The 144179-nt window shown below is 34.1% G+C and overlaps 12 protein-coding genes, 1 long non-coding RNA gene and 1 other non-coding gene across 17 annotated transcripts; 7 read left to right on the forward strand and 7 right to left on the reverse strand.

Annotated features, from left to right (window-relative positions):
• The first annotated feature begins 2217 nt into the window (after nucleotides 1-2217).
• On the forward strand, nucleotides 2218-7477 carry LOC107866780 (protein seele). Its single transcript, XM_016712755.2, has 9 exons — nucleotides 2218-2580; nucleotides 3572-3598; nucleotides 4437-4516; nucleotides 5639-5711; nucleotides 5908-5965; nucleotides 6582-6633; nucleotides 6738-6762; nucleotides 6880-6971; nucleotides 7089-7477. The coding sequence occupies exons 1-9, from the start codon at nucleotides 2467-2469 to the stop codon at nucleotides 7141-7143; spliced, it is 576 nt and encodes a 191-aa protein (XP_016568241.1). The 5' UTR covers nucleotides 2218-2466; the 3' UTR covers nucleotides 7144-7477.
• A 599-nt stretch (nucleotides 7478-8076) lies between these two features.
• Nucleotides 8077-21428, reverse strand: LOC107866779. The gene is made up of 7 exons (XR_007054799.1): nucleotides 21299-21428; nucleotides 20363-20750; nucleotides 18474-18614; nucleotides 16693-18357; nucleotides 11140-11331; nucleotides 9245-10824; nucleotides 8077-9159 (listed from the first exon to the last, which is right to left on the reverse strand). It is a non-coding gene; the product is annotated as an uncharacterized LOC107866779 (transcript).
• A 125-nt stretch (nucleotides 21429-21553) lies between these two features.
• LOC107866778 (probable protein phosphatase 2C 27) lies at nucleotides 21554-27533 on the reverse strand. 2 transcript variants are annotated; one of them, XM_016712742.2, is made up of 6 exons: nucleotides 27205-27533; nucleotides 26445-26535; nucleotides 26038-26288; nucleotides 23832-24026; nucleotides 22727-22932; nucleotides 21554-22366 (listed from the first exon to the last, which is right to left on the reverse strand). In XM_016712742.2, the coding sequence occupies exons 3-6, from the start codon at nucleotides 26239-26241 to the stop codon at nucleotides 21808-21810; spliced, it is 1164 nt and encodes a 387-aa protein (XP_016568228.1). In that variant the 5' UTR covers nucleotides 26242-26288; nucleotides 26445-26535; nucleotides 27205-27533; the 3' UTR covers nucleotides 21554-21807. The 2 variants fall into 2 exon arrangements, with proteins under 2 accessions (XP_016568228.1, XP_016568229.1); XM_016712743.2 differs by lacking the exon at nucleotides 26445-26535 and having other exon boundaries at nucleotides 27205-27517.
• A 7121-nt stretch (nucleotides 27534-34654) lies between these two features.
• LOC107866777 (glutamate receptor 3.3) lies at nucleotides 34655-42022 on the forward strand. 2 transcript variants are annotated; one of them, XM_016712740.2, is made up of 7 exons: nucleotides 34655-35582; nucleotides 36550-36877; nucleotides 37192-38534; nucleotides 38633-38910; nucleotides 40352-40383; nucleotides 40467-40870; nucleotides 41398-42022. In XM_016712740.2, exons 2-7 carry the CDS (start codon nucleotides 36568-36570, stop codon nucleotides 41866-41868), a joined length of 2838 nt encoding a protein of 945 aa, XP_016568226.2. In that variant the 5' UTR covers nucleotides 34655-35582; nucleotides 36550-36567; the 3' UTR covers nucleotides 41869-42022. The 2 variants fall into 2 exon arrangements, with proteins under 2 accessions (XP_016568226.2, XP_016568227.2); XM_016712741.2 differs by having other exon boundaries at nucleotides 34786-35591.
• A 1290-nt stretch (nucleotides 42023-43312) lies between these two features.
• Nucleotides 43313-50393, reverse strand: LOC107866776 (serine/threonine-protein kinase/endoribonuclease IRE1a). The gene is made up of 6 exons (XM_016712739.2): nucleotides 49813-50393; nucleotides 47929-48163; nucleotides 46049-47601; nucleotides 44636-44808; nucleotides 44028-44274; nucleotides 43313-43890 (listed from the first exon to the last, which is right to left on the reverse strand). Exons 1-6 carry the CDS (start codon nucleotides 49965-49967, stop codon nucleotides 43440-43442), a joined length of 2814 nt encoding a protein of 937 aa, XP_016568225.1. The 5' UTR covers nucleotides 49968-50393; the 3' UTR covers nucleotides 43313-43439.
• A 28385-nt stretch (nucleotides 50394-78778) lies between these two features.
• On the reverse strand, nucleotides 78779-81643 carry LOC107866774 (glyceraldehyde-3-phosphate dehydrogenase B, chloroplastic). The gene is given in 9 exon segments (NM_001324921.1): nucleotides 78779-79108; nucleotides 79192-79598; nucleotides 79724-79773; nucleotides 79855-79916; nucleotides 80035-80195; nucleotides 80470-80637; nucleotides 80735-80896; nucleotides 81156-81263; nucleotides 81482-81643. Coding segments are annotated over 9 exon segments (1359 nt in total). The 5' UTR covers nucleotides 81584-81643; the 3' UTR covers nucleotides 78779-78969.
• A 652-nt stretch (nucleotides 81644-82295) lies between these two features.
• LOC107866775 lies at nucleotides 82296-86309 on the reverse strand. Its single transcript, XM_016712738.2, has 5 exons — nucleotides 86033-86309; nucleotides 83840-83957; nucleotides 83509-83611; nucleotides 83261-83347; nucleotides 82296-82605 (listed from the first exon to the last, which is right to left on the reverse strand). Exons 1-5 carry the CDS (start codon nucleotides 86097-86099, stop codon nucleotides 82471-82473), a joined length of 510 nt encoding a protein of 169 aa, XP_016568224.1. The 5' UTR covers nucleotides 86100-86309; the 3' UTR covers nucleotides 82296-82470.
• Nucleotides 86310-92976: 6667 nt separating this feature from the next.
• Nucleotides 92977-99570, forward strand: LOC107866773 (protein S-acyltransferase 21). 2 transcript variants are annotated; one of them, XM_016712735.2, is made up of 10 exons: nucleotides 92977-93608; nucleotides 94605-94718; nucleotides 94823-94943; nucleotides 95380-95573; nucleotides 95714-95782; nucleotides 96075-96146; nucleotides 96252-96380; nucleotides 97945-98025; nucleotides 98128-98334; nucleotides 98589-99570. In XM_016712735.2, the coding sequence occupies exons 1-10, from the start codon at nucleotides 93564-93566 to the stop codon at nucleotides 99501-99503; spliced, it is 1947 nt and encodes a 648-aa protein (XP_016568221.1). In that variant the 5' UTR covers nucleotides 92977-93563; the 3' UTR covers nucleotides 99504-99570. The 2 variants fall into 2 exon arrangements, with proteins under 2 accessions (XP_016568221.1, XP_016568222.1); XM_016712736.2 differs by having other exon boundaries at nucleotides 92980-93608; nucleotides 95398-95573.
• A 703-nt stretch (nucleotides 99571-100273) lies between these two features.
• On the forward strand, nucleotides 100274-103699 carry LOC107866772 (peptidyl-prolyl cis-trans isomerase FKBP18, chloroplastic). The gene is made up of 6 exons (XM_016712734.2): nucleotides 100274-100633; nucleotides 101951-102021; nucleotides 102108-102194; nucleotides 102322-102471; nucleotides 102624-102683; nucleotides 103274-103699. Exons 1-6 carry the CDS (start codon nucleotides 100399-100401, stop codon nucleotides 103337-103339), a joined length of 669 nt encoding a protein of 222 aa, XP_016568220.2. The 5' UTR covers nucleotides 100274-100398; the 3' UTR covers nucleotides 103340-103699.
• A 1543-nt stretch (nucleotides 103700-105242) lies between these two features.
• Nucleotides 105243-107179, reverse strand: LOC107869377. Its single transcript, XR_001673796.2, has 2 exons — nucleotides 106957-107179; nucleotides 105243-105391 (listed from the first exon to the last, which is right to left on the reverse strand). It is a non-coding gene; the product is annotated as an uncharacterized LOC107869377 (long non-coding RNA).
• A 3745-nt stretch (nucleotides 107180-110924) lies between these two features.
• Nucleotides 110925-116266, forward strand: LOC107866771 (dolichyl-diphosphooligosaccharide--protein glycosyltransferase subunit 1A). Its single transcript, XM_016712733.2, has 10 exons — nucleotides 110925-111245; nucleotides 111932-111976; nucleotides 112164-112798; nucleotides 112883-113030; nucleotides 113102-113278; nucleotides 113548-113616; nucleotides 113712-113801; nucleotides 115054-115212; nucleotides 115290-115514; nucleotides 115710-116266. Exons 1-10 carry the CDS (start codon nucleotides 111138-111140, stop codon nucleotides 115899-115901), a joined length of 1848 nt encoding a protein of 615 aa, XP_016568219.1. The 5' UTR covers nucleotides 110925-111137; the 3' UTR covers nucleotides 115902-116266.
• Nucleotides 116267-116628: 362 nt separating this feature from the next.
• On the forward strand, nucleotides 116629-121687 carry LOC107866770 (outer envelope pore protein 21B, chloroplastic). Its single transcript, XM_016712732.2, has 5 exons — nucleotides 116629-117004; nucleotides 118988-119062; nucleotides 119897-120049; nucleotides 120608-120706; nucleotides 121381-121687. Exons 1-5 carry the CDS (start codon nucleotides 116912-116914, stop codon nucleotides 121462-121464), a joined length of 504 nt encoding a protein of 167 aa, XP_016568218.1. The 5' UTR covers nucleotides 116629-116911; the 3' UTR covers nucleotides 121465-121687.
• Nucleotides 121688-125567: 3880 nt separating this feature from the next.
• On the forward strand, nucleotides 125568-126439 carry LOC107869376 (RING-H2 finger protein ATL80). The gene has a single exon (XM_016715912.2). The coding sequence runs from the start codon at nucleotides 125693-125695 to the stop codon at nucleotides 126284-126286; it is 594 nt and encodes a 197-aa protein (XP_016571398.1). The 5' UTR covers nucleotides 125568-125692; the 3' UTR covers nucleotides 126287-126439.
• A 4085-nt stretch (nucleotides 126440-130524) lies between these two features.
• Nucleotides 130525-137948, reverse strand: LOC107866769 (monosaccharide-sensing protein 2). Its single transcript, XM_016712731.2, has 6 exons — nucleotides 137141-137948; nucleotides 136842-136968; nucleotides 135936-136496; nucleotides 133067-134007; nucleotides 132240-132427; nucleotides 130525-131123 (listed from the first exon to the last, which is right to left on the reverse strand). Exons 2-6 carry the CDS (start codon nucleotides 136918-136920, stop codon nucleotides 130679-130681), a joined length of 2214 nt encoding a protein of 737 aa, XP_016568217.1. The 5' UTR covers nucleotides 136921-136968; nucleotides 137141-137948; the 3' UTR covers nucleotides 130525-130678.
• Nucleotides 137949-144179: the final 6231 nt, after the last annotated feature.

Raw genomic sequence — 144179 nt, forward strand, 5'->3', positions numbered from 1 at the left:
ATATATTGTAATGTATATATATTGTAGTATATTTTATAAGTAGTAGTATATATACATTGAATAGTGCGTCTACACATGTATATATCTTCTATAGAAGTGTATATTTAACGTATACATGTGTATATATTTTATAAATTAGTATATAACTATATCTATATATATTGTAATGTATATATATTGTAGTATATTTTATAAGTAGTAGTATATATACATTGTATGGTGCATATACACGTGTATATATCTTGTATATTTAACGTATACATGTGTATATGTTTTATGAATTAGTATATAAGTATATCTATATATATTGTAATGTATATATATTATAGTATATTTTATAAGTAGTAGTATATATACATTGTATGGTGCATATACATGTGTATATATCTTGTATATTTAACGTATACATGTGTATATGTTTTATGAATTAGTAAATATGTATATCTATATATATTGTAATGTATATATATTATAGTATATTTTATAAGTAGTAGTATATATACACTGAATGGTGCGTATATATAAGTAATTGACTAATTGTGTATATGTGTATATATTTTTAAAATTCTAATGTAGTACATACTATATATATAGTGTATATATATTATTTAACATATTTATAATGTATATAGGTGGGTATATGTAATGTATATTGAAAGAAAGTTTTATTTTTTATATTTTTGACTGGGTTTGACCGGGTTTTGGTGGGTTTGAACGGGTTGGGTTAAGTGGGCTGGGTTAGGGTGGGTTTTAATTTTTTTACTGTTTGTTCCGGCCTAGCCCGGCTAGCGCCAAAACCGGCCCTCAACCCGATTAAAATAGAAGGGCCGATTCCGGGTTGGCCTGGCCTGGCCCGTTTGACACCCATAGATAAGATTAAAAATGAGATTATTAGAGAAAAGATGGGAGTGACTTCGATGGAAGCCAAGATGAGAGAAGTGAAGTTGGGATGGTTTAGTCATGTGATGAAGAAGAGCACGTATGTCCCAGTGCGGAGGTGTGAAAGGCCGGCTGAGGATGGCTTTAAGGAGGTAGAGGTAGACCAAAGAAATATTGAAGGGAGGTGATTAGAAATGACATTGAGCAGCTACAGCTTACCGAGGACATGACCCTGAATAAGAAATTGTGGAGGAGGCGGATTAGGGTAAAAGGTTAGCCTGAGTTTAAGATATTGTATCTTTTGGTGCGTTACTTGGAATATCTTGTTTATGGTTTTATTGAATATGTTAATTTGTATCTATCTTGTTCTTTTACTCTTCTTTATCTTTAGACTGTTTTATTTTGAGTCAGGGTTTATTGGAAACAACCTCTCTATTTAATATTTGAGGTAGTGGTATGAATTGCATACAGTTATCCTCTCCAGACCCTACCTGATGAAAATATACTAGGTATGTTGTTATTGTTGTAGAATTAATTAATTATTAAATGTGTAAGTGATAATGCATTCTCGCATTAATTATTAATAATTAAGGTTAAGCTGTCTAGTTTTAACTTAATAGTCGAAATGAACATGAAAATAAGTAATCGGGTGGTCAAAAGTTCTTCGATCTTTGCAACCCCCTCCCCCCCTCCCCCCAAAAAATAAATAAATTGACATTATATATTAGTGCATCAAAAAACTATATAGTTCAAATATATCATTAATATAATGTACAATCTAACTTTGAAAAAAAATTCTTTCGAATATGTCATTTAATAAAGAATAGAAATTTAACTAAATTATGAGTTATTTCGTCCAAGCATCTAAGAAAATATGTAATATCAACATGATCAAGCATGTTTAACCAAATACCTTCAGACATCGATTTTATCAGCGATGAAATAACAACTCATTTTTGAAACATGTCAATAGTATATACTTAGAGTCACATAAATCTTCATATTCTTCAATCCATTACTAATAGCATATTTAAAACTTTCTAATAACAATCTCCTCAACACTTGTGACTTTCGCAAGTCGCAACATATTGAAATAAAAATCCATAACCGTGAACCAATTTTCCAAAACTATCCAATGCCTCAAAATGAATACGCTACCATGTGATCAAGAGATCACGAGTACAAGTTGTATAAACAGTCTTATACATAATAAATTTTTTATAATTTAATGCTTTTCAAAACATCACCCATAATAAAAGCTTTAATTTAATGCATCAAATCGTCTTTGTAATTTTTCCTTATTAAAACAAAAAAAGGAAAAGAAAGATAGAGAGAAATGGGAAAGAACATGAAATAGACAACTTTTGATAATAATATAGATAGGTAGTCGTTTTATTTTCAACGGGTTCATCCGACGTGGTAACTCAAATAAACAAACTCAAACGTGGCGAATTCTGATTGGATAACGACACCTATGCCGGGCGATGACGTGTCTCTCCGTTCTCATTCAAATAGTTCGTTCTACATAGCGCTTCTGCAGATTCCGGCACCGGCAGAATTTTTCAGGAAGGAGGACAAATCGGTAAAATGGCGATTCAGCTACATAGGAGATCTATTTCAATTGTTGCAGTTGCTTTTTTATTTGTATTACCAGCTGCTTTTTGCATCGATGATAAATGTTCTGCTTGCTCCGCTATTGCTGTAAGTTTTTTAACATTCTCTTTGCTTATTTTAAGCTAATGTGGGTAGGTTTAGTGTGATTTATCTCATTTGTTTTAGAGAAGGTTTAAAATTTGGTTGAATACTAATGATTTTTAGGAATTTGATGGAGAGAATTTCGACTAGTTTGAGATTGAGAAGTAGTTGATTTTGCTGATGTATATGACTGTATGTCGTTAGGAAGATCATAGAAGAATAATAACATATACTGTGTGATTACACGAGTGGAGTCTGAGGAGGGTAGAGCATATCTACTGTAAAGAAGAAGTGATGAAAAAAATACTATAGAGAGCTATGTCGAGGCATTTTTGGAGAAAGAAAATGGCGAATTAAGGACAAACCGGTAAAATGGCGATTCAGCTGTATATGAGATGTTGTTGCTATTGCTTTGTTAGTTGTATTACCTGCTGCGTTTTGTATAGATGATAAATGTTCTTCTTGCTCCGCTATTGCTGTAAGTATTTTAACATTCTCTTTGCTTATCTTAAGCTAATGTGGATAGGTTTAGTGTGATTTATATTATTTGTGATGATTTAGTTTAGAGAATGTTTAGAATTTGGTTAAATGCAAATGATTTTAATGGGGAGGATTTGTGTCGTTGATTTCGACTAGTTTGAGATTGACAAGTAGCTCATTTATTGTTGTATGATGAGTGTAATCTCGCGAGCAGAGTCCAAGGAGTATAGAGTGTATGCAGACCTTATCAGGTTGAGAAAAAGTAGAATCAACAGGAGTGAAGGAGCCATGACAAATACTATCGAGACAATGTCAAGGCATTTTCGGAGAATGAAAAGAAATGTAGCTACAGCAAAATAATGCAACTCCACTTGTTAGGAAGACAATGACTATGATAAAGATCAAGTTTTTAAATTAGGAAAATGAGGGGGATGAGAAGTAATGTGAAGGCGAGAATTTATATATGCTTTACATGCACCTTATTTGGATCTGATTCATTTGTTTTTTTGATTTTCAGGAGGAGCTAGAGCATGGACTGTTGAAAGTAAGAAAATCATGTTGCTTCGTTGATCTTTCTCGCTTTTATTGTGTATTTACCTTGTACAAATTTGTCATAGCTCAACTATCTGGAAAATAAAGAGGAAGAAAAATAGATCTTTCTAACTATCTACCATGATTCTATTTGACTCTATATCTAATGGAGATCTTAGCTTCTTCTACCATGATTTAAAATTTTGTATCGAGTTATGACCTGAATTGAGAATTACATTTACTCCTAACAAGGAGATGGAAATGCCTCAAATTTTGCTAGTCAAGATTTGATGTTTTTTGGAAGACAGATGATATGTTGCTCTCCATTTTGAAATGTTTGAACTACTCCATCCTTGTATCACTAGCTTATATGTATGTATAAGCCTTTGATTTATACATGGTGAAGTGAAACTGGTTAAGTTGTGCCAAGTTCAAACTTGATTCACTTTTGAGACGAGAAGTTGTTAATAAAAATGTCACATGCACTGATATCCTCAATTTTTTGGCTACTGTGACCAATCATATAGTTTGGTTTTTGAAACTACAGTTTACTATAAGCAAGCTTCTACTAAAGATGGGAGAATCAAAATGCAGGGTTACCTACACAGCGAACTCATTGAGAAAGAGGCTATAGTTAATAGTGGTATCAATAGTTTTATAGAGTTTTTAATTTTAAGACTAAAAAATCAAAGTGCTAAAATAATTGATAACTAGGACAATACATGAGAAGTAAAAGATCTTCAGTTCAAGTTGTCTTTCATATTTTCACTTATTTAAAGTAGTATAGTTTCATGTTTCTTCTTTGAGATTTTCACTCACATTTCCCGGGCTAATATGTGTGTATTTTACAGGAAAAGCCAAGAAACCATTTAGACATGAGACATCGCCTGGATTCTAAAGGTCAGCGTGAAGGGAAACTTATTGATTACAGGTCAAATATTTGATAACCTTATTGATTGATGAGGTCTTTGCTTACATCAGTTCCCAATTGCTTTATTCTTTTTCTATTTGTTACAGCCTCTAAATCTATTACCTAGTTGCATTTAAGAACTGATCTAGGTCATAGTTCAAACTCATTTCTCTAGATCGTATGAACTTTCAGGTTAAATAATTAAAAAATATTGGGGTTTTTGACTTGACGAAGTCACGAAGCTATATTATAGATACATTCTTCCTGTTTGAACATGATTATAGATTTATCTGCTTTTGTGTAGTGACGTGGTTGCTGCTTTGGCTTTATTCACATCAGTGGCATATTTCTATAAAGGATTTCGTTATTTGTTCATACCATATCCACTCCTTCTAAGGGTAATCGTTTCCTAGAAAATGTACTTGCATAATGTTTATACCTTTGTTCCCCTTTCTATTTAGAAAGACTAGTATAGAAAATATTATCTAAATCTTGCTCTCAGTAGATGTTTGTTATTTTAACAAAAAGTTAGCATCACCATTGTTTTAAGAGAATAAACGTAACAGACGAGTGGTCTCAAGTTTCAACACAATCTTTGGATGTTTTCAGTAAGTAGTTAATATTATGAGTTCCAGAAATTAAGTGGGTTGGGCAGGATAGATAGTATGGTGCGGTACCAGCTTCGTCCTTAAGAACTACAGTCACGTTTTTTCCTTCTATTATATTCTAAAATCAAGTGCTAGCTCATGCATATCCTTCCTCTCTGTCCTTTGATTCAAATTAAAGGGTCTGACAGTCCCTTTCTTTTCACATTTGCTTCTCACTATTCTATATTATTCAACGTCATTGGTTTCTTTCCTACCCCACTTTGTGGGAATACACTGGGTATGTTGTTGTGGTTGTATTTGGTGTCTTTCCTCTTCTCTTTACCTCCGCTCCTTCTTCCTTTCTTGTCTCATTCCAAATACCTCCTGCCCCGGTGACTAGACTCCTTGTGCTGCTGGGAATAACCATTTGTGGAGTGCTGGAATCCCCTATTGCTGACGTGCAGTTGCACAATCTTTTTCTTCTGTTGTTGACATGCATATTAAAGTCTATATTCTATGATTTTAGTAACTTTTTTTAATTTATGTCTTCAAGCAGAGTCAGTGAGCTGAGAGTTGTTGAACTCTTAGACGGCCTCTGTGAAAAGATGCAAGATTATACACTGGAGAAGGTAGCCTTTCCTTGAAGTCTTGCTAATTATCTCCTTGCTATATGTTATTTTTTAACATAACGCTAGGAACTATATTAATACACATTTGAATCAAAGCTAAACTTTGGAACAAGTAAAACCTTTGTACATCTCACTGTTGCAATAACTAGAGTGAAATGTTTCTTTAATGCTAATGCTTTTCTCTTTTGCTTGCTAGGTGGATTCAAACACAAAAACTTGGATCAAAGTAGATGACTGGGACAATCTCAAGACTAGTATGTCTGCTTGGACACTCAACTTAGTCATTCTTTTTAGTATCTTCTTTTTCTAAAGTAATGATATAATTTATTCATTTTTCTAACGGTACTGCTAATGTTGTTAATATTGAGATTTGAAATATAAATTTCCTCAAAGGTCCACTACCTTGCTTTCTGTCAAACCCCTCAGCTAGGCCTTCATGACCTATCTGCTTCCAAAGTAATACTTTGGGATATCAAAAGTTGAGTTCTTTAAGGATATGACTGAGATAGACTTGATAAGGCGAACTGTTAGGTGAGCTTTGTGCCAAGAGCAAGCTAGTAGAGTTATGCCCATTGGACATGTACCTCACATATGTGGACAGAAATGAACACCTATTACAATGTCAGGAATTGAACCTTGATGTTAACAACATGTATAATTTGAGCGAGCGAGAGGAAGCTAGACCCTAACCATTTCTTATTTTTCAACCAGTACACGAATTCCCATTTAATGAGTGCACTGAGAACAGGGAACAGTTGTCATGGACACTAATTATGTGATTTTCTCAGTAGTCATATATGGTAATTATGGATTAAAGTTAAACAGATATCTTCAATATTAAGGTTTTGCCTTTTTTGCATTCCTCGATAGATAAGCAAGAAGCTCGAGCACATTCAAAAGCTATGTCATCCTTCTGTGGAAGGTAAGAGAGAAACCGCTTACACCTCATACCACAGTGAAATTTCTATTTCAGTTCTGATTCTACTCTAAACATAACACACTTTAACAATGTGTTTATGCCGACAGGTTACTCGAGCAAACTGAAGATGAGGTAAGATTATTTTCCTACTACAATGTCATTTATTCACTGTTGTAAGCCACTGTATCCTCCATACCAAACTAGTGATGACTATTGCCTATAACACTAACGTTGTCCCAAAATTAACAGTTAGCAGAACTGATAAAGAAAGGATCTGTCAAAGTTGGAGATGTAACCAAGGTATTATGTGAAGATCTAAGCAAGTATTGCAACGGGACAAGGTAACTAGTTTTGGCTATAGTACATGTGTTCCCATAACTACTCCGTCATGTTATGTGTTAGAAATCTTCTAAGCATTTCACATAGACAGTGATTAATAACTGTCTACATTTGTGCAGCGGTTCCAATAAGGCAGTACATGAAGAGGACGAAGATACAGACCGAGAACTTTGACTTGATCAATTGTTTTATATCCTGACTGGTTGATAGGGTAAAGAAAGAAGATTGTCCCTCTCTTAAACCAGGAAAGCAGATTATTTCGATAGAAGTAGAAGCAGTTTTTTACGTGTCCTATGTCATCTTCTGCTATCTTTACGTAATACAACATGCATGTTCTTCCCTCCTTTTTGTTGGACCATGTATCAGGCATCACAAGTTGTACTCGAGGTTAACTAATTTTATCGATGAACAACATCTATATTATCGTCCTTTTTGTTGGACCATGTATCAGGAATCGCAAGTTGTTCTCGAGGTTAACTAATTTTATCGATGGACAATATTTATATTATGGTTTGTGTCATTATTTGCTGATGTACTTGCTGTTTTAGCTGAATTTTGAATTGGAAAATGATGATGTTCAAGTCCATTCAGAAAGTTGACATCCAACTGATTAATTATTCCACATTTTACCATTTCATAAAACACCAGAATAAGCGAGTTCACTGGGCCAGAAATGCAATGCATAGGCACCGTGTGTAATGTATGTGGTCAAATAAACAAATCTCAGCTAACCCAACAGTTCATAATAGAGGTAAGCAAATTGTTGTGCGAGTGACAAGACCATATTTGTTAGATTCTGACTCCTAGTTTTACTAACAAATAAATGCATATTTTAAATATCCTAAAGGACAATGTCATAGGCACGCCTCAAACGGGGTGGAGCCACCTTAATTCTAGGGGTCCATCCGCACCCCTTCAACGAAAAATTATATTATTTTTATACTACTTTTACATGATTAAAAATACTGAATCCTCTTCGATTAGTTCAAATTCTGAATCCGCCACTGGCTTATTTTGGTAATAATGTTTACATTTTCTATTGTTCCTAATGTTTTCCAACACTAATGACACTAAATATTCTTATACTAAAGAAAATTAACAGATGTAAGTCAAAAAGTTCAAAAACATACATGCTATTTTTCATTAGGATTATGCATATTTCATTAGGATTATGCCTTTTACAAAAACTCTTATACATCAAATCAAATCAAACAATGTATAAGAAATAATACATGCATAACTAATAAAAACATAATTAAAACAAGTATTACTAATACACTATATTACACATTGTTCTTATACACACTACCGAACGACCCCATTGCTCTTATATACTCTACCAAACGACCCCTAAGAGAACTTAACTTGATTTATAATCCCAATAGACTATTATGTATTCAAAAATGAATATTACATATCAAACATTGACACAAACTGAATTTACAAATTTTCGTGTTGCTGATGAACTTATTTCATGCTTTTTTTTTGTGCCATATGCGCAACAAGCGTATTGTGTTACCGAGTAGAAGCAGTGACATTAAGCCACACCATACAACAATTCCAATTTCAATGATGTGACCAAGTTGTTCACTGTCCTTCTTAGGCGTGAGGATGTAAATTGATATTCCATAAGTGAGTGCTCCTGAGGTAACTGTCAACCACATGATAACCATCAAACCCCACATGAAAAGCCTACGCCCGAAGGGCAATCCACTTATCAGCAGCAAGATTGTGCTGATAGAAGATACAAAGGCAATGGTGTTGGCCCGAAAAAAAGTATCGATACGATCTGGCATGGTTATAAGCCATTACTGCTTCCCCTGCTTTATGTGAGGTTCCATTTTCTTGCCAAACACCTCCTGGAGGGTTCACTCCAGCTTGGAATGCCATGGTTGCAGTTAGTGAGGCAACCACCATTATTGTCTCGCGCTTCTTGGATAGCCAGTCACCTTGTGATGGTGGATTTTTCGACTGATCTTCTCCTAAATATGCCGGTGATGAAGATACACACCAGTCTTTGGGAATAATATCCTTTGCCCTTATGCCTCCAGCTTCTCTAAGACACTCTCCAATGGATAAATCCATCATAATATCCCTACAACTCTCTGCTAAAATATCTAATGTTGTATTTCCATAAGCATCCATTTCATTCACACCAATTTGATTGGTCTTTAGCAAGTACTTGACAGTCTGCAAATATTGGTAAGTAGTTAGTTTACTACTATAAGAAGATGGAATCAAGTCTAATTTTATTTCTAAAGGAGCAAAGACATACCTCAGTTTGCTTATCAGCAACAGCCAAATGAAGAATATTGCGGCCATCACAATCCTTTGTATTCAAGAACTCATGGTCCCATTTAATAGCCATTAGCATTAATCCTTTGTATACTAGTTGCTGATAGTTTTGTGCTTGTTGGATTGAGTCGAGTCATCGTTGGAAAAGTCTTCCACCAAATTTTAGACTAGTTTAAATGATAGTACTATTCAAGTTGCTTTGAACTAATTCTATATTTTAATGGACAAGAAATTTAATTAAAAGAATTAGTATTTTATAAGATAAGAAGCAAGAAAATTGTATTGTAACAACCACAGATTTGATTGAAAATAATCTTTTCTACTAGTGCGACGCTAGCTCGAAAACGGACTGATTTATATATCTGGATAACAAGATATGAGTTGTTCTGAATTTTCTTTAGCTCTGTAAAATCAATGAAAGTTGACTGGATCCAATAAACTATTTGCAAGTCAATGTTCCAAATTTAAATTGAAGTACTGTGATGCAAGAAGAAGAGATAAGTTAATATACTCCTTTATTAACTTCTTGACTAATGACAGCAGAAAGAAGAGATAAGAGTGTGTTTTGTCTATAACAAAATGTAAAGCACGAGCATGTATCTACGCTAATTAGCATTCCACCAATAACTCGTATGTAACCTATCTCCTCCTTACCACAATCATAAACAATATTATCATACCAACAATCACAAGAGCCCGATTGTCACAATAATATATAATATATACACACACCACCTCCTACTACTCTCATCTCGACACAAAATGAGTTTTTGCAATACCAATTTAGAGACTTGCGACTCTTAGATAGACGCTACACCCATAGTAATAAGAATTCCAATAACTCAAATAGATAGCTCTTTTATGGCCACATCCAACGAACTTGAAACATGAAAGCGAGACAAAGCAATAATCCAGCAAGCAGTGGAAGGACGATAAACAAGTTGCTTTAAAAATAGTTCTTGAATCTGTACATCACGAGAAATGCAGCTGGAGCAACATATTCCAATATACATGCTATTAAAAATTAAGAGCAGCTAAGTGAGTGAAACATTGCAATGAGGAAACAGCCACAGCCATGTGTCCCCGAGTGTGTGAAGCTGTGTACTGGTATGCCATCCATTTCCCAGAATCTTATGATGAGTTGCTTTCCAGTATACTTCCTAGAAGATCACACATGTTGCACTTGAGGGTTTCACTTAGCAGTTATATTAAACATCATTCTGGATCATTATGCAGCATGAGTTCTTTCCTGCCCATTGTAACAGCACATTGGCTGCTCATAACATCCCAAAGACCATCACATCCCATGATTAGGAAACTCATATCCTCGGTCAACAATGTTTCCTGCAACTCCGGCTCGGCACTCAAGGGGTAAGCAGAACCTTTCAGGTCACACGCCATAGATAGTTATAACTCCATTCAAGTCTTTCAAGTATCCGTCAAATATAACTCCCCCAAGTCTTTCTATTCAATATCTTTCAGATGTGCTGCTGCTTGGTTTGTGCTCCTTAGACAACTCAATGGCTCTACCTCGTTTCTCCAGCACAGCACGACAATCCCCTGCATTAGCAACGATCATGGTTGTGCAAAGCAAATCATATCACACGACAAAACTATTCACTAAATCTTGTTTGAATAGAAACGTAAGGAAACTAGTCATAAGAAGTTAATGTGGAACCAGGGAAATTCAGCTTATTAAGGTAGGCATGTTACCATCTGCATTGATATCCTTGTTTTTTTCCTTAAGCAAGTACATTACACAGCTCTAGGAATGTAAAAGATACATCAGCAGGCACTATATCTTAGGGATCAACTTCTCAGTAAGAGGCGCAAAATTATTCAGAGAAGCAACATAGAAACAACAGAATTACTAACCTTCCACACCTTAGTGCTGTGGTGCCAGAGGACAAGTCAACAGAACTATCATCGGCAGCTTTCAAAAAAAGCAATCCTAGATGACTTCTCTAAGCACCAGGGAAAACAAGACTCCTCATCAATCATGAATATGAGGATGTTATTGTTCCTCAAAGATACTGCTGCATCTGTAACCCCATGGCCATCAAATACCTGCTAACAGAGTAACCATTAAACAACATCACTAACGTAAAAGGACCAACGGCACAGCTTGATCAAGAAAAGAAAAAGAGTGCAGGAGGCACATCACTTGTGGTACAATCCATGAGAAAGCAATCAACGACATATCAATCCCAAAATTAGTTGGGATCAGCAAAACATTAAAAGCAAAGTAGGACTTGGGGGATCTTTTTAAAGAAAAGAATAAATGGAGCTGACAAGTTGCTATAACCAGTAAAATTTGTGGGTCTCTGAATATTTGCAATTAGGACTTAGGGATCTTGGTTCATTTACTAGTTATGTAGATATTATAAGGCAACTGGTTGTTTATCCAGTGCATGGTATTATTATATTTTCAAAAAGAATGTTATAGGAATTATTATGTGGCAAATAATTAATACTATATGGATACGAATAATAATACTCCCTCCATTCCAAAATAAATGAATTGTTGGGTATGGCACACGCCTTAAGAAAAATCTTTTAGAACATACATTGTAATTTACTTTCCACTATTACCCTTTTCATTATTCTTAAATTACTCTCCTAAAAAATGTGAAGTACTTAAGAACCTCATTAAATGAAAGGGTAAAACTGAAAGAAATTTATTTTGGAACGGAGGGAGTACTATTCTGGGCCAGGGATTAGCTACTCTAAAGATTTATTTTATGAGATACTCTAACAAACATTACTAAGTCGTACATGTAAGTATACCATTACAAAACAAAAAAATGTATATGTATATAAGCATGCAGAGAATATTTTTTCTTAAGCAGCGAACTGTACATCTATATCTATACATATATTACTTTAAAAGCGTGAAGTTCCATAGAAATGTTCATTAAACTTTTTGCCCTCGGTAAAAAGGCCAATAGACAAAATTGTCACTTACTATTTTCTTCAATTTATTATTTAATTATCTTTTTTATAAGGTATATTTAATTATCTTTATCATATTGACTCCTAAAATATATTGTAGAACCGTTAAAATTAAGGACTCCAAAAAATATTATAATAAGAAAACATATGGTAAGAGGTATACCTCTATAATTGGGAGTTATATGTGTGAATAAATTAAAGACTCCTAAAATTTATGAAAAAAACCCTGAAAATAAATATTTTTTTTCTCACCGCTTCATTTAAAAGGTTAAGAGCAGAAGTACATAAAAGGAAGAAAATTAAAAGCTGAACATAAAAAATAAATTAGAAGAGTATATGGAAGGAATAAAATTAAAACCTGAACATAAAGACAAGATCAGAAGTAAATGAAAGGAAGACAACTAAAAGTTGAGCATAAAGAACAAAATTAAAAAGTACACAAAAGGAAGAAAACTAAAAGCTGAACATAAAAACAAAATTAAGGAATTTCTTTCTCACGGCTTGGTATGAACAGGAAAACGCAGAAGTGCACAAAAGGAAGAAAATTAAGAGCTGAACATAAAGAACAAAATAAGGAGTTTCTTTAGCAGAGCTTGGTTTGAACGAAAAAAGCGGAGGTACATAAAAGGAAGAAAATTAAAGGACCAACATAAAGAAAAAATTTAAGGAAATTTTTTCACAAAGCTGGTTTGACCAGAAAAAGACAAAAGTACATAAAAGGAAGAAAATTAAAGGCCCAACTTAAAGAACAATATTAAGGAAATTTTTATCGATTCCAAAATGAATAATGCCATTGTGATGTTTAGTGGCAAAACTATCATGTTGTTGCTCTAATCAGATGACTTTTAGTTTTCTTGTATCACAAATTTTAGGTTGTCAGCTTTTCCTTTACCATAATCATTTAGGGTATTGCGAATTTGTTCCAAGTAGTTGTATTACATTATTATGCTCATATATAATATAATTCATTTTTCCTTTATCTTATTGTTTAGTGTGTGTTCTTGTGTAGCGTTACCAACTTTGACTTTTGATATCAGTGGCAAAATTTTATTAAATGCTTTAATTTTGCTCCTCAATTGTTAATGTAATGACACATTATCATTTCCTCTTTGAGTACAGTTTTTATCTTGAAAGAGTTATGTTACTTTTGTAAGGTTCTGTACTGAGTGATATAATGTAACGTTATTCGCCTTTTTTACTCTATATTAATAGATTTCACACAAGACAAAATAGTCATTTGATTTTTCCTAATAAGGAATAATCATTAATTATTTCCTACTATTTAGGAACTCAAAATCAACTAAATTTTCATATTCAATTATTCCTTAATTGAACACAACTAGATTCATTAGTATTCATCATCAGAGAAATATTAGTACCAACCCAAATTCAATTCACATCGTCAAGCCTCATCCAATACAAAGGTTAAAATATGGCGGACCAGAACAGGGAATTTGATGTGAATGAGGATATTGATCTGAACAAGGCGTATGATCTGATCGAGAAAATAGATTCATTGGAGCGCGAAAACCATTTGTTGAAGATGAAAGTTGAAGAGTTAGAAGCGACTCACAGAGTTGAATTAGAAGCGAAAGAAAGGGGAATTGAGCACCAAAAGAAGATGCTTGAGGAACTAGACAGCCACTGGAAAAGCAAGAAGGATTTGCAAAGTATGACGAAGGACGAATTGGCAGAGAATGGGGTAAATGAATTGCTAAGGAAAATTGACATGTTAGAAGCGACTCGCAGAATTGAATTAGAAGCGAAGGAAGGGGAAATAAGCGGCCTAAAGCGGCAACTTGAGGAACAAGAAAGCCGGTGGAAAAGCCAGAAGGATTTCACTGAATGGCGAAGAATGAGTTGGCGGAAAGGCATGGACATTAAAGGATTGAGAACTAAAATCTCCGAGTTGGAGAACAAATTGGAGATTCAGGACAAAGTGATTTCTCAAATGCGCATTAAGGAGAACGAACAAGCTGGTGGGTCTTCAGGTGTAAACATAGATCAGTAATGTGCTTGCGTATTTGTTATTATTACTCCTACATGGGTGAGAATTGTTTTTTCTTTAGAGAGCATTTTTGTTGAACTCAAATTATTGAATAGATATGTAATTGCGTTTTTATTGAACTTCAATTATTGAATAAATATGAATTTTCATTTTAAAAAAAAACACAACAAACCAGATACTTCAGGTATCTAAAATCCTACCAGTTTCTTGCTACTCTAAATTAACTGTATAAATTTAAAACTTCTATCTGCAAGTTTAAGATCCCATGGGCATTCCTAATATCATAAGGCTGTCAACCTAAAATTAAGCCTATATATTTTTAAGTAAGGAGTGAAAGACACTGCATATATAATTCTACAATGAATAAAATCTCTTGATTTCGACTCCGTACGCTTACCCTCCCCAGACCCCACTTTGTGGGAATATACTGGGTATGCTGTTGATGTTGTTGTAATGAACTCTGTTGATATCTTGATATAAAGGTACAAGGTCTCTTAGCGAAATTTCTTTCGTCTTTATTCTCCTTCCAAAATAGAGTTTATATTGTACCATAGTCATTTAATAAATTTCTTAATATTTAGGACTCTGAAATCAACTAAAAGTTTATCTAATAAATCTTTCTTATTTGGACTAGTAGGAAATCCTTATATTTATTAAAACAAGAAAATCAGTTAACATTTACCTTGTTTACCTTGAATACAAACAATACAATTGTGAATACACATTATAAAAGGGAAACTGTTTTGTAATTTGATCACTATTAAACTTGTGTTACGTAATATCTTTTAATGATCAAAACCACATACATTTTAATTTCTAGCACATCATTAAAACATTTAAACTCTTATTTAGGACTTTTATAAGTGTGAGATACAAATAAACACAATTAGAAATTTAGTGTATCACTGCAACAAAAAGTGCAAGCACATTTTTTATCTTAATTATAACATTTACATTGTAATTCTCTTTCAAATCTTTAAGATTTTTAAATGATGTCGGATGAGTTTGCACTCCACAAGACTGGATTCTCCATCAGGATTTAGAAACTAAACATTACACTACCAATGTGAAGACCTTGGATTTAACCAGGTTTTAGCAACTAAACAATACTCTAACAAAAGAACATGGATTTTAACCTATGTACACTATAAGTATAATTTAAACTTGTAGGATGTTGCTTCATCTTATTACCTGCAACACCCCAACTTACGATAAGGAGTTCCACATCGGCAAAACACAGGAGGGATGTTGGGTATATAAGTAAGCAAGTCTTCCTCCCTAGTGACGCGATTTAAAGCCGTGCAGGCCTGGGCCCAGAGCGGACAATATCACCAGTGGGCGGGCATCTAAGTTGCTCGGACTCTCCAAAAACGTTGCCGCACCCACGTCGGATCCTTCAAAAATACACTATTTTTGGAGGATCAGACACGCACCCGTAGACATTTTTGAAGAGTCCGAGCAACTTAGGCGGGCATAAGGGGGTCTCTTGGGCCTTCGTGGTTCGGGATGCCCGTCGCGGCCAGGGCCCCGGATCGGGTCGTGGCAATAATGGTATCAGAGCTGCTCTTGTGTCAGCCCTGTTGATGTGGGCCAGAGTTCAAACTGAGTTTAGGCAAATCCCGATAAAGCGGGACAAACCTCAGTCCTGAGTCTAGGCAAATCTCATTCGGTGGGGAAAACTCAGCGAGGACGTTGAGTCCATAAGGGGATGTATGTAACACCCCAACTTAGGATAAGGAGTCCCTCATCGACAAAACACAGGAGGGATGTTGGATATATAAGTAAGCAAGCCTTACTCCCCAGTGACGAGTTTTAAAGCTGTGCGGACCTGGGCCCAGAGTGGACAATATCACTAGTGGGCGAACATAAAGGGGTCTCTCTGGCCTTCGTAGTTCGGGATGCCCGTCGCGGCCAAGGCCTCGGCTCGGGTCGTGACATTACCTTTTTTTTTTTTGGAGAAGGTAACAGTAGCATGTTACCTCTAAAGATACAATAAACGTTGGGGATTTACGTGTGAGGCACGTGCACTAAACTAGTTTTGCGAACCATGCAGAGATTGTTTTTCCTTATACGAAGTCCACCCAAGCACTAAATTACATATGCCGGAGGCAATCCAACCACACAGCCTCTAATGTTACCTACATAAATGTAGGGCATACTAAAATGCCTTTCACTTTTAAAAGTCTAACCACACACTAACTTTAAACTAGAAAAACAACATTTATTCAATTCCACGCAGGTTGGGGTTGAGAAGCTATATCAGAGTTATTGACCACGACACTCCATTTAAGTTCATCTCATACCAATATTATACATAATAGAATAAAACTTGAAGAGTACTAGAAATTCTTGAAATCGACAAATAATTTCTACTTTGAACTAAATTGTATCATAAAAATCAAGCACAACATAGAATAAAAATAGCAACAACTAATATGTTGAGACAAGACCACACAATTTCCACTTACTATATCAGTGTTGTGTTGCAGACTTCACTGAATACCCTACAACAGAAAGATCAATCCATTAGTGGCTTTATCTCTTGTCTGCTTTAGTTTGTTATTGAACCCTCCAGTAATCCATCTTTTACAGCAGATCTACCCTCCACCCCTACTGGATTATAGCAAATGGTGGTGAAAAATGTAGTCATGCATTCCAAAGCATTAAGTCCCGAGAGCCTCAAACAAAAAGAAGGAAAAAGATATGCAGTATACTTGAAAAGATTAAGCCTTTAGCAGTTCCACAAACAAAAGCTTTAACTTTTAGTAAATTAACCAATTTTTCAACTCTCCACAGTCTAGAAATGCATGCAAAGATTCAAGAATCAAAATAAAGCCGCTTTTTGACATAGAATAGAATTGCCCAAGACCACAATAAAATACCACCAAAACACGCAAAAAGTAGTACTTCTTTTCACCAAGACCACAATCAAATACCATGATGATGTATACTCATGGTTAAAAGCTCTTACTATTTATACCTCCTCTTGCTTATACCAGACATACAAATGATTGTTTCCTATCACTTAATGCTGTCCAAAATTTACAGTTGGCAGAGTTGATAACGAAAGATCAATCTGTCAATGTCAGCAACATATTGTATATGTGAAGATCTCAGTAACTATTTCAATGGGACAAGGTAACTAATTTTAATTAGCAATAGCTCATGTTCTTCAATATTAATATAATATTAACTACTCCGAGTTGGGCGTATAAGGTCGTTATGAACTACAGGTCCTTATGAATTATATATATCGCTGGAAGCAATCATATTATGTATTGATAATCTTCTTAACATTTCATGAATGGACTGACTAATGCATTCCACATATGTGCAGTAGTTCCAACAAGAGTAGGCAATGAAAGTGAAGATGCAGATCGAGAACTTAGACCTAGTCAATCTTTTTGTTTTCCTGCTAGTTTTTATCATTAAAAATTGGTGCTTGCTTAAGCATTATAGCAAATGGCAAAGCATCTGAACTATGAACGAAAACAGCTGGTAGCTTAGCTTATTAGCAATTTAGAAGTTATAGCATGCAGATAAGGTCATCAAATTCTACACAAACACGTGATCAGCAAAGTTGTGTTCTTTTACATTAATATGATATTTGACTGACCCAATCTTCACAGTGGTTTTATGAACAAACAATTCAACTCATTTTTGAAGTAACACAATAGAGGAGCCAGACATGCAAATTCGTGAAGATGTCAAAAGGACGGCAAGCAAAACTTAAAGCAGGTAAAGCAAATAGATTGCAGGACAACAGACTAGACATATAGTACCTGATTCAAGGAACAAACGCATTGAAATATCTTAAATACGCAGAACAAGTAAGAAGAGCAACTAATGCAAGTGCTCTTTCACCCAATATAGATAATTTACTACTGGCTCTAATTGTAACTAAAGAGAGTATTGTTGCTTATGCAATTATATGCAATTGTACATTCAGCAACGGCTCAGAGTTTGTGCTTACAATGGGGAACAATAAAATTCCCATTGGAGGCTTTATAGACCTCAGCTTGAAATAGCTCTTCACCTTCGTTGTTCTCAATTGAAAATGTAATGTAGTAAGTAAGCTTTTCAGCTCCACCTGCATTTACCTTAAAAATAGACTTAATAGGGCGGTGCACTCCCTGCAATCAACAATAGCCAATAATGAAGATCAGAAGGGGATCAAGATACAAGACACAAGATACATATATACATATAGAAAGAGAGAGAAAGTGAGAGTGAGAAAGAGCATAAATACATCAGGGCCAAAGAACTTTTGGATTGCCACGGCAGCCATGCCCTCTATCATACTATAAAGGGCAGGACATTTTTTGGACACTAGAATTGGCAAGATGCCGTTACTCATGCACTCCTCGGGGCATTCATCAAATTTGAATCCCTATCAAAAAAAAAATGAGAATGCATCAGTAGATCCTAAAATTGTCTCAGATTGTATAAATTTTTGACAGCTATGAGAAAAATGATTTTTTAGACCTTTACAAACTTCTTAAAATTTAATGTCTTTACATACCAAACGTCTTCATTTTTATACATAACATTTATTTTTACACAGAAGAGATCTACATTTTTACACGTAAAATATCTTCAATTTTATGCAAAAGAAATCTTCATTTCTACGCAGAACAGCTATTCATGTTTTTTACACAGAAGATATCAAACTTTCTCCATTTTTTTCACACGGAAGATATCAGTCTTCATCTATTTTTTTCATAGGGAAGATATCAATCTTCATCCAGTTCATTAACAAAGAAGATAAAAATCTCCATCCATTTCATTAACAAAGAATATATCAATCTTCATACTTTTTTTTAACACTATAGATATCAATCTTCTTTCATTTTTTCTACACAGAAGACACCGATATTCATTTCTACGCATAAAAGACCAATCATCATTCTTATACATAACAAATCGATCTTCATTTACACATACGATATCTAACAAGTTCATTTACCCTTTTAATTAATCCTAACACCACAACAAATCTCATTTCCTCCTAATCCTATATCCGATTCAAATTCCTTAGAAAACATCACACATATACTCCTTCCTATATTTTCTAATACATCAATATTCATTTCTATGCATAAAAGACCAATCTTCACTTACACTTAACAAATCGATCTTCATTTACACATACGAGAATCTAACAAGTTCATTTTCCTTTTTAATCAATCCTAATACTGCAACAAACCTCATTTCCTCCTAATCCTATATCCGATTCAAATTCCTTAGAAAAAATCACACATATACTCTTTCCTATGTTTTCTAATACATCGATATTCATTTCTACGCATACCAATCTTCATTATTACACTTAGCAAAACTATCTTCATTTACACATACAATAATCTAACAAGTTCATTATCCTTTTTAATCAATCCTAATACCGCAACAAACCTCATTTTCTCCTAATCCTATATCCGATTCAAATTCCTTAGAAAACATCACACATATATTCATTTCTACGCATAAAAAACCAAACTTCATTCTTACACAGCAAAACGATCTTCATTTACACATACGAGAATCTAACAAGTTCATTTCCCTTTTAATCAATCCTAATACCGCAACAAATCTCATTTCCTCCAAATCCTATATCCGATTCAAATTCCTTAGAAAAAATCACACATATACTCTTTCCTATGTTTTCTAATACATCGATATTCATTTCTACACATACCAATCTTCATTCTTACACTTAGCAAAACGATCTTCATTTACACATACAAGAATCTAACAAGTTCATTTCCCTTTTAATCAATCCCAATACCGCAATAAATCTCATTTCCTCCTAATCCGATATCCAATTCAAATTACTTCGAAAACATCACACATATGCTCCTTCCTATATTTTCTAATAAATCGATATTCATTTCTACGCATACCAATCTTCATTCTTACACATAGCAAAACGATCTTCATGTACACATACGAGAATCTAACAAGTTCATTTTCCCTTTTAATCAATGATAATACCGCAACAAACCTCATTTCCTCCTAATCCTATATCCGATTCAAATTCCTTAACAAACACCACACACATACTCCTTCCTACATTTTCTAACACACAAAACCTTATTTTATATAAAAAAACACACAGAAATTGAAAACAAAAAAAAGTACCAGAGGTTTGTCCGGCAGCGTATCGTGCATCTGATAAAAAGGGCTGTCATCTCCCTTTACCACTTTCTTCAAATCCTCCTCTGTCAGCTCAAACAGACCGTCTTCATCGCGAATTCTGGCCATTTCTACTTCCGACGACGCAAAAAGCAACGAATTACAAAAGATTCCGGTAGGGTTCCGACAATCAAAAGGGCGATTTTGCTGCTGATAGAAAAGTTAGGGTTTTTTTACTTCAAGTATATAGTGAGTGACAGTAGAGCGGCTGGTAAGTAGAGTAGCTGATGCTGCCACGTGGTTGACATGCGTGCTGGCAGCGTATTTTCGGGTTTTCAGATTTACATGCATTAAGGGTATTGTAGTTTATTGCTTTAATGCTTGTACGTTTCACCTAAAAAGGAAAAGGAAAAACACTCTTTTAGAAAAATATTTAGAAAAAAAGTAAAACGAACTAGAAAATTAATTCTACTTAATTGCAAAGGTATCCTAATTTGACTATTATATAAATGATGAATTTAGCTTTAGAACAACAATAAATTTAGTATTTTAGGAAAATTAATTATAGATGAACAATAAATTTAGTATTTTAGGAAAATTTTCAACTCAATTGTGTTTGCGATTCTTATCTGCGTTAAATTAATTATATTGAGTGTGATCGTATAAATAACAAGGTGTATGATGAATTAAGATACAATGAATTGCAAAAATTAAAATCTAAACAAGACGAACATGATTTTCATTTTTTTTCTTTGTGACGATAATTTTCGAGTCGAAACAAATGTCTAATTCTGTTTAAAAATGAGCCAAAATCATATAAAGATGAACTTTTTATATCATTAGAGTAAGTTAATAGGAGTATATTATATGCAAGAAGTTATTTGTGATTTATTTAAGGTTACCAAATGTAATTCTATTGAGTAAATTTGCATTTTAACTTACAGGCTAAAGAATGTAGTAAATTATCTTGTTGGTTCATTTTAGCATACACTAGATATCTTGAAGTAACTGGTGAAGTTATTGCCATGTGACCAGTACGTCCCGGGTTCAAGCCTTGGAAACAATCTCTGGCAGAAATGCAAGGTAAGGGTGCGTACAATACACCCTTGTGGTGGAGCCTTTCCCCGAACACCGTGCATAGCAGTAGCTTTAGTTCACCAGACTGGCCTTTTAGATAATGTGATAAAAGTGCATGAATTGGTGAAGAGATACACTTAATAGTCCAGAAAATGCACTAATCCAATGTACAAACAGTTGAAGGATGATAAACAAGTTGCTCTCTTGAATCTGTACACAAGAAATGCAGCTGGAGTACACACACTAATCTTATATCGATACAACAGATTTACGATATACAGGATTTCATAAACTACGATCAGCTAAGCGAGTTGACAGCGCGCCCCGAGTGGGTGGAGTTATACTGGGTAGGCCATTCATTTCCCAGAATCTTGTCATGAGTTGCTTTCCAGGACACTTTTTAGAAGATTGAGTCCTTCAACTGATATGCTTCGACATATTCGAGCAGGAGGAATTTCTATCCTAGGTGGAGGATCAGGAGAGAAACAAATTACAATTACCGTTAAGTTATCACACGTGTTGCGCTTGAGGGCTTCCCTTACAAGTTCTCTTGAACATCTTTCTGGATCGTTATGCAGCATGAGTTCTTTCCGGGCCATTGTAACAGCACATTGGCTGCTCATAACATCCCAAAGACCATCGCAACCCATGATTAGGAACTCATCATCTTCGGTCAGCAATGTTTCCTGCAACTCAGGCTCAGCACTCAAAGGGCAGGGAGAACCTTTTGGGCCTTTCATGTGCCAATCTCCTAAGGCGCGTGCTATAGACAACTGTCCGTTCAAGTATCCGTCATATATGACTCCTCCAAGTTTTTCTATTCGATGTCTTTCAGATGCGCTATTTGGTTTGTGGTCCTTAGACAACTCAATGGCTCTACCTCGTTTCCCCAGCACAGCACGACAATCTCCTGCATTAGCAACGATCATGGTTCTGCAAAACAAATCATATCACGCTATAAACTACTCAGCACCAAATCTGGTTCGAATAGAAATTGAAGAACAACAAAGAGTGCAAAATACTCAACACGATCAGAAAGATGAGGAATGTTGTAGGCATGATTGCATCAGCACTTTAAACATGAAATGGAAACCACCGAGTTACACGTACTAAGCTTCTCGAGCAGAAATAGCCCAGAAGCATGGAACTAAATGTGTATTTGCCTTCATGCTTTTGTAAACATAAAAGACCAAACCAAACGAGATAGCAGACAATCTCCTTATTTTTCCCGTCGGCAAGTATATTTCATTGTTCTAGGAAATACTTCAGATAAGAAACAGAAGATCTACTTACCTTCCAAACATTAGAGCTGTCAGTGCCGTGGTGCCAGAGGATATGTCAATTGAACTATCGTCGGCAAAGGCATAGTCAGCCTTCAAAAAAGCATTCTTGATTGCCTTCTCTAAACACATAGGAAAACAGGGTTCCTCAATTATGAACTTGAGGATATTATTCCTCACAAATAGTGCTGCATCAGTACCCCCATGGCCATCAAAAACCTGTTAACAGAGTTATTACTAATCCATACCGATGATGGGAGGTACCAGTAAGGCCAATGGCACGGCTAATCGAAAAAATAAAAAGAATACTAGGTGCATATCATTTACGGAACAATCCATGAGATATGCAACAAAAACAATCAATCAATCAGCAACACCTCAATCGCAAGTTTGTTGGGATCACCAAACATAAAGAAAGTAAATCTACCCATTTATTATAATTTTGCATGCAGCCTAAAATTTTGTACCACCTGTATGCAGACTAATATTTGAGTTGGCATTATCTCTCTTGAATCGAACTACGGTTACTTTTAAAGTTTCATAGTCGATTTTCCCTTTTCAGGAGTTCTCAGCTTTAGTGATACTACAGCAAAGTGTCAAGAGCAGATAAGTCTTCATAATTTGAGTTTTCCCTACGCATATGCATCCAAAAGGCCTACTGCATCTCTTACAGAATAAATCTTTTGGTAATTTAAATTGCTTGGGAGTAATATTGCCAGAAAAACTTGCAGAGTTCATTTGATACTTTTATGGACTCGGAAAATTTAAACTACTCGGGGTAGAGGACATGTTGCACACTTGCAGAACATCATAAACCGCATGAAGCCTTCTAAGAAGCAATCCATACAGCATTTCCTTCTAAGTCACCACTCACTTGATAGTGCTGAGTGCTCAGAAGGCCAAAACAAGCTCCTAATTCTTGTCTATCTCGTTTTGTACACTTGAGACCTTTACCTATCCTTCGCCATGCATTTTTGCATTTCACGAAGTTCTTTTCTCATAAATTATCTCACAAACTATAAGAAAAAAGACCACAACAACACAAAGCATATTATATGGGTATTTCTATCTAAAACTTGTGAAAAAATGCATAGAAATGAAGTGCAAAAGCTACAGACCCCATAGAACGCTGCAGGGAAAGTGGAACCTGCAATCTCATTAACATGTATGACTAGATCATCTATACAGATGTGTTCATCCTCCATGTACTGTTTGGGTCCTTTCTCAGCACAGCTTCCAGAACGAAATATTGGTTCAAAGTCTGATTGTCCCTTTGAAGGGTGCTGGAAACCCTTCTCTGTTATTTCACAATCCTAGTAGACGTAAGCAAAACAGTATTAGCTGCATGAACTTAATAAGTGTACAAACTACAAAGTTTGAAATATCAAAAGGATGGAAAAGGAAGAAAATTCAAGGGAAGTCTATTAATGTAGTTATTAGCAGAGAGAGATTAACTACCACAACTTTTATCGCTCCGATCCCGATGAAGTAACCAACCCTCATCATCCCAAAATCAAAGCAGACTCAAATGTTGCATACTCAGGTAGATCATCGTATCTACTCCCTCCGTCCCAAATTACCCGTCCCAAATTGAGATAGCACATTGATTAAGAAAAATAATTAATAACATGCCTAGTTTACCATAGTACCCTATTAAATGATTTTTCATTTTAATTTGAAGAAAAAGTAATTAATGCAAAGGGTAAAACATGAAAAAAAAATTGTCTCTTCTTGATTAATGGAAAAAGACAAGTAAAATGGGAAAACAAATTAGGAAATTTGGGACGGGTAATTTGGGACAGAGGGAGTAATAAATTGCTATAATCATGCAATCTAGAACTTAGGAGTTATTTGGTTCTCATAATAGTTACGTAATGATTATAATGCATGGGGCTGTTTATCCGTTGAACAATAACTGAACGAATTGTTATGCAATGAATAATGACACATGGAATGTTATAAAGCGATTACCTATTTTATGGGAATTTTTGTCTTTAGATTCGCTTATCCACGTATGACTAATATATGTATTCTTATTCTACATATAATCCCATCGATTCCCTCAGAAGTTATGCACATTAAGTTTACTACCACCAACCAAAAGCTGTATTACTTGTGCAGGGATTATTTTTTCAGCTGAAACTAAACTGTTCTAGTAATAAATACTACTAGTATCAAGCACAACAAGGAATCTAACTGTTTTGACTTCCAGAAATCTAACCGCTAACTCAGTTTCCACTTAAACTAAACTGTTACGTAAATAGTGCTTGTATTGGGCAAAGATAACCAGAATACGTGGCATAATGAGTAGAATGGTGTGTGATGCCTAACTAAACGAATCCAGGAACGTGAGGCAATACGACCACATAAGAGTTCCTGGTAAGTAGGAAAGGTTATCAACAGGGACGGTCTGAAAGCATGGAACCTGAAGAGTACAAGAGGAATCATGTCCTGATGACGTGGCAAAAAGGACAGATACGTGGATATTATCGTTCAGATAGCCTGAGCACATAGAGGAATATTCGTTGGCACCACTAACGGCATTGACACGTGTTCAGCACCCATTGGCTGTGGTACTTTAGGGCTTCAGTGTAGCCTTTTTATAGGCTGATGCCTTGTCTTCGTGACCTATAAGTAGGTTATTTCTCATATTGCATGACGTTCTGATTCCAAGCAATACAACAGTGAAACATTTATATTCTTATGCTTAATTTTTCCTTATTATGTCTTTGTTTCATAACATTGATTCACTAAATCATTCTCGGGAAAAAGGTTAAAAATACTCGAACGACACCGAAACAGCATATTCGTTCACTATCAAAGCTCTTGCGCTTCATACGGCTTTACTTTTATCATTCTATCACCTTTATCTTGTTTTAAACATATCATTAACATTATATTCAACTGCTAATAATCAAATCTAACGAGTTAAGCTAAGACGCATCTCCTTGACTTCATACAAATTCAACTGTACCGTTTTTCTGGTAAATAGTACTCCCCCCATTTCAATTCATTTGTCTTACTTTCATTTTCAGTCCATTTAAAAAAGAATGTCTCTTTGCTGTTTTGGAAACTCTTTAATTTCAACTTTGCACGTGGCATATTGAGGAGCACATGATTAAAGGGCATTTGGTACATTTTACATATCTTTAGTTCAAGACCATAAGATTCAAAAGTTTTATTTACTTCTTAAACTTCGTGTCAAGTCAAAACCAAACAACCAAATCGAAAAAGAAGGAGTACTATCAAGCACCGCAAGGGATAACAATAGGCAACAAGATGTTGAGACAAGATCACAAGTAAGCTATAATACTTTTCACTTACCAAATCAGTATCCGCTACAAGTGCAGCAGAGCTCGCGGAATGCTGTACAACAGAGAGATCTCGTGGTGGTTTATCAATCGTCTGCTTTAGTTCGTTCGATCCCTCTAGTAATTCATCCTTAACAGCAGATGTATTCTCCTTACTATGACCCCCTTCTACTATAGCAAATGGTGGTGAAAAATCTGTATATGCAGCCATATGCATTCCCAGGCATCAATTCAGAAGCCTCGGAGATTCTAATCCACGGAGAGCTAAAACCCAAAAATTGCAACAAAAACAAATAAAAAAATCAATCACTCGTAAAAGGGCAAGAAAAGAAAGAACAACTTGCAGTATGATTGTCAAGGTTAAGACTTTAGTAGTCCTACAAAAACAAAAAAGCTTTAATACGTGGTTTGGTAACTTACTCAAGACCCTTTTAAATGGGGTATCTTAGTAGCTCAATTAGTTGGTTACACAACTTGCTGCATAATTGTCAAGGTTGAACCTTTAGCAGTCCTACAAAAACAAAAGGCTTTAATCTTTGGTTCGCTAACAAATTCAAGACCCTTTAAAACGGAGCATCACACTAGCTCACTTAGTTGGTTGAACAACTTGCAGTATAATTGTCAAGGTTGAAACTTTAGCAGTCCTACAAAAACAAAAGGCTTTAATCTTTGGGTCGCTAACAAATTCCAGACCCTTCTAAACGGGGAATCTTAGTAGCTCAGTTACAAGATGGGCTCGATTAACCACCTTGTAATCCCCTCCCCATTTCCCTTCCCCTACCCCCAATTTTTTCAACCTTCTTTTTTTCTTATAAAAACCCTTCTAAACTCCACAACAACATACACGGTGTAATCCCACAAGTAGAGTCTGGAAAGATTAGCAGCGCCCCTGCAAGATAGAGAGGTTGTTCCCGATCTACCGTCTTAAACCCCCAAGCTCTAAAACTGCAACAATTCAAGAATCAAAATATACAGAAACGAAACCCCATCTTGTCATAAAATCACCCAACCAACAGACAACAATAAACTTTCAGTAAATTTCACCAAACCCCAGAAGGCAAATAACCTAGCAAGCAAACCAGCTTTAATTAAAATAAAAATAAAAAACAAAACTGTAACCCATAAGTCTAATTAGCAGATGGATCTTTATGAAGCAACTCGAGTTCATAACCAAAATTACCAGAATGAATTGGCAGAAGGATAGGAAGTGAACGCCCAAAAAGGATGGAAGACAGAAATGATTAGCCCTTTTAGGCAAGTAGTAATAATAAGGGGGTGAAACCAAGAATGGAAATTGCTAAAAAAGAGAAAAGGCTGAATCCAACTCAAAAAGAGAAAATAAAGAAGCAAAGCATTTGCGGTTGGTAACCGGTTCTTCCTGGAGAATAGTGAATTAAAAAAAAACGGCTTTTCCTTCAGACAAAAGAACATGACATCTTACGTCATTGAATAGTGAACAGTAAAAAGGCAACATGATAGGACTCAAACATCAAATGATATATATTTTGAGTCATATATCTTTCATCCTTTGTTGAGTATATATATGTTCTTATAATTAATGAGGAGAAAAATATCAATTACTCCTGAAGTTTGTCTCATTTTATTTAGAGAAAATATTCTATTTTTAACTTGAACTATATGCGAAATTATATTTTTGACAATCTTAATATCTACGTGGCACACACGTGTGCCTACGGGTGATAGGACTCTCCTAGAGTTCGGGTGTAAACCTTTTCGCGTATAGTTCAAATTGGTAATAGAGCATTTTCTCTTTTATTTATGTACAGCTGAACTTTAAGCCGACTTAAATACTCTTCCAAATTTATTAATTTAGTTAGTCGTGTGCTTCTTTTTAGTCCACGTACCATAACGTGTAAAACACGCGCGTATACATGGAAAAAACTGTTTATGTGTTTGTCTGTTCACGTGGATAAATATCATCCACTTCCCTCATATTTATTTTATGTCAAAAAATAACCAACTTCTATCCTTAATTATCCGATTTCTCTCTAAAAAATTATGTTTTTGAGTTTTACTTTGCTTCGAAATAGTGAAAGGCTGAACTTTCGTTGATCAAGTAAGCTATTATCTAAAAATTATATTTTTTGTCTTTTTATGTGTTAAAAATGTGAGATTTATTTTTTCGATTACTGTTTTAATTAGGATTTTAAAGAGACTCGCATGCACAAATATGTTTCATATTATAATTAATGGAGTAAGAAATCACAATTTAAGTTAAGGGCATACAAAATTTAAACCGATAAAAATGTTATTGATTTATCGTTATTGGATTAATGATTTTTTAATGATTTTATAAAAAAAATAATAATGGATTACTACTTTGATTTTGATTTTTATTTCTTATTAGGTTATTGGGTAAATAGATAATCCAATAAAATTATACTAAATTATTATTTTACAGCATATATATGTAGGATTTTGATTGCAACTATGATTCGATTTCTTTTCATGTTAATTACTACTTTTTCTATTTTATGAGTATTTTTTTATCGGTTAAATCGAAAATCGAATCATTAAGGACTAAAAAGTGATAAATGAAAAATCGATAAGAAAATATCTTATTGATTTGGTTATTGATTTAGCGTATTTAAAAATTGAAACCCGATAAACTGAATTGATAATATACAAATCGAACAGAATCAATCAATGCATACCCCTAATTTAAGTAGGTAGAATAGAAGCAATTGAAAGTTTTTTTTTTTTTTTTAATACATTTTGAACGTAATAGAGGAAGAAGGATGATAAATAGGAAGAGAAGAGAGAGAATGCTTTGAAGTTTTTGAAAAAATTAAAGAAAAATGAGTTTTTTTTGTGTTTCACCGTTCAAAAATGCTGATTTGACAAAAAATTTACTCCAGCACGCGCCTCATGGAGTTTGAAATCACAGATTATGCCACGTGGGTCAAAAGGAGCACACAACTTACTAAATCAACAAGTTCGGGGGTATTTAAGACGACTTAAAGTTCAGATGTACCATGAATAAAAAGAGACAACTTCGGAGGTGGAGGGTAATTGATACTTCTCTCATTAATAAAATAGCATATATATATCCCTCACACTAACGATAAAAGCATATGTGTACCCAAAATAGCAAGTGAAGTCTTGGGCATGGATAAAACTTTGTTGGGTGCCCTACCCCCGGATGGGACCCTACCCGGATTAGGACTTCACTTTTTTTTTTTGGTTCCTCATCCGGTGTCCGGTACCCGCATTGAAGCCTAACTAATCGGGATTGCGCATTGCAGGGGCCAATAAGGTGGCAATACCCCCAACAGAGTTTTCTCCATACCTAGGGGCAAACCCTCGATCTCAAATTAAGGGTGAAGCAGCCCCATCCACTGCACTACAACCTATGGTAGTAAATTTCATGTGTTTTTAAAATTTTATTTGATAGTTAAGTCATCAAAAAACATTTCTTTTTTTCCATTATATAGAAGAGGTGGTTTCGACCACCTCTTTCAATTACCAAAAAATCCAATTACTTCCATATAATTACATACCATGCCCCAATATATAATGATATTATTATATTATCATAATGATTTAAATATTTAATATATTTTATTAATTTATATTAATTAACTATAACTACATATTGAAAGTATTTTTTTTTATTTAATTGCCTAACATGTTCAAAATTAATTTGTTGCCACAAATCACGATAATTAATAACTTAAAATATTTAAAAGACATAGAAATTTTATTGACTCTTACCAAAAAATCTCTCTACTCCCACTTAATTGCATACCATGCCCCTATATATAATAATTCAATTGTTTCATCATAATGATTTAAATATTTAATATATTCTATTAATTTATATTAATTAACTATAAGTACATATTGGAAGTAATTTTTATTTATTTATTTAATTGGCTATCATGTTCAAAACTAATTTGTTACCACAAATCACAATAATTAATGACTTAAAATATTTAAAAGACATATAAAAATTTTATTGACTCTCATTATTTTAGCACTGCCACATAAATAGAGATAAAAGAAAAAGTACTGCAAATCATAATAATTAACAACTTAAAATATTTAAAAGATATATAAAATTTTTAGCTGACTCTCAAAATTGTACCGAAGCCACATAAATTGGGACACAAGGACTAAATATATTATTTGATAATTACGTAAAAAATATTATAAATCACAATAATTAACAAGTTAAAATACTTTTTTAAAAATAGATAAAAGTTCTATTCAACTCTCAAAATTTTATCGGTGCAGCATAAATTATGACAAAATAAAAAAATTATCTTAATTAATTGCAACTAAATATTTAAAGTTAGGGTTGTGCAAAAACCGAACCGATAAAAATGTTATTGGGTTATTGGTATTGGATTATCGGGTTAACGTTTTTTTATTGGTTTTATAAAAAAATTTATTGGGTAAACGGTTCGGTATCGTTTTTAGCTTATACGGTACAGTAAGTTATTGTTTTATCCCTATTTATGTTATATATTTAAATCTCTCTCTTTTTCTCTCTCTATATAGAGAGAAATATGCGTATGCATGTAGATTATATACACTACTAATTCATAATTCAGTGATTCACAAAGTATTAACCTATTCAGAACAACAAAAGCACAATATAAAGTTTGACTATTATCGTAATAAAAAGTTTGAAGCATTTATAGCTTCCAACAATTAGGATTCAATTTTTTCCTAACTAACATTCAGTTCAAGTTTGAAGATTCTTGTAAACTAAAATGCATTGCGTAGGTTTTGACGGTAATTAAGATTTCATTTTTTTTATGTTAGTTGTTACTATTTCTATTTTATAAGTATTTTCTTATTGGTTAAACCGAAAACTGAACCGTTAAGGACCAAAAATCGATAAACCGAAGCCGATAAGAAAATATCTTATTGGTTGGTTATTGGTTTTACATATTTTAAAACCGATAAATCGAATCAATAACACATAAAATCGAACCGAACCAACCGATGCACACCCTTATTTAAAGTAAATCAATTTTATTATTTTAATTGATTTTTATATAAAAAATAATATTTTTATTTATTTATTTATTTTAGTAAATTTAAATTTTAAAATTACTTTTTCCTTATATAGAAATACTAATATTTAAACTTAACTTTAAATTTTTAAATTACAAAATTAATACATTTAATCTAATAAAATAAATTTCTAATGAATATTTTCTTAGAATTTGTGTTGGGTCAATATGTATCAAGTTAAAAAGAAATAAAAAAAAACATATAGTAAAATTTTATTATTGTGAAAGATAAATATAATGCACTATCCAATAATGTTTAATAATATCATATTTTGCATATGCAAATATAGCATCCTGTATTTAATTAATATACTATTCCGGTGAATTATCGATGATTACTTTTGGATATGATAAAATTATATTAATTTTTATAATAATAACATAATTAATCGCTTTTAATTAATTATTATGAGTCATCTAGGTATTAAAAAAATAAATAATATTTAATGAAAAATAAAATAGACATAAAATAAGAAATTAACTCTTAATGTTTTAAATTAAATTTTCGTCCTTCGAACGATGATTTTAATATATCACTCCATATTATAAGTTATTTATGTATTAGAAAAATAAGAATAACAAAATGATATGTCAACATAAAATATTTGATTGACTATCAAAATTATAATAGTGCCACATAAATTGGGACGGGACAGAAGAAGATATAAAACAACATATATTATTTGAAAATGAAATAAAAAGTACTGTACATAACAATAATTAACAATTTTTTTTTAAGTGATAAGTGATTAACTTATAATTAATTATTAAGTACTTGACTAGGAAAAAGTAATGAACACGTGACAGCTGATGATTGGCAGCACTTATATTTTTGGCTAAGGTGTAACAGTTTTCTCTCTAGTTGGAATTAAGGGGAAATTGGAAATGATTATAAATCAGAAATTTCTTCGAAATTTCATGTTCCCGTACAGAAGAATCTAACTTTCAAAAAAATTCTATGCATGTAATAAATTTTTATTTTTTTTAAATCAAAAGGTAAAAGACATTATTTCCATCCCAAACTATATTCGAAAAGTCGAAGCTACACCTAAATTATATAAGTGACCTATTACATACCTTAACTATATAAAAGTGATATTATTACCTCCCCGCGATGCCCATTCTAAGGCGCGTATGTTACACTTATTTTAGTCGCGTCCAGCCTATTAAATAACAAAAGTAAACGACTAAAAACATTAAGGAAAAAAGCATCGTTTTCACCCCAAATTATAGTAAAAAAGTCGAATCCACACCTAAACTGTATAAGTGACCTATTACACACCTTAACTATAAAAAAGTGATACTTTTTACTGATGTGATGCTGACATGGTATCGCGTGTAAAACACTACACCACATGCAAGTGGTGGTAGCCTGACAGGGTGTAAATAGTTTTACTTTTTTTATAGTTTAGGTTTGTAATAGGTCACTAGTATAATTTAAATGTGACTTCAACTTTTTAGGTATAGTTTGGGGTGAAAACGATTTCATAATTGTAAAACAGTCTGGCATATTTATTAAATGAAAAGGAAAAAAGAGCAAGAACGAAAAAGCAAGTCAAACACGTAAATAAAAATTGCAATTTGCAAATGCTGATGTGGATATGAAAAAGAATCAACCTAATTTAGAAATTGAATATTATGCATGTATTGCATTATATCTTTGAAAATTATTATTATATATGGAAATAAATAAAAACTTTAATAGAAGCAACAAATACTATTTTGTTTATTTAAATAAATTAAAAATTAATAATGTTTCACGGATAATGGAACGAGATCAATAATTAGCTGGTTGTAAATCACATTATAGGACAACATAAGAAGTCTAAGCTTAAATTAATTTGTTATTTTTTTTTACTAATTAGAAATAACTTGATCGTTAAAATATACTAGGAATAAGGTTTAATAATCTCTATATAAAGTTTGTAGGTAAGAGTTTTTCATGATTCGTTTCTATATTTTGCTTGCCTTTGTATTTAACACATCAATTAATTTAACTTTATCATGTAGTATAACATGTTATATTGCTTTCAAAAATTGAAATTTATTTAATTACTTCATTGAAAGATGTGTCCTCGCTTATACCACCATAAAATATAGGCGATATCCATATAATTAAAGGAGAATATTCTTTTAATTTTTTTTTTTCACAAATCAAGGTGTCAAATAAAATAAGATGAATTACTTAAGAATCGACCCTTAAATGACAGATTAAAAATTTTAATTCTATGACTTATTATTATTTTGGATCATAATTTTTTTTTCTTGTCGAATTTTGAATATATTATTTACACATTAAGTGAATATCTTAATATAAGCATAAGATTTAAATCAAAATTATTAAAATTTATTGCCCAAAAAGAAAGCCATCCTCACATAATTTTCAACAAAAACGTGATACAACTCCTTTCCAAGTGCTAAGAGTCCTTCTCTAATAAATACAACAACAACCAAAAAAGAAAAATTAGAGACAATAAGGGTGCGTTTGGTATGATGGAAAATATTTTTCATGAAAAATGTTTTTCTGGAAAATAAGTTGGTTTTCTACTTATTTTCTTATGTTTGGTTGGTGAATGAAAAATATTTTATGGTGTTTCGTTGGTGAGTAGAGAATATTTTTTAGAAAAATATTTTCTAGTGTTCGATTGATGAGTGAAAAAATATTTTTTAAAAAATACTACTATCTGTTAATTAGTATATCAGTGCCTCTAGCAACTCAACAATTTGTAAGAACTAATTTAAGTATAACAAATAATATCAATATCGAATACTAAAATATTACAATCACTAAATTTAAGCAGCTATTAATTAACAAATATAGGAGATACTTTTCAACATTTTGTTAGGACAATCTCAAGATACTACAATTACAAGAAATATAACTGGACGATAAACTTATTCAACCTCGTGAAACAAGTTACATCGATAACAAAATGAAATATGCAATTAACAAAAGTAACATAAGTAAGTTTTCCTCTATGCATATGAAAATAACAATATATTCAACGAATTAAAAATGAAAAAAATTCGGACTTCATTATTTTTTATTTCAAACAGTGAAAAATTGAAGCAAAGCACAGTGAAAAATATTTCCAAGTAATGTAAATTTTTGAGAAATATAAATTTTTTGAGTCATGTAAATATAAGTGTTGTTAGGGTGGAAAGAGGGATGAGGGTGAGGTCATAAGTTACATTTGTCATTTTCTGGAAAATGACTTCCCTTAACCTATGAGGGAAGTCATTTTCTATCAAATGATGGAAAATAAGTTGTCTTGAAAAATATTTTCGTAAATTTTTATTGCAACCAAACAAGGGAAAACCGGAAAATATTTTCCATCATACCAAACACACCCTTAATTGGATATTTTTGAGGAATTAGAATTTTCGTCGAGTGGTTCAAAAATATGCATACCAACTAGATGCAAAAAATAATAATTTCAACTGTATATAAATATCGTTATTGTATGCAAGCTCCGCCCCTAATTATAGAATATTTGATGTAACTCAAATACTGACAGCCTCAACAAGATAAGCTATTGCTTGTTGATAGATTTTAAATCAAATTTATCTTTTAGATATTTATTTGACATCCTTGAATATTTTTAAATTTATAAAAATTGTTTAGATTAGCTTTTGAAAGAAATTTCATTTTCACTTACAAAACTGTAATTTTTTATTTAAAAAAAAATAAAATGCTTGGGCAAACTCAAAATTTCAAAAATCATAACTTTAAAAATTCATTTTTTCGAGTTCACTTTATTCGTTGCTTTGGCCAAATCCAAATCACAAACTCTCTCATTCTTTCTTTGATTGGTGTACAACCCAAAATAACATGAAAAATTCCCTTTTTCTGAATTTAATTGAAGTTTGGAACTACTTTTTTTTTTTTTATCATTTAATCATGTAGTGCCATGGATGAAGCTATTTTTTTCTTAACCAGATGTCTCGATGTTGTATTCTTGAATTTTTTTATAGAGACCGTTTTCTGTAAATGATCCCTTTAAGTTGAATAATTTAGTTAGATTTCAATACGAATACGGATACGGAACCTGCAAAAAAGGAACAACTACCTCTTTTGTTTTGCATTTTTTATTTATGTTCTCTTTGTTAGAACAACTTATTCACGTGCTTGTGAGAGTCTTCTTTCTTTCTTCTTTCTTTCTTTGTCTCCTCCTAATAAATTCTTCTTGATTGATTTTCCAAGTTTCAAACTTTCCATTTTTACATATCCAGTATCTTCACTTCCTAATTAACTTTTGAATAAAAAGAATTATTTTGGGGTATTTAGTTTCCTATATACCTGCTTAATTTGTCATCAAGTGTCACTTGTTTTCTCAAAGTTCTGAACTTTACTAGTTTTACTCAACCAAGATTTCAACTTCTTAATTTTTTTTAGTTAAAGAATTAAAAGGGGTTTTCTTAAATGCATAAAAGAGTAATTTAGTAATTTGATCATCATTGTTAGCAGCAAGAAGAAGACACCAGCTATGATAAAAGGGAGTTTGGCTGTGAGGTAAAAAGGGTCTGCTCAAAATCTTGACTTTAGTTTATTCATGCTTTATCTTTTACTCTGGATATGTTCGGTACGATGGAAAATGTTTTCTAGGAAAATAGTACATTATTTTCTTCAGTACGCAAGCAAAAAATTATTATCCTAAATACATTTGTATGTAATCTAGATAAATACAGTTAGTGGGAGGTTAAGATGGAGGGTAGGGGGTGGGATGAAGATGAGGTGTGTCGGAGTGAGTGTGGAATATTAATTGTGTCACTTGCATTATTCCTTACTTATATTATCGCGGAGAAAATATTTCTCAAAAATTTCGACCATCTAAACATGAGAAAATAGGAAAAGATTTTCCACCATACTGAACGCACCCTTTGTCTGCTACTCTTTTTCTTCAAGAGTGTCTTTCTTTGTCTCAAGGTTTCCTTAATATGTCAGACTCAACTTTTTCCATTGCTTGCTAGTTGTTACTATGAGTCTAATATCTATTTATGTACTTGTGTTATGGCTAAAAGAATGTGGCTCCTCTCTGCTTTATTTTGCTTCTTTCTCAAGCTTAATTGATTCGGGAAAGTTGGCTGTTCACAATAATGTTTCCTCTCTATTGATTACTTACGTCAGGCTTTTTTTTTAGCATAGAATCTAATTCCTTTTTTCAGTTTAAGCTAGCTGTTTCCTTTTTCCCTTTTCATGTATATGCACGAGCTCTTGTTTCATTTGCGAGTGTTTGTCTTTTTGATCAATATTTAATCTAAGTATATAAAGCTGATGTGGGGATTATGTAGTTTGTATAGCTCTCATAACATTTACTTGATAACATGTTAAACTATAGGGATTACAGATATTTAGATGTGATATATATGATCTTTCTTAGTGAACCTGAAAGATGTGATATATATGTCACTTTTCTAAAGGTTTGATGTGATATGCTCGTTTCCAATGAACCTAACTGTTTGAGGATTCTACCTTGTAGAAGAAAGTGGTAGGATGAATGCTATATAAGCACACAAAGATCCTGCTGTGCCATTCATCTAGGATGAATGTGGTTTGGATTATTCTCTGTTGCCTATTATGCTTTGGAGTGTGTTCAGACGGGTTGAGTGGAAATGGCTCTTCAAGGCCTGCTGTTGTGAATGTTGGAGCTATTTTTACATTTGACTCTACAATTGGAAGAGTTGCCAAGATTGCAATTGAGGAGGCCGTCAAAGATATTAATTCCAACTCCAGCATTCTCCATGGAACCAAACTTGTTGTGAAGTTCCAAAATTCCAATTGCAGTGGTTTTTTTGGCATGATTGGAGGTACTTTCTTCTCTGTTCGTTTGCTTTAATATCTGTTACACTGCCTTAGCTGCTGGCAATTTTAGAATCAGGAAATAACGAGAGGAAAGATAGTTAGTTCTTCCTTTGAGGAAATCAGTGTAGCTTGGAAGCCGTTGCTAATGTCAACTGCCCATGTAGTTCACAATTAATAGAGATAGCTGATGGTTTGTGCTATTAGGATCATGTGGCATTCATTCAAAATCTTGATTCACTTAGCCTAGTAAAATTTCAACTTCTCTCATTAAGGGTATATTTGAATCTCAAATAGACTAATACTTTTCTTTTATTTGCAGCTTTGAAATTTATGGAGACTGATGTTGTTGCAGTAATAGGCCCACAATCTTCTGTGGTTGCCCATACCATATCCCATGTTGCTAATGAACTCCAAGTTCCTTTCTTATCATTTGCCGCTACTGATCCCACGCTCTCTTCTCTTCAGTTCCCTTATTTTCTTAGGACAACTCAAAGTGATCTATACCAGATGACTGCAATAGCTGAGGTCATCGAGTATTATGCTTGGAAGGAGGTGATAGCAATTTATATCGATGATGACTATGGGAGAAATGGTGTCTCTGCATTAGATGATGCGCTTGCAACAAGGCGCTGTCGCATCTCATATAAAGCAGGGATTTCTCCTGGAGTTACTGTCACACGAGGTGACGTTATGGATGTTCTGGTAAAGGTTGCGCTAATGGAATCTAGAGTCATTGTTCTACATGCATATCCCGCCTTAGGATTCATGGTGCTTTCAGTGGCACACTATCTTGGAATGATGGGTGATGGTTATGTATGGATATCCACAGATTGGCTCACCTCTGTGTTAGATTCCTCTCCTCCCCTGCCACAAGATACTATGGATACCATGCAAGGAGTTCTGGTTTTGCGACAACACACTCCAGACTCTGAAAATAAAAGAGCATTTTCATCCAGATGGAACAAGTTGACAGGTGGCTTATTAGGCTTAAATTCCTATGCTTTTCATGCATATGACACAGTTTGGTTAGTTGCACATGCCATAGATTCATTCTTTAATCAGGGAGGGACCATTTCTTTTTCCAATGATACTAAGTTGAAATCAGTTGAAGGAAGTAATCTTCACCTTGAAGCAATGAGTATTTTCGATGGTGGGCCACTTCTGCTGAAGAACTTATTGCAGAGTGATTTTGTTGGTTTGACGGGGCCATTCAAGTTTAGTCCAGAAAAATCTCTTATTCGTCCAGCATATGATATCATAAATGTAATTGGAACAGGTGTTCGGCGTGTTGGTTACTGGTCTAACTATTCTGGCTTGTCCATTTTGCCTCCCGAGACCTTATACTCGAGGCAACCTAATCGTTCAAGTGCAAACCAAAAACTTTATAGTGTTGTGTGGCCTGGAAACAATGTTCAAAAACCTCGTGGATGGGTTTTCCCAAACAATGGTAAGCAGCTGAGAATAGGGGTGCCCATCCGAGTTAGTTACCGGGAATTTGTGTCTCAAATTCCAGGCACTAACAAGTTTAAAGGTTTTTGTATTGATGTATTCATCGCTGCTGTAAACTTATTGCCATATGCTGTTCCACATCAATTTGTCCCCTATGGAAATGGGCGTGAAAATCCAAGCTACACCGATATGGTGAGGCTAATCACAGCTGGGGTAAGTTTGTGCTGACAGCGAGGATGTTATATCAATAATTACATAACAGTAGATGATTTTAACAATATTTTGAATGAACTGCTTTTGTGTGCTCCCAGAAATTTGATGGTGTTGTTGGTGATATTGCAATAGTTACGAATAGGACTAGAGTTGTTGATTTCACACAGCCATATGCTGCATCTGGACTTGTTGTTGTGGCCCCATTCCAAAAGTTGAATTCAGGTGGTTGGGCCTTCCTAAGGCCCTTTTCGGCTCAAATGTGGGGAGTTATCACTATTTGCTTTCTCTTTGTTGGGATGGTAGTGTGGATTTTGGAGCACCGAATCAATGATGAATTCCGTGGGCCTCCCAAACAGCAGTTGATAACCATTCTATGGTGAGATCAGAGGTTTTTTTTTCTTTCTATTTTCCGGTTAAAACCACCTTGTGGTGGTGGAGGGCTTAGCATTGACTCTCCCTGTATATTAATAACCAAAAGGTGAATACATAAAGGAGGAGGACATAATTCCTTGCCTCCAGAAGTCCCATGTGGAAAGTGGAAATGCTCACTTCAAAAAAATAAAATTTATGTGCATACATGAAATGTTCTAAGAAAACAAAAGGATGATTTCCCCATCTTACGTCAATTAGCTTTACAACTAACAGAAATCATTACAAAATGTCAACATTCTCATATTAAGTTACCAAATGGTGAAAACAAAGTCTGTTAACAAAAGAAGCATCATAATCCCAATACTTGCATGTTTTTTACTGTGATTTGGAGTGAACTGCTAAATAAAAGGTTGTGAGCAGGCCAACAAGATGGTGTGGAATGTGTATTTATATGCCAGTAAGAGCCTACGATTTGCCTAAAGACCCACTAATGTTAGTGGCATAGGCCCATACATTTGTGAATACACGTCGTACATTATCCTGTAGGCTTGTTTTTGAAGAACTTGACATAGTTTCCTGCTACAGTGCTAGTTCCTTTTTTGTTCTCCTCTTAATTGAACTAGAAAAATTAGATTGTGGGATAAAAAATATTGGTTTTTGATGATATGATTATTATGTCAAAACTTGCATGTGTCATTGTATCTTTCTATTTGTACTTAACTATAATATGAGTTAGGAAAACAGCCATGCTATTGGTCAAATCACTACTATAGAGAGATATCGTGTCTCCATAGCTTACTTCATTGCGGTTTGTTTGCTCGACTGCTTTATCTTACAAAACTTATAACAACTTTTACGTGTTAATCTCCTTCTTCCTTTGAAGCGGCCAATGTCATGGCATCTGGTATGATCGTAAAGACCACCTGCATCGACTTTAAACGTCACTTGACTGCCCGAATTCCTCCTTTACACCATGGGGATCTTTAGTCCTACTACTCAATGATTGGAGGTTCATAAATTGCACCTGCCGCATTGTAGTTTTTAGTTCTCTGTTCTCCTTATTAGTTATGAATACAGTTGGGCAAATGGTGTTCTCCCTACCACTTTGTAGTTTGTAGTTGTTTGAAAGTTCCTAGATTTCTGGAATTAATAATTTTTCTAAAAATGGTGTTTGTCCAGCAATTTCTCTCTCTCTCTCTCTCTCTCTCTGTCTCTCTCTCTTTGAGAAAATGGGAACATATAAAGCCGGAAGTTCTTTGTTTACGGTTTTAATTTTTTGTGAGCAGTTATCATGGTCCATCGTTTAATTGGACTTGATTTGAATAGATTTGCAGCCATCACTCGAAAAAGTGTGCACTGTTATAGAAGGATTGCTTCTCCTCAATGAGAGCAACTTCTCTATTATAGAAGACTATTTATCTGACAATTGTTTGTTCTTCTTGCAGGTTTAGCCTTTCAACTCTCTTTTTCGCCCACAGTAAGTGAACTATTGTTCAGTTTAATTGTTTCATGGTGCATTTTATGTTTACTCTCTTAATTTTTGTGATCTTTCTACTGTAGGAGAGAATACGGTAAGTACGCTTGGTCGCATGGTGCTGATCATATGGCTCTTTGTGGTTCTGATCATAAATTCAAGTTACACTGCAAGTTTGACCTCCATCCTCACTGTGCAACAACTATATTCTCCTATTAACGGGATCGAAAGCTTGAAAGAAACTGATGAACCAATCGGGTTCCAAGTGGGTTCTTTTGCAGAACGGTATTTGGAGGAAACTGGCATACCAAAATCAAGACTTGTTGCCCTTGGTTCACCGGAAGAATATGCCACGGCACTTCAACGTGGTTCGTCAAAAGGGGGCGTAGCTGCAGTGGTGGATGAAAGACCCTATGTAGAACTTTTCCTGTCAAACCAGTGCAAATTCAGGATTGTAGGTCAAGAATTCACCAAAAGTGGGTGGGGTTTTGTAAGTTTCTCTATTTCTACAGTTTTTTTCTTTTTGCTCACTTTCCTCATTCTATGTGCCTTTTCCTTTTCCTTTATAAATCCTAATTCTGTAAGTACACCTTCGTTTAAATTGTATGAAAGAGGATCTGTAGCTTTCTTGAGTTTCTGGTTCGGAAGAATGTCTTATGCATTAAGAGTAGCATTCATTTGTCCGTGAAATCAAATGCATGTAAAAGAATTTTTCAAATCTCATACTGGTGATATTTTGTAAATCAATATTATCTAAGATGTCTTTGAGGTGAACATGATACTGGTGTTTCTATTTTTGTTGACTAAAAGCTTTATGTCCTGGAAAATGTTTGTAGCATATCACTAAGCAGACTTCATCGTAAAACCGTTTCCTGAGTATTTGTGTAAAAAATCTTTGATGTTGGGGTTCTGCATTTCCATTAAGCTTTATTAGATTCTCTTTTATAATCTATTGGAAACACGGAATTCAGAAATCATGTTTTCCTCTGTTATTCTTTGCTTGTTATTCTGATTCAGGCATTTCCTCGGGACTCTCCCTTGGCTGTCGACTTGTCAACTGCAATTTTAACGCTATCTGAGAATGGAGACCTCCAGCGGATACATGACAAGTGGTTAGCAAGAAGTGCGTGCAGTTTAGACAATGCTGAGCTTGAATCAGATCGCCTTCACTTGAGAAGCTTTTCAGGCCTATTTCTTATATGTGGGATTGCATGCTTTGTTGCTCTCTTAATATATTTCATCCAGATTCTGCAAAAATTTCGCCGGACTTCCAAAGCTGAAGTTGTTTCGAATGGTCAGAGTACTTCACGGTCAAAACGTCTTCAAACTTTATTGTCACTTATTGATGAGAAATCAGATAAATCAAACAGAGGCAGCAAGAGAAGGAAAATCGACAGATCAGTTTCTGATGACAATATAGAAAATGACTTGGAAAGGGATTCCAGGTGGAGAGAATCACAGGTTCCTTCTCAAAATGAAGTTCATTAATTCAATTATGTCAGCCTACATTTCTTATAGGGATTCTCACCAAGTTTCAATTTTGACAACATAGAATTGCTTTGTTCATCATATATAAGATTGGGTGTTAACTGTATATTAGCAGAGTCTTTATATAATCAATAGCATTTCTTGTTTCTGGGAAGAGTTATGAAACTGAAGTATGCCTCAACTCTGATACTTTTTTCTTTGGTATCATGTGAATGGTGGTGATTTTGTCGTCGTGTTTTTAGTGTAGTTTCTGCATTTTAAGCTTGATGAGTAAAGTTAAATGCTGAATTGCAGCCTTTAGAAAGATTTTTAACCATTGCACCCCATTTCTTTGGAGGTATGGGGGCCTCTTTAGAAGCTTGCAGTGAACTGCAAATTGAAGGAAGATGAGTGCTGTTAGCAGCTGTAGCTGATACTTGATTTTGGTTGAAGTCTTGTCTCTGTTAAAGATACAGTCAAGTAAATAACATTTAAGCGTCGATGAGATACCAAGCCAATGATGCTTAACTGGTATTTTTGAATGATCAGTCACACTTGGATTGAGACATGACCCCGATACACAGTTCAGCATGACTATGTAGCATATTCACACAGCGTTCATCGGAGCATAATACTTTCAGCACGAAGTATAAATTTGTATGTAGAAGTTGATGAAATTGCAACAAATAGTACATAGAAATCCATAATGGGTTTAATGCTAATAACTTTAAATGTTGAACCCATAAAACTTAAATCTTAGATTCGCCTCTACATAAGAGCATGTAGTAATTATGGATTCAAATCTCAACACCATCCTCATCAGGAAAAAAAAAAACTAAATGTGTTTTGCTCTCTAGTACTTTTAGCTATCAAAATAAAATGATTACACAATTTAATAGTATCATAATCTTGCTTTAGTCATCCCTATTCATCATTAGTTCCACTAACTCACTTGCCAGAGGAGGGAAAAGGTCAACAAAAAATATGCATTTCTCCCTTAAACATCATAGCTTCCACTGACCTCAATTGTGAGAGGAGGAAAAAGAACAAAAATGGTGCACTTACAAACACACAACTATTTATGAGCTTATTCTTGCTATATTTTGGAAATAGAGATTTAGGAGTTGCACAAAAAGGTGCCATTACCATAATGAATATCATTATCTTGGTTGCATTTTCAGGGACCCTCCATTTTGGTTTGGTTTAGTAGGGATTTATAGTATAGGTTAACAATAATTTGGGTTGGTCACTATGCAACTTGTTGAGAATATGCCATGGTCTTGTAGGAAATAAAGCCTATTTGTGGTACAACATTAAGACACAAAAACTTGTAACTGTGAAAATACATTTCAGAAAAGGTATTTCTCTGGTACATTCAAACTATAAGCATCACACATGACACAGCAGAAAGTCCCCTAAAAACGCGCTCTCTGAATAGTGGCAACGAGCTATAGAAGAAAAGGGAAACAGAAAGAACATGATCAGTGTAGTTGAAGAGGTCAACATTTACAAACATATGTTTTGTCAACTATACATGATTATATATTACAAATTACAGTATGTACAAAGGTTTAAAACATCGCTAGCATTGGCTAAATTTGACTGCCTCTGAAGTATTTTCGAAAGATATCTTCTTCTAAACAATATGTATGAAATACTTTATAGACCTCAATTACAAGTCTAGCAAACCTGGTAGAGAAATAGCTCTCAAATCCTTCAGGAACTGGTCCAAGAAGTTCCTGTATTTCCTTTGAAAGTTCTCTGTAATGGTTTAACTTATTTCTGATAACACGCAACAAATCGCGGACACTATCATATTTATAACGCCTGTAACGACCAATGTCATTGATAAATGCACTGTCCATTTTATCATTCCACAGACCGCCCAATGCCACGGTCTTGACACTTTCCAATGCTTCCAAAAGTTCAGATCCATCCTCTCTATCCTCTAATTCTACTCTATCACTGGCATCTCGGAGGAATGAGAGCCGCATCTCAGAGTTCCAAAAGAAGGGATGATGCAATACCTCCACTGCCTTTGGCCTATGGGATGACAGAAAGGCATATGCCGCCATCAGCGGAAGTACAAAAATGAAAACCAGAACATCAACAAATTTATAATATCAGGGAACTACTATGTACAAAAAAATTGAAAAAATTGGAAACCATGATGCTATTACCTCAGCTCTGGATTCGGATGTAGGAGTGCACTGATGAGATCTGCTGCCTCTGGAATATTCTCTATAAGGAATAAATCTTTTTGATTGTTAACTATATTTACATCACGTTCAAAACTATCCCCGTATGGATGTTTTCCCCCAGTTATGCAGAAAAATAGTACACAACCTAAACTGAATATATCCACAGCACGGGTCTGCCGTTCATGACGAAGTTGCTCAGGTGCTTGCCAACCTGAACTCCCAGAGCCTACAGATATTGTAGGGCAGAAATAACACGGGCTGAGTGACATCCACACATGTATAATAGATGCAAATAGATATGCCGAAGAAAGTTTGAAAAAAATCCCTATCTGCAAAGGAAATGCTTCCATCGCACGGCTACGGATTATCAACTCTAAATAGAAAAGAATAGCAGCTTTTCAAAAAATTTGGGACAAAAAGACAGTGAATGGAACTTATATCAAATAAATTGGAAAATAAAAAAGCAACAAAAGCAGACTTCTCACCCTTCACTAAGGGAAAATAAGGCACCGTTGGGGCTGAGGAATGCACTAGGAAACGCCAATTGTTACAAATGAAAAAAATGCAGTTCTTGGACTATGGCTTACCAGTGGAATTTTTGGTTAATGAAGACATGTCCCCTGCAAGGTGCTTGCTGATACCCATATCTGAAAGCTTGGCACTAACAGATCTCTCTTTTACTATAAGAACATTCTGAGGCTTCAAGTCCCGGTGCACAATTCCCAGTTCATGCAAATGAGCAAGGCCATGAACCATATCTCTGCCATTAGCACTCGTGAAAGGGCTTAATTATTAATTTTGAATGCCTCTCAAATATGTACGAAAGAACTGTAACAAATAGTGGTGAAAGGAAAAGGCAGGTAAAAGACATGAAGCATCTAATATGCAAGCACTAAGAGGGCCACATCCTGAAATTTGAAGGAAAAATTACCATGTATTCGCACTCTCAAAAATTAATAAGATGTTCTTCAATAAATGATTCAGAGGGTTGTTGCCTTTATTTTCCTTTTGTGAGATCAAAATAATATAGCACTCTCAGACAAAGATGAGAGAATGCTTCATGGGAATCACACTCTAAAACGGAACTGAAGTTGAGTACGACAGAAATTCCCATAGCAGCCTATTAGATGCTTTAGCAATATAGATGTGAGAATTCTCAGCTTATGAGTTCGAAAGGCTGTGATTCATTTGCCTGAGAGTGTCATTGAATTCTCTGCAAGTTTGCACAAGTACTAACAGATCTTCTGTTTCAATTCTAACAGTTTGTGAAGGATCATTATGATACAACTCCTCTGACACCATCCATTATAAATAATTACTCTTTTAGAACTCATATTTAGTGTAACCGATTAATAGAAAGGTCTTTGGGGTTTAGATTAAACAATTGTCAACATAATTTTTTTTGGGTTAAACATTTATCACTATAGTAATACTTGAAATAATTCTGTACATATACACGAGTTGTCTCCACGTAAATCTTAATGGTCTATTACAGATTCAAGCTACCATGAACATAATTTTTTATCTCTCAAAAAAAGCTATAGAATAACCAGATTTCCTGTATCCGACTCCATTCATATAAAAAGTTTCAAGCTACCATGAACATTTCCTACGTCACACTGTTCAATCAATTTCTTCAATAAAACTTGACGTGAACAGTCTGAAAATATGAATAAGAGTTGGATAAGCATTCACTAGGTCCAGTTAAACATGCCCGAGAGTCGGATGATTCAAGAGAAGGAGTTTTTCTGGCTTGGTTACTTTTTTCTGATGGGTAAAGACAAGTGCATCGTTAGTTCAAATGAAAAGTTTAAGATTACCCAACTTAAAGAGAGTGACTTTCAGTTTAGAGTCATACTGCTGAGAAAGCCATATATCATGCATTTAATATTGACTGATCCATGAGAAAAAGCACTTGATATTGAAGTGAGTCTCCACGCATATGAAGGAATTCAGACCAATAAAAGTAAATCAGAAACCAATCATATCAATAAACCAACCTCATCAATTTTAACATGTGAGCTGAAGGATATCCACTGGGCTTCCATAACGGGAAGTCATCCTTGTCTCCTGATTTCCACTGAAATTTTACAGTGCATTCACTTAAACAACCGGCATCCTGGTCATAACCAGAAAACTGCTTTTGGTAGGAGTTGGAGACTGATGATATAAACTCATATAAGCTACAAGTGCAACGCTCAAGAGCCAGGTAAACAAAATCCTGATCATACTCCACCCCATACCAACGAACAATATTTGGGTGTTGATCAGAGGCGATAAGATTTTGAATTTCTTTCAAAGCCACTTCATGATGGGTCTGGACGAGACGTTTAACAGCTACGGGACGACCATCATAGATTCCCTCGAGTACGATAGTGCCATTGCTCCCCTTAGCTATTTCAGTGTTCGAAACCAGCAACTTACCAATCTTCCGATGATATACAAGACTATCATACTTGCATAAATTCAGCTCCAAAACCTTCTCACTCTTTCCAGTGTCAGCAACGACACCGCTTACTCCAGTGTCATCATATTGACTATTTTTCTTATTCTTCTCATTATGGGTACTGCTCTTGCTGAAACCTGACTTTCGAGATTTCTTCTTTTTTGAGGCTACAGCTTGCAATTTGGGATCTGTCGCCTGCTTGTGCGACTTCCGCCTTTTCCGCAGCATAGTATAAGTAAAAGAGAAAGCTGCAATGAGCAGCATGAAAGTATTTAGTACAACAGAATTCCAGTTAGCATCAGATTTCGTGTCTGTATTTATATGACAATTATCTCCACTCTGCAGAGGCATGAGCCTAAATTCTTCAGTCACAGATGGACGAAAAGAATGCATTATATCAGTTCTTTTGTTTGGATGTGATACCACTAATTCAGAAGCTGGTTTCAAGGCAGGAGTGATACTAGTTGAAAGCACCACATCTGCATTCTGTGGCCTATCAGATGCAAAAAGTGATTGATATAATGCAGATCTTTCATTTGGAGGTAATTCCACTAATTCAGAAACAGGTTTTAATGCAGGATTGACATCTCCAGAAAGAGCATTACGTGGCCTACCAGATGCAAAAAGTGATTCTAATGATCTAAGATTCCTGACTCGGTGGACAACCGGCTTTGTAGGACAAACTCCATATCCAGAATTCAATTGATCCTCTAGATCAGAAATATCACCAAGAAAACTCTCAATTTTTTTACATTGCTGTGAAGCCTCAAAATCAGCAACCATTAGGTACCATAAAACCTTTCCAGTCTTTGAAGAAGTATATTTCAGAGCATAATCTGTTCTCATAATGTAGAGTGGATGTACAGCTTCTGAGTCTGTATCTTGCGCTGCTGCCCATCCTTCAACATCCTCCCTTGGTACAATTGGATTTTGTCCAATATCTGTGTCGCCTTCTAAAGGAAACACATCTGACCTAAATGTATGGATATGTTTCCCGGTTTTAGCATCAACAATAAATACAGTGGTCTTCTTTGATCCCAACATGATTCCACTATTTGAGACATATGGAGTTTGTTTTAGAAATTCTTCCACACTGAATGGCAGCGCCTATGATAATAAAAAAGAATAGCAGATTAAGGAATGCAGCATTTTAGGGTTTAAAATACCTATAACACTTTTTAATGTCAAACCATTTCATGAGAGCATGCGGCACTCTCGAAGTAATATTATCAAGTTTGTACCAATCACTCTCGTCATGATATTTACACTAATAGATGGACAAAAGGAGAAAAACTCTGGTAAAAAGATTCAAAAGCATCGCACACCTACTGGTGCCATAAGGTAATAAAAGTTCTTCAGAAATGCATTCCCTCAACACAAAACTGCGTAAAGTTTCAGAATGAGCATGGTAGAGGACAAGTTCAGTCAGCGTACCACTTTTTCGAAGCCATTCCCATGCATGTATAATTTCCAATCTTCTCCACAATCTATATAGAAGTTATCATCCTCTATGGTAACATTGTTACTATCACCTTGATAATCAGAGAGAGCCTGATATGAAGAATAAATAGATGGCCCCGACCTAAATGCCCAGATATCTTTTCCTGATTTTAGATCCAGTAGGTATACCATGCCATCTGGAGCAGCTACAATTGCTGTGTCACGTTTACTGATTTCAAAACAAGACAACAACAAATTGCACTTGAATTAGGTTAGCAGAACTAAAGTAGAGAATCTACAATAAGAAGAAAGCAAGTGAAAGATGTTGAAAAAATAAGGCAAATGAAAAATAAAGGTGAACAAGTCCACAACCCTGCACATATTATCTTATCAAAGAAAATGTAAAATCAAGATTCTAAAGTTTCTAAAAACGAGAAACAACAACCAAAATTCTGTATTGACCGACCTTGAAAAAATAAAAATTTCACTACCATGCCAGTGTTCCACAGTTTTGCTATGCATTAAAATGTCATCATCATCTACATCATCTATTCAAATAAACAACAAAACAGCTTTGTTCAACACAAGTGTGAAGCCTGTTACATTCGTTTCTTGTTTAATTTTCCCATTGTAGAGTATGTGTTATTTCCTTACCCCACTCCGAACTCTCTGCCCTACTGGATTATAATTTTCATAAGCTCTTAGCTCCTCTTCTATCCTGTGTTGATCTCCAACTTAAAGGTGTCAATTTTGGACAATTAAATGTGTAACCCGTCCAACCTACAACTTCAATAAGTTGCGTGCGTACTAGGACGAATTAAATGATAAGATGTGCTTAGCCGAATCAATCAGCTAAAATGATTGGTCAACATGACTGAAGTGCATTATAAACACTTTTCTGGCGTATCTGATAGAAAGGCAATGGCTATCACTCAACACATTTTCCACCCAACCCACACTAACATAAATGAAATATGGTGAGTAGCTTCATGACCCGTATTATTACTCAACTCATTTCAACTCAGCTAATCTAACCCGATGTACACTTAAGTAGACGGGGTTTTGATATACTACAACTTGAAAACTAATTACTAGTGGCCATAAAGCAAAATCAATTAACAGAATACTTAAGTAAGCTAATTCATAGGAAACACCTAAAAGCGCTATCCTTTTTTCGGATGAGGTGGTGTCAATGGCCTACCACCCAACCACCAAAACAAGTACTGGATAACTCTGCCCACCCAAATTTAGGCAGATGGGAAGAACTCACTTGCCTCCACTGGGATTTAGACCTGATCTCATTGATCACTAATCTACACTCTTGGGTGCCAACATACTTGCACTCTTTTTTTTAAATAACTGTGGTGTCCGGGATAGCTTACGTACACCTCGACAAATTCCACAGAATACATGTCACCTCCACCAGCAATAGGTACCAGATAACTCTATCCACCAATGCTAGAAAAGGTTTCATTTAAACCTGATCTCATAGTTTCCTCCCGCTTGATTGATCAACTCCTCTGTATCCTTCCCCTTCCACTAACTCCCCTCCCCCCCAATTCCGATAACCATGGTGTCCCGGCCAACTTGCCCGCACCTCAACTAATTCCACAAATACCTGCCGCCTCCCACTAGCATCAGGTACTTGCCACCTCACACCAGCATCATATATCTGCCACCTCCCACCAGCAGTACCAGGTAATCTATCCACCAAGGCTACAACAGATTTCTCCAAAGGATTCATCTTGACTATTTTTAACTTCAGCCCTCCTCCTTTATCCAAACATGGGAATATGGAAATTTTTGATTCACTCATCTCATCAAATTTGAACAGTTCACAAAACAAAAATAATCATAGAAAAAAAGGGGAGGACTTACGGTTTGAGAGGCAATAGAGAACTGGAAGAAGGAACTTCAGAGCTAGGTATGACCTCAACCTCCGGGTCGGATCTTTCAGAATTTGATGAAGCTCCATATACAACAACTATAAAGACGATTGCTAAAAAGAATACAATTACGAAGAAACCCCTCATCTCCAAGATCAATGAGTCACAAATTTACAACAATTTCCATCAAAAATACCCCGCGCATAGCAGATGCTACCTTTTACTTCTCAATCGAATCAAATACCTCGACAATATGAATTTGTCGAGGCAAAGATCATATCTTTTGATGAAATTGGAGATTTTGTAGGGTTTTGTAGATGATGGCTTATTTCATGTTTGCAGAAATCGAGGTGCGATCTGTAACCGTTTATTTCGGGGCTATACTATGATGTCCGGTCAACTGATTTCAGCTCAAAATTCAACTGTAAGAGAGAAAAAAAATTGAAAATCTAGATGGATATAAAATAAAATACTGATAATTTTCTTGAATTGTAAAAAGAATTAAATGAATAACTAAAACTTGTTAATATTGAGAAAATTAGGGAGTATAAAATTCAAAATGGATCTATGTAACTTTTTTTTTTATACCATCAATTGATTTTAATATGTTATACTAGTAGGTTAATTATTATATAGATAGTCGGAGTTTGGGCCATAGGTTATAAAAGAATTTTAAAATGAGATATAGATGATACAAGTCTTAATAATTGAATAGAGGTGATAATTATTTAGTTATGGTTTAAGAAAGTTTTAAAAATTTCAAAATAATTCATAAGTTTTTAAATTTATACTTTGATCCAAATATTAGTTAATATATAACGGGGATCGAAGAAAAAAAAGCACCTTTTTCTCTCTCCTCATCCGTTGTTATCTTTTCTCTCTTCGCGATATTTGTTCCTCATCCGTTGTTATCTTTTCTCTCTTCGCGATATTTGTTCCTCATCCGTTGTTATCTTTTCTCTCTTCGCGATATTTGTTGTTCATTGTTGCTGTTACTTTATTCATTATCTTCTGATTCATTATCATCATCTTCATATTCTTGGGGTTATGTTATGTAATTGTATACCATTAATATCTGGTTCAGTTAACATGTTCGAACAAGATTATATTTTAATAATTAATAATATTAATAGGTAACTTTTAGTCTATAATTACAAGACATGGTTAATGTTTGCATAGTTACAAAACATAGATATACCTTAAATTCCTCTCTTTCTCACACTTTTTCTCTCCTCTCTCCTCCTTCTCTCTCCCCTCCTCCATTCCTGTCCCTCTATTTCCCCCCCCCCCCCCCCCCTCTCTTTCTTTTATCTTGTATAATTTCAAAAATTGTATATTTGTATATAAACTATGCAAAATGTATATGTACACACTCAATATAAATTCTGCAAACTGTATATATACAGATATATAGTTATTTAATATACACTATAATAATATACAAACATTCAGATATACAGTTGAAAAAAAATATATATATATATATACAATTAACAACTTATGCATATATGACTTATATAATTGACATATATGACTTATACATATACGACTTATTCAATTGACTAATACATATACGACTTATACAATTATATCATATATACAATTAATATACAATTTATACATATGCGCATATATACACATATACAATTAACAACTTATACATATATGACTTATATAATTGGCATATACAATTGACATATATGACTTAAACAATTGACTTACACATATACTACTTATACAATTACATCATATACACAATTAATATACAACTTATACATATACGCATATATAATTGACACATAATATATAATTGATAACAATTTAGTTGAATTGAGAAAATAATGATTGAACTAAGTTATCTCAATCAAAATTTATGGTAGAAAGGATTGCAAAATATAAAAATAAATAAATTAAATCTAATATCAAAAATGCTGAAAATTACCTCAAATCTTCAATAAATATTCTAAACGGATATTATGTGGTGACAAATCCGCAAAAAAAGTTCTCCAAAGTAAAATCAAGGATGATATCTTATGATATTAAAGTGATTTTAGGAGAAAAATAAGGAGAAAAAAAGTTGAAGAAGGTCTCTTGAAGAACACTATTGTGATGTTGCAATGTTGTTGTTTCTTCAATATAAAATCAAGGATATTAGAGTGATTTTGAGAGAAAAATAAGAAAAAAAATGTTGAAGAAGATATCTTCAATAATCGTGCGTTTTGATGTTTTCATTGTTGCCTTTTTTTTGCCAATAGAACAAAAAAAAATAAAATTTAAAACTACCAAATAACTATGAATTGTAATTTTTTAAAACATTAACCATACCATGTAATTAATATAGTATTTTGTCTATGATATATAATTTTTTCTTTTTATATTAATATTGGGCTTTATATTAATTTGTTACTAATGGACAAATATTATAATTAAAGGCCCAAGAATATATATCTATTTTCTGAATATAAAAAAGTAATAAAAATAATTAGAAAGTAGATTATAAGTAATATTTTTTACGTATAAAAAATTAAAATTATATATATATATATATATATATATATATATATATTATGTCGGTTCGGTTTGATTTTATTTTTACTAATACCAAACCAAACCAAGAAGGATCAGTTTTTTTTTGCCAACACCAAACTAATCAAACCAAATCATAAGTCCTTTTTTCCTCGGTTCGATTTGACTTAACGGTTCGGTTTGTAGACCCCTAATCAAAACAATAAAAAATTACACAAAAGTACATCCAGTAAAGTTACATTGCGAAATATAGCCGACTTCGTAAATTCTTATAAAAAATGACCCAATATCTCTTAGATCCAATCATTTAATCAAAACACTCTCCCTTTCTCCATTTTCGTTCATCTCCTTTCCCCTTTTTCTCTCTATCCTTCTTCTTCTCTTTCTTCCTTAACATTTTCTTGAAAAAAAATTAAGTGAAGGAAAAGGGAAGCTCATCTACTTTCACTTATCTATTTTGTCTCAAAAAACGGTGTTCTACTTGCACCAACAATTTGATATCATTCCTCTTTTTTCTAAATTGGTCTTTTTTTTTTTTTCCTTTCTTGTTGTATTTTTATTTGATTTCCTCAATAATTAGATTAAATCTTCAAATATTAAGAAATCTTTGTTAGGCTCTTCCAGTCATCCCATTCCACCATCCACCTGTACACTCTTTCAATTGGAGATTGAATTTGGATTTGGAATTTTTGATGGTACAAATTCATAACTTTTGGGTGCGTAGATATGAGAATTTTTTTAATGTTTCAACATCTGGGAGGAATAAAGGGTTCGAAATGACTGTAGCATGATTTTTTGTGGATGTTCAGCCATTATTGAAGCTCGAAGCTTTAAACTGAAATTGAATTTTTGTAAATAATCTTATTTTGAGCGGGTATAGTTACAAAAGATTGATTACGTATTGAGGAGCTCAACTCTAAAATTTTGGATAATATGATATAGTTTTGAGGTGCTATGGATGAATTTGGTGCTTGAATTTGAAGAAGAAGATGAAGTCCATTTTTTATATACCAATTTATAAATTTATATATTATTATATATACAGTAGTCCTTTTATTTCAGTAATTTTTTTTTCCTTTTCTCCATTTTATACGCATTTATGCAATGTAGACACATTGTTTAAACATTGTATATAAATAACTTTGTATAATTATATATATTATTATACAATTACATATACACAATATTATACATCATTACACAATTATATATAAGTGTATAAAAAAATATTTAAATTTGTATACTAGGTGGACTCTTTTTTCCTCATGTTGTTGGAAGTATACTTCATGTTTATCTGATTGTCACTGCTCTAATGATCATTTGAAGCACATGATTGACTTATTATCACTGTTCATTTTCTAGAAATTTGAGCTCAAGAGGAATCCCTTCCTACTTCAATTGATGGGAAACTTTCTAGAGGAGGAGCTTGAGAGGTCAACACTGCCTACAAAGCTAAATGGCTATGCAGCAGGGTTTTGTCCATCAAGAATCTAAACATAGATTGATGCAAAGATCAATGATATTATCAAGAAAGGTTGGCCCATTCTAATGGAAGTTTAGATATACGTCTCTAGGGTAAATGAGATCATGCAGACCTTTGTTATAGTACAAAAATTGAGAGTTCCTTTGTTGAGTCAATGTCTTGTAGATGAGAGAATACCCTCTTATACAAATTCAACCTACATTATTATAGAATCTGAATAGCAAGCAAAAACCTTTTTACAATGGTTAATCATATTTATTTGTACGAGAGATGGATCAAAATGGTGTCTTATAAGCAACAATTTCAATAAATGGGTTTGTCAAATTTTTCATGACCAAAATGGTGAAAACGCATGGATTATGGAGCACCTTCAGTGTGCAATTTTCACGTTAAAAAAATAGACAGACCGTTAAGTATAGTTACACTGAAGGTGCTCTACTTTCAAGATTCTTTAGTGAATCTTTTACATTTTAAAGAAAGGCTCATTATGGGTCATGAGCCTTCTGTGTATTTGACATTTCGAAGAAAGACTCGTTTCTATCAATGCACCTTCAATATAAATTTTATCTTCCCAAAATTTGAAAAGCCTGTCATTTTCTGAATTGGTGGGACAAGGGAAGACTATTTTTCACACACTAAAGGCTCATCCTTACAATGCACCTTCAGTCAAATTACAAAAACACCCTTAAGAGTCTCCAAAATATATTTACACTGAAGGTGCTCTACTCTCACGAGTTTTAAGTGATTTTTTTACATTTTAAAGAAAGGTTCATTTAAGTCATGAGCCTTCTGTATATTTGACATTTTAAGAAAGACCTATCATCATAAGAAAAGTCTGAATTGATGGAACATCCTTAAGAGTTTTTCTCCAAAGTATATTTATACTGAAGGTGTTCTACTCTCATGAGTCTTGAGTGAATGTTTTATTTTAAAGAAAGACTCATTTAAGTCATGAACCTTCTGTGAATTTTACTGTTTAAGAATCTAAAAAAGGTTGCCATTTTCTGAATTGATGGGACAATAGGGGATAATTTTTTCATACCCTAAAGACTCATGGACATAATGTACTTTCAAGCAACATTAAAAATACACTCTATGCAGAGAGTCTTCAAAATTATTTTGTTCCTCTCTCTATATATGTGCATCCTCTTCACTGTCATGTACATTACTAAATTCACAAAAATATTATACTTTTACAGTTGATGTATCCTTCAATCTGAATTGGAGTAAAAAAGGTTGGTAATTTTTTCTTAGTATATTGCTCTCCCTACTGAGCAAATAATTTCTTAATAACTAAAGTTATTTTTATAGGTTTAAACATATCGAATGAGCGACGTGTTAGAGTTGCATTGTATTGGGGCGGCGATGTCATATATGAATCTGATACAGTTAGATATAGTTGTGGTGCTTGTGTAGTTGTTAAACTTCCACTAAATGTTGAGTATGATTGGCTAGTTAGAAACTTGCATATTAGAATGAAAACTAATCTAAATGAGATAAGGCTTGTTATTTCGGGTAGATGGTCATTTTCAACTGTGAAGGGTAATGTTCGTTATTCTGAAATTCCCATACTTGATAATGAGACTTTGCAAGAGTTTATGGTGGTGCCTGATACAGTGCGTTATATGATGAATCTTGATTTGTTAGAGATGTAAATTAAAACAGAAGCATTAGATGTTGTTGAACCTACACATAATTTGAATTTTCTCTCTTTAATTTTTGCTACACCTTCTTTGAATCTTAATGAACCCCCTTCTGATTTTTATGAACCATCTACAATTATGACTAGTAATTTCTCAGAATTTCAAAATTTTACAAGCTTCTTATCACAGATTATAACACTATGAGTTGATATTCCATCCGGTAATTATGGCCATGGATGTACTGATTTTGGTGCAAATTTTGATGTCGATAATTATCGTCATTATAATTTTAGAGATGGTGCAGGAACTAGTAATTTACCTCAGGTTCCAGAGATTCTAAGAGTTTTTGAAATACAAGCTAGGATAGAAGTTGATGTCTATGCTGATACTCATGCGGATGATAATTCTGACAGTGATGCACCGAATGATGCATATCAGTCAGATGAAATGAGTGACTCTGGTGATGATAATGACGATGATCAACAACCAGTCATTAAGGTGCCACAAAACATACCATTTCATAGAGAGAACATTCCATTTCTGAATGATTTTCAAGATCATCCAGAGGTGTTTGCTTCTACCTATGAATCAGAGGGTGTTGGATATAAAATTTGGTTAAATGATAAAGAGTCGAATCTTAAGTCTGGGCAGTCATCTCCTAGTAAGGAAAAATTAAAGACTACTGTAAAAATATGGAGTTTACAGTGTAATAGAGAGTTCACTGTGTGAGAATCAAAAAAGAATTATTGAACTGTTAAGTGAAGGAGGTGGGAATCTGGATGTGATTGGATGCTCAGAGGTCAAAAAACACCAACAAATTTATGGACTATCAGAAAATATTATGGCAGACATACTTGTCAAATGGGTGTAATCCAAGCTAATCATTTTAACTTGGATTCTAAATTAATTGCTTCTTTGTTGCTACCTTTCCTCAGGAATAACCCTCAATGCAAGGTGAAAGATGTCCAGACTACTGTTGAGGTTGAATTAAAACATACACCTTCCTACAAAAACGCATAGCTTGGCCGAAGACGTGCTTTTAAATTCATATATGGTGACTGTAATCACTCATTCGCACAACTTCCAAGGTACATGCATGCACTTCAACATTTTAATCTAGGAACAGTAGTGGAATGGATGCATGCCAATGAATCGACATCAGAGGTAAATGTTTTTAAATATGTATTCTGGGCATTTAAACCTTGTATAAAAGGTTTTAAAAGATGTAGACCGGTCATCTCTATTGACGGCACTCACATTTATGGAAAATATGATTTAAAGATGTTGATTCCTGTGACTGTTGATGCAAATGGGAAAATATTTCCACTTGCTTTTGCAATTGTTAACAAGGAAACCAAAGAAGCATGGTCATGGTTTTTGTCGTGCCTTGGAATTCATGTGGTAGTTGGTCGTAGAGGTGTTACACACATATTTGATCGTGCTCCTGGAATACTTAGAAGTTTTAATGATTTGGTTGAGTTACATGAGCCGAATGCATATCATCGCTTTTGTCTTAGGCATGTAAAGAGTAACTTTCTGTCTACTTTTTCTAACAAGCAACTTGAGGGATTAATGTGGAAGGCTGCTATTCAACACCAAGAATGCAAATTCAAAGCCGTCATGCAATGTTTGAAAGATGCTGAGCCAAGTGCGTACAATTTCTTAATGAAAATTCCATTAGAAAAATGGACAATTCATCATGATGGTGGTAAAAGATAGGGCATTTTAACAACTAATCTTTCTGAATCTTTCAATGGATTCTTAAAGAAATCTCGAGGTCTCCCAATTACTGCAATGATTAAGCTTACATACGGTCAAATTGTGGAAAGATTTGTATCCAGAAAGCAGTATACATAAGAGCTCATTAATGAAAAAGAACTATGGCCACTTGTAGTTGCAAAGAAAATTTTGAAGTATGAATTGAAGTCTAAAAATCATCAGGTAACAACTTATAACAGAGAAATAGGGGTATTCGAGGTTGAAACATATCGTCATCAAGGTCATGATGGCAGAAAATATATCATTAAATTTAGTAGGAATACGTGTGAATGTCAAAAGTGGCAAGCATATCACATGCCATGTTCACACGTGTTGAAGGTTACTGAGCAGAAGAATAAGGTTGCACATGATTTAGTCAGTGAATATTATAGTACGGTGAAGTATTTTGAGACATATCGTATGCCGTTTCAACCTCTTGGAGATGAAGCAAATTGGTCGAAAACGCCCTTTAAAATGATTTGCAATGAGACATTTATCTGAAAGAAAAGAGCTAGAAAAACTACACGTGTTCCAAATGAGATGGATGTTGGACGTACAAGATACTCAAAAGCTTGTGGAATCTGCAGAATAACAGGGCAGGACAGGCGTAACTGTCCGAACTAAGAACATGCAAATAATAATCGTAGACAATAGCTTAAGTATATCTGTAGTTGTAATGTCATATTATGTACTTTATGTAATGAGTTGAACTAAATATTTTAGTACTATTAATACCACTGCTATAACTTTTGGTTAATTAATTAATAAATAATGAACTATTGTGAAAGTTTATGCCTTAATCTTGTCGGTTTATTCTTGTTTTGTGGCAGCAACCTAGAGTAATGAAATACTCTCCATTTTGATCCAATTCTCCCTGGTCTGGCATTACTCTCCATATGACACCATTCAGCTTATCACAACTTGTTTAATCATTCAAAAGATATTACTCTGCGCATAACGGGAGCTTAGTGCATAGGGCTGCCCCCTTTTTATAAAAGTAGTGTCTAAATGCAAGGACTAAAGCATGTTACAAAATTAAGGTGGACAACAATTTGAAACACCCAAAATTAAAAGTCCAAGAAGCATATTGGATTTTCTTATACTAGAATAGACAACTGTAGTCCTAAAAGTTCACTAGAATTGGATCCAAAATTTCAACACCCGATGACAGAACAACGTACGACGTATTTTCGAGTAACTTCTGTCCATAAAATAAGGTCCAATGCACAAAAATATATACATCATAGATGTAAGGCCCCGCAAAGTTCCCTCGTAGTCTGAGTCTTAGGGTATGTCAAGTAAGACGTGATTTCGGTTCTAAAAGATTGAGAAGTGGCTTTCTAAGTGGGTATCATGTTAACCACATATAATTTACCTAATTTAGACTTTTTTATCACATAGAAAATTCGATAAGCTTTCCGTCGATATAAGATTCGGCCAAATCTGATACCCGGGTAAGAAGTTATGGCTAATTTAAACCTAGTCATAAAAACTGTGTCATTTTGGTGCTTGGCGCGTCACGGAGAGGGTCGATTTGACAATTGTCAAATTCCAGTGGAACTCCATGATATTGGCGCATCGTGCTGAGGTTCCAGGTCCCAACTAGTGGGAAAATGCGATGGCTCCGCGTCACGGTAACTCTCAGTTTACCAATTATCAATTTCCAGTGAGTCACCGTTATAAGTGACGCGCGCGGTGACCCTTTAAATCGGGTTCCTAGTTTAATTTTTCCAGCTTTGTACAGATGTTAAAAGAGGTATTTTGGACTTTTCCCAAGCCTATAAAACTGTGCAAACACCAAATCAAAGTCATTTGCAAGTATCCTATGAGGTTTTTCTCAAGTTTTCTCTCATAAAAAATCTTAAGTATCCAAAACCTCTTCCAAGAATCTCAATAATCCACCATGAATTTTCTAAATTGAGTCAATATTCAAGGTTCCCAAGTCAAGGGCCTCAAGAACCCTCATTCAAGAGTACAAATAGAGTTTCAAAAGTGAGAGTTCATTCAAAGCTTCTAATTTAAGGTATGTGGGTTTTTGAACAAGGGTAACCCTTTCACCCTTGTGCCCAAAAGACTTATATACATCATGAATTTCCTGAAATCTATGAGGTTTTTACATGGATTTGAATTGGGGGGTTTCATCCATTATTATTGAATGCATTATCTTGATATTTTCCATGAATTAAGAGTCAAATGACATGATTTCTGCATGTTTTATTGAGAATTTACAACTGGGTATAAACCCCATTATTTTACTCCTTGAGAAGCTAATATTTGTAATGTTGTGATATTGAAGCATATGACTATATTGAGATAAATTGCCGAAGTTCCCAGATTTCCACATGATTTATGAATCTATATGCTATATAATATGCTTTTGATGAGCTTTAACTTGATATTGAATTATGGGTTAGTAAGCCCTATTTGAGACTTGTGAAAATATGAACTCTTGTGCTATAAGCACCCATGATTTGAGTATTTTGAGATGATTGAGAAATGAATTGACCTAATGGTCCGAAAGCTTTGAAATCTACTTCATTATATGAGATTATTGATTTGATTATTGGGTTCATGGTGAACCATGAGATTATTCTAAAAGTGAATTTTTTATGAGATGAGCGCAAATAATCTAAAGGGAGTAGTACTTACCACCGAACGGGTAAGTCACTATGGTTTCTTACCCCAAAACTACGTGCCACCGTAGGTAGGGCCTGAAGCCGAGTTTATGATAATTATGATTGGGCCCGAGGCCGAGTTTCATTTAGTGATCACTAGACCTAGGTTATACTCCCTGGCAAGAGTATGACGCTCCCCCCAACGTGGGGTCTCCTCCTTAGGAGGACAAAACGTTGGACTTCATGTAGCTCGCATGGTTTATGTCGATTACGAGAACCTCCCTTGCCCTTTTAAACTTCAAAATTTGATACTTATTTTCCTTTCCTATAGTCTACTTTCCTAAATGGTTGAAATGCAAAGATGTTTCCAAACCAAGGTATTTTCTTGATGAAAGTTATTTTTTTAAATGAGAGCATCTTCCCTTGTTATGGTACTTTTCATAAAGCTTTGAGATAAGTTATTTCCTTAAGCTAGAATACTCTTCCATTTGAGATAGCATGATTTTACCTAAAGGTTGAAATGAGATAATTTCCTAAAGTGAATGAATTACCTTCAAGTATGTTTTTCGAGTCTTATGATTCCGATTTCCAAGTATACGAGTTCTAACTGGTTATGAAATATTGAGCATTAAAGAGGTTTTACTATCCATGAGACATATGCATGAGTTGAAAGTATTGTTCAAAGTCTGTTAGCCTTTGGGTATTGAGAATAAGAGAAGATTTCTGATTTTTAAGGTTAAAGAGCGATGACTCATGAGATTTGTGTTGCATGCCTCATTCTACATGATTTATGAGCTTTATATTTTATACTTGTTCAAGCCATGTGAGTCGTCTCATTTTACATACATGATTTTATTGAAGAAGATCGGTACTATTTTTATACATATGCATTCACCCCCGCATACTCAGTACATTCCAAAGTACTGATTCACATACATATCTATGTGCTACATTGTCTTATAATGTAGGTTCAGGTGCTCAGTCTTAGCCTCATCCATGATTCTTCAAGTACCTTGCCTACGTTTTCTACAGTGGTGAGTCCTCATGGTTAAAGGACCGATCTTCAGATATTTTTTGTATTTGAGAGACTATGTTTTATCTTTAGTTCATTTCGAGTCAGTTGGGGACCTATCCCAACGGCTCTCTAGATTTTGATTTATAGAGGCTTGTCAGACTAGTATCATACTTGTGATGTGTCGAGGGTTCGATGTTGTGGTTTTGTTGAGGTTTTTCTATATTATGTTATATGGACCGAGTATCTTTCCCGTATTTCCTTTCATGTGATATAACTATGCGAGTGTTGAGTCTATTTCATCTTGAATTAACTGTTATTGCTAGAAATCGGCTCTAAGGGTTAGCTTGGGGCTACTTGTTGCCTTAAGCACCGTGTGATGTCCCGAGAGACAATTTTGGGTCGTTACAAACTTGGTATCAGAGCCTAAGGTTTCTAAGGAGTCCTGGGGAGTCTGACAAGCCGCGTTGAGTAGAGTCTTGATCATCGGTGTGTAGCGCACCACATCTATGGGCAAGAGGCTACGAGATATTTTAGGAAAAAATTGTTTCTTCTTTCTTTCAGATTCTATCGTGCCTACAGTTGTCCCTCTTATCTAATGATCCATGCTCTTCCATTTCCAGAAAACGCCTTCTCGAAGAGCGAATGTTCGCGGAGACAATGATGAGCAACCCCCACCTATTGATCCTTTGAATGAGACGGTGTCCCATACTGATTTTAGGGCGGCCTTTCAGTCGTTAGCCCAAGCGATCACCGCAAATATTCGGGCCAATAACCAGGCCCCAATTGGAGGAGGTGAGGAAAATCACTAATATGATGCATATTTCGAAAGAAGAAAGTGTTGAGTTGGCATCCTATAGACTGAAGGACATTGCTTATGATTGGGTTGTATCGTGGAAGAAGGGTAGAGGTGAGAATATCACTTCTATGACTTGGCAAGTATTCCAAGATGCCTTCTTGGACCAGTTTTTTTCGCTTGAGATGAGGAAGGCAAAGATTGAGGAGTTCATGAACTTGAGGCAGGGCTCTATGACTGTTAAGGAGTACTGTTTGAAGTTTAATCAGTTGGCCAAGTATGCTCCTGATTTGATTTCTGACACCTGGGCTAGTATGAGTAAGTTTGTGACCGGTGTTTTTGGGATGGTACTGAAGGAGTGTAGGGCTGCGATGTTGCATAAGAATATGGATCTGGCTAGGTTGATGATGCATTCCTAATAGATAGAGACGGATAAGCTTAGAGAGAGAGAGAAAGAATGAGGGGTAGCAAAAGGGCAAGATCTTAGCAACATGAGTATAGTCGGCCTAGGTTCCATGGAGGGAGCCACCCTCAGTTTCAGAGACGTCCGTCTGTTTTTGTGCCTTCATCAGCCAGTGCTCCCACACCTAGAGGTAGGCCAGAGCAAGGGAGTAGTCCTTTCTTGTCTGGGTCGCAGAAAAGTGTTGGCGACAGGCCCCGTTATCCTTCTTGTGCTAAATGTGGTAGAAATTACCTTGGGAAGTGTTTCGGAGATGTGAGGGGTTATTTTGGTTGTGGCAAACAGGGCCACAGACTTAGAGATTGTCCCCATGCTAGACAGGGGAACAGAGATGCCCGATCTCAGGCACAGGCTGCTAGTGCACCATCTCTGGTACTCCGTCCCGCCCCTGCTCAGGGCTCTTCTTCTAGCACCGCTGGAGGTCAGCGCTAGAACAGGTTCTATGCCTTGCCACCCCGTCGGGAATATGAGGACTCTCCTGATATTGTTACTGGTATGCTTCGTGTCTTTTGTCTCGATATTTATGTGTTGTTGGACCCCGGGTCAAACCTCTCTTATGTGACCCCACTTGTTGCTGTGAATTTCAAAATGAGTCCCGAAAAGATTTCTGAGCCTTTGCTAGTTTCTACACTAGTAGGGGAGTCTGTTGTTGCTAAACAAGTGTATAGAAATTGCCCTGTTACTGTGCTTTATAGAGTCATACTTGCGAATTTGATAGAGTTAGACATGGTAGATTTTGACCTTATTCTGGGTATGGATTGACTTCATTCTTATTATGCATCTATAGATTGTCGTAATCGTGTGGTCAAGTTTCAGTTTCCTAATGAACCAGAGTTCGAGTGGTCCAGGAGTTCGGTATCTCCCAAGAGCAAACTAAATTTTTGCTATTGGATTAAGGGCAAAAATTGAATTTGGAGGCCCGCTTGAAGGATGCAAAGAAAAAAAAAGAAGCAATGCAAGAGCAAAAATTGAGTTTAGCCAAGAAGTGTTTAGAAAAATCTATTGCTCTCGATGAAATTGAATAAACAGATGACTAGCAAGTTCCAACAGACGCCACAGCTGATGGAAAAACAAACTGATATATCCATCTGTTGCAACAGATTACCAATCTGTGTTTTTCAAAAATACAACAAAAAGATAAAATATTGTATTTAGATCCATTTTTTTAATTTACATATTAATAAAGTCACCGGTTTTATTTAAGTAACACACACAACACATTAATTCCGGATAGTTTTAGCAATATTACATTAAATTTCGGATAGTTTGCATCAGATGTGGAGTCTGTTGCGTCAGATATGGAGTCTGATGCAATAGATATGGAGTCTGTTGAAATACATAGCAGCCTTGCTGGTGGTTTGATTTGTTACATCAATTGCTCCGTCTGTTGCAACATCAACAACAACATAAACTACAAACTACAAACAACAAATAAAAAATATCAACAACAAAGAAAACAACAACATTTGTTCCAACAACATCATCAACAACAAAGAAGCATACATCCTATGTTCCAGCACTATCAACAACAAGGGACGGACCTACATTGAGTCCTCCGGGTGCGCGAGCATAGACTGAACTCGTATCAAACTTTATATATGTATGTGGAAATAAAGAAAAAAAATGTATATAATCTAATCAGTGAGCATCCATAGTAAGAGTTGTTTGGTTAACCTAGTTGTGGTTTATGGGTGCTTAAGGCTATTTATTTCTTTTGGTCTTGAGTTCAATTCCCACTTAACACATATTTTTTAAATTTTGGTAACCAACTCTTCTCTTCTTATTCACTTTAAACTTTTTTTTTCTCCCTTACTCCTTGTGTTGATTGTTCGGACTCCACTATTTTTAAGTTAAGAAGCACCCACCTCTAAAACACACCACACCACAAGTTTCAACAACGTCAACCCCACCAACAACATCAATAACAACATCAACAACAAAGAAATAAACAAAATACATAAAAAAAAAATGATACTTCCAACAAGGCTTTTAAACTTCTCCCAACAAATGACTTTTTTCGCATCTTATAATAAAAATTCTTGGTATGTTTATTCAACAATTAAAAGTTCCTTCAAATTTTTTAAATAAATATGATATGGGAAAATGATAATTAAATAAACAAAAAAATGTAAATAAAGTTGCAAGAAGAAAACGAGAATGAAAGAAAAATAGTGAATCATATCATACCTTAATGTCAAAAGAGGGTCAAAACAGCAATTTCAGTCGAGGAATCTAAGATATGGTTATCGAACGGTTTAGATCCGAACGAAATTTTTTTAGAAAGAGGAGAGAAAAAAAAGGTTGTGATAACCCTAAAGAGGATAGAAAGAAAAAAGATGAGAGATTTAGGGCTGAAGGAGAGGAGAGGAAAGATGAGATAATTCTAATTTCTAGATGTACTACCCTTAATATTAAATGACTAAACAAAGTGTATTTATTCAAATTTATATTTTCAAAGTATAATTAATAAGGCTAGTTTGGTAGTAAAATAAACCCCTAATTAATATTTTCTTGATGGGAGTGCCAAGTCAATATGAAATGGAAAAAGTATTAGGGGTTTCAATATTCATTAATTAATATTCAGTAATAATTTGAGGGGCACGAGGAAGAAAATGGGTGACATTGAAAAGACAGGACAAGACTACTCAATGAGATTTTTGAGTTATCCAAGAAATATTTTTTACCGCCTTTAGTAGTACTACTACTTTATCTACTCGGACAGTAGTTTGCTTTAAAATTAAAAGAAAACAAAAAGATTTTCAAACAGATATGTCGTCTGTTGCAACAGATTTAGATATCTGTTTGAGAAATCCCAACAGCTCAGTCATCTATGACAACAGATGGAAATGTCATTTGATAACTAAATCAGAAACGTCATCTGTTACAACAGATATCAATATCCGTTTGAAAATTTCCAACAAATCAGTCATCCGTCATAATAGATGCAAATGTCTATTTGATAATTAAATAAGAAATGTCATATGTTGCAACAGATATTGTTATCTGTTTGAAATTCTCCAACAGCTCAGTTGTTTGTTGCAACAGATTTCATTGTAATTGACTTAGGATGAACTAGGGATGAAAGATTAAGCTCCTCATTAACTTAATGTTAAAATTAATAATAGTACCTACATCGATCTAGGTGGAACGAGGGATGAATGAATAAGCTCACAGGGTCAATTGCAAATCCAATTGAGTCGTTGCATTTGCACAGTGTTAGTATTGCGTTCATCTCGATTCGAGTCGTCAATCGATCACTCTGAGTTGAAATGTGTTCTCATTAACTTAATATTAAGATTAATAATAGTACCTACATTGATCTAGCTGGAATTAGGGAAGGATGAATAAGCATAAAGGGTCAACTGCAACTTCAATTGAGTTTTTTGGCAATTGCATGATGAGACGGTACTGCATTCCTCCCGACAAGAGTCATCGATCAATCACTCTGAGACGAACCGATTCTTACTACCTTGTATGTTCAATTAATTCCTTAATTGAATAATCTGGTACTAGGGTGGAGTTCTTATAGGGTCAACTACAACTTCAATTGAGTCTTTTGGCAAATGCATGATGAGACAGGACTGCGTTCCTCCCGACAAAAATCGTCGAGTGATCACTCTAAGCTGAACCGATTCTTACTACCTCATATGTTCAACTAATACCTTAATTGATCAATCTAGGACTAGGGGTGATTTCTCATAATGTCAACTATAATAGATAACAGTGCTTATTTGATAATTTACAACAGATGGGTAATCTATCACAACAGATCACTTAATCTGTTTGATAGTTTACAATAGATTCATGATCTGTCGCAATAAATGACTTAATCTGTTTGATAGTTTACAACAGATGGCTAATATATTGCAACAGATTATATAATCTGTTTGATTTGATCCAACAGAAAAGACATTTGTTGCAACAGGTTGAACATTTGTTTATATATAATTCAATTGAGTTCATATGTTAGACGAATACCTTAATTGAATGTGCGTTCTCATAGGGTTAACTACAACTTCATTTTAGTCTTTTGGCAATTGCATGATAAGACGGTACTGCGTTTGTCCCGACCAGAGTCGGCGATCGATCACTCTGAGCCGAACCAATTCTTATTACCTCATATGTTAGACTAATATCTTAATTGATTGATATAGGACTAGGGTACTAATACCTTAATTGAATAGTTTAGGACTAGGGGTGAATTCTCATAGGGTCAACTACAACTTTAATTGAGTCTTTTGGTAATTGTATAATGAAACGGTACTGTGTTCTTCTCGACAGAGTCGTCGATCGATCACTCTGAGCCGAACCAATTCTTACTACCTCATATGTTAGACTAATACCTTAATTTATTAATCTAGCACTAGGGTACTAATACCTTAATTAAATAGTCTGGGACTAGGGGTGAATTCTCATAGGGTTAACTACAACTTCAGTTGAGTCTTTTGGCAATTGCATAATGAGATGGTACTGCGTTCCTCCCGACAGAGTCATCAATCGATCACTCTGAGCCAAATCAATTCTTACTACCTCATATGTTAGACTAATACCTTAATTGATTAATTTAGGAGTAGGGTACTAATACTTTAATTGAATAGTCTGGGACAGGGGTGAGTTCTCATAGGTTCAACTACAACTTCAATTGAGTCTTTTGTCAATTGCATAATGAGACGGTACTGCGTTCCTCCCGACAAAGTCGTCGATCGATCACTCTGAGCCGAACCGATTCTTACTACCTCATATATTAGACTAATACCTTAATTGATCAATCTAGGTCTAGGGTACTAATACCTTAAATGAATAATCTAGGACTAGGGGTGAGTTCTCATAGGGTAAACTATCAATTAATCTAGGACTAGGAGTGAGTTCTCATAGGGTCAGCCACAACAGATGACAGCGCCTATTTGATAATTTACAACATATGGGTAATCTGTTGCGACATATGATAATCTATTTAATAATTTACAACAGATGGATAATCTGTAACAACAGATGGATAATCTGTAACAACAGATGACTTAATCTGTTTGATAATTTACATCAGATTCGTAATCTATTGTTACCTAATCTGATTGATAATTTACAACAGATGACAAATCTAACACAACATATTGAACATTTATTTTTTACAATTTAAATTGAGTTCATATGTTAGACTAATAGTACTTAAATTGATTAATCTAGGACCAGGGGTGAGTTTTCACTGGGTCACTTCCTAGAGTACTCGATCAACTACAACTTCAATTGTTTTTATACAATTTCAATTGAATTACCCTTTTGGCAATTGCATGATGAGAGGGTTAAAAATTACGCATATATTTTATGATTTTAAAAATAATTAAGATCATTTCGGACCAAATTAACATTTTCAAAACTACTTGTCATTCTATTTCAAAATACAAATCAACCCATACAAAACGTTTCATCATTTCAAATCTTGAGGTCTGGCTCTTTCTTTCTCATTCTCACTCAACAATATAGTACAGACAACAACTACTCAACAAATTTGCTCAACCCTCCACAACAGATTACTTTTCTTCTAATTTCCGACCACATAGGTGTTATTTTCGACTTCATTCTTGCTTGTATCAGTCATTTTCTTTGTCTTCGTAGGCAACAGAGTTCGAGAAGAGCTCTATATTCATTTTTTCTCTAAAGAATAATGGCTTTTAAGTTAATGATGAAAAATAAAATATTTAGTTGTAATATATTCGAGAATGGGTTTACAATTTTGAGTTTTGATGGTAAAATCATAGGAAGAACTCGAGAAATCCCTAGTTTCTGTCGCAGTGTTCCGTTGACTGTCGTGGTATAGTTGGATGGTGTTTGTGGTGGTGATGGTGGTGGTGGTGGTGTTTGTGGTCGTCGTGGTAGCACCAATGGTGGCATTGGTTGGTGGTGTTTGTGGTGGTGTCGGTATTCGTGGTATTTATTTGTTTGTTGGCATTAGTTGGTGGTGTTTGTGGTGGTGGTTGTTGGTGTGTCGGTATTCGTGGTGTTTGTAATGTATTTTTTAAAATCTATGCATACATAAACTGTAATGTAATTTTTGTTTTTCGTTCTCTGTAGGTAAAACATGTCTCCCAAAAGAAAAGAAAGTGAAAGTGGATCAACGTCTGACCACTAAAAAAAAAGGCTACAGTACTGAGGGATTCGGAGGAGCTTCCTGAACAATCTCAGTCAGGGAAAAGTGAAGCTGAGGAGAGATATGAAAATAATCTTGAGGGAGGTGGACAAGGGTCCGTAGATAGTGATGAAGAAAATAAAAGTGAGAAAGAGGAGGAATTGGAGAGTCAGAAAGAGAAAGAAGATGATCATCAACATGATGATAATGGATCACCGATGGGGCGTGAGTTAATATCGACATCCCAGCATAATCCTATCAAAACTTTTAGTATTGACAGGTTTCAAGTTGTGATGCCGATAAATGACCCAGAAGAAAAACTACTAACTGGTCAAATTGTACTTAAATGCCAGATGGGGAAAACTTTGAACATTTTATGAAAATTATGAAGAACGAAAACATAGGCGAACTTTTTAAGAAAAACTTCTTTGGACGCTTTTTCGAGCTGCCTGAGGACCCCTCTGCCCGTATCCGTTTCCCTATGACGATGGATATGGTCTTCTCAAGCACAGGATCAAGTACGCGGGGGATGATAAAGATCCGGAGGAGGGGGCAAAAAGAAGATGGATGAAATCTGGATCAACTATTGTGGCATGCCTATTTGTTTTAGCTTGCAAAAGTTTGCCATAGTGACGGGCTTGAGATGCCATCGTCCAGAAGGACCACCACCCCGTAAAGATCTAAGAAAAGAAAATGCAAGGAAAAAATAGATGGGTTGTTTGACATTGTTCGATGTGTCTACAAAGCATCAGATTTGTTGATAGATCTCGAGGATAAAATCATACCAGAGCAGTACCCCACAATTGTGCTTAGTTTGGTTTGCCCATTCGGTTATATTAGCAAGAGACGTCAACAAGGTCATAGAAGATGATTTTTTGGCGCGTGCTAAGGATTTTGATAAATTCAACAATGATCTTTGGGGATATGACAGCTTCTACTTGACTGTCCAATATTTACTGACAAAGCTATCCTCAGGGACGACCACATTATACGACTTTCCTTGGTCTTTCATGGTAAAGTTAATCACTAATTTTACTCATCCATTAATTTATATTGAATATAGTTATTATGCTTTTTATTCTTTTTTCTTGCATCCTGTTTATATTTTTTAGGTTTGGGTATTTGAAGTCATTCCTCCCCTCCGAAAGAAGTTAATGGAATACCCGGATGAGGTTTCTCATCCAAGGATGTTTAGGTGGTTGGCTACAAAGAGTAACACCAATATTAAGAAGGCTGATCTCCTTAACCCTCTGGATAATGCAGTACGTCTTCTTCAAGTAAAATAATTCTACTCAAAGATAACAAAGATATTGAACAGATGTTATATCTAGTGCAACAGATATTATATCTGATGCACCAGATGGGACATCTATTATGAAAGGGTATATCTTGCATCAGATTACCCATCTGTTGCTTTGGTTCTCTGAACCCGGCTCTTAAAAGATTAACCATCTACTGCAAATTATGCAACAGATATTTAATCTGATAACATATTATTGATCTGTTGGGATGTACAAATCATCTATTGCATAACAGATTACCCGTCTTATGCAACTATTGCAACAGATGATTGATATTTTGCATCAGATTATCCATGTGTTGCTCTATTTCTCTGAACCAGACTCAAATAAATTTTAACCTTATACTGCAAACTATGCAACGGATGGATATTTTTTTTAAAACGTAGCCCAACTATGAAAATTATTATATTATATGATTTAAATATATCTGTCTTTTTTTTTCTTTTTTATAGGTTGTGCATCCATGGATCGTTTCTACTGAAGAGGATTCGGTGATGACTTCTTATATTACTCTAGGTCATGTTGATACTATAGCAAACCCAACGGTGGATTTAATAAAGAAGGAATTGGTTGGAGCAACAACCATAAGAAGAGCAATTAGGCAATGTCAGTCTAATGTTGAGGCTCTTCATGACCAACCTTTTACTAAGGCAGATCCGAGTGCTTCTTCTGGTGGAGTTGTTAGTGTTGGTGGAAGGCATGCTGATGCTGCTACCACTCGTGATGATGAGCATATTGATGCTCAAGAAAGAATAAATATGTTTGAAAACACCTCTTTTTCCCTTACAGAGGTCCCTCTCACCTCTCTTCACCCTCGTGTTCTCATTGCGAATACGATGATTGCAAGGACAGACAGGATAAACTCTTTGAAAAAGTAGAGGCTATCTCTAAAGCTATCAAGGAATTTAAATTCAAGAAGGTGGGGAAGCCATACACTCCTACAACGTTTGTTAGGAGAAAGAAAAGAGCAATTAGAGACGTACTTTTCGCTTAGAAATCAAAAGAAATTACAATTCCTCCCTCTCCAAAAGCTGTTGAAGTTTAGGGGCCAGTAAAAAAGGTGGACATATACGGGGAACTTGGCGCCGAAGAGAAGAGGGATCTGCGACAGGCCACTAATGCCAAGCCAGGCACACCAGATTACCCCAGGCCTCCCTTTTCCCCCCAAGACTTCCAGACTATAACTGATATGCGTATGCCGTACGAGGACAATGCAAGTTTACTTTTCCTAACCTAGCCCTTCAAATCTACCCCATGAAGAAGAAGCTACGCAACAGATTTCACATCTGTTGCAACAGCTGGGTATACTGGTGCAACTGGTAGTGGTTCTGTTGTAACTTATTATCCATCTGTTGCATAAGTTGCGTTGGATTATTGATTTAGAGAACCCTATGCAATAGATGGACCATCCGTTGCATCTTTACAATTACTAACCTATTTAAAAATTGACTTCTTATCTCACAGCATGTTGACATAATTCTCTGCCTCATGAGGAAAAGGCAATTAACGTACCGGGAAGCTTATGACCCTACCGATAGGATAATGAACCTTGAATTATGCAAGAAGCTCAAGGATAGGTACGATCAACTCAATGGAGAGGCGTCAGCCCTTGGCGAGGGACTTGATTTCCTAGTTCCTACGTAGGTCTTGGATGAAGAAGAAATGTTAAGATATGTTAGGGGGTCCAGGCCAAATCCACACGGCAAGAGCTGGACCGAGGCAAAAAGGATTCTTGTAGTCATTAGCGTGAACGGCATGCATTATTGGGCTATTGAGATACTACTCGAGGAGGGAAAGATCAATGTTTATGACTCTAACGTACCTCTCGTCGATGATTTCAATCTTTTTCTCCTCGTGGAGCAACTGATGGTGTTGTTGCCCATCTTATTGAGGGAGAGTAAACTGATGAATCATTTGCCAAAGAAGTGTTGATGAAGAAATCATGGGATTTTGAAGGTTGAAACAGGGGAATGATCCTTCCAAAAGATGATGCCGCTAAAGCGAGCGGCTGGCACGCTCTTGCACACATCAAATGTTTGCTGACCGGTACAGAAATGGCCGAGACAATGACTTTTCTGTGCGACAACGTTGTGGAAAACCTGCAAGAGGTCTGGGCTTATGGGGTACTAACTGGACGCTTGAAGCCTGTGTATATAAAAGAGCCTGTGAAATAGAAATTTTTAATTTCAAGTCACCCTTCACTTTATTACATGTACATGTAGTGGCAATAATTTTTTCTGATGAAAGTTGAGTTTTTTATAATGCAATACATTAGATTGTAAATCTGTTGTAAAATATCTTTAATCCGTTCTGGAAGATAGTTTATTTGTGGCAATAGGTTGGTCATCTGTTACATTACGACGATGTTATTTCTATGAATAATCTAATAATCTAAGTCTAATCTGTTGCAACAGTGGGAAGACCTGTTTGATAATTTCTAACAGTTGACCTAAATTTTACAACATATGCCTAAATCTTTTTGATATTTTCCAACAGTTACGCTTGAATATCCATGTGCTCGACAACACCAAACCAGTAGCAAATATACAAACCACCATGAAAATTTCAGTAATTAGTCTTGAATATCCATGTGCCCAATAACACCAAACCAGTAGCAATAACGGCAACAATGTAGTATCTTCTTGCTCGATTTTATTTCTCTTCAAAAACCTTGACTTTGTTCAACAAACCCCAGATTACACGATTTGCTTGTGAAGGGTGTCGTTCTTCGTACCAATCAAAGTAATCGCATCCACCCAATTTCTATATAAAAAAAAGAACATAATTACAAAACAATTACAAGTCAATAATTAATCAATTAATTAAATAAAAAAATATTACCTTTAAATCTTACAAGTAAAAAACCTACAACCCGAATTTTGTTGAGTTCAAGAAGTCTTTAACAGAGCTTTATGACCGCACTTACAATATCGAAAATCTTTATCACAAAAAATAGTGGAAGATGCGCTCGACATTGTCAAGCTCAGTTGGAAAAAAGGAAAAAAAATAATTTGAATAGATAAAAGAAGATGATGATGAAAAAGAAGATTTGAGAATTTAGGGTTAAATTTTAGGAGGAAGATGAATATATAAGATAATGGGGGGGAAATAACCATTGGGGCCAAGTGACGGCAAGTCAGCCAAATGTGTCAGGCTGACACTGACACATTTGATGCCTATTTTATTTTACGTGTTTAAAATGAACACTGTCTGCTTGATGCCTATCTTATTTTAGGTGTTTAAACTGAACACCGTCGATGAGTTGCTCCTTTTTTATTTCAATTCAATTCACTTTAACCTTTTTACACGTAGTGGCAATTTTTTATGTCCAACGAAAGTTGAATTTTTATAATGCAACAGATTCTCCATCCGTTGTAACAGTTATCCTACCTGTTCTGACATATAGTTTATCTGTTGCAATAGGTTGGTCATCTGTTGCATTATCTCGATATTTTTATCTAAAGTCTATCTGTTGCAGCAGTAGAAAGACCTGTTTGATAAATTCCAATAGATCATCTACCTGTTGCAACATATGTCTAAATCTGTTCGATTTTTCTAATAAATGTGTCGTCTGTTGCAACAGATACATTATCTGTTGCAATATTTGAACCTAGTATTCCTTTTCAATTAGTAAGTTCAAATCTAAGGAATAAATAAAATTCGTAGACAAAATAAAATAAATCGAACCCTTCATAAATTAGCTGAAATAATTCAACGAATAAATAAAATGTAAAAAAATTATTATGGGTACAGATCTCAACAAATACATCAACAACAATTTAAGTATACTGCCAACGATTGCTTTGATTTGACAAACTCAAGCTATAAAGATCTACTCAGTATGGAAAAGTTGTTCTTCATCCGGTGCTATGGAATTCGGCTTTGCTCGTCGTGGATATTTATTGTCGCTTACATACGGTTTCTGCACTTTCTGTTCTCCGTATTTTCATAAAAAGAGTAGAATATTGTCAATGTTGTTCAGCAGTAGCTTCTTCTACATCCACCTGAAAAGCCAGAATTGGTCAAAGGATAACTCATCTCTTCTAGCAAATCAAACAGATCTTCCTCCCATTTTAAATTATCCCAAACAGATTATATTTTGTTGCAACAATGAATCAACTGTTGGGACAAATTTCTACATGAGGAAGACCTTGTGTGATAATCTTCAACGAATGAACCATCTGTTGCAACATATGAATCATCTGTTGCAGCATATAGGTCGTCTGTTAGTACAAATAAAAGCGGTACGAAGAGCTGTTTGATTTGCTAAAACAGACGAGACATATGTTGCACCAGATAAAGTATTTAGTGCAATAGGTTAGTCAACTGTTGCAAAAGATGTATATATCTGTTTGATAATTTTTAGTAGATGTGTCATCTGTTGAAATAGATATGTGTCTGTTTATTTTGTCAGTTGGAAGAAATATAATATATTCACCTTCTTCAGCTCGTCCTGCTCTCCTTTTGACATTGTATGTTGCTCAGTGCAACACACAGACAGAGGAGTTGCAATTTTGCTTTTTTGGATGCTTGATAATTCCCTGGAAATTACTCTCCTTCTCCTCTTAGCCCTGATCTCTAATGGAGCGGATGGAAATAAAATCCTTTTTGATGGAATGAGACCCCTCTTAGATATTAATTCTTTTACAGAAGCAGTTAATGCATTAATAGCATTAATCACTACATCATATTTCGCCCTACAGTCTTGACATTTGCATGCAGAACATTCGCTGGGAGAGGCCGAATCATTATAACCAGTATGATCATACTCATAATGGTTTGCTTTAAATACTGTAAGAGTAGCATCATTAGCACCAACAGCAGCACCACTACCACCACCAACAGCTCCATCACCACTAAGACCATCAACAACAACAACAAGTCCACCCTCCAAAATTATTTTTCTTGTAATGATTGTTGCTCCAAACAATTCCATTTTTATTCTTTCGATGACCTTAGGGTCCGATAAAGTTTGCACGGATCGTAAAGTAAGAAAAAATGACATCTTCAACTCTCGATTGGTCGAAACTAGCGACGGATGCGCAATCTAACATAAATCATTACATATATTAGAATGATAATTAGATCATTCAAAAAATATATTAATTAAAATAAAAACTTAATTATAATTATAATTATACTTACTACATCCTTCGAGGGGTTGAAGAGATCAAGAAATTTTGCACTTTTATCAGTTTTAGCCGACAACCATCTCAAGATTCTTGGACAGGAAACTCCTTCCTGGTAGTTCACTTGTTGTCTCAAATAAGGAATGGCTTCAAACGTCCAAGCATATAAAATAACTCCAATAAATCAAAACCATTATTGAGCGAAAAAAATGAATGAACAATTACCATAAAAGCCCATGGGAAGCAATATAAGTTGACTGTCTTTGGCGCTAACGGAGTCAACAAATATTTGATAGTCATTTTGAAGCTTTCATACCCCCAAGGATAGCTGTTAAACGAATCAAGATCCTCAGAGAGCTTTATTAAACCGAGGCTTATGTTGTTGTTAACGTCTCTCGCCCAAAGAATATTATGTACAAACCAAATCAAACACAATGACTGTTTGTGATTCTTTGAAAGTCCTTTACCTTTCAATGCTTCTATAAAAATTTTATTTTTGAAGCTTAGACCAACAATGGACACCAGATCATCACGATCACACGACTTGCCTTTGCCTTTTTTGGGTGTGCGAGGTGTTTTTTTGGGGTTAGAATAGGTATAACTTGAGAAGGAAGATAACATTTTAGTCCAGTAACTATGGCAAACTCCTTCCAACCAAAACAAACAGGCATGCCACAGTAATTTATCCATGCTCATTTCCAAATAAAAATAAAACAAACAGGCATGCCACAGTAATTTATCCATACCTCATCCATCTTATCTTTGTTTTCATACATAAATCTACGCTTGAGTAGTTCATATACTATTTTTATTTGGAAACGAGCATTGTTGTCCTCCGACAAATCAAGATATTTTCCAAAGAAGCTGTCCCTGAAATAAGCATCCAATTTTTGTTCTCGAAGTATTTTTTCGAAGGCGTCGAAAGATTTTCCCATGGCTGACTTAACCATGAAATCACCCGTTAAATCTGCGGCACCATCACACTGCATTCTCACAGGATAACAATTAATGCTGAAGGCTTTGACCAGTTCTTCGGTGGAAGGGCCATTAGCATCTGCATCATCTCTTTTGAAATATCCTTCCTCCCCGTGTTCATCATATTCTACTCCCGATTGAGATAATGCTTGTAAAGTAAGCTCATAGAGTGGTGGATGTAGCCTAGCTGCTTCACTTGTTCCTTTACTTGAACTTGATTCAGTTTTTGTTCTTTTGGGAACTATATTATCTAAAATTAGCAGGAACATAAAATAATATATTATTATTGATTAATGCATCGTTAAAAAGGGATAACAGTATGTCACGACTCGGCCCGAGGCTCTGGCCACGACGGGCATCCCAAACCACACAGGCCCGAGATACCCCTGCCACTCCCCAACCCACTAGTGATACTGTCCGCTCTAGACGCAGGCCCGCACGGCTTTAAAACGCGTCACTAGGGATTAAGGCTTTCTCACTTATATACCCAGCATCCTTCCTATATTTTGTCGATGTGGGACTCCTTCCTAAGTTGGGGTGTCACATACACCCCTCCTTACGGACTCAGCGTCCTCGTTGAGGTTTGCCCCACCGAATGGGATTTGCCTACACTCAGGACTGAGGTTTGCCCCATCTTACTGGGATTCATCTACACTCAGTTTGAACTCTGGCCCACATCGACAGGGACGACACAGGAGTGGCTCTGATACCATTCTGTCATGACCCGCCTGAGGCCCTGGCCGCGACGGGCTTCCCGAACCACACAGGCCTGAGATACCCCTGCCACTCCCCAACCCACTAGTGATATTGTCCGCTCTGGGCCCAGGCCCGCGCGGCTTTAAAATGCGTCACTGGGGAGTAAAGATTTCTCACTTATATACCCAGCATCCCTTCTGTGTTTTGCCGATGTGGGACTCCTTCCTAAGTTGGGGTGTCACATGGTAAATCAAACAAGCAAAACAGTAAAATAACAGTTGCAATAGATCACCGATCTTTTGCACTAGGTAGTGTATCTGTTGCAGTATATAACTAAACTATTATAGCGGATGAGTAATCTATTGCAATAATACAAAATATATCACTCATCTTTTAAAGCAGATGAATGGTTTGTTCAACATATCACACAATTGTTGTGACATCATCTGTTGCAACATATGAGTCATTTGTTGCAACAGTTAAATAATCTGTTGCGACATTACAAAATATATCACTCATCTGTTGAGAAAGATGAATGGTTTGTGCAACAGATCACACATCTGTTACAACATATGAGTGATATATCAGAGCAGTTAACCAATCTGCAGCAACGACTGAGTAATCTATTATGACAATACAAAATATATCACTCATCTGTTGAGAAAGATGAATGGTCTGTGCAACAGGTCACACATCTGTTACAACACATGAGTGATCTGTTGGAACAGTTATCAACGGTCAATATTGTTTAGATTTCTTCCAACACAGGGTCGTTTATCGCGGCAGATGAACGATCTGCTGGAAAAATTCAAGTCTTGGACATTTCTTGTAGGAAGAGTTGATGGGATTTTATCCAACAGGAGGTTCATCTGTTGCATCAGATCATTAATATGATGGTTCTTTCACTGCGCCAGATGGTTAATTAGTTGCATCAGATTTTTTATCTAATGGTTAATCTGTTGCAACATATGGTAAAGATGTTGCATCAGAATTGTAATCTGATGGTTCCTCTGGTGCATCAGATGGTTGATCTGGTGCATTATATAATAAATCTGTTGCATCAGATGGTTCATATGTTGCACCAGATGGGTAATCTGTCGGAGGAAACAAAAAATAGTAGCACGATTTTGTTTAACAAAAAACAGCAATTTCACCATTTTTACCAAGAACAAGAACAAAACAAAACAAACCAAATTGTCATTTTGTTTTTATAAACACAAACAATAAAAAGGCCATTTCAGACCGCATTTCAAATTAATGCAACAAATATTGAAATTGTTAACCAATACTATAAGAGAAGTTGGCTCAAGTTCCTCATTTTCTTCAAAACTAAAAAGGCCATAAATTTTTACCTGTGAAAGAAGAAAAGGAACAATGAAGAATTTGAAGCTATTGTGGCCGGGGAGCAAGGCTGTCACGTCGATTGAAGGTTGAAATCGAAAAGGAACTCGAAGTCCAACTATTTGTAGTCAGATGTTGAAATCGTTGAGGATTGAAATGAGAAATTTGCATAATAGTTGGTTGGGAGAGAGTTGAGAGAAGCTGTCGAGAGAAGGATGAGAGACAGGTTGAATGAATTGAAGAGGGGGAACTCGAAGCCCAACTATTTGTTGCCGGAGGTAAAAGTCGCCGGGGGTTGAAGGGAGAAAAGAGGGGAACTCGAAGCCCAACTATTTGTCGCCGGAGGTAGAAGTCGCCGGGGGTTGAAGGGATAAATTTTGCAGAACTGTTGGTTGGAAGAGAGTTGAGAGAAGCTGGAGACAGAGAAGAGAGTGGTTGATTTGTATTGAAGAGGAGGTGTGGGTTGGGTTGATTTATATTTTTGAAAAGATTAGAACGTTTTGAAAAATATTAATCAAGTCCACAATTAACTTAATCAAGTTTCCTAATGATATTTGACCCTATCTGTTGGTCAATGTCACCAATCCTTCATTCAAGACTTAAAAGGCACCTTTCCTTCAATTTTCTCTAGATAGTCAATGGAGCCTAAATTTATGTGAAATAGTCAAATTTGATAGAATAACTCAAATGTTGATATTTGTTGCTTGTTTCTTACACTTGTTTAATCTATTGCACTTAAGCATTCCCAATAAAATAAGCTTGGTGATTCCGCTTTACTTCCAAAATAATTTAAGTTAGCTGCAATTGCTCAATTGCATTAGATTAATAATGACATATTGAGTGTAATTCTTCATATGAAGAAAATAATTTGCATCTTCAGTTAGTTAAATTTACATGTCACAAAGTGAACTATTAAGATTTCTTTCATTTCAACATGTCAACGAACTTTGTCATGATCATATCAGATTTACAGATTGCTATGTTAAACTACAACAATCAACACTATCTGAATCAAAACGACTTTATTTTAAACTAGCTTGAATTGTTCACTTTGAAGAAACATAGAAACAAAGTTATTTGAGAAGAAAACAAAATATATCTCGTCAAATTACTTCACATTTATTCTCAGTCTCGATTAAATTGATACAGAAAGAATTCATAACACTGATATTATTGTCTTAATCTAGTGGGACTTCCCAATTTGTTTTCCACATCAAATATGGAGATAACAAAACTTTTGTTCTTCTAAAATCATCCATCTCAAAAGTGATATTAAGATAACAAAAATGTCTATTCATAGACTTTGCATTCCTCATCAGCAGGATTTGTCTCACAGAACTCATCCAATGGATCTCCAGTTCCTGGTACTGCAACACCAACACCTGGCCATTTGCTTGCTACTAGATGAGCCAAGTCCACCACTCTTTGGCTGCAATGCACAAGAAAATATATGATGACCATGACAGTTTTGAAAGATTTTGGTTAATTTCGCGTATGGTTACTGAACTTTACCTGTATCCCCACTCGTTGTCATACCATGCGACAACCTTGACCATATCGTCTCCCATGACCATGGTCAAGGAGGAGTCGATGGTGGATGAAACGTCAGAGCATCGGAAGTCAACTGAAACAAGTGGAACATCACACACATCTAATATGCCTTTCAGTGGACCATCAGCAGCCTTTCTGAAAGCTGCATTCACATCCTCAGCTGTAATTCCTTTCTTCTCAACGTTGACAACGAGGTCAACAACTGAGACATTAGGTGTTGGCACTCGGAGAGCAATGCCGTTGAGCTTTCCCTTAAGCTGAGGTAGCACTAAAGACACAGCCTTGGCTGCACCAGTGCTGGTTGGGACGATGTTCAATGCTGCTGCCCTCGCTCTCCTCAAGTCGCGGTGTGAAGCATCGAGAAGCCTCTGCATACAACATAATGAACCCTACTTAGCACGGGGTTACTGATTCTACCATCCATAGAAAGCAAGCTCAATCTATATTGACATGAAGACACCATAGACGTGAAGGTGTTGCATTGGTTTATTACCTGATCTCCGGTGTAAGAGTGAGTTGTTGTCATTGTACCCTTCACAATTCCTGCAATGTGAATGGAAATAGTTAATGCAACAATCAAATTTTCGCCGATGTACTGCTATTCTTATACAATTTGCTGCTTACCAAGTTCTTCATCCATGACTTTGACAAATGGAGCCAAGCAGTTAGTGGTGCAAGAGGCATTGCTGCAATTTCAAAGCAATGAACTTTAAAATTTTGAACAATATGAACTGTGCAAAGCTTAGATACTCATTGATGACCAACTTTTCAAACGATGCAAATATAATTGACGGAAACCCTGACCTTATGATGTTGGCAACCTCGTGAGAGTAGTCTTGCTCGTTCACTCCAAAAACATAGGTAGGAATGTCAGCACCTTTTGCTGGTGCAGTGATGATAACTTTCTTGGCACCAGCTTGGATGTGTTTCCCAGCACCTGGACCATCAACAAACACACCGGTTCCCTGTGATTCAAGCAGTATAATCAGCTCGGAACCATTTCTCAGAAATCATCAAGTTGTAAATGTTTAAACCTCAATGATCAGAGTATATTTCAACAAAGGGCTGCAACTAGACGACTTCAATCCTCATTGTCTCAATCTTATCAATAACATGGATATCAGTTATCACACCATTAACAATGCATGACCAACTCATCAAAAAACTTAGGCCAATAAGACGGAACACATTTTTATTTTCTTAATTATGTATTCAACAGACTCAGGAGAATAAGTTTACCTCAATAACGATGTCAATGCCAAGTTCAGCCCAAGGAAGCTTGAGGGGATCTCTGCTAGAAACAACCTTGATGTGCTTTCCATCGACACTAATGGTTTCATTATCCACTATTTTAACTTCAGCCTTGAATGTTCCCAGCATTGAATCATACTTCAGCAAGTGAGATGCCTGCAAAATCCATTTTGCAGCAAAACTAGCAACTGTTAGTAATCAAGTTTAATTGATTTAATTGTTGCGAGAATGAAAACATAGTGTTTGGACTCACGTTCTTGACACCACCACTGTCATTGACAACCAGAACATCAAGCGGTGAATCCTTGCGACCATGCCAGCATCGGAGGAAATTCCTACCAATTCGTCCAAATCCGTTGATAGCAACCTTCAATTTAGCAACAGTTTCTCCCTTAACCGGGGCTGATCCTGTTGTCTAGTGTGCCATACAATAAAAATAGATCAGTTCCACAAGCCTATTACCCTATAAAGAGTTTAACTTTCACAAAGTGAGTATTATACTACAATCAAGATCACTTAAAAGATAACTACAATTAATCGTCCACATCACTATGATTAGCAACATGCTACAACATGTTAAACTATACTGATAGGGCAAATCCTCCTACAGATATGCATAGGTTTTCTCTTAGTATTTTGTATAAGAAAAGCTGAAAGTAGGGTCAAAGAGTTACCTTTGGAGTGAGTTGAGCTGAGACAACATCAAAGAATGAAGACTCTCTGTTGGAAAATGTCACACATCCACTTGATCTAAGACCAGAAAAGTCAGCTACTTCAAATTTCTGCACAGACAAAGCATGAGAATTCAAAAGACCAGAAAATTTTAACATAATAGTTATGTTGCTCAGACTCTTCAAAAATATCGACGAGTGTGTGTGATCTTTCAAAAGTAGTTCATTCTTTTGAGGATCTGACACGAGTGAGACACTATTTTTTGAAAGTCCGAACAACATAGCATTTTAGTACTATCAAACACACATTGAAAGGGAAGAAAGGGAACCTTGGATAAACATTGTGTGGGGAATGAGTAGGAGTTCTTATTGGAAGGAAGCCTTGTGCTTGTAGGGATTCTTGAAGAAGCCAAAGCTGCATGAGAAGCCATGGCTGCAACTAAATGATCTTGAGGAATTATTTCCTTTTTGGTATATATGGTTTGAAATATAGTTTATTCCCACCATATTATTAATATATTTTTTTTTTAATGTGAAATGATTAATGTAAAGTCATGGTTGATATTAAAGGTAAAGAAATGAGTGGTGAAGATGGTCTATGAAGATTTATATAAGATAAGATCATGTCCCCTGTCCCCATGTAATCTTCCATTTTCATAATCTCAACCACAGATTATTGGCATTTTTTTTTTATTCCATGCTTGCCCTTGAGATTCTTTTTACTGACCTGACCTTAATTTGTTTTCATTCGTGAAAAGGATTTAAGTTATATACACTTACAATGATAAAGACCTCTTACATCATCACTTTAATTTGGGCAGGCCGGTGCACTAAAGCTTCGCTACATGGCAAACCATAAAGGGTTTGTTGTACCAGCATTTACAGTGGAAAAACCATGCAAGAAGAATATTAGCTCTAGTGCAAATACTTTTGAGTCGAAACGTGAAAACATTTTTGTCACAATTAACTGAAAAAAAATGTTCTAATTTGTTTGTTTTAGATGTGAAACCATGTGTAATGCACTCCAATATTAAAGACTCACATGTTCAAACCATGAACCAACAGATTCTCGTGCTAGCCTTTAATAACAAGTTATAGAATATCTTAATTGTTGAAACACACTAAGAAATTGTAGGACAAATGTAAAGTTTAAGAGTTCATGTCAATAGAAAACAGAAGAAACATACAAAATCACAAGGCGTTCCTCAATTGGGATATTATATTGTAGCAATTACCAAAAACATCAAAACTGAACTAAGGATATTCCCATATATTCAATGTCCTCAACTGACTTGACATTAAGAAGATAGAAATGTTCTTATACAACAGCTTCAACATCATCTGAGTTCACAGCAGCTCCATTTGGTCTGTCGTCTGACCTCAACTGAGTGGAGATGTCATCAATGGCTGAGTTCAGCTGGTCAATCTTTTCAGCAAGCTTCTTGCGTTGTTTCTGCAGACAGAACGGTATGCATGAGTCAGAGGAGGTGGGTATATAAGACTATTACCCCGAGCAGTTTGGTTTATCGTCTGTGAAAGTATAGACCATGAAGTGAATATGTGAGACACTGCTTATTACACTTGGGTAGAGATGATTAACACCTTTTCACTAGGGGATCAAGAGTGGCGTCCCCATACAGTTGCTTGAAAGCTTTCTACTGGGATTGCCGAGCATCAATATTCATGTAGCACTAATAGTGAAGCTTTAACTTTTAGTACAGGCAATTGGAAGCTTCTGAATCTTGCTGTTGAGCTGTATTTTTTCAGAATTCGTATCTCAAAAACTTAATTTGTTGCACAAGTTCACAACTACATGATGGACACAACTACCAGCACTTGTTCAATTGTTATCCTTTTGTTCAAGTAGGATACCATGGAGAAATATTCTTTCTGGATAGACAATTGCAGGTTATAGTACAAGAGTAGGACTCTTTTGGTTTCATCATCCGCCAACAAAGGAAAGAAAAAAGTAGTAGTTCTTTGAAGGAACACTAACATGGCAATCACATCAAGTAGTGAGACTAAATCACAAGGAAACTATATTCAATCAGAAGAGATGGTTCCCGGCACAAAGATATCCCCTTATATAATCAAAGACGTGCGCTTACCTCTAATGCTTTGTCTTCGTCATATATAAACTTGGGCAATTTTCTCATCAGGTCCTTCTTATCAGTTCCAGCTAATGCCTTGCTGATCTGTAAAGAAGAATTACACAGTAATCAGCTAGTTCCTCATCTAAGGTGCAGCACTCAGGAAGAGAAGAAAAATATATAGAATGACCAATAAGATCAAGATGTGACTTTCACTAGTATGTTTAGTAGAATAAAGGCAGCAACGAATGCAATCCTAGATTTACCTGAGGTGCAAACACACAACCAAGTGTGCCAACAATTAATCCTCCCAAAACAAAGCCACCAACAAAGATACCAGCACCGCTTCCACTTGGCCTTCCACCATCACTGCCAATTCAGAAGGAGAAATATCTATAATATTTATTTCTCGATTAGGTTTAGGTGGATCACTAATATATGAAAGAAACAAATTTCCTTGTGGCTTTTCAGAGGCAAGAGCCAAGCTGTCCCTGCCCCTATATATGACAATTTTGGATTGCTGTTATGCTTGGCAGAAAGAAACTCAAAGCAGAGAGTTCAGGCATAAGCTGCATATTGAATAGAAGAAGGTAATACCTGTATGAAGCTTGAATGGTCAATGATCTTTTAGAAGAATATGTTTTTCCTCCGTAACTTGGACCAAAGGACAATTTGGTAGCACTAACATTCTGGTCTAGTGACTTCAAGCAAGAACCTAGCACAGTAACAAAGTCAGTTTTTTCACGCAACACTGTTATAGGTTCTGAAAGACGGGACCATGAATTCAACAAATGAACTGCTAATGTTATTTACAGGCCCAATGACAAATATGAGAAATATATGTTTTTTTATAACCAAGAAATCCCCCAGGTCAATGGTGCATTGTTTGAAATTTGGGGGAAACAGGCCAAACCCTCTACACTAAAGTACCAGGCTTTTATCTGCAACACGGTTTGAATCCGTGTGAGTGCCTAACCCACACATCACATGTTGCACTCTTAACACTATACCAAAGCCCTGGGGCATAATTGTGAGAAATATAAGCATCCTGTTTTCCACAAAAAAGTACAAAAGATCCATACATTGGAAAACATGCATTTCATTTGTATCATAAAATTTGCCTTCAACAGCTTCGCTGAAAATAATTAATCACAAGCACGACTTATACCAGCTAAACTTTGATTTTAACATGACCCCATTTTCGATATAGTGAAGAGAACACCTAGCAGAAAATTCATATAATTCCTCAAATCTATTAGATATGAATAAACTATTGCACTGAATTAGCTAGCTGGTATTTGCATTTGTCTAAAGTATAATTCCAGGCCATTCACAATCAAGTCAAAAGCTTATTTAACCTTCAACAGTAATAATAACTGCAATGTAAATGGAAGGTTGTTCGTTGAAGACTATCAATTATCACAACTAAAAGGAAAATTTGAACAGGTATACCAAGCTTAATTAATATAACTTCAATATCACTTGAACAACCAGGTAGTAAATACATAAAACTGCATAAGAAATGTGTGACAAATAAAAAAAGGGAAATTATGTCATCACCAGGCAGAATATAGCCCAATTGCAGCAAACAGTCACTTATTTCTTAATCCATGTATGAATATATGAACTTGGGGAAAGTATTAGAAGTCAGGCATCTCCCTATCAAACTTATAGAAGGAAAAATGAATATGACAGTTTGGAACCAAAAGGCTCAATATTCGGATCTTAGAGCTCATAATCTCAGTGATAATGGTGTGCTGGATCCTAACAGAAAAACATATGGCAAGTTCATGTTACAATGGTAACACCTGCTTACTACTAGCACCCACATGTTAGGTAATGAACTCGAATTCAGCACCAACTTACTTAAAATATTGCTTCAGATTAGACCATCCCTTTCTAGACTAAATTTGTCAAGACAAAGTATATACTTCAAGAAATATGGTTTAATCTCCAATTGATGCAGAAGAAGGGCAACATAATATATGTGAAGATGTGTCACTTGGCCTAACTCAACCTAAAAAAGTAGCTCATGAGGGGATGATTGTCCAAAATCATGCAAGCAAACCACCTGCCCATCCCAACCAATCTTGGACTGTAACCCAATCTATCACCTCCTTCACGCTCAGGCCCACCATGTGCGTGGACCACGAACCTAAGCGGGGTTGGATTTGGCTTTGATACCACGTAAAGATATGACATTGAGCCTAACTCAAACCCAAAAGCTAGCTTGCCGAAATCCATATAAGCAAACTGGTCATCCATTCCCCAACCAACGTATACTCTAACAACATCCAAAACAAACACCCGTACAATCAATTTTTGTACAATATAGAGCTCGAAAGATGCATACTAGAAGCTAATAAATCAAGAAAATCAGTAAAGGAATGCATCAAACCTAAATAACACAACCAAGATCAACAAAGAATAAACAACAAAATACAGAAAATAAACACACCCGTCTAAACATTCGTCGATTTGGGTATACTACTCAACTCAACACAAGCAAATCATAAGCTCACTCATCTACAAAATAATGCAGCAGCAAGCAGGCAGGCAACAGATCAAGAAATGAACAACATAAAAATTTTAAAAAAAATCAAAAGAAAATCGGAAAACAAAACACAGTCAATTTGGGTACACTAGATATCTCACAAAAGCTCACATAACAAAGTAAATCAATAAAAAAAATATACATACACGCAAAATCAGATCAAAGAAATAAAAATTAAGAAAAAAATGGAAAACAAACAATTAAATGAGAAATGAAAGGGGAAGTGAAGAAATTACCAGAAGATAAATAGAGAGAAGGGCTTGTTGGTTTGGTTAAAACCAGTGAATTTGAAAGAACTGTCATCTTCTGCACTCAACAATTTCGACTGTGAAGAAAATTAAACTGAAAAAACTTGAGAAGTGATTATGGGGTTATAGCATTTTTTATATTTTTCCCATTCGATAATAACAAGGGGATATTTCGTAAATATCAATACTTATTGTATTATTCTTAGAAAAAAAAAATAAGGCCAAATCCATCAACGCCCTCTAAAACTTAGCACGATCTTTTACTTTGATACTTTAATTGGATGTTGTTCACTTTTAACATCTCAAGTAGCTATTAATTGTATTATTTTGACACTTTTTTTTCAATCAGCTAAAATTATAAAGAGTGTGCAATACACACACTACTAACGTGATATGCGACCAATTAAAAAAAACACGTGGCATTTTTTATATAAAATAATAATTTTAAATAAATTATAATTAAAAAATCTATTTTTAACTTTTTTAATAAATCAATAAATAAATACCGCTCACACACACACAATCATCTTCTCCACCCAGCCCCCCCTCTCGTCCAAACCCTCCCCCCCCCCCCCCCCCCCAACCAATCATCTTCTTCACCCTAGCCTTTCCCTCTCCCGTCCAAATCATCCCAGCCCCCCCTCCCCCAATCATCTTCTTCACCCTAGCCTCCCCCTCTCCCGTCTAAATCACCTTCTCCAAACACCCCAGCCACCCTCCTACCCACTCGAATCACCATCTCCAAACACCCAGCCCCCACCTCCAATCATCTTCTCCAAAACACCACAGCAATCCCATTCCCACCTTCAAATCTTCTTCTTCTTCAAAACACACATCAATGGAGGTTGAATTTAACAAATTTATTCTCACCAACTTAATTTAATTTTAACAATTTTTAACTTATCAAAGGCGATTACTCTCAAATTAATGAAAAACTTCTAACATCAATGGCGACGGAAAACTTCTAACAGCAATTTTCGAAACTTTATATTAACAATTTTTTTGCTCTTCTTCTTAATGAAATTTTAGATTTAATGATAATTAAAATAGAGAGATCGTGTGTATCGACTTTGTGAAAGTGTTCTATGTTATATTGATATCATTGGGGAAGATGGCAGTTGTGATTCATTTATTTCACTAGAAATTTTCTAACAAAAAAAAAAAAAGTTGATAAATGGGCAAAATTGATGTTTAAAAACAAAAGAAAGGGTATAAAAAAATGAAAACAGTTAAATATTATTATTATGGTCAAGTTGAACGTCATATCAGTCAAAAAACAGTAATCACGTGCCTAAAATGGATGAAAAACACGCAAGTTGCCACCTATGCAAAAAGTGTCAAATAACACATTCGTACACTAGTTGAGATGTCAAAAGTGAACAATGTCCAATTGAGGTGTCAAAGTGAAAAATCGTGCCAAGTTTAGGAGGTCGTCGATGGATTTGGCCGAAAAATAAATACGGTATGTATTAGGGAGTAGTAGAGAAACTACAGTATATATTAAAGTTGATTTATATTATAAATAACTTTTAGTACATGTTTGGTGTAATTTGTCCAAACTGCAATACTCTAGATTATAGTATGCCATATTCATTTAAATTCACATTTAGGTAGTTGTTTGTATTTAAGATAAGATTTAATTACTTAACATCAATAGCTTTGCATTTTAAGTAAATAATTTAATTATGATGTTAGAATTAGCTTACATGCACCTTGATTAGGGGTAGTCATTCGGTTTATTTGGGTTAATTGTTTAATATTGGTTCGGTTTTTCAGATTGACGAAAGTGACAATCATAATCAAACCGAAATCAATTCCATTTGGTTCGATTTCTACAAATTCGATTCGGTTATTTCAGATTTTTATTCTGATTTTAAAGATTAAAGTAGTAAGTCTTTCTTTGTTATGACTGAACATTTAGTAGTCGTTTGGCCGTGAAAACTAAAAAAATTCAGAGTTGGAGTTGTGTTTGGCCATGTCTTTTTTGAATTTTTATTTTTTTTTAACTTTTGAAAAAACTTTTTAAAATATGATTTTATGCCCTAACTTTACAAACTATCAAAATCACCCAACTAAAATTTACCTACTAATGAAAAAAGAACACAATTAGCCACTATTATAAAAATAATTCCATATACATGGTCATATTTAATGAATTTCAATTATGACATATATAATATTTACATTAATAGCCGTTTTTTCATATTTGAAAATTTTAAATATGGATGTTATATTAACAGATCACTGCTTCCTGTTTTTTAGGTAACAAATATTATCCTTCAAACAAATTTATTTTTTTAGTAATTTATTTAATTTATGTCCTTTATTTTCCATTCCTAAAAAAAAAATAGGAAATAATGAGTTGTTATTAAATTTTAGGGTGCCGCTAATTTATTTTTTTAATTTTCTTATACATGAAAGAGTTTACTGTGTGTGAATAAATTATTTCTATGTAAAACATGTTTTGCATATTTATGGTATATTATATCACATACCATAAATATATAAATATTCTTAGTAGTTTTCTTTATACTTTGTATTTTTATATATGTATGTATATGATATATACATGGTATAAACTTCATATATAACATACTTTGTATATTTATATTATAAATATGCTTAGTATGTTTCTTAATACTTTGTATATTTATATATGTGTGTATATGGTATAAATTTTATATATAACATATTTTTGTATATTTCTATTATAAATATAATACTTTATATAATTATGGGTATAAATATAATACTTTATATAATTTATGGGTATAAATATAAATTAGCAGTAAAATAATGTCTTAAATAAGGGAGAAAATTAAATAAGAGATAAAAATAATGATGAGAGAGAAAAAGAGATATATATTAATTAGGATAGCATTAAGTTTGAAATTATAATTATCTTGTTCTTTAAAACTGCTATATACGTAATATTGAAAAAATAATGTTATAAGGAGAGTTTTATGTATAAATTTAAAAGATTGGGGTTATATGTAATAATAATAAAAGTTGAAAAATTGTGAAAACAACAAAAACCTGTTTTTCTTTTTCAGAAAAAAATTCAGGAATTATTTTCTGAATTTTCATGGCCAAACACCACAATTTCCAACTTCGATTTTTTTTTTTCGAAAAAAAGAGAAAAATTTCCATGGCCAAACGGGCCCTTAAAATTGGTGATTTTTTCAGAAATTTTTTTTTTTCAAAATTATTTTTCATTCCTAAATATAAATAACTCAACACACATGAATGAAATGAAATAAAATGAAATAATCATAAGTTTAACAAAATATATAATTACATCTGAAAACTCGACACTCATTGTCTTGACTCCTCGAGGAGCCACTAAAAGCTTGAAACAAGTCAAAAACCAGTGTTGAAATGAGGATTAGGGACATAACTCGACGTTTGGCAGTTTGGTTACTTATTATATATATATATATATATATATATATATATATTATAAAAATTTATTTTTTCGGTCTAACCAAACTTTTTTTTTAAAACAAAAAGCTAAAACCAAATCGTTTAACTGAATTTCTAACATTTGAAATTGAAATCGATCCGAAAAAACAAAATTAAAATTCAAAATTTTTTTTCGTTTTGAACCAAAATATGTTCAGCCCTAACCTTGACTAATTTCATGAAATACTTGTTATCTCCTACAATATAGATACTAACTGACTCTAAATGTAGAATCTTCTTGTTTGAATTTACAACATCACAAATTGATTTGTACTCGTTGAAATGTCGTCAATTATGTAAGAGAAAAGGGACTAACGAGACCAAATGTGCAAATGTTGATCAACATGGGCCAGATGAAAAGCAGATCGCAAGCCCATTATTTTCCTATGACCCAAATCCAACCAATTAAAAGGGCTTTGATTGTTTAGTGACATGGCCGATTTTTAGACTAAATTTAAAGTTTAGATAAACTTTGTATCATTTGTCTCTAACGACAAGTTGTAAGACAAACTCTCACACGGTGATACAGGTTTCTTTAAATTATACAACTTTTAACTGTCAAAAACGTATCATTTTTTAAAATTGAGTTTAGCAAGATATTTGGTGACAAATATCTACAACAGGAAATATGTTAGTTGTCAACTTGATTGCAATTTGAAGTTGGTTGGTTGCAGTTTGATATTAATTCAAATATACCATACATCAAGTTGTTAACTTAATATTGAAGAATCATTTCAATAAATAGCCATTTCCTCATCATTATTATTAGGGTTGAATAGAACAAGATGAGATAGAGTGCATGAATTACTTAAAAGTCAATTAATATCGGCGAGTAATGACGGAATTAAACATAAAAAATATCAAAACAACTCAATATATATATATATATATATTCAATGAGGATGACTTTGTTCTCCCAAGTATATTAAATTTAAAGTAGAATCATGAACTACTATAATTTTAGTGGAATGAAAAAACAGCTAGGCAGCACTCTTTATACCTAAGTTGCTCGGACTTTTAAAAAAAGTTACCGCATTCGTGTCGAATTCTTCAAAACTACACTATTTTTTAAGGATCTGGCACGCACTTATAGACATTTTTAAGAGTCCGAGTAACTTAGCTTTACATAATATTTGGGATCAATACCCAAAGTTGATTACTTTGAAAATATGCCATAGATTCATCAAAGTGGATCTTCCACTTCTTAGATCTTTTTATAATAAGAAAATAAAAAAAAAAGATAAAACCCCACTCTTTTTTTAATTTATTCATTTTTTCCACATTTATCCATCTTTATAATCTTTTCAGTTTCTTTTTTTCCATCTCAATTACTGATTATTGAGCAATTGATTGTATAAATTTTTTCAACGTTATCAAGAAATAATAATTATGAATTTATTACAAAATAATAAAAAACAAAATGATGTCATCATGAAAAAAGAGCCTGTCAGTTTGGATCTTATTAGCCGAGACAAATATCCAAGTCCATTATGAAAAAAACAAAGAAACAAACTTTAGTTTAATTGGATAGACAATTCACTTTTTTTTAAGCAAATGTCTAAAGGTCAAAGCTGTTTATATTAATAATAATTTCATTATTGTTACACTTACCTAAACATCCACATGCATTTCAATTATAGTTTTCATTGATTCTATTCAGTCATCATTTAAATAATAAGTACTTTACTTTTAACTTTATCTTATTTTATATGATCTTCTTGGCTTTAATAATTTTGTTTCCTTTTTGCTATCCTAAGAAATCATCAAAATTAATTAGACTTTTTTAACTAGTGGTTGATCTCTTGTCAAACATGTAAAGATGTTAATGATGGGTTTCATAATATATATATATATATATTTTTTACATCATCTAACTTTTTTCAGTTTTAATAATGACCAACAAAATAAGAATTAGGAAGAATTTTCACTAAAACATATTTTCTTCAGATAAGTATTTTTGATTGATCAATATTTTTTCTGTATAATAATGAAGGTCTAATCATCACCATGTAGAATAGCGTTTTTTCTTCTTATCATGTAATACCCTAAACTCGAGTCATCATTTAATCATCTTACTTCAATACGATATTTGGCGTTATCATCAATCTCTACTTTTCCTTAGATTGTGGAGACGTTCTACTTGAAACTTTCTCTCTGAGCATGACTTGTGTATTAATCTTTATTTCCACTTCCGCTTCATGCATTATGACCTAAACTTACATTCAATATACTATATTTTCGTCTTGCTTAACCTGTAATCGTTAGATTCAGAAGCCTATCATTGCATGTCTCATCGATTAATACTACATCATAACTATGTAGAACAATGTTCTTACTTCTTATCACGTAATGTCCTAAACTCGAGTCATCATTTAACGACCTCACTCTAATATGATGTTTGGCATCATCATCAATCTCCACCTTTTCTTGAATTATAAACTCGTTATATATACTTGAATCTTTCTACATTGGACACGACTCATGTATTGATCTTCGCTTCTACAACCGCTTCATGCATTATGACCTAAACTTACATCCAATATACTATATTTCGTCCTGCTTAACCTGTAATCTTTAGATTCAAAAGTCTATCTTCAAACTTCTAGTCTATCGTTCAGTGGCGGAGCCAAGATGTTCATTAAGGGGGTTCGAAAGTGCACATACAAACTAGTCGAAGGGGGTTCAACATATACTATATACATAAAAAATAATTTTAACCGTGTATAAATAGTGTAATTTTTTACCGAAAGAGGGTCGGATGAACCTCCTGGATATATGCTACATCCGCCACTGCTATCGTTGTATGTTTCACCGATCAATGCTATCTCATAAGTAAATGGAGTAACATATATCAAGACATCTCCCCAACTTGAATATGTCGCATCAATTCGTCCATCATTAAAAAAAAAAAAATATTAAGGATTGATCTCTAATACGATCTCATCGTGATAGTAAAGTACAATTTAAATAAAAAAAAGGAAAAAAAAAAACTGCACATTTTTGGTAGCTCGAGGACTCTGTTAACCACATCAAAAGGTGAAAACTAAAAAAATTAACATACGATTCATTATAAAACTTTATTTTCATTATATTGTAAAATGTATATTTATTTCTTTACATCAAATAAAATAATGTATCATATTCAGAGCATTTATAGAACTACCTAACCTATAAAGACGGAACAAAAGTTTGAAAAAAGGAAAAATTAAATAGAACCAAAACAATTGAATAAGGAAATTTTTTGAAGCCGTCTGGTCATAAAGAATTTTCTTTTTCCTTTTTTCGTCAAAAAATTTCAAAATATTACTATTTCATTATTCTTTGAAGATAGTTAAAATTTACAGAATTTCAAAATATTTCAATTTTTTTTTTTATCGTCAATAAAATACAAATTCAGTTTTAATTATTTTTTATTATTTATTTTTTTTTAGGGGTAAAGTAGCCGGCTGTATGTCATAGTCGAAATTTTTTTTTTTCTTGTTTTTATTTTTTGAAATTTCCGTTTTAGATCTTTCCATTTACCATACTAGTAACAGAAAAAAGCACTTTTCGTCTTACCTTAGTTACACTTTTGCTGCATTATGTTTTATACTTCCTTATTTTGCTCACCCACTTCCTTCCCACTTCCAATCTTTCCATCTTCTTCAATTTCTACAAACCCTAAAACTGAAACTAAAAATCTGAGTTGATGGGTTGTTTTATTTCTTGATTTTATTATCTGGGTCATTGTTAAATTCTCATTTTTCACAGCAGAATCTTGAAATAAGTTCATTTTTAGCAGAAAAAAGAAAAGTAACAATTTTTACTAAAACTGAAAAAATCTAAGTTAATGGATCGTTTTATTTTCTGATTTTATTATCTGGGTCATTGTTAATTTCTCATTTTTTTATAGCAGAATTTTCTAGTAAGTTCATTGCATTTACAGCAGAAAAAAAACAACAATTTTTAATATTTTTTTTACTTTAGTACTAGTAGTGAACACATTGGTGTAATTTGGAGTGTTGGGGTTTGTAGTTTATGGTTTGAGTTGAACCGGGTCGACTCGGTTCGGTTCTCTATGGCTAGGCGACATGGGTGGCAACTACCGGCTCACTCTTTTCAGGTTCTTTTTTTTGCTCTTTATTGTAATTGTATTACTTGGAAAGTTATAATGTTGGTGTTAGATCTTTTTGGGTTTTAAAGTAGTCTTTTTTTTTTTTTTGGGCTACATTAGTGATTTGTTTCTTTTAGTCAACTGTACTTTGACACACTTTATTTTTGCTTTTTAAGTGATTTGCTAGTTGGTTTTACTTTGTGGATTTGGGATTTGCTCAAAATCTTAGTTACATTTACTGTAAGAACTTTATAGTGTTTTGCATTATCAAAAAATGTGATCTTTGACTTATGAGTAGGAATTTGACTTGAGTTACAGTTGTTTTATCTGAATTTGTGTTAGTTGGTTTTAGGTCTGTGATGAATTTGAAGCAAAGGAGTTCGAGTTCTAGTTTTTGGTAGAAAATTTATTTGGCCGGATTCTTTATTATTATTTTTGTGCTCTGATTCTTTTAAAAGTTTATGGTGATTGCCCTGCAATGTGACAAGATTAGCACTTTTGTGACTGCTAGTGAGATCAAGCTTTCCATCCCTCTTAATGCAATAATGCATATGTGTGTCATCCAGTTCTTTGTTGGACAAACTTTAAAATTTAGTCTAAAGAGGTTTTAGCTCTGAATTGCTTTCACTGGATCGCTAATGCAACAGTCCATATTTATCCTTTTAGTTTGGTCCCCGTGGTATTCTTTCTTGCCGTCATTTGACAAACTGATATACTTCATTGGGTTTTCTGTGCGTGTTGATCAGCATGCGTTTCTTACTTCTGTACTCATTTTCTATTTCTCAAGTCTCTGAATTATAAATTTGAATTGAAGTTCTTCTGGAAGGCCCATTCCTTATGATTAGTGACATCATATATTATTGGCCTTTATACAACAACAACAACAAACCCAGTGTATTCCCATCCCACAAAGTGGGATTATTGGCCTTTATGATTAGTAAGTATTACCTATTGCTGTTGTGCAACTTGAAGATTGTGTACTCATTATTCCATGTTGCTGTGCAGGTTGTGGCTATAACAGTTTTCTGCCTGCTATCTGTTGCCTTCTATGCATTTTTTGCTCCATTTCTAGGAAAAGACATCTTTGAGTATATAGCAATTGGTGTTTATTCCTTCTTGGTGAGTGCAATAGGGATGGAGTTCCTTGCTATTTTTATTGCAAACACTCTGTTCATGTTTCACTTTCTTGTTACTTCTTATCATCTTTTAACTCTTGCTTTCAGGCTCTGTGTGTGTTCACACTCTATGTTAGATGCACAGCAATTGATCCTGCTGATCCTGGGATTCTCATTGAAGCTGACAAGTCGACAGCCTATCAGTCACATAATGAAATAGAGTTGCCGGGTTAGTTTTTGGATGCAATATGATCCTCTTATTTATCTTCCTTTGATAAAGTTAAATCTACAATGGGATTAGAACTACCTGAAGGTACATCCAAATTAATTATTTGGTTGGTAAGTGAAGAGCAATTAATATGTCTATTAGGTATGAATTGAACATAACTAGTAAACCCTGACATTGACCTTGTAGACTTCTGAAAATATAATTGAACAAAATTTTAAGAAATAAGTATTAAGTTTTACTGTTATATATGAACTAAAAAAGAGTCAAGTATTACAATAGATGAAAAAAATGAAAAAAGACTATCAAGTGTTCTGTATACGACTTTTGTCACTTCGTCTTGTTGAGGAGGGAGTGGGTGAAAGATGGAACATTGGTATCCATTTGGTAATTTAACCATGTTTCATCTTCTATTCACATCTCAAACTGCTTGTGATAGGTGATATATTTGCTGCAGGGGGTCCCAGCAAGGAAGGGTTCCGAGATGGAGGAAGTGATGCCTCAGGTTGTTGTGGAAAACTTGGAGGGGTCCTCTGTTGTTGTTTTGTCATTGAAGACTGCAGGAAGGATGATCAGTCGCTGCACTCTAGTGGAGATGACGAAGCTTTGTTCTGCACATTGTGTAATGCTGAGGTATACCACTTCTCATCTGCTTCGCTCTCTAATCTATCCTCCATCTACAGTGTGTCTTTCTTCTGCAACTACACCTAAATGTTCAGACTTCCATTGGGTATAGTAAAGAAGCATGAATAGGGGTATTTTTTCTTATGCAGGTTCGGAAGTTCAGTAAACACTGTAGAAGTTGTGACAAATGTGTTGATGGATTTGATCATCACTGCCGTGTGAGTTCAAATATGATTTGTCTTCTTGTTTAGTTTTCTGTTGTTCGAAGTTCGTTGTATTTTACTTTGACATGGCACAATTGTTTGAATTTGAGGAATATGCTGAATCTGATTTTTCATTTGAGAAGTTCAAGATAAGGGTGTTCTTGGAAAATATATATTACATCACAACTATATTTCATTCGATGTTGTTAGTAATGTACACTAGTTCACATCTCCGTCTTGCAGTCATTATGAATTTTCTGTCATTTTCATCACATTTAATGTCATTTCGGATGTGTACTTTTTACAGTGGTTGAATAATTGTGTGGGAAGGAAAAACTACATCACATTTGTGTGCCTGATGGCTTTCAGCTTTGTTTGGGTATGCCACACTATTATTCTTTCATTTTATCTCCTCTTTAATGTTTGAAAAGGCATAGTCATTTCTTCACCCTTTCTTTACTAAATATGTTCCTTTGCATGTCAGCTTGTCTTTGAATGTGGAGTGGGCATTGCAGTCCTAGTTAGATGTTTTGTCGATAAGAAAGCTACAGAAAATCAGATAACAGAGAGGCTCGGAGAAGGATTCTCTAGGCCTCCATTTGCTATTGTAGTGGTATGTAAACTAGCTTGTTGCTTGCAGAAGAACTATTCCAATTGTTATGCTAGTATTTGGATGCTGTGTGTACTGCATTTTCTAAGTTATCTTTGACGACCTTAATTTACTGTGGGAGTTGTGTGTGTCTTAGACTGGTCTTGTAGTTAGAATTTTCAGATGCGTTATCCACTATGCTAAGTTCACAAGTCTTAGACTGGTTGAAGCAACTTTCCGAAGGAAGAATAAAATAACATTTATAAGTTTCATGGCCCTTGAAGCAGCTCATAAATTTGAAGGTGTGCATATCATAGTGCCAGAATCGCACTATATATGACATTTAGTGCTGCTTGGGATTTGTTCCGTTGTTGCAGCTATATAAGTAATATTTTGTGCCTTTTCTGAGAAATGGTAAATGCGATATAAAATTGCAAAGGAGGTGCTGTCAAAAGTATTTACAATTAAAAGCGGAAGTATATCCCTTCTATTCTTAACAGGGATTCTATCACTTCTTCAGCATCAGTATTATAATACTATTTACACTTGAAACAAAATAGAAAGCAAACAGTTCATCTTGATCTTCAAGATAGAGTTTCCTTAATCGTCAAAGTACCTCACATTCCTTTCCTCCAAGCAGTCCATATGCACTCAGGGATAGTGTACTGCAATTTCTTTTGGTTCTTGCTTATCTCCTAATGTACCAGCTCTTTAGCAGCTCTCCAGTATCTCTAGACAAATACCATTTTAGTCCCACCATGTTAATGAACAATTGCCATAATTGATCAATGATGGAACAATGCAGAAACAAATGAGTCACTCTTCCGTCTTCTTTGTAAGTTCTGCTGTTAAGTATGCTTTTTGAGCCACCAACCATAAAAAACACATCACCTTATAAGGAGATTTGTCCTCCAAATCTGTCTCCAAGGCCAAAAGTTTCTGTATGCCCCCAGCGTTCATATTAGTTATTGTCATAAGCATGAATTTACCGTGAAAATCATATTATTGAGCCAGTAAAATTCAGCAAATCCTCCCATTTTCCAATCATTCAGATTCCTCCTGATTGAAATCTAAACTTGCTTCTTGCATTAAGGAGAACATGTGGAGATTTAGAAACTGTTCTTTGAGAGCAGTATGGCCAATCCGATTATCATTCCTGTAGGAACTTTTGTACCATCACCAATTTAGACCCAATATTGCACACAAATTGCAGCCAAAGGTTCCTTATGTTTCTCCATAGCTAACCCCATAGAAAATGGTAACTGTTTTTAGTAATATGATCCCTCACTTCCATACTTTTCACTAATCACATCTTTCCATAAAGCTTGTTCGTCTGAAGTGAATCTCCACAGCCATTTCATCACCAATCTGTTGTTATATTGTGTCAAATATCATTGTTACTATCCTCAAAAAAAAATAAAAAAATTGTGTCAAATATCAGATGCCCAAAACCTTTCCTTTTTGTTGATTGTTGTTGTTGACCGCTTCACTAAATGAAATACCCTTTTTTCCTTGGTTCTCTTGCATTCTTTTGTGCCTTTTCTTGTTCTCTTTGGGTTTAATCTTTTGTTTTTCCTTTCTGTTTCAGGCCTTATGTACTGCTGTTTCTTTACTTGCAACCGTACCTTTAGGTGAATTATTTTTCTTCCACATTATTCTCATTCGTAAGGTATGTTCATTCATCCTCATTCCTTTTTTGGTTTTTGATTTTGCCTATGTGCATGCTTATGTATAAAAGATATTCTGGTTCTGCTATGGTGCTGTATTACAGGGTATTACAACCTATGAGTACGTTGTTGCAATGAGATCTCAAAGCGAGCCGCCTGGACCCTCTGTAGATGAAGGTGATCAGCAGAGTTTGCCATCATCACCGACCAGCTCTGCAGTGACTGCCATCAGTGGAAGAAGTTCTGTTGGGATGAGCTTGCAACATAAAGGTGCTTGGTGTACTCCTCCAAGAATCTTCATGGATCATCAGGTTTACTTCTTTTGTGCTTCTATTTTTGTACAAGCGACCAACAATAGTACAGGAGGAGTAGGATTTTGAGTTTTATGTGAAGTTGACTATGTTCTCCTTTTTCTGTGGATGGAGTGAGGGTGTTGGGGGAGTTCTTCTGGATATGTTTTGACTTGAGCAACTATGAATCTAAGTTACATCCCTTGTCCTTGTGCAAATCAGTCAAATTAAAGAACCGTGATGCTAATTTCATTCCTTTTAAACACCCCGTGCAGGATGAAATTATTCCTCATCTTGAGCCTGGACGATTGCCATCTACTGTTGATCCTGATGCACTAGACAAGGACAAAAAGGCATCACATCGTCCAGTACGCATTAGTGCATGGAAGCTTGCGAAGTTAGATTCCACTGAAGCAATCAAGGCTGGTGTGAAGGCTAGAGCTTCATCATCTGTTCTACGTCCAGTTGGTGCCAAGCATCATCCTTATGACACTGATCATTTGTCCAGTGGCATGAGTGGTAGAAGCAGTCCGGCAAGTACTAATCACGGATTTTATGACAATAATGCTAGAGCTGGGACATCAAGGTTGTCTCCTTCCAAAAGCTCATATCCACCCAGTCGTGCCAGCAGAGAGGATATTGAAACATGTGGCCACAGCATGAGTAACTTAAGCAGTCCTCTTGCCCCTAACCTAACCCCATCCCCATTAGCACTGCAGCATCACCCTTCAAATAGAGATCACTTCAATCCAGTCTATCAGTCATCTGCAGATCAGTCTCCTTGGTCAGCAAAAGCATGCCACGAGAACGAATCTCCTGCCCCTGATATTCTCTCAGAGGGATCCTCCACAAGAAAGAACAACATGGGCACTCCAGAGAGTACAAGGTCATCAGTTTTCTGGGATCAAGAAGCCGGGAGATTCGTTTCTGCTAATACTAACAGGGGTGCTGGTTCTACTTCCCAAATTTCTGGAACAGAGCTTACATACACAGGTCAATCTATATTTTTCGGAGGGCCTTTACTGAACGAAAACATGTACAGAGGGGCAAGAGCTAGTGGTACATTGTCTGCTGCTGGTACTCCGCGGAGTTACTATCAGGGTAGAACACAAAGAGGCGGTCAACTTCCTGTATTTGTTCCTAGTGATTCCCAGCAAAATCAATTTTCTTCACGATTACCGCGAGACTAGCACTGTATTTGCTCAAACTCGTTTTATCTTGAGATATACAGTTAGGTGTTCATTTTCGGCTTCTCAATTTTTCGCTCTTTCTCAAGTGAGAGTAGAATGCATCCATCTTTCTTTCACAGACACTCCAATATGTAGAGAGAATTAGAAAAGGTGTGCTAGTCGATAAGCTAATTTGCAAAAAGAAAATTTTTTATGACCAATGGCAGATGAATAGTACTATATTAATAGCTCCAACTGAACCATATAGCATAGGTAATATGCGAACAATCATTAAATTTTTGATTCAAGGGTCAAAAATACACCATTGATTTTTTGAGTTTCATATCTATACTATTAAATTTATCCACGCTGTTACCAAAGTAACTCAAACTTTTTGGACTGTATTCTTTTACGTTTTTAGTTACTTCATCAAGAATGATCTACTTTCTTTTTTAGTCTGTTTAAAAAAGAATGACCCTTTTCCTTTTTAATTTTAACTTTTCACATGACATGTTTACGACCACAAGATTGAAGGATATTTTGATACATTTGGTATATCTTTAGACTTTAATTTAAAACCACAAAATTCAAAATCTTCTTAAACTTCATGTCATGTCAAAGTGGATCATTTTTTTTGAAACGGATGGAGTAACATTTTTAGCTCAAATTGTATATCACTTCATCCTAATTAAATCACCGTGGATGTAGAGTTGCCTTGGTTCGCGAATCCAAATTAGTCGGGTATTACTGAAACCCGATAAAAAAACTAAAAAAAAAAAAAGAAGAGGGGGCATAGGATATTGTTGTAATGGAAATGACTATTTGGCCCCTTTAACTACTTCAACGGCCTCAGTTAGGATAGAGCCAATCAAGAATGACAGAATAGGATACTTGTTGAAAAATCCTTGAAGCCACCATGGCTGCAACACTGAACATTCAAGGATCATGCATCATAAAAAATTCATCAAATTCCTGCAGTGGCCAGACTGACCATCAGCTAAAGCAGGTGTTTTTACAGTTTCCCATTTCAAGAAGAACTGGAATTCTCGTTTCTGTGTTGCCCCTTAGCCTCAATTTGGTTGCTCAACCATCCATAGCTAGAGAGAGGCGCAATAAGAAGAACATCCCTCTTGAAGACTATCACACTACCTGTTAGTCTCTCTTCCCTATTCATTAAGTATTACTTTTTTGCATTTTTTGACTCTAAAAATCTTGGAGATATTTTCCCATTGGATGCAATTTCCGAGTCCTGTTTCTGGTAGTCTATAAAAGTTTCAACTTTTACCATTACTCGTATATGTTCATTGAAGTTAGAACTCATAATAAAGGTGTTGATTTGAAATGATACTTGGAGTTTCCCCTTTTTTGCTTCTTAGTAGCTACTCCCTCGTTTCAATTTGTTTGTCTGGTTTTGACTTCGCAAGAATTTAAGAAGGTAAAGAAGACTTTTTGAATTTTGTGCTCTTAAATTAAAGGTACGTAGAATGTTCTTTGGAACAAAAGCTGTCAAAAAGGGAAAGACACATTCTTCTGGAAACGGACTAAGTGGGTGTCTGGATTGACTTATTTTTAGATGCTTTTAGCTTTTAAGCATTTTTTTTTAAATTTTGGTGGTGTTTGACAAAGTTAAAAAGTGTCAAAATAAGCCAAAACACAAAAGTAGAGTAGTACTTTTGGCTTATAAGCTCCTTATTAAAAGTTAATCCAAACACCCCTAAAAAGGAAAGAAAGATAAACAAATTGAAATGGAGGGAGTACAAAATATGGTCACTAATGCTAACTTATGCTTGTATAAGGATGAGCTTTTTAAATAGTGCTGGAAAAGATGATTATTTACTTAACACCAAGTTCTCAAGATAAGTAATCAACTTTGAGTTTGAGGTGGTTGAGTTTCCACTTTGTTTGAGACGTGGAACTTTGGTCTACTTATATAGTCTTTGACAATTTCACCTCATGAGTATACTTTTGGTGTTTAGTAAGCCCAAAAGTCCATTTCGCGTCGTCTCAAAGCTAAACTCTTCCCAATTCTCATGGTTTACCTGATGTTGGGGCCTTATTTTATATTTTCAAACTCTGGATGTCCAGTTCTAAGGTGAGGAGGTGTTGAGTTCCCATATTGGGTGCAATGTGCAACTTTGGCCTCCTTATATGGTGTTAGGCGATCCTTATTCTTATCTGAGGTTAAAATTTTGGTCACAAGTACTGCTCGATACTTTGGCAAACGTGTACCATAATTCTTATATCTCATCCAAAGATTTGTTGCCACCCTGGTTTTGACAACTCTCATCCATTATGGCATTGCTTTCAGTTTTGACCAATCTTTTGAGGGCCGATATAATAACAAAATCAAAGCGAAATAATAATGTAGTCGATATAAGTAATAACCTGATTGTCAATTGAAAGAGCCTGAGATATCATGGATATGAGTCCACGATTATTATCTTTATTGATGATTGGTTTTAAAGCAGATGATGGATTGAAATACTATGATATTCTTGAAGGAAAAGGTCCAGTAGCTGAAAAGGGCTCCACTGTACAGGTTTGGTTGTCGTTCTTGTAATTTGCACACATGTTGATATCCAGTTGAGACTGACCTTTTTCTGGCTTCCATCGTGACTCCTGCAGGTACATTTTGACTGTGTGTATCGTAATATTACTGCAGTTTCAAGTCGAGAATCTAAACTGTTGGCTGGAAATCGTATCATTTCACAGGTCTGTTATGATGATTTCTGAGAAGAAATGAGTGTGCAAAAATTGAGTTGACATCTTACTAACAGACATGTACTGCAGCCCTTGGTTTACACTCTTCACTGATACATGTCTTTCTACTCTTAAGTAGCCTTACGAGTTCCAGGTTGGAGCTCCTCCAGGGAAAGAGCGGAAACGTGATTTTGTGGACAATCCAAATGGTTTATTTTCTGCTCAAGCAGCCCCAAAACCTCCAAAAGCAATGTATACAATAACTGAAGGGATGAAAGTTGGAGGAAAGGTTTGATGACGTTTCATTTCTGCCTAACACGTCTTTTTTTCCTGATAGTTTTTCTATGTGCAAATTCTGATCTCTGAAAGGTTAAGCAAAGTGTAACATAACTGACAGCTACCTCATTAATTGTGGCTTGTCTTATGGCATGTTTTGCTCAGAGGACTGTGATCGTTCCTCCAGAAGCTGGATATGGTTCAAAGGGAATGAATGAGATTCCGGTATGAACCTGACTTTGTTTCCTTCTTTGTTATCTTAGTTGACGAAGTTGTTGTTATGGTTTGCTTTTTTCCAAAGAAATGTCAATCAACCAAGGTCAATGAATTCGCTGTATCACTTTTAAATTGCATTCAGTTAGAAATGAGTTTATCTTGAGAGTAGCTTGTGCTCAAAGGCCTTCGGGATCCTGGTATCTATTCCAAGGCCTAACAACATTGTTTGTTGTTTAGTAGTAATTAGTTATGCAAGGGGCAACCAGAAGTCCGACCAAAGTTCTTGACACGACGAATTATAGCATATAGCTGTTAGAAATGATGCACTCCTGTCGTGCCCTTTAGCCAAATTGACCGTAAACATCTTGCTCATTTAACTTACTTATTACCTGCGACTGGTGTGTTTTGAGCTCCACTCGACCAAATTGGGGAAAACAAAACTACTTGCAGTTTAAACAGCCCTTATACTATCAGTTCTTGGCTGAAGATGTGCGTATATCTTATTTGGTTTGGTTTGTGTTTTATCGATTATCTTTACTCTTTTGTTTCCGAGTTTTGATGGATATTGTTTTGATGGATATTCAACTTACATGGTGCAGCCAGGGGCTACATTCGATCTGAATATTGAACTACTGGAAGTAAAGTCACCAGAAGGGAAGAAATAGATGCCCTGACTGTACCATATGTTTTTGCCTTGATTCTTCTTCATTGTCGTAAAAGTTTTGTTCTCTCATTAACACCAGCCGATATGGAATCAATAGCCGTTCCCACTTGCCCTTCGTGTGATTTGTACCACAAACTTATTGATCGGACTCTCGGAGGTTTAGGTGCCTCACCACCAGGGCCAACTCCTATCGTCAACATTTTGTGAAGTTAGCAAGTGATTCTTTAGCTTTTGAATGTAGAAGATCAATAATGTCTCATGATTTTTGCTTCCCCTTCGTGCAACTGTTCAATCTTTGTTATGTAGATGAAGTAACTTGCTTTCCCTTTTCTTCATTTGTATGTAAACTTTTACTTCTTGACTTTCCATGTTACTTGTTACTAAATTTGAGAGAAACCTCACATCCATACCATACCATACCATACCCGACTCAAAATAAAACAATCTAGACAACGAATAATCAAAGGATAAAATACCATAGAAATCAACATATCCAATATACACCAAGTAGTACAACAAAAGATACAATCATCCTAAACTCATACTAACCTTCTATCCTAATCCGCCTCCTCCACAACTTCCTATCTAGGGTCATGTCCTCGGTAAGCTAGAGCTGCTTCATATCCTGTCTAATCACCCTTCTCACCTCTACGTCGTTTGAACCCATCCCTAGTCAACCTCTCACACCTCCGCACTGGGACTTCTACGCCCTTTCTCATCACGACTAAAATGCGTCAAACGACGAAATGAGGATTGATATAGCAGATTCGAACTTATTGTCTCAATATGTCATCTATAGCAGCTTAACAAAAAATAAAAATATTTATTCTCTCTCTTTAAAATTTCATTGAACTAATATGTGGTTTCTATTTGTATTACTAGAAGTGCAAGACCCGTGTCAGTATGGATCCAACAATAGAATATGTGGATTGTAATTTATAAGTTTTAGAATTTATGTTGGAGTAGGAAGTTTGAGCAGTAGAATGTTTTCATTAGTACGATTAAGGTCAGGGGATCACAAGCTTGTAGCGCACATATTTCTATATATGCGCCTCGTGCGTGTACCTTACTATAATAAATTTAAACGCTACACTAAATACGATATTTATTCAAATAGTAAGAGAATTTATTTAATTAGATATATAGTAGTTGTAAATATTAAAGATACAAATGAGGTAGGTGTAAAATATATTGACAACCCCTTAAATTACGGTTGGTGTTTTAGAAAGAAAAAATAATCATAATATTTTATATGACTCAGAATTTTGATCATTAATTGTCTATATCATCATAATCATCTTCAAGATACCTACAAAATTGGCAAAAGAAAACTACGAAATCAATGCATGTAAGTAAATTAAACATTACAAAAATATATTTCTTTGACGTATCGACCAAAAAAAGAAGAAAATTCAAATCAAATAATAAAGAATCATTTAAGAACAAAAGTAAATATATCTTGTTCCATATGTTCATATTAGATATTATTGTATTTTTCTAAAAGAATTCTCAATTTATAGAAGTTCAAAACTTTTTTCTTCAATAAAGAAATTATATAAATATGATTGATTTTTACTTTTTTCATTAATTATTTATCAATAATTGAATATTTTAAATTCCAAATAAACTAAACTAACACAAATAAGAGTGATTTTTTTTAGCCCTTTTTAGTTTTTGATAGACTTTTGCTTTCCTTTTATTTAATACAAAATAGAGTTCATGTTTTTTTTTAAAAAAAAAAATATACGTAGTCCTAAAAAAGAAGGGGGGAAAGAATCCGATTTTAGTTGGGTTTGAAGGCCTAAAATTAATTAAATAGTATTAGGTAAATAGTAAAAAGACGCTTTTGTCTAAAGGACAATCTTTTAATGAAGAGCAAAAAGTTAAAATCACTTTTATAAGGGTCTTCACACTTTTAATTTATTATAGATATATATGTAAACATTAAGGAACCATGTTTTGCAAAATGGTACTGTACATATAATTTACATAGATATAAAAAAAGAGTTGATCATCCTCAGGTTGGGCTCTGCAAATGTATGACTGAGACCTGCTGCATGAAAGAATACAAGCTAATTATTAGAAGTTTATGATGAATATTGAAAGAAATTTAGTTAGAAAAAATAATAACAAATATTGACCATTGGTTGATCAATTCCACATAAAGCAGTTGTTGCATATACCTTGCACATTTGAGTATTTTAAGAAATATTCTCCTAGAATATTAATATATATCATGAAAATTCAGATATCATCTCTCTTTGGATTTGAAGCATCTAGTGAAGGGGAAAGTGAATATTTTCCCTTGGTACAATTGAAAATTTTATCTACTTCTATCAACATATCATACCAATCAAGCCATTCAATCATATCAATAACTACCACTCTCCAATTTGTGTTATCTCTTTATTTATATAGCATGAAAAAAAGAATCCAACAACCTGCATTTTTATAGAATGGTTTAATTGATTAAATTGAGGGTTTTCTATGTCACCATTTTTTGTATATATTTTCTTTTATAATGCTACAATAACATAATCAGTATAATCCCGCAAACGGGGCTTTTATCCAATGCTAACTTTGCTAAATTCTTAGAAGAAAATAATGGAAAATCAACCTTAGTATGTATCTAAATGTATCAGTTCAATTTGGGAAGGGATGTACTAAGATACCAAAAATTATCACCTTTCTCACATTTCTAGCTAAAAATCTATAATAGCAATAGTTCCTTGGCTACAAGGACAACAACAACATACGTGTACGTAGACCTTACCACTACCTCGTGAAGATGGAGAGGCTATTTTTGGAGGCCCCTCAGATCGAGCAATTAGTTCTTTGGTTAAATCTCCTAAAACTCCCTGCCCCTACAAAAATCTTGAACTAAATTTCAAGAACCCTTTATATACTATACTATAAGTGTTGAGCTCTCCAGCAAATCAAAACAATTCCAAAAAAGAAACAATCTTTCAGTGGATTTACATAACTATAAAGCATATCAAGAACTCAGACAAAAAAAAAATCAATCTTTCAACAAATATAGAGCTCAACCTCACTTCTAATGAAACCCCAAAAACTGGAAATTAGTTTAAATCTTGAAAAGCACAGGTCGTTGCGCTAAAACTCTCGTTATATGCTCAATTTCACCTTTGATGAAACTCCAAAAGTTAAAAATCAGTTGAAATCTTGAAAAGGGCAGCTCAGTGCACTAAAACTCCCGTTACGTGCAGGATTCAGAAAAGAGTTTGAACCACTAAGGGTCTATCCTACCACTGAACTTCACTTTTGATAAAACCTCAAAAGATGAAAATCAGTTGAAATGTTAGAAAAGGACAACTTGGTGCATCAAAACTCCACTATTCATATGATCTAAGAAAGGATCGGACCACGATAATCTATTTTATCACTCAAATTCACTTTTGATAGGACTCCAAAAATTGAAAATCAGATAAAATCTTGAAAATCCCCCAAAATATCAAGAATAGGAAACACTACCACTCCACATGTAACAACAAAAAAGAAGTAAAAGCAACAACACAGTAACATATAGTTCAGATCGAAATCAAATTCATAAGCACGCTGAAAATTAACACTATCACAGCAGTGACATATAGTTCATACTTGAATTTACCAAAAATTAAGGCGGTGAAATGAAGATTCCCAAATTTCTCCAATTTACGAAGCTTGAATTTACCAGAAATTAAGGCGGTGAAATGAAGATAATTTACCAGAAATTAAGGCGTAAGAGAAATATAAATTTGCGAAAAAATTTCAAAGGCAAAGAAAGGGTACGCGTGGAAGTAGAGTCAGCAGATATTTTATATTGTTGATTGATGGTATTTCCAAGTGTTTGGTAGAAAATTATTCAATTGTTTGAAGTGAATGACCAAATTACTTTAGATAAATTTGTTATGTCATTTCTATCCCATGTCAAACCAGCTTTTCTATAAAATAGAAATATTTAGTAAAATTATGGTTCAAGCAGCTGCAATGAACATGTTATAAACACATATTTTCTTGTTTTAATTAAATACTATTAATTTTTTAATATATAAATGACTTATAATAATTAATTAGGGGTGATATAGTAAAAATACGACGCAACTTTTGAAGCAGCCATGTCAAAGCTAAAGTATTAATTAAATAAATATTATGATTTTTTTAATACATAAATGACTTATAATAATTAATTAGGGGTGATACGGTAAAATCACAGTTGAAGGAGGTCAACTTAATTTAATACATCAAAAGTTAATTTATCATTTTATGCCTATTTTATTTTTAAAAAAATATTATTAAATTTTTAACACTTAGATGACTCATAATAATTAACTATGAGCGATATGTAGCAAAATTGTGATTGAAACAGCTGCAACAGACATGTCACCTATTTTTTAATTAAATATTATTAATTTTTTAATACATAAATGACTTCTAATAATTAATTAGGGATGATATAGTAAAATCACGGATGAAGTAATTGAAACAAACATCATAAATATTTATTTTTTAAATTAAATATTATTAATTCTAATATATAAATGACTTATAATAATTAATTAGGGGTAATATTGTAAGAAAATATTATTAATTCTAATATATAAATGACTTATAATAATTAATTAGGGATAATATAGTAAATTATGAAACAATTAGGGGTAAAATGGTAAATTAATGAAGCACTGATCAAAATCAGTGCTTCTATTATATAGACTAGAGAAGCATGACCCGTGTCAACATGGGCCAAACATTAAGATATTCATTTATCTTTTCAATCTTGATATATTTAAATAAAAAATTTTAATAAAAGGATTGCATATGTTTTCTAGGATTCATATGGAATCTAGCATGAGTTCAATATATGTTATTTTAATATATATTAAGATAATTTAAGTTGTTAATTATTGTAATTTATAATTTTTTTATGTATTTTTTAAATTAATATACGTTACTTTTTTTGTCCAAATTTTTGTGGCATTAATAATCAATTGTATTTTAAAAACAATTTAAGTTTTTAATTATCGTGATTTATAATACTTTTCTTCTATTCCAATTTCAGTGACACTAATATAATTTCAAGAGCCAACCAAATATTTTATATTTTTAAAAATTTTAAAGTTGTTGATTGTTGTGATTTCTAGTATTTTTCATGTAATTTTTTAAAAATATATAACACATTATTTTTTTTTAAATGTTTTAAGTTGTTAACAATTGTAATTTATAATACTTTTTATATAATTTTTGAATAATATATGCTACTCTCCTTGTCCAGAGTTTTGTATCGATGATAGCTAATTATATTTATTAAATAATTTAAATTTTTGGTCATTGTGATTTATAATATTTTTTTATCTCAACTTATGTGGCACAATTCTTAAATGACCATAATAATTAATTAGGGGTGATATAGTAAAATTACGACTGAAGCAGTTGAAGCAGAAATCAATCAATTTTTAATTTTTTTTTTGTCAATTATTGTTATTTACAGTACTTTTTATTTTATTTTCAAATAATATATGCTGTTTTATATCTTCTTTTGTCCCGTCCCAATTTATGTGGAACTAATATAATTTTGATAGTCAATCAAATATTTTATGTTGACATATCATTTTGTTATTCTTATTTTTCTAATACATAAATGACTTATAATAAAGAGTGATATAGTAAAATCATCATTCGAAAGAAGAAAATTTAATTTAAAACATTAAGTGTTAATTTTGCATTTTATGTCTATTTTATTTTTCATTAAATTTTATTTATTTTCTTAATACATAGATGACTCATAATAATTAATTAAGAGCGACTGATTGTGTTATTACTATATAATTAATATAATTTTATCATATCCAATAGTAATTATCGATAATTCACCGAAATTGTATATTAATTAAAGAGAAAATTTCAGAAATAGCAACTCTGTAGCCTTAATTATAACTTTTATAGCAACGGTTTCATAATTACAAAAAATAGCAAATTGTATTTGTATTTAAGTAAAATGTTGCTATAAAAATGCATATACAAATATATATATGTATTACTCATAAATACATATACACAACTAAAAAATGCACATTCTTCTATTACTATGAAGTGGGTAAAATATTACTCCTTTTGCTATAAGTTGAAATTTTGAAAAAGTATTGCTATTTATTGTAATTATAGTCGTAAGGATGCTAGTTTCTGTAATTTATACGGGATGCTATATTTGCATATGCAAAATATGATATTATTAAATATTATTGGATAGTGCATTATATTTATCTTTCACAATAATAAAATTTTACTATATATTTTCTTATTTCTTTTTAACTTGATACATATTAACCCAACACAAATTCTAAGAAAATATTCATTAGAAATTTATTTTATTAAATTAAATTTATTAATTTTTTACATTAAAAATTTAAAGTTCAGTTTAAATATTAGTATTTCTATATAAGATAAAAATAATTTTAAAATTTAAATTTACTAAAATAAATAAATAAATAAATAAAAAGATTAATTTTCTATATAAAAGTCAATTAAAATAATAAAATTGATTTACTTTAAATATTTAGTTACAATTAATTAAGACAATTTTTTATTTTGTCATGATTTATGCTGCACCGATAAAATTTTAAAAGTTGAATAGAACTTTTATCTATTTTTAAAAAAGTATTTTAACTTGTTAATTATTGTGATTTATAATATTTTTTGCGTAATTATAAAAAAATATATTTACTCCTTGTGCCCCAATTTATATGGCTTCGATACACTTTTGAGAGTTAACTAAAATTTTTATATATCTTTTAAATATTTTAATTATTATGATTTGCAGTACTTTTTTTTAATCTCAATTTATGTGGTATTGCTAAAATAATGAGAGTCAATAAAATTTTTATACGTGGTAACAAATTATTGTGATTTGTGGTAAGAAATTAATTTTGAACAAGATAGCTAATTAAATAAATAAAAAAATTTTACATTTAAGATGTAGTTATAGTTAATTAATATAAATTAATAGAATATACTAAATATTTAAATCATTATGATGAAAAAAATGAAATTATTATATATTGGGGCATGGTATGTAATTAAGTGGGAATAGAGGGATTTTTTAGGTAAGAGTCAATAAAATTTCTATATGTCTTTTAAATATTTTAAATTATTAATTATTGTGATTTGTGGCAACAAATTAGTTTTGAACTTGATAAACAATTAAATAAATATTTTTTTACTTCTAATATGTAGTTATAGTTAATTAATAGAATACATTAAATATTTAAACCATTGTAATAAAATTATCATATATTGAGACGTGATATGTAATTAAGTGGAATTAGTTATTTTTTTTTTTGTAATTGCAAGAGGTGGCCGAAACCACCTCTTCTATATAATAGAAAAGAAAAGAAAAGAAAAGAAAAGAAGAAATGTTAAAACTTTGAGTTGATTTTCCAACCGAAACGAAATAAACATGAAAAATCGGTAAAAGACATATGCAACGTATATTATTCTAGTTACAAAAAATAATAGATCACACAGTTATAAATAATAAGGTGAAATCTATCGGTTATATTATGAAATTATTTGTTCTTTATTAGTACTAGTATTTTTTAAAAAGAGAGAAATTTACGGCTCGTTTTTAATAAAAAAGTTAGCAGGAGGAAAAATATGACATAAATGGAAGTATAGGGTAAAAAGAGGATGCTAAGTATTAAGAGGAGGGGTTTATATTTAACGCAGATCGGTCTCACTTCAGTAAGCAGTAGAGCTCAACGCCGGCGATTGATCGCCGATCAGTAGCATAAACTAAAAATCAGAAAATGGCGACGACGACGATTCGTGTGAATTTATTGTTTTCGTTTTTCATTTTATTAGCGCAATGGTCACCTGCACTTTCCGATCTAGTTATCACCAAGGCTGATCGAAAGGTACCTACTTTTACGTTTCTAGTTTGATTTGATGTTAACGCGAGTTGGATTGCGTTATACGATTAAGATCTAAGCTGTTGGTTGTGTAACCTTTTGGGGAAATTTTAGTATTAGCGTTTGCGAATTATAGTATTGGAATGATTTAAGGCTACAAATATTGCAAAATGGTCAATGACGTAGATTGAGAACCGTGAGGTCTCATGTTCATATGTCATATAGTCAATCAATCTCAACAAAATTGCTATTCTGAGCTGACAGTTCTGAAAAAAATTAGAGCTTTTTTGGGATTGGTGGTGTAACTGTTTAATTGTTTTGTATAATAGTGTAACTAGTGCTCTAACGAGGAGAGTAATTTGACGCCGATACGCTGTTTGCTTTTATTTTATATGTGTTTGTTCTCAAGCTTACAGCAAGTTGAATGAGGCATAGAATGTGAGGTCATATGCAAGTGATGATAATCTTCGCCCTTTTTTTGTGTAATTATCTTCTAAAAGTTTAGTTTTGCGCTGCAGCACGGTTTGATACTGTCTTTGATTGTCATGGTCGTCACTTGGTTAGCAGTCATTTCGAATCTTGGTGCCGTTTGAAAGAGAAAATTTGAGCTGTAACTTTAGACTCTTGGATCTAAATTGCTATTATTCATTCAGTAGTGCTCACTTCTGGCTGTCGTGTATCTTGTATTGCAGATTGACCTAACCTCTCAAGTAATGCGTGTGACTACGACTTTGAAGGTTAGTAGTTATTGTTTGTGTTTATTGAGATTCTGGACAACTTTTTTGAATATTCCGAACTACGGATAACGGATTTAATGGTCTGTTTACTTTAATCGAGCAGCAGTTAATGTATGTGAGAATTTGGAAAGTCTAATGGCCTAAGTGCTACTAGTGATGCTTGTATTGTTTCTTATTTGTTTGTCAGATAGAGAATCCTGATAATGATCCAATTTCGGAGGTTTTGTTACCATTTGGAGATGACCATGCAAAAGATTTAGCATTTTTAGTGGCAACAACCAGTGAAGGGAAAGGGAAAACTAAAACTTCTTCCAGTAGCCTACCGATTAAAGTTGTTAAACCTGAAGACATGCCACCATCATTGACTTGGTACTCTGTCTCCTTACCGAAGAAGCTGGCAAAGGGACAGAGCCTGAATTTGGAAGTCAGGACTGCATTTACTCATGCACTACAGCCATTTCCTGAGAAAATTACTCAAGCTGACATCCAGCTTCTTGTGTTCCAGGAGAGTGCCTACTATCTTTCTCCTTATGCGGTTAATGTCCAAACACTCGGTGTAAAATTACCCGAACCAAAAGTCGAATCATATACTAAGTTAGAGAACACCAAATATTCTGGTTCAGAAATTAAATATGGACCTTATGAGAACCGTCCTCCTTTCTCATTCGCTCAGATAGCCGTACACTTTGTGAGCAATAAGCCATTCGCAGTTGCCCAGGAGTTGGTGCGAGAGATAGAAATTTCTCATTGGGGAAATGTTCAGATCACAGAGCATTACAACCTTGTCAATGCTGGTGCCAGAAGCATTGGGGAGTTTTCAAGGTACTATCATATTTTCTGATTAAGTTCAAGAATTATTAAGCTGGTAATATGTGACCAGGAAATTTCCCACTTTTAACATCACAGGCTAGAGTACCAGGCCCGGCCACATCTTCGAGGTGCATCGTCATTTAGACATCTTGTTGCCAAATTGCCTCCAAGAGCCCATTCCATTTATTACAGAGATGAAATTGGCAATATATCGACATCCAATATATGGGGTGACTCGTCAAAGGTTAGAAAACATACTTTCGGAAGCTTTCACATGGCTTCTTTCTAGCTTAACACTATGCTCTCTGTTTTCAGACATTGCTAGAAATTGAACCTAGGTATCCGATGTTTGGTGGCTGGAAAACTACTTTTACCATCGGCTATGGGCTGCCCCTCAAGGACTATTTGTTCCATGCAGAGGGAAAACGTTTCTTAAATATATCTTTTGGTTGCCCAATGGATGAGGTGGTAGTTGAAAACCTTGTTGTGAAGGTAATAGTTCTCTAATATCTGAATAAACGCTTTAGTTCCATATCTTTCATGTTGTTAGTTAGCGTCATCACAAGAATCTAAAATATGATGTCTTTACAAGATTATGATATATTTTGTGCAACAGAGGGCTTATGGTATAGTCTGATTGTATGGAATTGTTTGGGTCGTTCTTTATGTTTGATATCTGCAAATTGCATGTAAATGCCTTAAATTTTTTTTTTCTTGAAAAATTCTTCAAGATAATTATGGAATTGTTTTGTGGAGAGTAGGTTATTCTTCCAGAAGGTTCAAAAGATATTTCTGTCTCGGTCCCTTTTCCTGTCAAAGAGTCGAGAGAGGTATGATTAAATCTTAGTCGTCTCCTCTGAAGTTCCTCTTGTATGATAACCTTTGTTCCTCTAACTTTCTATTACTTTTTATGTTTTATTTGCAGACGAAATTTTCCCATTTGGACATGATTGGCAGACCAGTTGTTGTTCTAGAAAAGACCAATGCTGTGCCTGAGCATAATCAATATTTTCAGGTATATAAGTCCACCACCTACAATGCTGATGAAAAAACTGTATGTGAGAAGCATTCATACGAGCCTAGATAAGCCAAGCCCATTTTGGGCATGAGTTAACCGGGTATAGGTAGAATAGTTCAGTTTCGCCAGAGCCTCAGTATAAGGATTAGACTTGGATCAATCTGAAAGGTTGAACTGTGGAACTTGAGCAAGCCTGAACTAGATCATCCGGAGAAGCCTTTTGGATCTAAAATTCAACTTTCTAGTTGAACGAGAGAGTAAAGAGTTCGGTACTAAAGGAGGAGGATCCCCCTAACCAAAAAAAAAAAAAAAGAAGAAAAGAAAAATCCCGGGGAGAAAAGGTAAGAAGAAGAGACTAGAAAGAAAATTAAAGTGGTGATTCTTCACAAAAAGAAAATTACAGTGGTGATTTTACTGACGGGCGAAATCTTGACTGTTGGTCTATTATACAACAACACACTAATTACAATGGGTACAGACATGGGTGTAATATCCTCTATGAAATGGAGATTTAACATATCAGACTGTAGGCTTTAAATGGTGTGTCGTTTCCAGTCAAAACAAGTATTTCAACATATGTTTGCTTGCCTATGGTTTATTCACATGCTACCCTGTGCATATTTGTACTGGATGAAGTTATTTAGGACAAATATTTTCATTTTCCTGAAGAAAGAATGATGCAAGTTTTAAATAAGAACCACTTATAGATGTGCTTTGTGACAGACCCAAATTGTAAGACTCGTATTGCAACTTATCTCTTTGAATTCAGAGCTTAAGACAAGACCAGTTGGATCATTTCCCTAATATCAACTATGATATGTGACCTATAATTTTGATAGGCATATTGCTACTCACAATGATGTAACATGTCGGAGAGCACCAGTATAAGTTAAAAGTTACGTAAAATAAGCCTTGCATCTTGTCGGTACAACGTTCTCTGTATGGCCTGGATCACATCATTTTCTCTGTTTTTGTTGCCGGATATATTTTCCTAGCTAATGACATAAATACGCTTATTCCATCCTATTCTAGAATACAATAAAAGTAGCCTACTAATAGTGATATAACAGTTCCACGTGTCCCAGCAATATGTTTCAGCAGTAGAAACTGAAACATTCCATGTCCTTTCCTTGCCTTATTTCCTTTCTTCTTCATTGTTTCTTTAGAATCATCAACAAGGAGCTTGTCTCCGGCAACAGTTTTGGCTTGTGTTTTACATAGATACTGACAGATGAAGCTTTGGTGACAGGTCTATTACAGGTTCAGCAACCTTTCACTGCTTAGGGAACCAATGATGTTAATTTCTGGATTTTTCTTCTTATTCGTTGCGTGTATCATATATATGCATGCGGACTTGACAATTTCGAAGTCCTCTCCTTCTTATCTCGCAAAACTGCAGTGGGATGAGGTAAGCTAGTGGTATTACTACTTTTTGTGTCAATTGTTCAGAAAGTTATTTAAAAAATTTTCTTTCGGTATTTTCAGGTGCAGACTGCTCTTCAGCAGATCCAGAGCATAATAAACCGTTGTTTGAGTATTCACGATAAACTTGAAGCTTCATTACGAGATCTATCAAGGACTGGTGATGTGCAAGCATGCAAAGCTGCTCGTAAATCAGCTGATAATATGTTGAAGGAGCTTTCAAAGGATTTGAAGCCTTTACTGTCATTTTTGCAGTCTTCTACACTGTCTGCTTCATCATATTCCAAGGTTCGTGTCTATCTATTCTGTTCTTGCGGATGGTTATCTTGATAAAAATGACCTAAATTGAAGCACTCGTAACCCATTCCATCTAATGATCTCATTATCATAGTAAACTTCAAGTTTGAGTTATTTCATTTTATGATGACAACTTTGTGCCTCTTAATCCATTGGTACTAAAACTCTCCGGCTGTTTTATGAAAGGTTGAAGAGCTGGTTGCAAAGGAGAAGGAGCTGCAAGAGAAGCTGATGGTGAAACACACCACAGTTGCAGATAGTTATGAAAAGAAGTCTGGTGGTCGGGATATTGAGAACCGTATTGCACCAATCCAGCAAAGAATTACAGCCTTGAGACAGGAAGTTGATGATCTTCTGGAAACAATTGATGAGATATAATTTCAGTGCAGGCAACTTTGATCCATCAAACCAACATAATGGTTCTTGTAGTCAATGTAGGGTCAAATTTTTGTTGTGAGGTGAACAACAAGACTTAGGGTTCAATTTGAGATTTGAGTCGATGCAGCTACATGTTGAGAACCTGAATTACTTTGTAGTTGTAGCATTTTGGCCTTGTCCCGCTGCCGAAGCTTCTTGTTTGACTATCAAATGAGTGCTGTAGACAACTGTTTTTCATATTTACGTTGAGTAGTTAACCCAAAGGTTGCCAAATTTCTAGATCTTTTGGTAGAATTTTAGTAGTAGTAAGCTGAATGAATGTTATAATATCAAACTTCTGGTAATGATAGTAGTTTTACTTTAAATTTAAAACCCTTTTTTTTTTCTCCAAGGAATGGAACTTATGAAAGGTTTTAAGATAAATATATTCATTTGGCATCTGGTTTCAACGTTCAAAATTGAACTGAGGCCTAATGGTAAGATCAAAGGGTGTGCAACTATACCGAGCTTTATATCAAAGCTTCAAGTCAGATATATACGCTTATTTTGAAACTTTTTGAGATTTACAAAAATTGTAAAACTCATTTCCAATGATGTTTCATTATAGTAGATACTAATATTCAAAATTTTGTCAACTTTACTGGAAACAAACGTGGTAAATACTTTTGACTAGGTCAGTATTTAAATTAAATAATAAATCCTTAGATGGATGCATCATATGTATGTACTAAATAACATGTTGGGTATATTCACTCAAGTGAGTATTTATTAATGTATAAAAACTCTTTAAGTACCAAGTGAACAAGGAACCTTGGTATGGTACTAGTAAGTTAAAAACAAAAAGAGTATGGGGCAAAAAAGTTAGAAATTTATCGGTGTGTTTAATAGAGTGGTGCAGCTGGTTATCCATTCCTGCAGGCTGAAGCAACACGCACACTTGCATACATATACATAGTTATCTAGGGTTCAGCCTGTTGGGGGGTTAAGGGTGGGGGATTCTTGTGCAGAAAATGGAGACCTCACTTCGCTATGGAGTGGATTCCAAGAGTCTGGTCATTCATGCCAAGGAGAAATTCCCCCTCACCACTTTCACCCACTTGCAGGTATTTACCTTTTCCTATTCCTTTCAATTTTGTGACAAGAAGCATTTACCTTTTGTCAAAAGACTCAGTCTTGAAAATTAGTAAGTTGCTCTTTCCATGAAATCTTGTGACAAGACTCAGTTTTGAGCATTAATAAGTTGCTCTTTCCATGAAATCTTGTGGGAAGATTGAGTTTTAAGCATTTACCCATGTCAAAAGACTCAGTTTTGAGCATTAGTAAGTTGTTTTTCCAATGAAATTTTGTGAGGAGATTGAGTTTTAAGAATTTACCCGTGTCAGAAGACTCAGTTTTGAGATATAGTAAGTTGTTTTTTCCATGAGATATTGTGGGAAGATTGAGTTTTAAGCATTTACCCATGTCAAAAGACTTAGTTTTGAGCATTAGTAAGTTGTTTTCTCCATGAGATATTGTGACAAGATTGAGTTTTAAGAATTTACCCATGTCAAAAGACTCCATTTTGAGCATTAGTAAGTTGCTCTTTCTATGGAATTTTGTGAGGAGACTCAGTTTTAAGAATCTGCCCATGTCGAAAGACTCAGTTTTGAGGATTGGTAAGTTGCTCTTAATATGAATTCTGAGGAGAATGAGTTTTAAGAATTTACTCATGTCAGAAGACTCAGTTTTGAGCATTAGTAAGTTGCTCTTCTTGAATCTTTTGCTTGATAAATTCTTGTTTCCCCTTCACAACCTCAATTATTCCCCCCTCATCCGAAACATTTAGTGGAAATGTCATGCGGGTTTTTTGGGTATGCTTTCTGCTAGTTCGTGATGCCTGGCTGATTTAGTTGAACTATTTATCCATGTCAGAAGACTGAGTTTTGAGCATCATTGAGTTGCCATTCTTGAAGTTTTTGCGCGATAGAGTCTTGCTTCTGCAGAAATCCAATTTTCTCCTATCATACTAATTACTTCCACTGTTTTAATTTTGTTTGTCTGATTTTGACTTGACACGGCTTAAGAAAGTAAATAAGACTTATGAATCTTGTGTTCTTAGACTAAATATATATCGAATATACCAAAATATCATTTAATGTTGTGTTAAACATGTCATGTGGAAAGTTCGAATTGAAGTGTTGCCATAAAAGGAAAGAGACATTCTTTTTGAAACATACTAAAACGGAAGTATGACAAACAAATTGAAACAGAGGAAGTACTCCCTCCGTCCCAAATTACCGTCCCAAATTGAGATGGCACATTGATTAAGAAAAATAATTAATAACATGGCTAGTTTACCATAGTACCCTATTAAATGATGTTTACATTTTAATTTGTAGAAAAAGTAATTAATGCAAAGGGTAAAACATGGAAAATTTTTTTGTCTCTTCTTGATTAATGAAAAAAGACAAGTAAAATGGGAAATCAAATTAGGAAATTTGGGACGGATAATTTGGGACGGAGGGAGTACTTATTAAAAATGCAAGGAGGTTTTCTAGGTAGTAGTAGTTAGTAGTCAAAGATGCCTTCTTTTTGCCTGGCTGATCAGTTTAAGTGCTTGAAACAGTATATAACGAGGAGTTGGGATTCTGCTTTTGAAGTCAGTTCAGCTTCTCTTCATTTTCTGTACCAAGTTATAGAAATCACATACTCTCATACAAGTGTACAGTTGGTTTGCTGATCATTATCTCCAAACATTGTCCACTTCTGGGTATATTGGCATTGAATAATGGGCTCAAGTAGAGCAGGAGGCATATATAATCATACCCAGCTAGCTTTTGATTAATAATAAATTGTATGTGTTCTTTTAAGGAAAAAGGGTGGTGATTATACATTTTTATCTCTTCGTATAAGGTAAACTGATTTTGCTGCAACTCTTCTACATATTTAGATATGCGGATTCCTCCCTGGATGTGAGATAAAACCAAGTGGAGAGAACTTGATGTGTAATTTTGAGCTGTTTTGGTTGCTTTACTGATCCAGCTCTGGTTATAAGTCTTTTGAGCTTCCTATTGGCCTTTATCATGTTGATTTCCATTCATTGGCAGGGTCATGCAGAACTAGACACCAAAATTGGAGCTCCAACTTATCTCAGTGCTATGATAAGGCAATACTTTCCTGATGTATGTTCCTGCCCTTTCTACAACAATTTGTTGCTTGTATATGTAGGTTCATTTTTAGATTCGAGCACTCCAAGAAGTCTAACTAAGCATGTATAGACTGATCTAACAAATAATTAGGGCCAAGTTATTAGCATTCTATCTATTCGTGTACCTCAGAAACATAGCATGTCAAGTTCTTCACGGAGCTGATTTGACATCCACTATCTTACATGCTTGACACCAGAGAAAGTATTCTGAATAAACCAGGTTTCATCTCATACATTAAAATGAAGCGTTGTTTCATGAAATCATCTCATGTTTTTCTTATTTCTTACCTCGAAAAACTGGTGTAAATGCAGTATAAACATGTAATTCTTTGTAGCGAGCAGACAAGTTCTTCTCTAGCACAAGCCTAAATGAACGTCATTGTGGGTAATTCGATCAAACTAACTGCCATTCCCGTCACCCCAAGAACAGGGGAAAGGAAAGAACAGATGGTAGTAAATGAAAAATATTTCGCCCAGTTCAAATTGAATGTTATGATTTTCCCTTTAAGAGTCAACCTTCATAATGTATTCCCCGATGTTTTTAATTATTCTTAAGCTATAACTTTTCATCCTTCTTATTTTTGTTTTTTCTTTCTAATTATGTAAAATTTATTGTCAGTAGCATAAATGAAATCTTTTGGCTTGTCAAAGATTAAGCTCGAAAAAAGAATAAACGAAATCTTTTGAGTTCAATACCTAATTGGCCAACTCTCAATAAGCGTATTATGACATTCAGCTTGAATTAGCCGGTGTAAATGAAAATTTTGTTTCAGTAGCTCAGGAAATTGACATGCTGTTGAATTTGTAGCAATTTGCCAGCCTTGCTGTTGGAGTGCAGTATTTTAGGCGTCAAAAGCTCTGGTATAATGTTCGTGGTAAAAAGGCATTTCCAGTGACAGCAGATAATTCAGTGAACTTTCATATCAAGGGCAAGTACGATGTGGACGAAAAACTTCTAGAGGTTGGTAATTATTCAAAATTTTTAAGGTCTACACATGAGTGAAACCGTTGATGTTTAAAAAATGATGTTGATTCTTTTGGAGCAAGGATTAGGATATATCTAGCTATCTACAATAGGCTAGCCCAAATACCAAATTAAAGGAATTTCGTTTTGAGTTAAATCCGTGAATGAATAATCCCCCTTTATTAGAAAAAAAGGTTTGAATTAGTAATTCCATTGTCATTTAGGGCACGTTCATAGTTATGAAGTTTTATTTACTTCAATCTGAAGGGATGTGCTTAAGTTGGCTTGAAGATCAAAATTCTAATCAAATTTTGGCATCAAGGAGTGTTGTATATCTATTCCTTTGACTGAGCATATTGGGACGAAATTGGCTAGAATATATAGAGCAACATAGATATAGAGGATCTGTATAGATAAACCTAACTAAGTCAGGATTGGGGTGCCGTTAATCGATATTCTGATATATATTGGCATTTGATATGTTGCTTAAATCTTTGGTTTTGAAGTGATAGTCTTACAGAGACCTTGATACTTTGCTTACTTGAAAACTTCCAGAAAAAAACAAGTGGTGCTGCTGAATTTACTTGGAATGTCATGGATGTGAAAAAAGATCAAGATGTGAGGTTCAAGGTTGGATATGAAGTCATTGAAAAGGTAAATCATTTTCCTGATCTGCAAGTAGCATATTCTCCATCTCTATCTGCCACCTTCCACCAATCAATAACTGTTGAAACAAAAGTGGAGTTTTGGCTTGTGAAAATGGTCACTTGAGCTTCTCTAGTTCTCATTCATAAATGCACGACATCGTCTTGTACCTTCAAATCTCATAAATGGATACTCAGTATAATATAGTGTGTAGAGTTTTGATACTCTGCTTCTTTTTCAAAGAAAAAAATATAGTTCTGATGCTAGAGAGTAGGGGCTGCACTTTGGCTGTGTTGCGTGCACAAGTTTTCCCGTTGTGTTATAGAGCTAATATGAAGAAATCTAAAACCCCACTGTAATGACTGAAACTTAGTATCATTTTTATTACCCAGCAAACAACAAAATTAAGTTGCTTAAAATTGTCCAACATTCTTCTGCTGATAATTGTGGAAGCTTTAACGAAGTAAGGACCTTCTCCTGCTGTGTTTTGACAAGCCATTTCCATTTTGGTGGTATGGTCTAATCTTCATTGTTTTTCATATATTTTCCCCTCTGTTGCTATTTCGTTGGTCTGATTCATCTGACAATCATTTTTTTTCGAGTCCATTGCATATAGTATATACTCGATAACATCTTTACCCTGCACGTTGAAGTACTGTTTTGTTCTCTCTTTTTTTCCCTAGGTTCCTTACTTTCAGATTAGAGAAAACAACTGGACTCTCAATGTAAACAGCAATGGCAAGTGGAAAGTAAGATATGATTTATGAGATTACTGATGGACGCGAGAGTGGATTATAATTGCTAGAAATAGAAAAGCCATCATCTGTGTTTTGTTACACATTCTCTCTAGTTAATCGCTCCAGCATGATTCCGAATTGGCTTTCAAAGATAAGACACACCCCTCCTCATTCTCTTGTATTCAACCTAAGTTTTATTTAACTGTAACATCGAATTGCAATTTGATAGTAAGTTAATCGTGGTATCATTAAACATCGTATTGTCTTTTGTTAAGTCATATCTACCAGCGACATTTATCAGATTCCACGTATAGAAATCGTTTCAAACAGCTTGCAAGTATGATCCTTATATTGCCGTTGCAGAGTGAAAATGATCTTTTGCTTTCTTTTACTATAGGCTTATGTAATGTAATTTCGTTAGTTTATTTTGTAGGTTTGTTATTTGTACTAACACAGATCCTCAGTTGGATTTGTTGTGCATATGATATAAGTTTTATAATCTTGAAAAAACAATCCAATGAATTTTTAACTGGGAGGATGTCAAATGTGTCTGTCTATTCCAATCTTGTGGATGTCCACTTAAAAAAGTACTTGAATACACTAGTTTATTGCATGCAAAATGTCTTTGTGGTGTCCTTTTATTGCTACATCATCTACTGTGAAATTTCTTAACCCTTCATATGAGTAAAGGGCAATGAGAAAACAAATGTGGATTCATCGCGACGAAAGAGTAGTCGCGCAACAGTACTACCTTCAGACCTATTGACTTAAATCTTGAATCCGCCTCTGAGTAAAGTCCGTGGACCTGCATTAAAGTGGTAGCGTCTACGACTGCATGGAACTAACTTTACAACAGTTTCGTGTCAAATGTGTGTGTAATTTGTTCAAAGTCATCAACTTTCAAACCCAAGTTAGGCACGATGACCCCAACTCCAACGTGTACTTTCACTGTCAATGAAGTGAGCCAAAATTACGAGACACCAATGTTCAAATTTCATTAAGAGACCAAAAACGAAAAAAAAAAAACGTCAAAGTGATGTCTCTGTTTGCCTAAACCTTATTAGATAGATATATATGTGCTAGTTGGATAAGTCACAGATGAAATAGTCTAGGTCACGACCGATAAGAGTTAGTTCTGAATACAAAAGTGTAGAGGTAGGGTCATACTTAACTGAAGTCACAGTGTGGATGGAAGCTTGGAGGAAATTTCTCATACTAAAAAGAATGTACAAGAGACAGACAAAAAAATATAAAAGAAAAGAGAAACGTGCTCTCATTGGGAGTTATCCTTTAAATAATAAACCAACTTATAAGAAAGAGCCAACTTGTCATGAGCATAAGACAAAGTGCTTTGGTGACCAATTCACACTTACCTTCTACTCCATCCACTACCTATTCTAGGCAACAACACTCGTTGCTTTTATCAAGTTTGTGATGCACTTTTACCCACACCCACCGCTGTTCGAATTAAGAATGCACTATTATCCTGATTGGTAAACAGTGTAATTGAATACTTCTTTTATTACTTTCTTAAATTTTATAGCAAAGTGGTGGAAGATATATTTGACTAATAACAATTTGGAGCTGACCCACGATTCATTAATAGTAATAAAGTTTGTGTAGAGAATTTTTTACACTATATATCAAATGGATATTTATCTTAATATGTGATGTTTATAATCTTGATAATAAGATAGATTATTAATGAAATGAGAAAAGAAGTTTATTGTACGTTTAAAATTACTGCAATAATTAGGGTGGATCGATATATGTAGTATTAGAAATGTTTGGCAAGATTTTCCTAAAAAGGGGGATGGGACATTCTTAATACTAATCCATATGTAGTAAAATTTGCTAAGTCGTTAAAATAGAGGATTGCTTTCTTAAGTAGTAACATTATTAATTTGTTATGACAATTGCTTTTTATATGATCCATCAGTGTCGTAACAAAAGTGATTTCAGATTATAGTCAAAAGCAGTATTTTGCAATGTCTAATTCACACGTTGGCAAGAGAAAATATGAGATAATTTGCGAACGGCAAAGATATAAATGACCTTAAAGAATAATATTGAACGGTCAGATTAAGATATTTTACGTAGTTATTTAAGGATTAGTTTAAACGTTTTCCATTTGTCTATTATGATTGACCTTATATCTTTTTAAGAATTTCTTGGTAACTCTTTAGCCGTGTGTCTCTCATTCGCAGGAATTTTATTTTTTATTTTTTGAGAAAACTCTATTTATTTTGGTGTGGATGGTAGGCAGGTCTATATTTCTTCGTTTTAATAAGATTCCTTGTCAATGTTGTTTCTATTTACTATTATCTAAAAATAATCAAATTATTAATGACGGAATGAAACCAAGAAATGACCCTTCACATGCGAAATCATAGAAGATTCCCTTTAAGATCAAACAATTTCATCAAATTAAATACGATTGCCTATATATGCGTGATCACATCTCCCCGCTCAGAATAGCCTTTTTTAATCTTATAGGGTCTATTTCTTAGTTTAAGATTCATCTTACTGACTAGAATGAAAGAATTGTATTTTGTTAAGCTCTTGTTATTAATTATGTCAACATCAACAAGTATCACACCCCAAATTTGCATGTGACATGCAATGTAGTAGTAGTAGTATAAAGTCATTACTATTAATCTAACAACTAATTGATGCTCTTTTAATCTTTATCTACCCAACAAAACAAAAAAAGGGAATTAAGATGTGATGGCTACAAATCAACAAACTCCATCATAAGTTGAATTGGTAGTACTACTTTATTATATGGTTCACTTAGAATTTGGCACACAAGAGATTAGCTAATTTGGTTAAGGAAAATCCTAAAAGAGGAAAGAGAGGTATATATATATAGAGAGAGAGAATTGCCTTTTGAAATTATTTGGAACTAGCCTAGCTAGACTTTTTGTACTACTACTTCTAGCTCACTTTCATTTGGTTCTTTTATCAACAATCATGTCTATATGGAAACACTTTTTGTAAAAAAAAAAAAAAAAATTGCTTTTGGAGTGAATAAATTCTAAAGTTATGATTCCATGTATGATATTGAATTAGGTGAAAAAGTTCAGTGTATGGTATGAAGTACTAATTAAGAAATGGAACTCTTGGCGAGGCTTCAATTCAAATAAGTTGAAGTTGACTATATATATATATATATATATAACATATTAAAACATTTAGTACGGGGTCCTATTACCTTCCTAAATTAAATTATAGCGTATTTTTGTTAATTTTTTTAGCTGTTGTGTCACCTCATCAGCACAAAAAGATGCTAAAATTGAGTTCAGGAGCTAATAAAACTCGTAATAATAAAAAGAAATTACTAAAATGTTTGGAGACACTGTGCTTTCGTATGATTTTAGATGTATGTGACTCTTTTTAACATCTTCCATCAGCAAAGCGTTACACCTTCGAGTCGGTGCATTTGTAAGATATGACCTAATCATCCCAGGCGTTCTTCTCGTTTCATTCTTAATATACTGATGTTTAAGCTTTCGAACAAATTTGATTATTTTTAATCTTCTAATTTTGTATGATCACATCTCTTACCAAAAATTATCATATTTGAAATTGCCTTGCTAAAATAATCACATAAAAAAATAGAAACAAGATAGTTTTTTATTTGATAACATAAATCGTTAGTATTTATAAGTATAAAGTTTTCAAATATTTATAATATCTTGTTCGAAAGATTAAGCCGTTTGATCATGAGAATTATTTAAGGAAAATTTTCAAAACCATCCTTTTAATTTAATTATAAAATTTTCAAATAGCTAAATTCTAAATTAAGAAAAAACTTCCAAATTTGTTTTGCAATTCTATCTTTACCACCTTACTTAATAGGATTTGTTCCGAAGAAATCTCAATAGCTCAATTAATTTACTATCTAAATTTTTATTTTGTTTATAATAGTTTAATATTTCCTTTCATAATCTCTTTTTTATTTCCTTTTTTTCAGCTTCTGATATAATGATTTTTTTTCCTATTAAAAAATTATAACTCCCATCTTCATAAATTTCAAAACGAATAGAGTCCACACAAGAAGTGTGAATTTGACTCCATCCTTTTTCTTTGTTTATTATCCCAAAAAAATAAGATAAGCATGTATTAAAAAAAGATTAGTTTGTTAATCAGTTTTCTCACTCCTTTATATACCTATAAAAACAGCTCATTTCTTCAAAAATTAAATACTTCTTACTTATTTAGTTTGAAGCTTTTTTTTCCTCTCTCTATTTTCAATATGAGTAGTGATGATCCTTTACATAACGCCGGCGGCCACCTTAAGCCGTCAAGTACACCGTCGCCGGCTGGGGATTCAACTACGCGCCGTGTGGACTCCGACTTCGTCGTCGTCCTGGCGGCGCTTCTCTGTGCACTCATTTGCGTTCTCGGCCTTGTTGCCGTTGCTCGCTGCAACTGGATCCGTCGGATCTCCGGAAGTATTGCCGGGAATTCAGCGTTTGCATCAGCTCCGGCGAATAAAGGTTTGAAGAAGAAGGTACTCAAGTCTCTTCCGAAGTTCAATTACGGAGCTGAACACGCTGATAAATTCTCTGAATGTGCAATTTGCTTAGCGGAATTTGCAGTCGGAGAGGAAATTCGTGTGTTGCCGCAGTGTGGACATGGTTTTCATGTTGGATGTATTGATACTTGGTTAGGTTCGCACTCTTCCTGTCCTTCTTGCCGGTCGATTTTGGTCGTTACGAGATGTCATAAGTGCGGTGAGTTGCCGGTAGCTAGCTCCTCATCGTCGTCGTCATCTGCGGCGGCGACCGGAGCTGGGACGGAAAGCCGATTACCGAGAAATTATCATGTAAATGCATTTCTGCCGTAAATCTCTTAGGTATTAATTATTTGATTAGGCTGTGTGGATATGTTAATTAAGTACTGTTAAGTGTAATCTCTGTATGTTTAACGTGTATATCCTTCCAGCTCTACTGTATCAGCAATTAGGATTACAGAAAAGTGAAAACTACTGTTTGGATTAGTGTTGTATTACTGTTTGGATTAATGTGAATTTGTATTTAATTAAAAAAAATGATCACAAGTTTTAAATTTTATGTTTAGATTAAAGTGATGTGTTATTTCAGTTTATATGAACAGAAAATAAGGCAAGTGTGTGTGCGGCCGTCAATCCCCTTTCCGTTTTTTACACCCGTGAGTGTATTTAATATTTAATCAAAGAAGCGATGCTTTTGAAGAATATTTGTTCGATGAATGTGCACTTCAATGTACCTACACAATATTGTTATTCCATTAATAAATTAGAAAAAGACATCGTTTTCATTTTAAATTATACCCGAAAAGTTTAAGCCATACCTAAACTATATTAGTGGCCTATTACACACTTTAACTATAAAAAAATTATATTTTTTACACCCTATCAGACATTACACCGCTTACATATGGTGTGATGTTTTACACGCGCTGCCACGTCAGCATCATTCGAAAAAATAATAAATTTATTATTTTCATAAATTCTTCTTTTTTCTTTTAAATTTAATTTTTTTGCTTCTTCTTCAATGCCCAAAATCTCTATTGTACTACTACTTATCGATGGATTTTGAATTATTATCTAGGAAGGAAGAGAATAGAGGTGAGGGCTATTATTAGTTAGTGAAGTTGTTGTGCCAAGGTCAGTGAGACGCTTGTACTACTATTTGTTGATGGCTGAATTGAATTGGGGGAAGAAGAAGGAGGAGGAATTTCACCCATTGTTAATCGTTCGAAACTCATTAGCAACTTAGAATTGAAATTGAAATTTTCAGTTTAATTTGGAAATTTTTGAATTTGGAGAAGAAGAAGATGGTGCTAGGGATTTTTAAATTTGGAGAAGAAGAAGAAAAAAAAGATGGATGTTTTGAATTTGGATCTTTTTTTCAGTTTGAGAATTTTTTATTTTGGAGAAGAAGAAGGAGATGGATGTTTTGAATTTGGATTTTTTTTCAATTTGGAATTTTTGATTTTGGAGAAGAAGAAGATGAATTGCAATTAGAATTGGAATTTTCAGTTTCAACTTTTTTTTTGTGTTATTTTTAATTTTAGACGCGCCTTTTTTTAATTAAATAATTATGTTTTTTCCACGTCAGATTTAGGATGTAAAAAATTTCACTTTTAAGTAGTTTAGGTGTGTATTAGGTCACTCCAATAATTTAAATATGGCTTAAATTTTTCAAGTATAGTTTAGGATGAAAACGATGCCTTTCTCCTTAATTAATTAAATATTTTTGTAACATGTTGCCTTATAAAGTAAGGAGCAGAGCAACATTTAAGGATTGTTTAGTCTCTGATTAAGAAGAGAGTCATTCATGTATTAAATTAAGGATAGCTAATAGTACTATGCTTGATAGCTTTTAAGTGGATTTGCATAAAATTAACACACTAGGTATGACATTTTGGGTCAAATTTAGTCTACTTTTTACCGGTACCATTTCTTTAATAGAAAAGCTCAAATCAACGTTAATCACTTTAGTTTTTAAAAAAATAAAACACACTCTAATCTAATACTTCGACTCGACCAGACCCACAAAAAAGAAATCGAAATGAAGGTATCAAATGAAAGAAAGGATAAAAACAGTGTGACAATCGAAACATAATAAACAACAGACTATGATAGTATCACAAGCAGGATCATAATACTGTGGCTAGTCAACGACGAACACCAACAAGTCTAAACCTTAGAGATGCCAGACAATACTACTACACGACTGATCTTCTACCCTCGAGATGCAAGACAAAAATTGATGTTGAAATTTAGTATAAATTTTATAAATAAATGTTGATTTCAAATCATAACTTGAAACTGGGGTCTCAACACCTATGGACAAGTACATATTAAAAATAGGATTGAAATTAGTGAATTTATAGGGCCGGAAGTTGAATACGTACATTGTGCGCGTATTTATATCAGTGAATATAATATGTTTTTAAAATAGTCATTTTAACTATAGATAAAAGAGCATAAAATATTTATTATTTATTAAAAGAGGATTTAATAAATAAATTTATAGTCGATTTTAAAAGTCTAAATATTAAGAAAATTAATATAGAAGTGTACTATTATTTACATACATAGTTCATATAAGAACAATATCTTGACCGGATTAATTTCTAATATTAGAACGTCTGACATAATTCAAATTAAAATCATATAATAATTAAAAATGAAGTTGATTTTATAATCTTAAATATTAAGACTATAATTAAATTATAATTTTCTCTAATATGTCCGTAAAAAAGTTGCTAGCATATGGTGTTAGAAGTTTCGTACTTCTATAATAGTAATACAAGATAATACCTCTTTCTTTGAATTTAGGTATCAAATGAAAGAAAGGAGAATGAAATAAAGGGTAAAAAAATTATTAAATGGATATTATATTTTTTAGAATTTTTTTATTAAAAAAAAATTCACATAAGTAAAAATTAGTTCAAAAAAAATAATAAAATGAATTGGGTGACTTTCTGAGTAAAACATGTAAAGTTGAGTGACTTTCTGAGCAACGTTCAAAGTTAAGTGAGTTTCTGAGATAATCCTTAATGAAATGATTTATAACAATACAAATATCTTAATTCTGGAGAAAGTTATTTGAAAATTAATAGAAATTAGATGGTCCCTAACGTTTTCAATATGTTGAATCAATTATCAAACAGTGCCTCAGTCCACAAAAGTCATTATGCGATTCTTTTCATCTATTCTAATTTTGATGGACAGATTTATCTGATATATGTTATCGGTGAAAAGTTACAGATATCTCATAAATTTACTCGAATTATATGAAAGTTCGCCACATACACTACGATTATTTTTATTTTTATTTTTAAAATGTCTCACCCTTTCGGACCCTCCTATGCTTGTTGCTCTTCCTTTATAGAATTAAAATTCTTAATAATAAGTAGTAGCAAATAAGATATGAGTTGAACATGTGGAAATTTATGGAATAAATAAAGATTATAAGATAGTACTAGAAAATCTCATCTTAATAACACTATTAATTGTTTGTTCGATAAAGTTGGCAAACCACCAAATGAGCAACCAAAATGAGGAGGGTCCCATTAGCAATTACTATAATAGTAATAATCAAATGAAAATGTTACAATTCATAAAGGATAGAATTAACATATATAATAAAATACACTCTCTTTTTTCCATGTCCTAACCTTTTATACTATTTATATTATAATAATAATAATAGGATAAATCTTTCTCCAACTCAGTGGTAAAATACAGTATATTAATTAACTTATTCAAGCCATTTATTCCCTTTTAATTGGAACCGTCCAACGTAGTAAATAGGGAGGACCCATGAAATCCCACTTCATAACAACTTTATAATATACCTAATATTTTCGAATTTTGTTACGATCAAAGATGAATAATACAAGTCGATCTGATAAAGGTAAAGGGGAACGTAGAAAGGGGGGAGGGAGAAACGCGATAGACATGTGAAGGGAAGAAGCATGAGCTAAGACGGAGGAACAGTTTCGATGGGTAAAAGGTATGAGTGATTGCAGGGATGAAGACAAGAGTGGTTCCAGGAGACATGCATGCAATAAGCATGTTTCCCTATCCTACTGCATTCGTTCGAGGAATTATTTTTGAAAATCAATGGAGGAGAACAAAAGTGATTATGGCTAACTCCAAAGGCAATTCCTTAAATTTGGCCTGTTTATCAATATAATCTTATTACTCCTCAAGCTGTCTATCGGAAAACAACCTCAGTTTGTTGTTGTTGTTACCCCAAAGGAACTTGCAACTTGATCAGGCTTGTGTAATTCACAATCCCAAAGAAGGTATACACTTCATTAATCACTAGCATAAATGGTTCAATGGGATTTTACACAGATTTTAATGATTTATACTCAATTTATTTTCATCACATCATGGCCAAAATCCCCAATTTACAGGTCACAAGATGAGCAAATGTATTTCTTACTTTTTTTAAAAAATAAAATAACCGTGGTGTTTAGGCCAGCTTTTACACATCTCGACTAATTCTTCCACGGGATTCCTGCCACCTCCTTTTAGTTAGGGAGGAAAAAAGAAAAGCTGACATACTAATTTGGACATTGTCATGCATCTTAAAATGGTATACAACTTCTGAATATACACTATAGAGAAATGCCAGTGCCAGGAAGGATGTAAAATGGAAGATCAACAGAGAAAATAAAATTTTATTTTCTAAGAGTTACTACATACTAGCAAGTCCAACAGAAGATAACCCTTAAGCTACTCGTGCTTCGCGATGGCAGCTTGTCTAGCACCAACAGCGAAAAACTCTGTAATGACCTCTAAGGGCATGCCTTTGGTTTCGGGAACCCTCAAGAAGACGAAAATCCAAGAAATGACACATACAACAGCATAAATACCGAATACTCCAGCTAAGCCAATCGAGTTGAGCATCACAGGCAGTGTGTAAGTCACAATGACATCACATATCCAGAAGACGAGAGCACAGATAGCAATGCACAAACCACGAACCCTTGTGGGAAAAATTTCTGAGCAGAGGATATTTGGGATCGGTCCATAGCCCGTTACAAAGAAGCAAAAGTAGAGAATCACGCAAATAGTAGAAATGACTGCATGAGCCACACTCCCGAGGTTGACAGTATTACCAATGACAAGGCAGATGAGCGATAGTATGAGAACAGGGATAGTGTACAGCAGCAGCGACCTGCAATTTATCAGTTTAGTAACACATTTTACGCCAATAAAAAAATACAACGATGAAGAGTTTGGATTTCTTTATTACAACCAAGTATATAAAATAACAATGTCTATGTTCACAGCCGCAGACAACTAACAAAGAACCCTTCTGAATAGCAGAGGTACTAATGATCTACTAGGGGAAAATACGAGTGACATGAAGCCACCAAACCAATAAGTTTAGAATGCTTGAATGTAAAGATAACATATTACGAGAACGTTAGGCCTTGGGAGCAGTTAATCTCAGAGATGATTTATGTATTATTAGATGGCATAAGGATGTCATGGAGATACGCTGGCACTTACCACTCTCAACCTTTGAACCCACTGTTGGAAATTCATCATAACAGTGGTCTTTATTTTAGATGATTAAAATAGTTGAACTCACTTAAACTGGACAGACGAGAATTGTTTAATCAAACACCAGATGATGATAAGTTCGAATACATACTCCTAAAATGAAAACAGTTCCAATCCTATTAGCTTTAGATAAAAGAGTCGGAAATTTGTATGAAAAATATGGCTAACTAGTTGATGAGCCCAAGAAATGTGAACTCCCCTCCATTCTTATTTATCTGACACACCATTTAACTGGAAAGAAAGTTTAAGATGATCTTTGGCTTGTGTATCGTACAAGTAGTAAACCGAGAATATATTAAGTAATACTAGTTGAAAAGTTAGGTAGACAGAGAACATCCCATCTACACTTAAATTGGATTGGTTAACTGAATTTGAATTACTGAAATGTACAAACCTTGAGTAACTAATTATTAACAGAATGATGTCACACATCTTTGTTTGGTAAATTGGACGGAGAGAATACTATCTGTCAGGAAACACAACTCCAAAGCTAACTAATTAGAAATTTGATCTCATTGCAAGTAGGGAATCAATTTTCCGATCCTGGAATGGCTTTGGAAAATTCTGAGGAGACTACCAGAACCAGTATAAGGAAAAAATATCGTCTGAGATGCAATCCAAGACTCACTGCACATATTTCATGGATTTTCCAGCACCAAATCTTGAGGATATAACCAAAACCATCCTTAATCTAGAACAGAAGTAAGTATTTAGAGGATATTACCTTCTGCCAGCGACATCCATGAATCGCATTGCAATAGCTACAGAAGGGAGCATCAGGAAGTTTGTTAACGCACTGATGAGGAAGGATGCTGAGTCTGATGCAATGCCAAAGTTAGAAAGAAGAACTCCTACGCCTGCCTGCTCAAGGATTTGAGGAGTATAGTACATGACTCCATTTATACCAGAAAACTGCAGACAAAATATTACAGTCGTAAGATGGAAAAATTATGTGCCTTGTTGTCTAACGAACAGTGAGCAATGCCTTAAAAATTTGAAGTTAGTTGTTACAAGATAGTTCTCCTTATAAAAATTACATAATAAAGTGAGTACAAAAGAAGAGACTGCAAACAATAACAAAAGAAGTTACACTGACAAAGAAATGATTCATCCCCACACTAACGACAAAGGCTCTAACCAGAAAAAAATACAATACCAGTATAGTAGAACTGCAGTGTTGTTTGTTGCGAGGGTAATAATCTTCAGATAAGACACACCAAAATATTTCCTTAAAGTTTAATAAATAAGACGTTATTAACGTAGGCTACTTAGTAGCTGCTTGCAGATAAATGATGAGAGGATGTACTGTTTAGTTTGATCAAGTAACCCTTACACATTACTACGCTAATCACAATCCCAAAACAAGTATATTTAAGCAAGAAACAGAATGCTCAACTCCAAAGGATATAATGTATTTAAAACTAGAAAGCAATTAAGCAAGTCCATTTCATTAGCATTCAAGGACAGCATGCTGGAATTTTGTAGCTATCAAATTTAATTCTAGTAAAACAACCAAAGAAGCAACAGAATGACAAAAGCATAACACTCCACCTGTTGCAGTATTTGAATTCCAATTCCAACAATGAGTGCTCGCTTGACTCCTGGTTCAAGAAGAGCTGCCCAACTTGGACCTTTTGAAGCAGCTTCAGATGGATGGACCATCGCTGGTCCCACAGGATGCTGATCCATAAGCTCCTTTGAGTAAAGTGCAGGCTGACTTACCAAAGCCGCAGCTTGTATGAATTCACTATCTTCAGGAATATCCCCACCAGGAACTGAAACAAGAGAGCCACGTCTAGAGCCAGGGCCTGCCTCCGGATGCAAATATATCCTTTTGAATCCTCCTTCTTTAGTTCCATCTTCACCTTCCCTCTCAGACCATTTCCATGCCAACTGCCAACCACCACCAATGCCCATGCTGCCTACCCCCTCTCCAGCATTCCCTTGCATAAGGCTGCTATGCCGCCTCACGCTCATAGAGCTGCCATGGGGAGGAGGGACCACGGTTTCAACAGCGGTTGTTTGACGTGAAATCAATGGACTTTGTAGATTGTCATCGGAATCTGCACCACCATCCGAAGGATAACCATCACCTTCTCTCTGTAGACTCTCCTCATCCCAGTGATCATCCTTGACATGAGGATCCATGGTGCTGATCATGCTTCCGAAATTGGGGAATAGCATGCTTCTCATACTTCCTGTATCAGGGAGCTTTTCATGTACACTACCAAATAGAGTCACAAGAGGATCCATAAGAGGCACACTCTGCTGCACCATGCTCCCTTGCCTGGATACAAGAGCTAGACTACTCTGTCCAGTAACTGGCTTGGCTAACCACGAGAGGCCTTCCTCTGGCCCATACAACTTGATATGATCTTTGTCAGTAGTCAGTTCCTGTTCCTCAGTAAGCTCGTCAGCTGGACCAATTATATACTCTTCTATTGATGGTTCAATGCCTACTGCCAATCCCTCAACAAGCAATGCCATCTCCCCTATACACAGGATAATCAACAAATTCAATATGATGAAATCAATGTCTTTAACAAAATAGGATTCACCAGATGAATACGAAAGTGCATAAAAGCAGAGTATTCTACTCACTAGAGCACCAAAGAGAGAGAGAGAGAGATGGTGAGCTTTATTGTCTCCAAGGAAATAAAACCAAAAAGGAAGGAGGCAGGTCACCGAGTGACATAGTATGTTGGTAGAATATACATTGTTTACAGATCTGATATGGTATAACATCATATTGACGAATACATGATTATACGATCACATGGTTAACCAATGATATACTCTTCCATCTATGGTTCACCGCCAGCTGCTAAACTTCAACAAGCAATATCATCTCTCTTTTGTACAGAATAATTAACAAAATCAATATGATGAAATTCGTGTCTTTCATAAAATAGGATTCACCAGAAGAAGAAGAAAGAATTTAAAAGAAAATTGTACTGACTAGAGAACCAGAATAGAAGGGTACAGACTTTTTGACCTCAAAGAAAGGAAAAGAAAAGGAAGAAACCATGAAATATTGGATGGCGATATATATTGGTAGGTATACATATTGTGCTCTGATATGACATACTATATTGAGGAGTACATGTTTACATGTCCTCTAGTTCCTAATTTCTCACTGATTTGGAAGTAACTCAAATAACTCATGAAAGACAGTAGAAACTGGAGAAAGGAAATATAGAGATTGAGTGAGTACAAAGCAATAAACCAATTGATTAGCAAATCTGACATTTTCCTTCAAAAATGAACTTTGAAAGATATTTGACAACTAAGAAGATAGGCACTGACTGAATCGTTAAGAGGTGAAGGAAATGGATAGCTACAAATAATACAGGAAACTAAAATTCAAATGCATTCATATTTTGGAAGGCTACTTTCCTAGCAGATTCTGGAATAAGCATGAACATTACAAAACGAGATATACTAAATATTTATACCGCTAATTTCAGTGATCTAACAAAAACTGGGTTCAAAAATGTTTTTAAGTCCACATTTAATTACAGTAAGCACTCAAATTATATTCTCCTGTCTTATTCAGTGGAAACCCTTGACACTGCGGGAAAAGGGTAAGGTTATCGAAGCATATACGTGCTACAATATGAAAAGGCTACTGCAGTGAATTGCATATAAAGTTTGTAAGCACATTGATGTTCCTCACAATGTTCCCTGAACCAAAACAATCTTAATAAATAACATTGGCTTAGTGTGCTAGTCAAATTTGGCAATGAGAAGTATCAAATGCAACTAGGAATGAATTTTCAATTCTAAAGATCACTCTAGTAAAAAAATTCATCAACTGAAGCCAATGAATCTCCATAATTTTTGAAGTGAAGTTGATACCAACTGCCAACATAATTTCCAGCATGTGCCAAAGATATTTAACATGAAAAATTACCTAGTGATACTAATAAAGAGCAGAGGAAGCTAAAGTTTATCTGTGTTCCTACTTCGGAGCTACTTCCCTAGCACGAGACTTCATAAAGTAAGATATACTCCAAGCTGGGTCAAGAACTTGCTCGTCGCTTACGTGGCACATCAGGTCAGCTTGGTAGTCTAGGTATTGGGTTCAAAAAGTTTCAAGTCAACAATTAATTACAGTGAAAATTAAAACTATATACTCGTGTCTTATTCAGTGAAAACCCTTGACAGTTCCACAAAGGTGCATCAACCTACGTAGATGCTTCTTCTGTTCAATCACATACAGTACAAAAGTATGTCCTAAAACATTCGACTAAATAGGCTTACTTGTCAAACAGATAATCAACAGCAAACATAAGGAAACTAGAAAAACATGTTGCTACTGTCCTTGAGAAAGCACAATACACAGTCGACTTATTCCAAACATTTAAATAGCCAGCTGACACAAAAAGGAATTGTTTCCAATAAATATTGGATAGAATACCTGAAACATCCTCTATGCCACGCAATTTTTGCAGAACTTTTTTTGCCTCCACCATTCTTCCTTTACTGACTAACCATCGAGGAGATTCAGGCAAATAAAGTACAACTAATATGAAATAGATAAGAGAAGGAATTGAAAGAACACCCAACATCAATCGCCAACTCGGCCCCGTCATCAAGGACATTCCAAAAATCATACAGTACGCCAAGAACATTCCACCAGAACCAGTGAACTGCGGAAGAGTATTCAGTGATCCTCGTATTTCTGATGGAGCAGTCTCGGATATGTATAGTGGGACCAGAGTAACCGCTAATCCGATTCCAAACCCATCTAAAAGTCTAGCTATAAGCAGGACATAGACATTAGGCGACCACAACATTATTAAGCCACTAAGGAAGTAAAGCATGGATGACATAATAAGCATAGGGCGACGACCAACGCCGTCAGCTATGGATCCAGAACAAGTTGTGACCAGCGTGGCTCCAATGAGTGACATGGCAACAACAAGTCCTTCTACCGAAGCACCCAAGGTCAGCTCCTTCTTTATGTAAACAACAGCTCCTGCAAGTTTGAATTGTTGAAGATTTAGAACACAAACATGTACAAAACTCAGCAAGTTGGAGAAACTAATGCAACTAAGATAACATAATGATTGAAGTTTGTCGAGGGTCTATTGGAAACAGCCTCTCTACCCCCAAGGTAGGGTAGGGTAGGGTAGGGTCCGCATACACTCTACTCTCCTCAGACCTCACTTGTAGGGTTCACTAGGTATGTTATCGTACTATCGTTGCTGCAATAACAGAAAACTCTACATTGAATTATCCTATAAAATAAAATTCAGTATATACTATTCCACCGCAAAAAATGGAAAGACAGCAATTCAAATAAAGAGTAAACAATGTGTACCTGCAATAGTGGCATTGTCCCATCCCTGCAAAAAATTTCCAATAGTGGCGGCAAGAGCAACTAACACAGCACCATTCATCTTTTCCAGTACTAGTAGCACACAACTCAATTTATTCTTGAACTATACCTGTAAATTAAGAACAGGTTATAATAACTTAGAACTCAATTTCCACCAAAACCACAGATCTAAACTACAATTCTCGACAAAAACTACAAATCAAGTACATGGGAAAGTATTCATTAACACTAATAAGTCTAAAAACATTAAATTGAGGGATCCAAAGTAGAAAAGACTGTACCTTTATAAGTCTGAACTCTATTAGATAAACCAAAAGCCAAAAGTGGTCAAGCCAGCCACTATATACTCAAAACTCAAAAGAGTATATGCTAACAGTTGGGAATTGGAGTTAATCAACAGGGAAAAAAAATTCCCATCTCATAAAACAGGACAAACAAAGTAAACAAAAGTTTGGTTTATGAATCTTTGAACAAGAGGGTAAAAAGAACAACAGAAACTAAAGTAGTAAAGCCAACAGCCTTTCAACATAAACCTAAGACATCATTAAAAAAGGCTCTGTCTTTGTAAAAGTTTTTGTATTTGTACCAACCCCAGAAGCTCAAACTGGAAAATATCTTCAACAAGTTTTAATCTTTATTCTTCTTCTTTTTTTTTTTTTTTTCAAGATTGTTGTACAAATAGAGTGGTGGCAGTAAGCTAAAGGGGGGGAAAAAGAATAAAGAATAAAACTAAAGAAAAAGGAAAGTTAATGGTATAAAGATTATATAAAGAAGACAAAAAGGAAACAACTAAGCTTGACTCTTGCTGGTTCTAAATGCATCTCCAATTGTGTCCCTTCCAATTATACTATTTCCCATTACTTCCTCTATGAGTAAGCTCTAAGCTAAAGTTTCTTTCTTTTTGTATGTTTGCGTATCGATCGGTTTGATTTAATTTCAATTTAAAAGGTATTAGCTTGATTATCGGTTATCAATTATAGACATATTGAATTATAATAAATTATTAACGTATCGATCATTAATTTGTTGTTTAGTACTATTGATTCGATTCGAGTGAAGTTACTTGTTTAATTTCGTTGATAAAGTGTCATCTTTGAGCCAAATGAGTACAAAATTATAGAGGGTAAAGGCACAATCTACCAACAAAACTTGTGTACGTAACTTGATTTTTTTTTCTCCTTTCGCATATGATATTCGTATTGAAACTCAACTAAAGAAGAATTTGATTGAGAAGTTCACAATTCGATAACTCTGGTTAAGGATTAAAGAATAATTATCACTCTATCAAAGCTTTATCGATCATATAACTTGCTTTTAAGTATTTTGTTCTAATTGACGATAAATTTTGAGGCTTAGACAATCATCTTGCATCAAAAAAGTAAAATTTTTATTGGGTGGTTAATTAAGGTAGAAAGATTTTTTTTCTTATTTTTAATAAATCATAAAAAGATACAAAATCATTTTTCTTTGGAAGTATAATATACACTCCACATTAGCTCTATTTCTTACCGATTTCTATTGATACATAAATACTTGCTAATAGCAAATACATCCATTAAGGTGAAATTAAACAAATTATTTACTATTTTAAACGGTAATTCCTTTTTTAAAATAAAAAGGATAATGTTTAATTACATAGAAATTTTAATAACACAAAATTAAATAAATTCATCCAATAATGGAGAAAAGGATAACGTGTCAAAAATCAATTAATTAATTAGTGTTTTGCGAGTACCATCCTCTTGATTTCATTGCTTATAATAAGAGGATTTATTTTTGTAATTCCTTTTAATGCTCATGTTAGTGATATCCGTATTATCAAGTGTATATTTATTACAATATAAATTATAATAGAAAGTTATGAAAAATATATGATATTTAAAACAAGATCCTAAAGTAGTAAAGTTAAATAGGAAGGACACTAAAAGTTAATTGTAGATATTCTTAAATGAAAATCATTCTTACTTAGGAATATGTCATCAAATGATTAATATTTTAGGAGATTTTCAAACTTTAAGCGTTGCTTCGATTTTTCTTCATTTTTTTTTTGTTTTGTATTTTTATTATTTTATTATTTTGTTATAGTATTGTTTTACACAAATTATTTTGATATGCTTTTCTTTGAATCGAGGATTTATCTGAACAACTTCTTTACCGTCCAAGATTAAGATTGTTGATATCTACTCTCTCCTTAAATTCATTTGTGGGATAACATTGAAAACCATATTCTTTTTTAATACTAATAATTATTAAGGAAGAGAATCATGAATCTAGAATTAATTAAATTAGTGTAAAGTGATACAAGTGATGGGATGTTTGGAAAAACAAAAGGAAAATTTTAAAACGTCTTGTGGAAGGTGCATCATGGGTGATTTAGGGCCGTTGCTCTTTGATTATTGCTGATAATAATATCTAATAATAATAATAATTATTATTATTATTATATTCTTAATATAAAGTAAAATCCCATTATTATCATAACCACTGTATTGATGCTATTTTGGCTTTTTCTTAACAGAAAAATTAAGACTATTTTCACTTTAATCAAACCACTAATGAATTTGACAATGCAACTTTACTTTATGCTTTGCTGTCTAATTAATCACACTTGTCTTCTCCAGGGTTTAGCATTTAGTCAGTGGTTAAATTAGTGATTACTTTAGAATCATAATTATATGTATTAGAGAAATAAACTATTGATTAGGGGTTCATTCATGATTTTTTTTTTTCTCATTGTGTATTAGGAAAGTTCAAACACAGCTTATTTTCAGAAAAATCATCTACTAGTTTTGTTGCCTTGATGTTGATGGAGATGAATTAGCTCGGGCAAAATTAAAAAAAAAAAAAAATATCCTTTCTTGGGGCTAAGAAAAAATCGAAACGAGGAAGACGAGGACAACAACAACATACCCAATGTATTCTCACAAAGTGGGGTTAGGGGAAGGTAAAGTGTACACAATCCATACCACTGCCTAGAGAGACTGTTTCCGATAGACTCCCGGCTCAGGACAGATAACAAAATTGAAATGAAGACATGAAGTTAAAATTATTGAACTTGAATCTCATGAAACCTGCGAGTCTCGATGTAATTATTCAATAGCAGTAACAATAACAATATATTCAGTATGTATATTCCCACAAAGTGAGGTCTAGAGAGAGTAGAGTGTAAGTAATTTGTACTGCTACCTCAAAGGTGAGGTAAGAAAACTGTTTTCAGTAGTCCCGACTCGATGTGATTATTATAGCATAAAATTTATCTAGGTGCAAGGGAATTTCGACTAGTATATTAAATTGGAGCAAAATCTTACACATATTATATAGGAATACCATGTATTCTTAAGCTTAAGTAACTATGCTCTTTCCTCTGTGTATATATTTATATATATATATATTGTATTTATTAAGATATGGAAATAATATTTTGTGTTTGTTACAAATCAATAATTTCATGAACCCTTAATTAGTTAAGACTGTTTCGTCACTTTGTGATTCTTAATTTCCAAGCTATGATGAAAAATTAAAAAATCTATTCTAGGTAGGTACACGTCCCACTTCACGTCGTTGTTTGAAGGTGTAGTAGACGAATTTTAAGTGAATGATTATGAATTGTCATTTAATCAATTATTCCTTAGTAACTAGGATTCAATAAATAGTTAGTATAGCTTATAAGTGCATATATAGATAGATCAAGTTCAAACTTGAAAATCATTGGGAATGGATTAGCATGCACCAATTATAGCTCGTAAGAACGATTTTATTTATAAAATATGATACATCGCGAGAGTTTGAGTTTAATAGCAAAATACATTCCGTTTGTGAGAGCTAGGGTGGTTAATGACGATGATACCCGTGTATTTCATAAAATACAATGAAATGAAGTGGCGCGGATATATTGTATTGCATTTGTGCACAAATCTAGTGTATTCTGCAATATTTCGAAACAAACTATTACTACGTCTCAACTTATGACTTTTGACTAAAAATGTTAAAAATAAGCTAAGAATTTCTAGATAAGCCGCGAATCATTTTTACTAAAAGAACCCTTCTTTAATAAATTAGCTTTTGAACTATTGGACCTGAATATTTTCAAGTTTGTACCAAAACTGAAGAAAAGAGGTGAGGCTAATAGATAGGGCAGTTGGGAAATATTGAATGAAGGTCTGGATATGTGGGCCAAGGCCAAATCCAAAGGTTAGCTCAATCCATAAGATTTTTAATTGAATTTTAATATGGTAGGTTCAAACTTTTTAATTATACTTGATATTATTACGTGTATTGGTTTGGATAAACATACTTCCAACATGCTGCATGCATCACAATAATGCAACTAACTTATATTCATACCTTTCGAATTTTGAACTTAAGTAGGACGAGCTAGGAATTAGGATTACTATTAAATTTTGAGAAAGTAGATAGTATTGAAGAGAGAGAAATATATGGTATGTGAGAATCTGTGTGTTGGAAAGAGAGAAACAAATAAACACTTGGATTTGGTGTGGTACAAGCCACTAAAAAGCAGAAAGTAGGGGGTGGCCTTCCATACCACTAGGTCTGAGACTGGCTAGTTAATAGTGCTGATGGTAGCTGACGCTGGAGATATATGGTGGTGACGTGGTGGGTGGCTATAGGTTACATACACACAAAATTTTTATTAAGAAAATTCAAACTAATTCAAACATGCATAAATATAATTTTAATTATATATAAATAATATAATTTTTAATTGAGAATAAATTCATATGGAGACAAACTTTAATTAGTAGTGTAATGTCTGATGACAGCCGCCCTCACACGAACGTACCTGTTCTTCTTACTATTCATGTTTACTAATCTTCCAAATTCAATCCATCCTCTCTAAATTCACTCCATGTATATATACTAATTTAGGTGTATGCGTTTTATGTGTGTACCTACCTCACTTTAATTAGTTTAAATATTACATTAACTAGAGTATTTATTTAAATAATAAAGATGAATATAACAATTAAATTTAATATCTTTTGAGTATGTAAAGATTGGAGAATTTATTTATTAAACCTAACCTTTACCAAAAATATTTTTAAAAATCGATCGACATTCATCTAGCATCTGTAAATTGCAACAAAACAATACAAATGATAGAGACATCAAAATAATACAATTAAATATAATTTTTACACACAATTTTTTTTTAAAGTCGTCTGAGACTCATCTACCATTTGTAAACAATAACAAAATGATATGATAATAGAGATATCAAAATAATATAATTAAACCTAACCTTTACATAAAAAATTCCTCAGAGATGACCAACATTTATCTATCACCTGTAAACTGCAATAAAATAATACGATAAAAGTGATATCAAAACAATACAATTAAATTTAAATTTTACACACAAAAAATTCTCAAAGTCGATCGAGATTCATTAACGAACTGTAAATTACCACAAAATAACAAACTAATAGAGATATTACGATAATCAAATCACTTTTCTAAAGATGTTCACACTTTTAATATATTATAGATTATATATATATATATATATGTATGTATATGTATATATCATCTTTTATATTTTTTTAATCAAAGATGTATGAAAAATAGCCTTTCTATTTAGTTTAGATAAAATGAAGTTGTATACACACTATTTTGGATATATAGGTTTGTGTTATTATAATGTATATAAATCATTTTCAACTTCATTCAATCCTGGTTCCTGAACCCTCTCTATAATATTACTGAATGTTAATTCAAACAAAATTTCACATGAGAATTAGTAGAAAAACAGTTGTTTTATACAAGAAAATGAATACGATAATATGACATGCACTATAAATAAAATTAGAGTATAGGCCAATCCCTTGTATGGGTAAGGCCCGTGTACACATATATTCTACTATTGTATAGATTGAAGGTAACTAGACATGCGTATATAGATTTTACCGTCTTCAAATTTTACTTGTGGAAATACGCTGGATATATTACTGGGTAAATCAAGTAATATAAGTATTTAGAGAAGAGGTACCTTTTTATATCTATACGTACTAGCAAAGTAAAGCGTCAAGTCTCCATCAAGCATGGCCATTGTAATATTATTGTCTAAAATATATTGAGGACGGCGCTGAAGTAGTCAGAGACCCCTCCCTCCCAACATTTTCCAATTAATTCCAGATGTGAGATCTACCCACCAACACTGTATATTTATTTATTTATTTATTTATTACGACCCCATATATATTTGTATATATATCAAGGTTATATCATATATGTATATTGTGCTTGCAATTAATATATATATATATAGAGAGAGAGAAGACTCAGATTTACAAGATAAAGTACTAGTAGAAATACATAAATTCCCTGACAAAACATTTTATGTTGTTTAGTAGTTGTAAATCTTTTGGAACCATCATCACTTCACTTCACTTCAGAGGTAAAAATCACAGTAAGGAAACATATCAAAGGAAGAAATTACTCCCTCCATTCAATTTATTGGTTTGATTTTCATGTAGAAAATTGAAATTAAGGATATTTTAGTTGAATTGGAGAAAAGGAAGGAGAAGTAAATAATTTTTGGAAAGCTATGGACTTTACGTAGGGATGGTGTAATATTTAGATAGCTAGCTAGGTAGGGAATAGTGGGAGGGTGGCAGGGGAGCAGGTTAATGTACGTGTGCAACTGCATATAAATCTTCATTCAGATTTCTTCATGTTATAAAATACACATGAGTAGTATTTAGATACCTCCAGGCCCCTGCCACTATCATATAGGTACTGATGACTCCCTACCAATGTTTAATTATAAAAAGATGGCCAACTTCTATAGTATTATATAGACCAAAGTGTAGTTCACTTAGGCTTACGTGAGAGAGGACAGTACCTTTAACTAATAGGTCTAATAAATCATACATTTTATTTCGGGGCTATTATAATATATACCTCATACACCAAATGACCCCTACAAGTATATATAGAAGGAGGACAAATAATATTAAGCTGACTTTCTGAACCATTTGATCAATCTCACTTCTCTTATTTTGTTCGTCATTGACACTACTCCTGCCGCCTTTATTTCTAATCTTATACCTCTTTGTTTACCGCACACTCATCTTGGTGATGCCTTTATTTCCATAACCTTCATGTTGTGGACATGCGAGTTCTTAACCGAACAACACTATATGCATCACACAACATCATAATCAGCCTAATCACCACTCCACTGATGCTATGACCTTTAATTTAGGTGGAGCTCCATGTCATCCAATCCATATTAGTATGACGCATCCGCATCGGTCTCTTTGTTACCTTATAGTATTAAAGATCTTGGATACATACTTG

This window comes from Capsicum annuum, chromosome 4, assembly GCF_002878395.1.
Source record: "Capsicum annuum cultivar UCD-10X-F1 chromosome 4, UCD10Xv1.1, whole genome shotgun sequence".
NCBI classification, from domain to species: Eukaryota; Viridiplantae; Streptophyta; class Magnoliopsida; order Solanales; family Solanaceae; genus Capsicum; species Capsicum annuum.

Excerpts from the sequence above, each read along its gene's own strand:
- LOC107866780 (XM_016712755.2), top strand. The coding sequence starts at position 2,467 with ATGGCGATTCAGCTACATAGGAGATCTATTTCAATTGTTGCAGTTGCT. Across the intron at positions 2,581-3,571 it reads CTGCTTGCTCCGCTATTGCT|GAGGAGCTAGAGCATGGACT; the intron begins GTAAGTTTTTTA and ends TTTGATTTTCAG. Across the intron at positions 6,763-6,879 it reads TCGAGCAAACTGAAGATGAG|TTAGCAGAACTGATAAAGAA; the intron begins GTAAGATTATTT and ends CAAAATTAACAG.
- LOC107866778 (XM_016712742.2), bottom strand. The coding sequence starts at position 26,241 with ATGCATATGGCTGCATATACAGATTTTTCACCACCATTTGCTATAGTA. Across the intron at positions 24,027-26,037 it reads TTGTAGCGGATACTGATTTG|GATTGTGAAATAACAGAGAA; the intron begins GTAAGTGAAAAG and ends TACGTCTACTAG. Across the intron at positions 22,367-22,726 it reads ACAGCTCTAATGTTTGGAAG|AACCATGATCGTTGCTAATG; the intron begins GTAAGTAGATCT and ends TTTGTTTTGCAG.
- LOC107866777 (XM_016712740.2), top strand. The coding sequence starts at position 36,568 with ATGCTATATAAGCACACAAAGATCCTGCTGTGCCATTCATCTAGGATG. Across the intron at positions 36,878-37,191 it reads TTTTTTTGGCATGATTGGAG|CTTTGAAATTTATGGAGACT; the intron begins GTACTTTCTTCT and ends TTTTATTTGCAG. Across the intron at positions 40,871-41,397 it reads CCAAAAGTGGGTGGGGTTTT|GCATTTCCTCGGGACTCTCC; the intron begins GTAAGTTTCTCT and ends ATTCTGATTCAG.
- LOC107866776 (XM_016712739.2), bottom strand. The coding sequence starts at position 49,967 with ATGAGGGGTTTCTTCGTAATTGTATTCTTTTTAGCAATCGTCTTTATA. Across the intron at positions 44,809-46,048 it reads CACATGTTAAAATTGATGAG|AGATATGGTTCATGGCCTTG; the intron begins GTTGGTTTATTG and ends TGCTAATGGCAG. Across the intron at positions 44,275-44,635 it reads ATTAACCAAAAATTCCACTG|GCTCTGGGAGTTCAGGTTGG; the intron begins GTAAGCCATAGT and ends CAATATCTGTAG.
- LOC107866775 (XM_016712738.2), bottom strand. The coding sequence starts at position 86,099 with ATGACAGTTCTTTCAAATTCACTGGTTTTAACCAAACCAACAAGCCCT. Across the intron at positions 83,612-83,839 it reads ACCATTCAAGCTTCATACAG|TGATGGTGGAAGGCCAAGTG; the intron begins GTATTACCTTCT and ends CTGAATTGGCAG. Across the intron at positions 82,606-83,260 it reads ACGAAGACAAAGCATTAGAG|AAACAACGCAAGAAGCTTGC; the intron begins GTAAGCGCACGT and ends TTCTGTCTGCAG.
- LOC107866773 (XM_016712735.2), top strand. The coding sequence starts at position 93,564 with ATGGCTAGGCGACATGGGTGGCAACTACCGGCTCACTCTTTTCAG. Across the intron at positions 94,719-94,822 it reads TTGGTGTTTATTCCTTCTTG|GCTCTGTGTGTGTTCACACT; the intron begins GTGAGTGCAATA and ends TCTTGCTTTCAG. Across the intron at positions 96,147-96,251 it reads TGGCTTTCAGCTTTGTTTGG|CTTGTCTTTGAATGTGGAGT; the intron begins GTATGCCACACT and ends TTTGCATGTCAG.
- LOC107866772 (XM_016712734.2), top strand. The coding sequence starts at position 100,399 with ATGGCTGCAACACTGAACATTCAAGGATCATGCATCATAAAAAATTCA. Across the intron at positions 100,634-101,950 it reads TGAAGACTATCACACTACCT|ATGATGGATTGAAATACTAT; the intron begins GTTAGTCTCTCT and ends GTTTTAAAGCAG. Across the intron at positions 102,195-102,321 it reads GAAATCGTATCATTTCACAG|CCTTACGAGTTCCAGGTTGG; the intron begins GTCTGTTATGAT and ends ACTCTTAAGTAG.
- LOC107866771 (XM_016712733.2), top strand. The coding sequence starts at position 111,138 with ATGGCGACGACGACGATTCGTGTGAATTTATTGTTTTCGTTTTTCATT. Across the intron at positions 111,977-112,163 it reads GTGTGACTACGACTTTGAAG|ATAGAGAATCCTGATAATGA; the intron begins GTTAGTAGTTAT and ends TTTGTTTGTCAG. Across the intron at positions 115,213-115,289 it reads CAAAACTGCAGTGGGATGAG|GTGCAGACTGCTCTTCAGCA; the intron begins GTAAGCTAGTGG and ends CGGTATTTTCAG.
- LOC107866770 (XM_016712732.2), top strand. The coding sequence starts at position 116,912 with ATGGAGACCTCACTTCGCTATGGAGTGGATTCCAAGAGTCTGGTCATT. Across the intron at positions 117,005-118,987 it reads CCACTTTCACCCACTTGCAG|GGTCATGCAGAACTAGACAC; the intron begins GTATTTACCTTT and ends ATTCATTGGCAG. Across the intron at positions 119,063-119,896 it reads TAAGGCAATACTTTCCTGAT|CAATTTGCCAGCCTTGCTGT; the intron begins GTATGTTCCTGC and ends TTGAATTTGTAG.
- LOC107869376 (XM_016715912.2), top strand. The coding sequence starts at position 125,693 with ATGAGTAGTGATGATCCTTTACATAACGCCGGCGGCCACCTTAAGCCG.
- LOC107866769 (XM_016712731.2), bottom strand. The coding sequence starts at position 136,920 with ATGAATGGTGCTGTGTTAGTTGCTCTTGCCGCCACTATTGGAAATTTT. Across the intron at positions 136,497-136,841 it reads GGACAATGCCACTATTGCAG|GAGCTGTTGTTTACATAAAG; the intron begins GTACACATTGTT and ends TCAAACTTGCAG. Across the intron at positions 131,124-132,239 it reads ATGGATGTCGCTGGCAGAAG|GTCGCTGCTGCTGTACACTA; the intron begins GTAATATCCTCT and ends GATAAATTGCAG.